Source organism: Monodon monoceros, unplaced genomic scaffold (assembly GCF_005190385.1).
Source record: "Monodon monoceros isolate NGI ecotype Baffin Bay Population unplaced genomic scaffold, NGI_Narwhal_1 Super_Scaffold_12, whole genome shotgun sequence".
NCBI classification, from domain to species: domain Eukaryota; kingdom Metazoa; phylum Chordata; class Mammalia; order Artiodactyla; family Monodontidae; genus Monodon; species Monodon monoceros.
The window spans coordinates 133160827-133305005 of NW_021703768.1; the positions used below are offsets into that span (position 1 = coordinate 133160827).

At 38.8% G+C, this 144179-nt stretch overlaps 2 protein-coding genes and 2 pseudogenes across 6 annotated transcripts in view; 2 read left to right on the forward strand and 2 right to left on the reverse strand.

The window, feature by feature from the left end:
• The window catches only part of LSM11 (LSM11, U7 small nuclear RNA associated), a 9315-nt gene extending 3561 nt beyond the window's left edge, over positions 1–5754 (forward strand). Inside the window, exons 2-4 of the mRNA XM_029217872.1 lie at positions 2157–2296; positions 4113–4196; positions 4889–5754. Of these exons, the coding sequence (XP_029073705.1) occupies positions 2157–2296; positions 4113–4196; positions 4889–5299 (635 nt within the window). The 3' untranslated portion in view covers positions 5300–5754. The remainder of the gene's footprint in view (positions 1–2156; positions 2297–4112; positions 4197–4888) is intronic.
• Positions 5755–53078: 47324 nt separating this feature from the next.
• CLINT1 (clathrin interactor 1) lies at positions 53079–116433 on the reverse strand. 5 transcript variants are annotated; one of them, XM_029216660.1, is made up of 12 exons: positions 84180–84232; positions 80934–81038; positions 80303–80399; positions 78632–78740; positions 77516–77680; positions 74497–74674; positions 72382–72628; positions 70243–70312; positions 62910–62984; positions 58844–59136; positions 56773–56977; positions 53079–55551 (listed from the first exon to the last, which is right to left on the reverse strand). In XM_029216660.1, the coding sequence occupies exons 2-12, from the start codon at positions 81023–81025 to the stop codon at positions 55205–55207; spliced, it is 1878 nt and encodes a 625-aa protein (XP_029072493.1). In that variant the 5' UTR covers positions 81026–81038; positions 84180–84232; the 3' UTR covers positions 53079–55204. The 5 variants fall into 5 exon arrangements, with proteins under 5 accessions (XP_029072493.1, XP_029072496.1, XP_029072495.1 ...); XM_029216663.1 differs by lacking the exon at positions 84180–84232 and adding an exon at positions 116195–116433 and having other exon boundaries at positions 53298–55551; XM_029216664.1 differs by lacking the exon at positions 84180–84232 and adding an exon at positions 116195–116433 and having other exon boundaries at positions 55086–55551; positions 56773–56923.
• LOC114893494 lies at positions 73871–74071 on the forward strand (annotated as a pseudogene).
• A 19737-nt stretch (positions 116434–136170) lies between the features above and the next one.
• Positions 136171–137208, reverse strand: LOC114892699 (annotated as a pseudogene).
• Between the last annotated feature and the right edge of the window lie 6971 nt (positions 137209–144179).

The following is a 144179-nucleotide window of genomic DNA, read 5'->3' on the forward strand; positions in this document are numbered from 1 at the left end:
ATGACCTGGATTTGGAAGTGTGTGGCCCAAGAGTAATGGCAATGGAGAGCGGGATTTGGAAGAATAACTTTTTCAAAGATAAGGCATATGTGTATGTGTATATATATGTGTGTGTGTGTATCTATCTATATATATATCTAGAAGCCTGGCTCATATCCATTTGGAGTTTGTCACAGACACTGCTGCGAAGAGATTCAGACTGTGCCTTCTGATTCAGAATGTGAAGTTCATTTTTGTCTTGGCGTTTTGCTCTGATAGGTGGTGCTAGTGTTGTATTTTTGATCACATAAGGAGAGAAATACTCCCTGGAATTACACCTTATTAAATCTTTGGAAGAAAAAAAATCAAAAGGAAAGTACACATGTGAGGGTGGAAAACCTGAGTTTGCCATTTAATTAGAATAAGAGACAGTTGTTAAGATACATGCCTGTTCTTCCTCTCTGATTTAGGGGTGCATGGGGAGAAGTGGTGCCCCTATTTTCTTTCAAGTTAGAAAAAGAGTGGTCTTTCCACCCTTTGTGGAACATACACGTGTATGGTGAGAAAGGGGAGTGAATGTGTATAGGTAAACGGAATAATCCAGGCATTGTGATCAGTTTCTAAGAAATTGAACTATAATGGCTTATTCCTTACATGACTCTAGAAGTTAACTAGTCTAACCTCATTTTATGAATGAGGAAATTTGGGCTTATAGAGAAAAAGTTGTTCGCCAAGTTCACACAACTAGGTATAATGACCTAAAAGTTGTTTACAGTGCTTGATTTGACACTGTCTATAACACATATCCAGATATATGTACATACGTCTTTATACGTCAAAGGTTCAAAGAATTTTAAAAGATGGCTAGAGGAGGGATAGGTGATGAAGATCAGACCAAGGTTCTCATGTTCCTTTCCAAGGCCACTGTTTCTGTCACTCTGCCTCCAACTATGCCTTCTTGCTGAACCCTCAATCTGAGGGTGCTAAGTCACTTAATCCAAGCATATCTTCTTGTGTTAATTTGTCACTGCCATCATTTATAAGCCAATCCATGAGTGAGGGGTAAGGAGGTTAAGAGTAACCACCTTAGTTATCCAAGTTGAAGTGCAAGACTTTTGTTCTCTTTTATGCCACTAGAAACAAAACAGAGATTTTTTGTTTGTTTACTGTCAATGACAATAACTTCCAAAGAACTGTGCCTTGCAAACTTGGGGGGAAGAATGAGACTGTGTATGTGTGAGTGTGAATGTGACTGTGAGAGAGAGAGAGTGTGTGTGTGCACGCGTGTGCTCACGCAGTTTTTTTTAGGGAGATTTTATGTAGTATAGCCAGCATATTTTGAAGGCTAAGTTAACATGAAATAATAAAAATAAAATTCAGCCTTGCTCCCAAGCTCTGAAAATAAGAGCCCATCATAGTAAAAGCTGCAGTTTATAATCCCAGCATTCCTCCCATGAGTTGTCATACTGCTCTTTTTGTATGATGCTTATCAGCAGTGTCATAAGAGTCAGATGCTCAGCAGGTGCCTTTATACCAGCAAGGCTTGGAATACAACCAGGCCTCTTCCTCCTAGTGTAAAGATGATATACACTGAAACACTAGTGGCCCCAGAGAGCTCGTGCATGAAGTAGCTCAGACTTGAGAGGCCGAAAGGCCATTATTTCTTAGACGATTGCATGTGTTTCAGGGCAAATGAGTTACATGGTTCATTTCCTTTAAACCTATGACGAGGGTTTTTGTTCTTTGGAAGGCTCAAGCTGGATATGTGGTTCATGAGCTTTATCCTGAAAAAGGTTGTCTTAACAGGGCATAGAACTGAGAAGAATCTAGCTGCTGATGCACACATTTAATGTAGTATTTCTTTTTTTCCCAAAAAAGTTTTAAAATGATGGTGCCTCTTAGAATCAGTGACATCATAGAAATAGGGTAGAGAGGTAGTGAAACATTTGGATGGTAGCCATACAGCTCGTTTATCCACGTTCCAGGGAATCTTGTTTCGATTCAGTGTGCATTGCCTACGCTAGCCATTTTGCCCACTGGGCCTTCCTGCTCCTGTGGCGTGGCTGACACTACACCGTGTTGCTTTGTGTTGCTGGAGATGGTTGGGTGGTCCTGGTTGTTAATTCTGGGAATGAGAGCAGGTGTTCATGCTGTGCTGACTGTTCTTCTTGTTTCAGTGCACGAAGGCAGCCCTCTGGGTGAACTCCATCGTTGTATCCAGGAGGGGGTGAAGGTGAATGTTCACATCCGCACTTTCAAGGGACTTCGGGGCGTCTGTACGGGCTTCCTTGTTGCATTTGACAAGTTCTGGAATATGGTAATTAAACCTTTCTCAAGGGGCTGGAGAACCTTCTAGGGATTAAATTTTTCATATATCTCAAGGACCTTATTCAGCAAAACCTCCAGAATAACTTCCCAGAGGAGGTAGAATCTTTGCACTCTCTTGGGCAATAACAAAAAAGTTCTTTTTATTGCTTTTCCCAAAGGCAGAGGCTTTCACCTGGAGTGATTTTGCCCATTCCTCCTTCCCAGGGACATTTGGCAATGTCATTTGTTTTGATTGTCACGACTGTGGGTTGGGGTACTACTGGCATCTAGTGGGGTAGAGGCCAGGGCTGCTGCTGCTGCACATCCAACAGTACATAAAACAACCCCCCCCCCCCACCGCCGCCCTGCCCAACAACAAAGAATTATCTGGTCTAAAATGTTATTAGTGCCAGGGTTGAGAAATCTAGCCTTAAGGAATAATTACTTATTTCATCTTTTAGTAATTTTATGTTGATTTCCTACCAACTGTTTTTCATTCATTTAAAAATATTTGCTGACTTCCCACTTTGGCTGGGCACAGTGCTAGGTACAGAAATTTCAGAAAGGAACTTTTACTCTACAGCTTTCGGAAAGACAGATGTGGATAGAGGGGAAGCAGACGTATTAATAAGCCGGACACTTTGCATAGTGTTTCCTTGTGAAGGAGTGTACCACGTGCCCTCAGTCTTCTAGAGGCTTACTGTCTATTTACTAAACATTTGTAGGAGAGAAGGGATATATTATAGCACAACTATGATATGAGGCAGTTAAAATAACTTTGATAATAATAATAGTTGCTAATACTTATTAAGCCCTTGCTATGTGCCAGATACTGTACTAAGGGCTTTATATATAATATCTCAATGAATGAGTTGTGGGTCTATCACTGTTTTATTTCACAAATGAAGAAATTGAGGCTAGCGATTTTGGAAGATTGGTCCCAGATCACACTGTTAGTAAGTGAAAGGACCATGACTTTATCCTTTCTGGCTTCGGAGACCATGTTTTAAGCTGTATGAAATCAGAAAACCTGGATTTGAATCCTAGCTTCACCATTTGGTAGCTGTGTGACTCTAGGCCAAGTAATTTCTCTGAGCCTCAGTTTTCTCATCTCTAAAGTGTAGGGAAAATATTTTATTATAATTTTACCTTTGAAGGAAAAGATTTAAAAGAATATATTTGATAACAGTGGTGGTAATCATAATACTGTCAGCTTATATTTGTAGGGTGATTCACACTTTTCAAAGTAATTTCTCATACCTGATCTGATTTGATCCTAATAGCTCTCCTGTGAGGTTGATCTCTCCACAACAAGAATTCACCAGCAATTCTATGTGTTACCCTGGTTAATCTCTATTAATTGCTGTCATAAGACATACAGACTAAAAAGGGAAAAGCAGCAGTAGTGTTTCTTAACGTGTGGTCTGAGGCTGTCCTGCATCAGAATCATGGGGTTTTTGGTTCAAGTAGAAAGTTCCTGGGCTTCATCCCAGGATGAAGAATCTCTAGGAGGATAGCCTTAGATTTGTATTTTAATAAACTTCCTAGATATTCATGCTCCCTGAAATTTATGAACCTCTACCCTGCGTTGGTAAAGGCACCTTACCATAGGGGAAACCCATCTTACATGGTCATAGCCGCTTGGAATTCCTATTCAGAGGGTGCCACGTATTACCATTTGTTTCTGCCCAAGAGCTGAGTCACCTGTTAAGGTTAGTTCTGCTATAATTAGATGTTATTCTGCCTTTTAAATTTTTTCCAGAAAGCTATAAAAATAATATTTGAATGCTACCTTATTTTCCCCACTTTGGTCTGTTTTTCTCTAGGCACTTACTGATGTGGATGAGACCTACCGAAAACCTGTTCTAGGCAAAGCATATGAACGGGATTCTTCATTGACTCTCACTAGGGTAGGCAGTTTCCCCTGACTTTCTGAGTACCCAGCATGCTTTCAAGCTTAGGAATTAAGATCACTGAGCCCAGGGACCAGGGTTTCCAAGTGGAAAAGCTCTATTGCTATCAACCAGGTGTGCCTGGACCACGGTCTTCATTAGTCTCTTCCCATGCATACAGCGAATCAAAAATGAGTCTGTGCTTCTTACTTGCATATTGTTTGAACAACAAGTTACCTCTTATAAGGTTTAAAAGTCTTTCAGTTTTATACCATAGAAAAAGTGGGTGCCTTTTCTCTTGACATATTTATTGATTTATCTGAGTTACGGCTAGAAATAGAAAATTCGTTACTAACTTTTTTTTTTTTTTTTTTTTTTTTTTTTGCGGTACATGGGCCTCTCACTGCTGTGGCCTCTCCCGTTGTGGAGCACAGGCTCCAGACGCGCAGGCTCAGCGGCCATGGCTCACGGGCCCAGCCGCTCCGCGGCATGTGGGATCTTCCCGGACTGGGGCATGAAACCGTGTCCCCTGCATTGGCAGGCGGACTGTCAAGCACTGCGCCACCAGGGAAGCCCACTAACTTTTTAAAAATTGCAAAGCAAGCAGTCCACAGGGCATAATAAAGGAATCTAGTCTTTCTTCTACGTATTGAAAGAGGGATGTTGTAAGCTAAAGGGAAGGCTAATACTTGTCATTGCTTTCCTTATAGCTCTTTGATCGACTAAAACTGCAGGATTCCTCCAAGAAGGAAACAGATTCCAAGTCTGCAGTTGAAGACTCCACTCTGTCCAGATACTCCCAGACATCCACCTGGAAGGTGGCTTCAGTGTGGGGACGAGGAGACACTGACCGGGGTTCACGCAAGCGTTCCCGCTCCGTCCCTTCTTCCCTGCAGGCATCGGCAAGGGAGGAGTCCAGGTCAGAGCTGTCAGGGAGGACTACACAGACAGAAGGGTCGAGTGCGGGAGGTACCTTTTCCAGGGCCACCACCCTTTCCAGGGGCCAGCCCCGTAAGAAAAAGCGAAAGCCCAAAGTGGATTACCAGCAGGTATTCACTCGACACATAAATCAGATTTTCATTCGAGGCGAGAATGTCCTGCTGGTTCATCTTGCACAGTGACCAGCTCGGCCTCACTTGAGCTTTGGTTTTTAGAAATAAAATGCATGAATCGCTGCTATGCTATATCCTAGTATCCCAGTGAAGCTATGAGTTGGAATGATTCCCTCTGGTCTGCCATGTGCAGAGCATAGAGCCAGGCTCGGGCCTTCTGGGAGATGAGGTCCCTGAAGGGGAAACAGGCCTTGCGAGGGTGGGTGGGTGTGTGCATTAATATCAAGGCAAAAGCTGTACAGAGGTACATGCATCTTATTTGGTATCGTGGTCTACTTCAGACACTCAAACCAAATACTAGATTTGAATTAGGGAGCATGGTATGAATTGAATTCACTCCACAGACACTATAGCACAGTGAAGGAAAAAAACACCTCAAAAAGAATGATCTCATTTCTAAAAGCTAGTGCCCTGAGTACTCATAAATTTGTTTCTAAGAGTAGCCGTATAAATCACCCTGAGCCCTGAACCCACATCTTGTAACTGACCTTTGAATTTTGCTCTACACCATTCTCTCTTGATCAAGAAATGTAATTTGTTATCTTTTAATATCTATAAGATATAAGAAGCCCACCAATTTATGTAAGAGTGAAATTTGGGTAGGTGGTACGCTCAAAGCATCTAGCAATGAATGCTGTGTTTTTATGCCTCTCCACTTTATGGAAAGAAATATGGGACCTCGTTGTTGGTCTTCCTCTTGCCAGAGATAGCTTCTGCAGATGGTGTACCAGATGGGACTTTAAGATGCTCTTGTCCTTCTCTTTCACTTCTGTGGCATGGTGCTAGTGCATGTACCCTGCGTATTGCCCCTCTGTATATAGTGTGACCTGTCCTGTGAGCTTTATGTCAGGAGACTGTGACCTTCATGTCTGGCTTCAAAGAGTTCTGCGTGGACTCAATAATACACACTCATCATGTGGCCGAGAGTACTCTTTCCAGGCAGGGCTGGCCCCTGTCTAGAGTATCTTTTAGGATGGTTTCCATGAAACAGGGGTGGAGTTTTATTCCCTTGTTTCAGGCCAAAGAGGTTCTCACAAAGTACAGCGGTGGTGTCTGTAAGGGACACTTTACTCAGCCTGGCTTGAGTAACAGGAACACTAGACCACCTGCTACTACTTCTACTTGAACCATATGCTTTTCCAATCACCAGTGCAAAATAGGCTATATCTTGACACAGACTGTTAGGCAATGTTGACCTTTTGTTTTGTTAGTTTATACATTATTTGGTTTTATTTTAGATAACTTAGGTTCAAGGTGAGAATGATAAATAGCTAACTAGTTAAAACGTTTGAAAAGAACAGCTTCCTCTGCTGTATTTGTCGTGTTACTTAAATAAGCCTTCTGAGAAGCTGGTGAATCAAGTTCAAGGAGCTGGGACTCTGGCTCATCATGTTGAGAGGAGAGCAGACTAACCCCTCTGTGCCTCAGTTTTTTCCCACCAGACACCTACCTCACAGGGGCACTGAGTAAAAGAATTTGGGGAAGGCATTTTAAAGTCTTTTAACACGTGTAAGTGCCATGAGTGATTTTTACTCACCCTGTTTCATAGCTTGGTAAAAGTTCAGTGTTTCATGAGCAAGGTAGGTGCTATATAATATCAGAGAGTAATCTCCATAGGTGTCACAGTTACGATCTTGTTATCAAAAAGCAGTGATATCTTCAGGAACTGTTTTCCATGTTCCGTTGCTTCCTCCTAAGGGACAATGGAAGTGTTCAGAAGAGTATCTTCAGTAAAGGAAGAGGGGCATTTCGTTGCTGCCCCCCCGTATCCCAGCCCCCACCCTCTTCTGGTCAGGATGAGAGGGAATTCCACTGCACTTTCTGAGGGGTTTATATGACAGCACCGAAGGAAGGATGCGCACCTAAAAACAACGCATCCCCAAAGGGGCATCTGTGGAAGTTGTTTTGTTTTGTTTATTTGATTTTGTTTCAAAATGCATTTTAAATATACTCTTTAGAGCCAGATAAGGTGCACTAAACATTTAGAGAAGTTCTAGGTTACAAACGCTCGTGAACAATTATCTTTGGAATCTGCCAGTCTAAATCTCTTCTAAACAGTATGTCTAAAGTCTCAGTTCCCCAATTAGTAGTTGTCTTGTTTAGTCATCAGGCACCCCTGCCTCTACCTCTTTACCAGTCCTCCCTGTTTGGCAGTCGCCATCTGTCTGTCCTCTTGTCCCTCAGCTAGAAGCTGTAATGGTTACTAGGTTTTCCCAATAAAGTGGAAATTTGGAATCAAAAGGAATATAATCAATTTCCATTCATTGTAGTGCCTGATTAAATCGAACCTGATTTATTTTAAACACATGCTCGTTTTCTAGTTTGCATTTAATTTTCATGTATCCATATAAGGATTGATTTACAGCTTTTCTGCCCAAGTTACCAATTCTGGATCTGAAAATTATTTTAAAACTGTGTGTCGGGCTTCCCTGGTGGCGCAGTGGTTGAGAGTCCGCTTGCCGATGCAGGGGACACAGGTTCGTGCTCCTGTCTGGGAAGATCCCACATGCCGCGGAGCCGCTGGGCCCATGAGCCATGGCCGCTGAGCCTGCGTGTCCAGAGCCTGTGCTCCGCAACGGGAGAGGCCACAGCAGTGAGAGGCCCGCGTACCGCAAAAAAACAAAAAAAAACAAAACTGTGTGTCATCTGTCTTATGTGCCCATATACCCCCATTTATTTGTTTGGTTTGGACAGTGATTCTGGAATGAGTATTATCTAGTAAATGTGCTGTTGTGTACAAAGCATGATAACCATATTTTTAGAGAAGTAATTTTTTTAAATTATTGCTTTTTATTATGGGAGAAATTGTTCAAAAGGAATGAAAAATATGTCCTAAAAATGTATATGCTGCTCAAAAATGTGGTCATCTAGGACATTTAAATAAGTTGCTATGGAAATAGCTGAAGTCTTCCTCAGAAGGCAAGAAAAGAAAAGGGGAAAGTAACAGCCAGAATGGTAGATTTCTGGAGGCCCCCCATCAACTCGTCGAGGGGGTCCTAAGCAGCCAAAATACAGCAAAACTGGCTTCTGGTATTCTCTAGGGATTTGGGCTTGAGACACTAGTACTTATTTTTGAACATTCAACTTTGATTCTTCAAAGTAATCTGTAGACATGGCAGTGTGTTTTCAGGGCAGTTCACAGGGCAGACCTGTACACTTGTTGAGGTCTTCTCAGGAGTATACAGCTTTGTTAGGAAGTAACAAGGGATCAAGAAATGGAAGGTGTGGCTGCACCCCCAGAACGATTTCATGAGTCATTCTTTCTACACAGAGATGGTTCTACTGCTTCACCACTAGGAGAGACTGTACTTTAGGTTGTTTGTGCTAGTATTTGGGAAGTATTTCTGCTTCCTCTGAGAGACCATTTACAACAAGTGGGCCGTTTGTCCGATGGTTAGCTGGAGTTATCAGTGTCTAAGGCAGGTGGCCTTGGACTAGTTGGTTCCTTGCTCTCCGTGCATGGCGCATGTCAAGTCAGAAAGCCTAGAAACCATTAGCGTTAAAGTCTAGGTGCATAGAATCCTTGCTAGAGTCGTTAGCGAATGAAGAAGGGCTTTACCTATCCTCATGGTGAAATAGTCCAGGAGTACTTTTAGAGATTGTCAGGCCATGAGCTATGAGCTGCCCTTCATCCTCAGAAGGCTTACAGAAACCTAGGTGTACTGCTTCTATCCCTTGAGAAAAAATGGAAACCTAACTTGATGTAGAGTGGCTATTTGTATTTCTGTTTGTACTGTTTCCATAGCAGCTGACATGGGCAAAACCATGAAATAGAATCTGTTCTGTAAATTACTTCTTTAAGTTTCTCTTAATTTTGCCTTTAGGAAAGAATTAAAATTATTCAAAGACAGCTAGCTGTCACTGGTGCTGCCCCAAAGCTTTCTAAGCCTTTGTGTATTTTTTATGAAAGAAATGGTTGCTGAGGGAAGGTAAAGATTCACCTAAGAGTATCATGGTATAAATATAATGGTTTCCAGATGTTTTAATTTTCCTTTTCCTGTGCCAGATATAGAATGCAGTCGACCCCTTTTCAGTAGCTTCTGTTCATCAGCCTGTGTTCTTCTGGGCAGTAACTCCCAGAAGGCTTTTCTTAGTGATTGTAAAGAAAGAAAATCCCATCTAGGCCTGTGTGGCAACGGTGAGTGGTCTGTCATGACTTTCTGGCAAATTGAGTTGATGGATTTAAGATAAGCCTTTGGGGTTCCTGTCACAGTTTTCTGGGCTCTGAGGAAGGGTTGGGCCTCCTTTACTGTCAGTGTTTCGAGTATTTTTCAAATGTTTGTAAGTTCTCTTGCACTCCTCTAATAAAAATGAAAGCTCTCTGTCAAGAAATGGCTTTGGATGGTTTGGAGATCTGGGGGAGGGGGTGTGTGTGGAAGAAGTACACCTGAGAACTTCAGTTGGTCTTATTTATTTAGAATAAAGAGTAGTTTGATAAGCTACCAGAGTTAGTGCTTCTTTAAAAACATTCTCTGAAGAGATAGGAACTGTCCCTCAGGAAAGCCGTAAAAGCTGTTCCAAATACACTGCAATTGATTTTGATTCTTAGTTCTTCCGAGCAAATGTCTGATGTTATGTTTTTAGAGCTGTCGGTGGTGGGGGGGGAAGTGTTTTAACAAAATTTAGGGGTGATTGAAACAATGATTGTCTGGCTGAATTATGTGTGAGCTAAGTTCTAGGGCAGCAGTCCAGTTCTTTTTCTGTTGTCCTGACAGCAAAGCGGATAGTAAGCAGTGTCTTGAAAAGTGATTTGCTTATTTCATACTGACATCTAAAGGCATTAGCCTTCTGTTTGGCAACCCTGGGGATACCCCTCTGCACCGTGACTTATTAATGTTTTTTAGACAAGGCTAAACCTGGATGACTCTCTGTGTTTATAGTTTCACTGTTCATATACCAGCTGCTAAAAGAAAAAACATGACTTTTATTCTTGTCTTGAAATTACTCCTCATTGTTAAATTCACCTAAACCCTTCCTCCCAGGAAGGGTTTAGGTGGGTTGCTGCTAGTAACGTCAGCTTGCAGTGTTCTTCTGCTTTAGGTATTTGTCATATGGGAGTCTGGAAACTGTAATAAATATGATTAATACAATATACTGGCTGCTTTGTGTCTGCTGATTGGAGAGGGGTGGGTGCAGAGAAGGAGGCAGAGGAGTCTGTTACCAAGGGAAGACACTGATCTAGAAAGCTGAAACATCTCAGGCTTTCTGCAGTCTCATTGTTGTAACCTTGTGCCTTCTCTTTACCAGAGCTCACACACCTACATCACTATCCTTGAGCTTGCTTTGTTGTTCCAAGTTTATTTGAAGTTCACGCTTAGAAAAGGAAATTGGCCCACGTTGTGAATTATCTCCTCTAAGCCCCAAGCAGTGGTAATTGCTCTGTGAATTTATTCTACCTAATAGCTCACTGGCATTAATCCACTCTCTTCACAACCTGCTGAGATCACCATTGACTCTGCTCACCTCGGAGGATTTTACCGCGTCTGACTCGTTGATCCTCATATGCTTCCAGGAATATCTGAATTTGCCACCAGCTCCTCTGTGCATGTACAGGAAATTGATCTGCAGAGATTTGCCACATTGATTACTTGATCTCCTCTGTGTGCTTCTAGCGCTGAGTCACCTGAGTAAGGTGGAGAAGCAAAAATGACGTTGATTCTTAGAGGGGGAAACCTCAAGTTAATTGTCAAGACCCAATTCCCTACTTTCAAAGAACACATTAAGTTGGGCGCAGCTGACATCAGGAAGTTTCTAACCACCACGGTGGAGGAAAGGGAGGCAAGACCCAGGTGCTCCAGTTCTGGCCCTTGCTTGTTTGTTTTTTATCTCAAAGGCTTGTGATTAAATGAAAATGTCCTCATTAGTCAAAATAAAGTCAGAAAAGTGCGCTAGCTTGACATATAAAATGTACAGTGATGGTTAAGCATTGGCAGGGAGTGAAGGCCAGTGGAATGAGATTCATCTTCTGTCACTTCTTTCCCTATGCTTCCTGGGTAGGGTGGCAGGGAAAAAAACAAGTTCCTTTTTGCCCATCCCCATTCTCTCTTTGGACATAAGTGAAGCGCATTTCAGTCTGCTCAGTTACCACTAGGTGGCAGTGGTTTAAAGAGAACTGTTTAACTACAGAGTCCCAGGGGGGATCTGAGTCTCCAGATCCCCAGGCACTGCTACAATTTATTGTTAAATGCTCACCAGTCTGGACTGAGATAATCAAGAAAAACAAACTATATTCAACCCAAGTGGCAATATAAACATCTCTTACCACTACTGAATTTACATAATGTGAAGTTAAGGAAGCCTGACCGATGGCAATCAGCCAGCCAACGTGCCCACGGAAGAGTGATGAAGAGAGAGATGGCCCACTGTCCACTATGTTAGGGAGTCTGTTGCTGTTCTCACATTGTGGGCTCCTCATTTCTTCTCAGAATACTGTCCACTCCGCCTGGCCTCTTCCCACTGGGTAGGAGATTACTCCAGGAAAACTGTCTTGATACCCTTATTTCTTAGCCGCTGTCTCGCTTTTGGAAACAATTCAGTTTCCTCCAGTGCTGATGCCTGAGAGCCCATTTATGAGAGAGGTTGCAGTTCTCTCACAATTCTGGGACCAGAATTAAGCCTCCACTCCAAGGCTGCAAGCAAGAAAAATTTCTAATAGACACAGAAAAGTATGTTGTTTTAGGCTGGACACTGGGGGCAGGAGGGGTGGGTGGGCAGTGCTGGTAAGTCTTCTAAGCGCTTCACATCAAGGCCTTCAAAAGACCTTCCCCTCTCTATGTCAAGGAATAATTTCCCAGCAGCCTGTGGTGAAGAGGCATACAGTATGTGAAATAACTAGACACTGGTCTTCAAATGAACAACTAAAAATAAGATGATAATAAGGAGTTTTATTTCATGCCTTTTTGGACCATGACAACTTGCATCACATTTCACTCAGTTGCGCTCCGTGAGGGGGCAGAGGACAGAGCATGCGATAAGAAGTACTGTCATTCTTGAGCATTAGAGCCCTGTGTGCCAAGTGTATTACACACATTGCCTTGTTCAGATACAGCCACTGTGAGGGGAAGATTTTATCCCCAGTATATATGTGAGGGAACTGAAACAGGTTAAATAACTTATCAACATCTCTCCTGCTAATAAATGTCAAATTTGGGACTCTGTCTCTATCTATCTGACTCTTAGGTTGATTGTTAGCCAGTTGCACCTTAAAACTATCAAATTTCTCAGGCATTGAGTAGGAAGCTTTGAGGACAAGCTGAGTCATCCCCTTAGACTAATCAGAAAATAGAGGGCTGAGTTAAACTAGGGCTTTTGTTTTGTGCCAAGTGTCTCTAGTTCCTTTTGCCCTGATCTTCGGCTGGAAGTGGACACTCACATGGGCCTTCATGGCTCCCAGAAAGGACTGTGGCAGTGGGCAGCCCCAGGGCAGTGGGCCAGCTGTGGCTCTGGTAAGAGTGGCTGCCAAGTGAGGGCCACTTGGTGTTTCATTGGCCCTGGAAGGGGTATCGATCCAATAGTCTTGTTAAAAAAGCAGGTGGAGTGGCTAGTGGGCTTTCCCAGGTCTTCAGGATGCATGTAGAAAGCCTGCCATCCCTTTCTTTCCAGTGTTCTCCAACACCTGGGAAGAATGCTTTCCCTAGGCCTTGCCTTCTTAATCTTATTATTCATCTTATTAAAAAAAAACTCTTCTAAAGGCTACACTGTGGATGTGCTTAAGCAACAGAAAAATAAAGATTACCTGAAGGCCTACAGTCTTTCCCCTGAGACCTAAAAGGGGGTACAAGCAGAAAGGTTTGGCAAGCTGTCTGTCTGGTAATATTTCCCTTCTACTTGGTGATGTATTAATTTCCACAATATGGCAATCCTAGGAGGAGTGTCTATCTTAGATGCTTACTAGTGACTTCTGAGCCTCGGTTTCCTGATCTCTAAAATAGGGATAATACCACCTACCGTATAGGGTTGGTGACAGGAAGTGCTCAGCCCAGACAGCAAGCACTTACTGTCATTTATGCTGTGATAAACTTGCTGTGTGATGCTCAGCTGCTTTCTTCACTTCCCTGTGCTTGCATTTCATGTCCTGAGGCCAGGCCTTTTTCTAACACACAGATGTTTGAAAGATTGTTCCCAGGCTTCCTGAGTTCTCCGTGCCACCTCAGTTGGTTCTCCCTAGGTTAAAACTTCAGCATGTCATCAACTTCTTCACTGCTGGGAGAGCTATGTGCTCCCCCAGGAATGACATTAGGCTCCACGGGACATTCATTAGTTGGGGTTACGAGAGGACCACAGGGCACTGGAATGGTAATTTCCTACATGGGACCCCAGTGACCCAGAGCGAGCTAGCTCAGCTGGTCTGAGCATGTGGCTAATGAGGGAAGGGTCATGGTTTCACTCCTGTGTGGGCCAATTAGTGTCACATGGAAAAGCACGCTCCTGGGGCATCAGGCAGCAGCTTTACGTGTGTATGGCACTGGTCTCCAGGATGAATGTGTGGCCATCATCGCTATCAGAAACGCAACCCAAAGCCTACATCTTCCTTCTTATTATTACCTAGCCCATGGTTTCCAAGACTTGGGTCATTTGCAGAGCATCTCCATGATTTTTGCCTTATCCCAAATAGACCACTGCATTTTTATTTATTTGATATGTTTTATACATTGACTCACTTTTTAGCTAACACTTAAAAAGAAGCTAAGCATCACTACCATCAGTGCAAGATAGGGAAATTTGCCTTAAATTGAAAGTGTACATGAAAATAAATAGGCAACTATTGAAATTAAAATGTTTATCTTCAGACTATAGGCAAAGACCTCCTGAGCCACAAGTGGTCAGTGTCCTCCTGTGTGTTATGAAATGCATGGATATAAGCTGCATGTGTTATGTAATACACACTATGTTCTGTAATAACATGGTCACGTCAGCAAAAACAATATTCTAAAGCAGTTGCTTCCATGGGAGAAGTTGGAATCAGTGACTAGGGAGTTTCACACTTGAAGTGATGAAATTATTCTTGCAGGAATTTCAACACCAAAGGTCTTTCTAATAGCCATAAACGTGTAGCTATAAAACCTATAGTCTGAACAAATCTGGGGTTTAATTTACATCCAGCTCTTTCTCAGAAGTCATGGCTTTTGTTCACACTCTCCATCGGCACTGTCATTAACGCTGTGCTTCTTACACATCCTTATCATTATCGCCCATTTTATGATAAACAAAGCACAAACATGCAAAGCAGATGTGTTGACCGCACATCTTTGTTCCCCTCCAGTCATGAGCCAATGCACACTAATCTCCCCAGTTGGCCAGTCCCTTATGGAGATCAAGATATAACCGTTAGTGGTGTTGGTAATAAAAATGTATTCCTTAATTAATTGAACATGTTACATCCAATTCACTTATGAAACTGTGCACTGGAGGACAAATACACATAAAAAGACACACACAGAGACACACACGGGCCTCTTCAGGGTAGAGAGAGAGCCTGGCCACTTCCATTATTTGAGGCTTGCAATACATGAAAATAGTGAAGAAATGTCAAAGAGTCATAAATGTGGTGTATTTGTAAAATTCAGGCTGAATGACCTACAGCTTCCAATCCTCACTGTGTACCTGTGAGTGGGTGCATAGCCTCATTTGGAGGTAGAGCCACAGTCTGTATGTGAGGTGTTTGTGAATGTGAAGTCCAAAGAGTCCTCTCTCCCTGCTTCCAGGTCCAGAGATGAGCCCCAACCATGAAAATTGTCTTATATAGGGATCTGGATTCAAATATACCATAAGGCAGAGTGTAACATTTTAGCGGTATGGAAACACGAAGTTGTCAGGGCCGTAGAAGTGTCAGCAGGTGAATAGCTTTTCCTTTACTTTTCATGTCTCCCTTACCTTGTGGGTTCTTGCTGCACAAGAACAGCCCACAAGAATAACTCCTGTTATTTCAGTGCTGCTTGGGTTATCCCAGTTTTGTAGCTTTCTCATCCTTGGAAAGCCATGAATTAGTAACAAAAGGGCCAGACCCTTTTATAAGTGCCAGAAGACTTACTCAGATTAGAAAATCAAAATGTTAAGAAGTGGGAATGCAGTTGTATCAGCTTTCTTCCCTTGTGTGTGGACCTGATGACTACTTTAACCACAAGAACTACTTTGAACGACTGCGTGCGCGTGCACACACACACTTTAAATATGACTCAAAAGTTGTAAAAAATTTGGAAGGGTGTCAGAAGAATTTTTACTTTTATTTATATCACTTGTGTGAACAAAATTTATTGTTAGTGATGACTATCAAGAATTTGAAGAGACCATGATTAGTAAGTCTTGATTGGATTAAAAGTCTTCAGGAATTGCTATTTCAAGCATAAAATCTGATATTAAAAAACTATATTCATAAAAAACAAATTTTTCATTAAAAATTAAAGAGATTATTTTTTAGAAATTTTACACAAATTCAGTATTTAATATCTTCCCTAAATTTTGAATTTTATTTTCTTATAATTATATAATAAAGAGTAGTGAAGGCTTTTGTGAAGCCCCATATAGATGCCCGAGTCCCCTCGCATTTACCCCAGTGTGTGCTTTAATATTATACTTTTCTATGTGTGCTATGAAATGAAAATGTTAGGAGCAGCAGTCTAGCCGGCAGCTTTCCCAAGGAGTCTGAAGCAAGTCATCTGCTTTTGCCCACTGGTGGCTATAGAGGATATTGGGATTTGACTTGATAAATCAAGGCATGACTGAAACAGGATTCAACCATGGTGACAACTAATAGTACTTCATAAAGTTGTTGAAATGGTTACATGAGATGCTGCATGTAAAGTGCTCAGAATAATGCCTGGAACATAGGAAATACTCAGTGAATGGCAGTTACCATTACCTGGTACCTTGGATAACTAGTAAGTTGACAAATTCTGTAGATTCTGTGTCCACAATGCCTCAGCTCTGTTCTTTTTTTTTTTTTTGATAAATTTATTTGTTTATTTAGTTATTGGCTGCGTTGGGTCTTTGTTGCTGTGCGTGGGCTTTCTCTAGTTGCAGTGAGCGAGGGCTACTCCTTGTTGCGGTGCACGGGCTTGTCATTGTGTTGGCTTCTCTTTGTTGCAGAGCAAAGGCTCTAGGCACCCGGGCTGCAGTAGTGGTGGCACGTGGGCTCAGTAGTTGTGGCTCACGGGCTCTAGAGCACAGGCTCAGTAGTTGTGGTGCATGGGCTTAGCTGCTCCGTGGCATGTGGGATCTTCCCAGACTAGGGCTCGAACCTGTGTCCCCTGCATTGGCAGGTGGATTCTTAACCACTGTGCCACCAGGGAAGCCCCTCAACTCCATTCTTGACTTTACCTTCCATTCCTCTTGTTCCACCCTACCATGCTTAGCATTTTATCACTGCTCACCTGACAGTTATATTCACCTCTTAATTTGTCTTTCAGCTTCCAGTATCTTCATTTTTGACCCCTCTGGTTCAGTTAAGATGCTTTAGGCAGCACGTAACAGAATATTCAACTTAAATTTATTCTTTCATATTTTAAGACATCCAAAGTTTCTAGAGTTGGTTCAGCAATTCAACAATATTAGGCCTCAGGCTTAGGGACTATGTTTGTGTATGTGTGTGTGTGGCTTTGTTTGTTCGTTTGTTTTGTCTTCCCCCTCATGGTGTCAGTATGGCTGCTATAGCTCCAAGTAGCACCACCACTCATGCTAACATCCAAAAACATAGAGGAAAGGAGTGTTCTCCTTGTATATTTCCTTTTCCATTCTCCAGAAAGCCTCTTTGAGTTCCTCAGAACACATCTACCTTAAACCAATCATAGACAAAGGGCAATGGGATTACAACAATTGGTTTGGACTTCTCATCATTTATCCCTGGGCCTTGGCCTACTTTCCCTGAGCATAGTACTAGTTCTATACCCAAATAGAACTGGGATTCTGATAGCCAGGAAAGAGTGATGGCTGTTGGGTAAACAACCAGCATTTCCAGCCAGTCCTTCCTACATACCACTGGCAGGTTCATCAGGGATTTCCTGCTTGAACAAGAGCTCACAGCCTGCTGGGTGAAGTCCCAGCCCCTTCACCTGGAATTAAGTGTTTGATCCGTAATCTAGCTGATGAGGTCAGATTTCACCAGCAAAATCCTGTACTTTTCCTTCATAGCTCCTTATTACCTTTTGTAATTATACATGAATTTAGGGAAGTTTATGACTATTGTCTCTGCCCAACTAACTCCAGAATATAAACGCCATTAGGACCATGTCTGTTTTGCTCACCATTATACTCGACACCTAACAATTCTTGGACAATTCATTCTTGAGTGAATGAATGTCTATATCTGTCAAAAGGGAGCAAGCAGCAATTTCAACAGTTAGATATTTAATCTGGCAGAAACAGGTTTCTATGCAGCTATCAACAGAAGTTGAAAGAATTTGGTACCTCAGCATCACCAACATTTTGTTAAAGGAATAATTGCCAAGCCCCATGTGCACGTGGGACCATTAGTAATTCTGTAGCTATGCAAATTAAAACAGTGATGTATGATTTATAGCTTTAATAACATTCTGAAGACTCTTAAATTTTAATCACCTGCAACATCCTTTTTAATATTCAATTACTTTATTAACTAATTAGGTCACTTGCTGAAAAAGCACATAAGGCTGGTGCTATTTTAATATCAGCTGAGCCTCACAAAATACCTTTGAAATGGTGCAAATGGTTATTTATTTTAAACAGATCATTAAGATGCTATAATTAATAAACCAATTACTAAAAAAAGGCCAGATAGTGATAGATGCACAAGTACAATAGCAGCGTCCAATGGATTAGTCATTTTTATACACATACATCAAGGGGCAAAACTCAAATGAAAACCCACTGTAAAAAGTGCTTTCCTAAATAATTAATTTGTGCAATGACTGATAACGCTATCACAGCAAACCTGACTTGAGGCTTGTTCATTACAAAAACCTGTACTGTGTACTTTCATTTCATCTAATGACACTCACGATGGAAAACCCACAGCACACTAAGCTTGGTGTTCCTTGATTACTTATGAGGGGCTTAATTTGCAGACCAAGCTGGGCACTTCATGACTTATCAGTGTGTCAGAGTGAGCCTCCCGGAGGAGAATCAGAAGGAGATACACGCAGGGTTGGCAGCATCCCTGCTTATTGATTTCTCAGCACCGTGTTAAGGTCTTCAAAGCAAACACTGTGAACAAAGAAAGCTGAGGCCAAGGCTGTGGGGATTTTTCACCCAATATTCTCAAAGGAGACTGTGGATCGTAGCACTAAGCCTGCTTTTTTTTTTTTTTTTTTTTTGCGGTACGCGGGCCTCTCACTGTTGTGGCCTCTCCCGTCGCGGAGCACAGGCCCCGGCCGCGCAGTGAGCCTGCTTTTGAGGGCACAGAGATGTTGGGACTATGGCTGAGGAAGGGTAGGATGCAGCTCTGAGGCTTGGGGACAAATTTTATTTCTAGGATCAGGGTGAGGCAAGAGGAACCAGATTCTTTTGCTGGCCTGGGAAAGAATGTAGTCAAATCCTAGAGGCCAGGTAATTTTTCTGGCTAACAGCAGTATAATAATAAAACCATAATAACCACCATGTATTGAGTCCTTACTATCTACTTCCTAGAAACTGTTGGTTGCCCATGTCATCTGTTGGATATTTCAGGGTATTTGTTGAGTCAACATTTATTAACTGAGCGCCTCCTGGGACCAGGCACTGTTCTGGGCACTGGAGATCTTGGAATGAACCGGACAGGCAAATCCCCCGCTCTCATGGTGTTTACATTCTATTAGGGAGGAGAAATAAAAAATCATACATCACGAGGAAACAAAATATAAACAACCACTTTAGACAATGCAAAGTGCTAGGGAAAAAAGTCAACCAGGAGAATGGGAGAGTGTGATGACGGGTGACTGGGGCAGCTCTTTGTAACTGAGTCATCAGGGGAGGCCTCTCTGAGGAAAGTAACATGGCAAATGGACAGGGGAGTCTTGAACAACTCAGAGTTTCCACCCCCTCAGCCACCCCATTTCACCAGTTGTTCGGTTCTTTTCTGCTTTGTGTCCTGTTCATGTTAGAGCAGGAGGATGGCGAAGGCAACCAGGGAGACAGACAGGGAGGCAGGGTGGGAGTGAGAGTGGAAGGTGAGAGAGACTGAAAGAAAATGGAGATGGCATCATTACGCTGCCATCATTAGCATTACTGTTCTTTTGCAAGTGCGGGCTCTTTTTTGCAATCAGACCCCAATATGAACTTGTGTGCATTTTGTTGTTAGTGTGTGTACGTGAGAAACTGCAGAGAGAGCTATTTCTCTTCCCTTATGTCTTCCTGCCACTGTCATCCTCTGCAAGTGGTTACAGCTATGTTTTATGTATTTCCAATCTGTTTTAGTGCCTTCATGATGTGTTGATGAAACTTTAAAATATTCATAAATTTCCACATTGTCCCATGGATTCTAAGTTCTTTGGGAAAAGCGACCTAGCCTAAACAATAAATCTGATGTGTGTTCTCCTCAAGTACGTGGAAAGAGTATCATCCTGCCTGGGTCCTTAAGAGAAAGCCTCAGAAAGGACCCCCATAATCTCTGTCAATTGTAAACTAAACAGTGTTCCAGTAAAGTGGAACCTTAGCTCGTGAACCACTGGGCCTTTTTTTTTTTTCTTTTAACACCCATGAAGAGCAGTATATACCCAACTCCCAGCACCAGCTGAATTATCTCTGAGAGGTGTGTTGAAACATAATATTTTAATGAGACAAGAAAAGGTTAAATATAAGCAGACCCCTATATTAATGAATAATTACTTTGGTGGGTGAAGTTCTGTCGGAGTCAAATGAATCTTTGTTCTTTCCGTCTTTACCAACCCAAGATGGATGCTAATCATGAATGTAAGTGAAAGGAGCGTACTAGTGATACTCTAGTATTAAGGAAGAGAGGCGCTGTGAGTTTTGCAGTGAACTTGGACAATAAAAAACCAGTTCTGTGTATCTTTCATGTCCTCGAAGGAGGCTAGAAGCCATTTTCCAAGTCTTCATGAAAGTCTCTATTTTTCATTCTCATGGTTTTCTCTACCTACAACATGGTTCAAAATAAATTATTCAATTTTTGTTCCATTAATCACTAGTATTGTAACAGCATTATAATCTGTAAATTGTCATTGCAAATGTCTATTTCTGCCATATTGAGTATTAAATAGATCTCTTCTAAGAAAATGAATTACTATAAGCCATTTTTATAGAAAAATTAATTCTGAGTTATAGATGAATACTAAGAAGATTTGGGAACCCAGTCCATTTGTGGCTTGGGTCTTCTTTCCTTTTTGAAATTTGGAACTGGAACAAGATGGTTGGGTTTTGAGATCTCCAAAGGACTGTAAAAAACAGCATATGATCCTTCACATGTGAGGGTGACCTCTTGGACACACATCTTTTATTCAAGGGTGGCTTCTTCAGGGTCTTCTGCCCTCTCTCACTTCACCCTTCCTCAGGGATAGATAGGGGGAGAGAGAACAAGCCTGCCTAGAGAAAACAGGTCGCAAATACACCAGTAGTGCAAGTCCTAGATCTAATCAACCCCTTTCTCACATCTGGTAGTAATCGTACCTTTTTGATTGAATGTCCTATTTGTAAAACGGTGTTTAGTGTCCCACTCCCAAATGTGTACACTTATAAAATAGACATCTGCTCTTTTGTCAGTCTGTGTATTAATCATTAGCAAATTTATTTTTCTGTATTTTATTTTATTTTTTATTTTTTTTTTGCGGTACGCGGGCCTCTCACTGCTGTGGCCTCTCCCGTTGCGGAGCACAGGCTCCGGACGCGCAGGCTCAGCGGCCATGGCTCACGGGCCCAGCCGCTCCGCGGCATGTGGGATCCTCCCGGACCGGGGCACGAACCCACATCCCCTGCATCGGCAGGTGGACTCTCAACAACTGCGCCACCAGGGAAGCCCTGTATTTTAGATTAAAAAAATACAAATAGATATTCCAGCCTTGTCATGCCTTGCGGATCCTCTGGCATTCACCCAGGGCCTGTGTGAACCTACCTTTGAAGATCACTGCACTGAACAATTGATGTAACTTGTGGTAAATAACCAAGGGTTCTTGAAGAAATGTGTCTTATGTTGATGGGGAACAGATCTACTGCTAGGAGCACCTTAAGAAAATTCGGGGCATTTCTTGCATAAGAATCTGGATGGAAAGTGCATTAAACAGAACATTTTGGCCTTTGACCTTCCCTGGAGTTACTTTTGGGATCACTGGTCAAAGCTTTCAGAGATGTGCAGTTATTTCATATGCCAGTGTTTCCCCAAGTTCTGCCCCTCTTCATATTACCATCACAATTTTTACCTTGTCAAAGTACCATGGTATTATTATTTTAGAAATACTTGTCTTTAAATTTTCTTATTTTCACTTAATATATTCAAAAAGATTTTTTATATCACTGCCATAAATGGAATGCCAACCTTACTTGCCATAAATAGGAAGACATTTTTTTAAAAAACTAAGTGTGTAATTATTAAATGTTTTAAAACCACAATGAGATGTCCCCTCACACCTATCAGAGTGGCTATTATCAAAAAGACATGAGATAACAAGTGTTGTCGAGGGTATGGAGGAAAGGGAACCCTTGTGCACTGTTGGCGGGAATATAAATTTGTGAAGCCACTGTGGAGAGCAGTATGGAGGTTCCTCAGAAAATTAAGAATAGAACTACTGTATGATCCAGCAATTCTGCTTCTGGTATATATCCAAAGGAAATGAAAATAAGATGTTAAAGAGAGAGCTGCACTCTCATGTTCACTGCAATATTATTCATAATAGCCAAGATATGAAAACAACCTAAGTGTCTATCAATGGATAAAGAAGATGTGGAATATATATACAATGGAATATTATTCAGCCCCAAGAAAGAAGGAAATCCTGCCATTTTGAAAGCATGCATGGAGCTTGAGGACATTATGCTAAGTGAAGTAAGTCAGACAGAGGAAGACAAAACTGCATGGTATCACTTATATGTGGAATAAAAAAAAAAGTCAAACTCATAAAAACGAAGAGTAGAAAAGTGACTGACAGGTGCAAGAAACAGGGAGAGACTGGCAAAAGAGTATAAACTTTCGCCTGTATGGAGAATAAGGTCTGAGGATCTGATGTAAAACATGGTGTCTGTAGTTGATAACATTGTATTGTAAAATTGAAATTGCTAAGAGAGTAGAACTTAAATGGTCTCACCAAAAAAAAAAAAGTTAAATATGTGAGGTGATGGATGTGTTAATGAACTAGATGGGGGAGAATCCTTTCACAATGTATATGTGTATCAAATCACCATAATGAACACTTTATATAACTTACAATTTTGTCAGTTATACCTCAATAAAGCTGGGGGGAAAAGGCTTTAAAAATGCCCCCTGCAAAAAAAAAAATCTTCCGTGTGCTACCCCAAATCACCAAACCAACTCAAACAAGCAAAAAACCCAAAGCACCACATGTTGGGAAAGATTGCCTTAAGCTATTTAAAAACTAACAATGTATCTGCTAGACCTTCTTTAAAGGGTTTTGCTGGCTATCTTGACACATGTAATCAAGCAACAGATTATATCCTCAGCTCCATGACGTGCTTTTCTCTTCCATTTGGAGGCTGTAAAATTTAGTTCTCAGGCTCCTCCTAGCTCTGCCATTGATTGACGTGCTGTGTGATGCAGGACCTCGCTTCCCCCAGCCATTCACTGATCTGAATCACTGAGAAGTCAATATTCTCAGCTCTGTCAATGCCGATGGTTCTCCTCCCATATCATAGATATCTGTTTAAAAAAATGATCTCATTTGGTGTTAGCAGTGCTAAATATTTGAGAATTCACTTGTATATTCTCTGGAAATATTTAGTCCCAGGTTTTCTCCTAGCTCTTTTAAGAACGTTATGGGACCTCAGTTTCTCCTTCTGGAAAAGGAAGTTAACGCACTTACTAGTCAGCCTAGGGTAACTGAAGCATCATGGGCAGAAGAGTCCCTTTTTTTTAAAAAAATGTTATTTTATTTATTTATTTATTTTTGGCTGCGTTGGGTCTTCGTTGCTGCGTGCGGGCTTTCTCTAGTTGCGGTGAGCGGGGGCTACTCTTCGTTGCGGTGCACAGGCTTCTCATTGCAGTGGCTTCTCTTGTTGCAGATCACGGGCTCTAGGCGCGCAGGCTTCAGTAGCTGTGGCACGCAGGCTCAGTAGTTGTGGCACACGGGCTTAGTTGCTCCGTGGCATGTGGGATCTTCCTGGACCAGGGCTCGAACCCGTGTACCCTGAATTGGCAGGCGGATTCTTAACCACTGCGCCACCAGGGAAGCCCCCCCTTTTTTTTTTTTGAAAAGAAAAAAGTATGCTGCCTGGTGAAGGAAGAACCAATCTATGTAACACCCAAACACCCAGACAGGCATGAATTCTGGCAGCCCAGCCATCACATTTCCTCAGGGCTGTGTCCCGAGTGCCGTGGCAGGCCGAGTCAACAGGGCCTGTACGCTCCACACATTCAGTATTGTGGAGGAAAGACGATGGATAGCCACAAGTCAAGGCAGCATGTGGGAAACATACTCAAGCGCAGCTAGAAGGGGCCACACTCCACACCTTCAGCAGCCTGGTTAGCAGCGTGAGCTTGGGAGTTAGATCTGGTGCAACTGCGGGGGCTGCCAGGACCGTGAGCCATTTTCTCCAGCCCTGCTGAGCCCCAGTTTGCTCCTAATCTGGAAAATAAGGCGTACACAGTGGATTTGCATGTTACTTCAGTAGCACTTGAAAGAGTATAGGCTCTTTCAAGGCCCTTTCTTCTTCATGCATGTTTGGCCTGGAAGGGATGATGGGAGACCCAAGTCTGCTGTTTCCTCTGCTGGGTTCAATTTCCACCTGACTCTCATGTGAACTTCGAGTGTGTCCTAGTGTTTAAAGACTCAGGGCCGGGAATGCCCAGATGGTCCAGTGGTTAGAACTCTGCGCTTCCGCTGCCAGGGCCTGGTTTCAATCCATGGTCAGGATTATGCTCCACTTACATATGTTTATTATATGCTGTATATAATGCTATATGTTTATGCATATATAGTTATGTAGGTTTATGTACACAAAACCATGTACAATTTAAGGGATTTTCAAGGGCAATTCTGACCCTACCCAACATCTACCATATTCCTACTTCTACAGTCAGACCTCCACAGGAATTGTAACTTCATTGTAAGACCAGCTGACAGGACATCATGAGAATTCAATAGGAGAATGTATATAAACTTTTTAGCATAGTGCCTGACATATAGCTAATACTAAAGGTTAATAGAACCATGATTATAATGTTATTATTGTTTTCCATCCAGAGAGGGAAATATCAGCTGTAAGTGCCTACTGGTTATTGTTAATATAATTATCTAAGGAAAGAGAGACAGAAATCACTTCCCCTGGGGTTACTCAGTCTTCTCAGAAAAGTATGGGTATTTCAACTGATAGACACTGAGTCCAGGTGAAGGCCTCCAGGGTCCTGGTTCAGGAGTGGCCTGGAGCAGCAATGGGGAGGAGACCAGGCACTGAGTGTGCCAGGACTGGGGAGCAGTTTCCTTTGGTTGGCACATGAGAGCAGAGCCAGTGGATAAAATCTGGAAAAGTACCCTGGGGTTAGATGGCCTTGAATATCTAGACTTGATTCAGTTGGGAGTGGGGAGCCACTGATGATTTATGAGCGGGGAGAGATGCACAGGATATCTGAAGTGAAGGTTAGTGAAGTTAGAAAGTGAATGTTAGAAACATGGAAACCAGTTAGGAAGCTGTTACAAGGTGTTTGTGAGAAGTCTTTCTGAGCTCAAACGAGAGATGGCAGAAGGAATGGAAAAGATATTAGTTGATTCAGAGCGATTATAATCCTGTATATTTCCTGAGCAGATCTTGGATTTTTTATTGTTCTTTTTTGCTATAAATAGTTATATATTCTCATATTTTCAACCAATAACAAATTTTTAAAAATCCTTTTAAAGTATAAATATGTAATTTTGAAAGCTACAATAGGAATTCAAGTAATGACTTAACATTACTGAAGAATTTTACCAACCCCAGCACCGATGGCTGAATCCTGAGAATGCAAGTGGGAAGCCCATGGAAAAATCCCCAATGTGGGGACCATACTTGCCATATAACAATAAGAATATAACATATAAGCTTGGCAGAGAAAAATACCATCATCTCAGATTACACTCCTAACTGAAACCAAATGAACATATTATCTGCTCCCAAATAATTTTGTAACGTGGTGAGGTAAAGGAGGAATAAAAGAATAATAAAAGGAAGTTGCCTTGCAAATATGTTACAAGGGGTGAATGAATATTATTATTTACATTGTCTAAGTCATTTATTTGTTAGTGTTTAAGATATGCAGGTGTACATACAAAATGCAGCATAATTTTTAAAGAAATTTTTTTCTTTAAAAACAAAAATTTAATTTTTGTAAAACTTGTATTGAAAATGCTACAGGTATGATTGCGTCTGCCTAATAGTGTCAACCTGAGTATGGCCTTGGCTTCCTTCAAATAAATGTCTCCCCTCCCATTCAGAGTTAGAGAATATTATTGCATATCCAAATATATGATTTCCTACTAGTTTGTGGTATAGAATATTGTCATAGTGAAATGAACAGTACAACCTGTCCTTCCCTACAAAACTACTTCCATCCAGCACTGAGCCAGTCCACCATTTGAAATTTTTAGTGTTTGGCTTTCCAACTGTAATGTGAGCATATTAAATGGGGTGGTAGTTGTGGTGTCAATTTTTATAGAGTTTTGGGGGGAAATAGATCTTACATTCCTACAAAAAATGTTATAATTTCTGTGTAGGAATTCAAGGTGATGTTTTATTTAACAAAGGAGTCACTCATACAACTGAGAGATTACAGACTTTTACATTTGTATTTGATGTATGGGTTCTTTCAAAGACAACAAAATTCTCAGCTTATAACAGAATACCACATTTGTAATAAATCATTTTCCTGTTGCGGGCAATGGGGGTGTCTTAATTCCCATTTTTAAACTTATTCCCATGGTGTGCATTTTCATTTATTTTCCAGCCATGAAATGAGAAAAAAAATCAAAGTAAAAAGAATAAAGCCTAAGGTTGTATTGGGCTTTTTCCTTGAAAAGACCAAGGGGAGAAAATGGAACCTGATTAAGGGCCGCATATCAAGGTAAGATGAACAGAAATCCAAAATAAGCCAAATGACACTTCCTAAAACATAGAATTATTACATGATCCAGCAATTTCATTTCTGAGTGTATACCTAAAAGAATTGAAAGCAGAGATTCAAACAGGTATTTGTGCACCCATGTTCATGTTCACAATAACCAGTAAGTGGAAACAGTGTACATTTAATTAACAGACTAATGGATAAACCAAATGTGGTATGTACACACTATAGAATATTATTCAGCCTTAAAAGAAATGAAATTCTGACATACTCTAAACCTTGGATGAGCTTTGAGATATTCTAAGTGAAATAAGCCAGACGCAAAAGGACAAATGGGATACGAATCCATTTTTATCAGGTCTTTAGAGTGGTCAAATTCAGGCAGAAGGTAGAGTGGTGGTTTCCAGAGGCTGAGGGAGGGGCGAGTGGGGAGTTAGTGTTTAATGGGTACACAGTTTTGGTTGGGGGAGATGAAAACGTTCTAGAGATGGATGGTGGTAATGGTTGCATAGCAATGTGAATGTATCTACCAGAACTGGACGCTTTAAAACAGGGGTCCCCAACCCCCAGGCCACAAACGGGTACCAATCCACAGCCTGTTATGAACCGGGCCGCACAGCAGGAGGTGAGCAGCGGGCGAGTGAGCAAAGCTTCATCTGCCGCTCCCCGCCGCTCCCCATCACTCCCCATCGCTCGCATTACTGCCTGAACCATCCCCCCACCCCCATCCATGAAAACAGTGTCTTCCATGAAACCGGTCCCTGGTGCAAAAAAGGTTGGGGACCAATGCTTTAAAATGATGAAAATAGTAATTTTTATGTTATTTTACCACATTTATACACATAAATTCACCACATTATACACATAAAATATGTATCTTTTACCATAATTTAAAAAGAGAAGCCAAGTGAAATAGAGAAGGTAGTTGAATTGAATTTATGAGAATTAATGTCCAATTTTCCTCATTGCGCTTAACGTTCTCCCAAAATATATATGTAAGCAAGTACTTCAGTGAGAACAGAGTGATGGGTACACATTTAGTTTTGAAAGTGCAAGCTCTTTTAGGTATAATCTCCCCTCATCTAGGATATAATCTCAAACAAGTCTTCCATGAATATGTCCCTCAAGAAATCTCATTGATAAACTGGGGAAGTATGGTCCTGATCACACAACTATTAATATTAGGTGGGTGTAGCACTTACTTGAGGGTCTCATTCAGACAGGTTATCAATACCCGACTCGCTGCCTGCACGGGGAGTGAAGGGTTCCCTTAGAGGGACCCAGCAGTACCCAGGTTACCTGCAGACACACAGAATTTTCATTCTAAATAGTTTCTAATTCACTGCAAGTCCATCTTGCACCAACTTGACCCTGATATTTCCTGCCTTTCCCATCTGGAAAAGTCTCCTTTGTTTTAAAAGAGTCTTGGCAAACGTGTTGTTTAGTGGAATAAAACGGAAGACATTTTTGAAACACAGACATTGTAAGCCTCAAATCAGGTGCGTAGGAGAAAGAAGTGGTACACTGGAAACGTGGCCACCAGTTTGGAGAGAGTGTTAGCACGAGTGTACAGCTACAAAGACCTGAGTAGCTAACGGTGGATTATTAACCTCCCAAACTCGATTCAATGTGACAGTGACACTTCACAGCACATTGCATCCAATCTCATTTGAAGCTGACAAAGATTGTTTCTGCTTTACATCTATTGGTTTATTAATGGTCTACAGCCTCTTAAGCAGATGCATATTCATTAGGTAGCCAGCTGTTAGGAGGTTCCCAGGTGTCAAATGTAACTCTGTCTTGGAACATTTTTTTTTTCCTTATCATGAAACAAAGTAATTGAGGCCTTATTAAAGAACCAGTTAATTACTAAAGCGATACCTTATGGCACCTTTTTATCATTCAAATTTGAGAGCTCTTGGGACATCTAAAAAATTTGGTAAAGAGACAATATTTAAGAGCCAACCTTTATTATATAATTATAAATATATAGAGACTGATATTGTATGTGTGGAGATATACATACACACCCTTCCATGTTGGAGAAATTAAAAGTAAGTGAAACGTTCCTAACAACTGAAAAATTTCAGCTACAATATCCTTTCCTTGGTTCATTATAGGAATTAGGTCCAAAGGACAACACTGATGAACCTAGTAAATTAATTAAAGCTACTTTAATATTTCTTTAATCTTAATCACTTTCCTATAAAAGATGACTTAAAAATGGGTTTTTGTGTAACTTATGCTTCAAACTTACTTCTTTTTAATTTAATTAATATATTTTTTATACAGCAGGTTCTTATTAGTTATCTATTTTATACATATTAGTTTATATGCATCAATCCCAATCTCCAATTCATCCTACCACCACCACCATCCCCCCATCCCCCCGCTTCCCCCCTTTGCGTCCATACGTTTGTTCTCTACATCTGTGTCTCTATTTCTGCCTTGCAGACTGGTTCATCTGTACCATTTTTCTAGATTCCACATATATGCATTAATGTACAATATTTATTTTTCTCCTTCTGACTTCACTCTGTATGACAGTTTCTATGTCCATCCACGTCTCTACAAATAACGCAATTTCATTCCATTTTTATGGCTGAGTAATATTCCACTGTGTACATGTACCACATCTTCTTTATCCATTCGTCTGTTGATGGGCATTTAGGTTGCTTCCATGAGCTGGCTATTGTAAATAGTGCTGCAATGAACATTGGGGTGCATGTGTCTTTTTGAATTATGGTTTTCTCTGGGTATATGCCCAGTAGTGGGATTGTTGGATCATATGGCAATTCTATTTTTAGTTTTTTAAGGAACCTCCATACTGTTCTCCATAGTGGCTGTATCAGTTTACATTCCCACCAACAGTGCAAGTACATTCTCTTTTCTCCACACCCTCTCCAGCATTTGTTTTTTGTAGATTTTCTGATGATGGCCATTCTGACCAGTGTGAGGTGATACCTCACTGTAGTTTTGATTTGCATTTCTCTAATAATTAGTGATGTTGAGCAGCTTTTCATGTGCCTCTTGGCCATCTGTATGTCTTCTTTGGAGAAATGTCTATTTAGGTCTTCTGCTCATTTTTTGATTGGGTTGTTTGTTTTTTTTAATATTGAGCTGCGTGAGATGTTTATATATTTTGGAGATTAATCCTTTGTTGATTCGTCTGCAGATGTTTTCTCCCGTTCTGAGGGTTGTCTTTTTGTCTTGTTTATAGTTTCCTTTGCTGTGCAAAAGCTTTGAAGTTTCATTAGGTCCCATTTGTTTATTTTTGTTTTTATTGCCATTCCTCTAAGAGGTGGGTCAAAAAGGATCTTGCTGTGATTTTTGTCGAAGAGTGTTCTTCCTATGTTTTCCTCTAAGAGTTTTATAGTGTCCAGTCTTGCATTTAGGTCTTTGATCTGTTTTGAGTTTATTTTTGTGTATGGTGTTAGGAAGTCTTCTAATTTCATTGTTTTACATGTAGCTGTCCAGTTTTCCCAGCACCACTTATTGAAGAGACTGTGTTTTCTCCATTGTATATCTTTGCTTCCTTTGTCATAGATTAGTTGACCATAGGTGAATGGGTTTATCTCTGGGCTTTCTATCCTGTTCCACTGATCTATATTTCTGTTTTTGTGCCAGTACCATATTGTCTTGATTACTGTAGCTTTGTAGTATAGTCTGAAGTCAGGGATTCCTCCAGCTCCGTTTTTTTCCTTCAAGATTGCTTTGGCTATTCAGGGTCTTTTGTGCTTCCATACAAATTTTAAGATTTTTTGTTCTAGTTCTGTAAAAAATGCTACTGGTAATTTGATAGGGATTGCATTGAATCTGTAGATTGCTTTGGGTAGTATAGTCATTTTCACAATGTTGATTCTTCCAATCCAAGAACATGGTATATCTCTCCATCTGTTTGTGTCATCTTTGATTTCTTTCATCAGTGTCTTATAGTTTTCTGAGTACAGGTCTTTTGTCTCCTTAGGTAGGTTTATTCCTAGGTATTTTATTCTTTTTGTTGCAGTGGTGAATGGGATTTTTTCCCTTAATTTCCTTTGCTGATATTTTGTTGCTACTATATAGGAATGCAAGAGATTTCTGTGCATTAATTTTGTATCCTGCTACTTTACCAAATTCATTGATTAGCTCTAGTAGTTTTCTAGTGGCATCTTTAGGATTCTCTATGTACAGTATCATGTCCTCTGCAAACAGTGACAGTTTTCCTTCTTCTTTTCCAATTTGTATTCCTTTTATTTCTTTTTCTTCTCTGATTGCTGTGGCTAAGACTTCCAAAACTATGCTGAATAATAGTAGCAAGAGTGGACATCCTTGTCTTGTTCCTGATCTTAGAGGAAATGCTTTCAGTTTTTCACCACTGAGAATGATGTTTGCTGTGGGTTTGTCATATATGGCCTTTATTATGTTGAGGTAGGTTCCCTCTATGCCTACTTTCTGGAGAGCTTTTATCATAAATGGGTGTTGAATTTTGTCAAAAGCTTTTACTGCATCTATTGAGCTGATCATATGGTTTTTATTCCTCAATTTGTTAATATGGTGTATCACATTGATGGATTTGCATATATTGAAGAAACCTTGCATCCCTGGGATAAACCCCACTTGATCATGGTGTATGACCCTTTTAATGTGTTGTTGGATTCTGTTTGCTAGTATATTGTTGAGGATTTTTGCATCTATATTCATGAGTGATATTGATCTGTAATTTTCTTTTTTTGCTGTGTTCTCATTTTGGTATCAGGGTGATGGTGGCCTCGTAGAATGAATTTGGGAGTGTTCCTTCCTCTGCAATTTTTGGAAGAGTTTGATAAGGATGGGTGTTAGCTCTTCTCTAAATGTTTGATAGAATTCACCTGTGAAGCCCTCTGGTCCTGGACTTTTGTTTGTTGGAAGATTTTTAATCACAGTTTCAACTTCATTACTTGTGCTTGGTCTGTTCATATTTTCTATTTCTTCCTGATTCAGTCTTCGAAGGTTATTATACCTTTCTAAGAATTTGTCCATTTCTTCCAGGTTGTCCATTTTATTGTCATAGTGTTGCTTGTAGTAGTCTCTTATGATGCTTTGTATTTCTGCAGTGTCTGTTGCAACTTCCCCTTTTTCATTTCTAATTTTACTGATTTGAGTCCTCTCCCTCTTTTTCTTGATGAGTCTGGCTAAAGGTTTATCAATTTTTTTTATCTTCTCAAAGAACCAGCTTTTAGTTTTATTGATCTTTGCTATTGTTTTCTTTGTTTCTCTTTCATCTATTTCTGCTCTGATCTCTGTAATTTCTTTCCTCCTACTAACTTTGCGTTTTGTTTGTTCTTCTTTCTCTAGTTCCTCTAGGTGTAAGGTTTGATTGTTTATTTGAGATGTTTCTTGATTCTTGAGGTAGGATTGTATTGCTATAAACTTCCCTCTTAGAACTGCTTTTGCTGAATCCCATACATTTTGGATCGTCATGTTTTCGTTATCATTTGTCTCTAGGTATTTTTTGATTTCCTCCTTGATCTCTTTGTTATTTAGTAGCATATTGTTTAGCCTCCATGTGTTTGTGTTTTTTACATTTTTTTCCCTGTAATTTATTTGTAATCTCATAACGTTGTGGTTGGAAAAGATGCTTGATATGATTTCAATTTTCTTAAATTTACTGAGGCTTGATTTGTGACCCAAGATGTGATCTGTCCTGGAGAATGTTCTGTGTGCACTTGAGAAGAAAGTGTAATCTGCTGTTTTTGGATGGAATGTCCTATAAATATTAATTAAATCTATCTGGTCTATTGTGTCATTTAAAGCTAGTGTTTCATTATTAATTTTCTGTCTGGATGATCTGTCCATTGGTGTAAGTCAGGTTTTAAAGTCTCCCACTATCATTGTGTTACTATCGATTTCCTCTTTTATAGCTGTTAGCATCTGCCTTATGTATTGAGGTGCTCCTATGTTGGATGCATAGATATTTATAATTGTTATATCTTCTTCTTGTATTGATCCCTTGATCATTATGTAGTGTGCTTCCTTGTCTCTTGTAACATTCTTTATTTTAAAGTCTATTTTGTCTGATATGAGTATTGCTACTCCAGCTTTCTTTTGATTTCCATTTGCATGGAATATCTTTTTCCATCCCCTCACTTTCACTCTGTATGTGTCTCTAGGTCTGAAGTGGGTCTCTTGTAGACAGCATATATATGGGTCTTGTTTTTGTATCCATTCAGCGAGCCTGTGTCGTTTGGTTGGAGCATTTAATCCATTCACATTTAAGGTAGTTATCGATACGTATTTTCCTATTACCATTTTCTTAATTGTTTTGGGTTTGTTTTTGTGGGCCTTTTTCTTTTGTGTTTCCTGCTTAGAGAAGTCTCTTTAGCGTTTGTTGTAGAGCTGGTTTGGTTGTATTGAATTTTCTTAGCTTTTGCTTGTCTGAAAAGCTTTTGATTCCAGTGTCTTCCTGTCAATGATTGTTCAGCAGCTAGTTGTGATTCTGTTGCTCTCGCAAGAGGGAGCCCAAACTTACTTTTATATTTTCATTAAAATTAGTATTTTTTCCCTGTCAAAAATAAGATAGTTCAGGGCTTCCCTGGTGGCCCAGTGGTTGAGAGTCCGCCTGCTGATGCAGGGGACACGGGTTCGTGCCCTGGTCCGGGAAGATCCCATGTGCTGTGGAGCAGCTGGGCCCGTGAGCTGTGGCCGCTGAGCCTGCGCATCCGGAGCCTGTGCTCTGCAACGGGAGAGGCCACAACAGTGAGAGGCCCGCGTAACACAAAAAAAAAAAAAAAAAAAGATAGTTCAATTACTGGCAATCAAACTAGTGTTTTCAAATTGCCAAGTATTTCTAAATGCCTTTATAGCAGTGTGTGTGTGTGTGTGTGTGTGTGTGTGTGTATGTGTATATGTATATATATATATATATACACATATATAGTTTTAAGTTGGTGATCTGTTGATTTCACATGCACTTTTAAAAATTTATTTTATTTGTTTATTTTTGGCTGCATTGGGTCTTTGTTGCTGCACACGGGCTTTCTCTAGTTGCTGTGAGCAAGGGCTACTCTTGTGGTGCATGGGCTTCTCATTGCACTGGCTTCTCTTGTTGCAGAGCACGGGCTCTAGAGCACAGGCTCAGTAGTTGTGGTGCATGGGCTTAGTTGCTCTGTGGCCTGTGGGATCTTCCCAGATCTGGGATTGAACCCGTGTCCCCTGCATTGGCAGGTGGATTCTTAATTGCCACCAGGGTAGTCCCTCAAATGCAATTTAAAAACCCTGCATTTGAACTCTCCTCCCTTCATGTTTACCGTTTTTGATATCATATTTTACATCTAATTGTTTTGTGTATCCCTTAACTGCTTATCGTGGATACAGTAACTCTCCTACATACAAACGTTCTGTTCTGAGAGTGCGTTCATAAGTTCAATTTGTTCATAAGTCCAACAAAGTTAGCCTAGGTACCCAGCTAACACAATCGCTATATAGTACTGTACTGTAATAGGTTTATAATACTTTTCACACAAATAATACATAAAAAACAAACACAGAAAATAAAGAAAACATTTTTAATCTTACAGTACTAGTACAGTACAACAGCTGGCATACTGGGGCTGACATTGAGTGAACAGGCAAGAAGAGTTACTGACTGGAGGAGGAAGAGGAGGTAGGAGTTGGTAGAGCTGAAGGAGCATCAGCAATAGGAGATGGAGGGCAAGCTGCAGTTTCACTCACACCTGACGTTGATGGCACAGGTTCTGGTTCCTTGCTGGATTCAATTCTATCTAACCTTTTGAAAAAAATGATCCAGTGGTGTCTGGGTAGCAGCTCTTTTATTCTCATCATAGATGACACAGTAGCACTGGTTTGCATTCTGAACGGCTGCTGCAACCTTCGTGTACTGTTCTACATTCGGGTCCTGTGCCTCAAAAACTAACAGTGCCTCCTCAAATAAAGAATATCCCCTTGCCATTTCCTGCATCGTGAATCTCTTTGGTTCTTCAGTTACTTCTTCCTCTTGTCTCTCTTCGTCCTTTCTCTGGGCCTCCAGTTCCATCAGGTCTTCATTAGTAAGCTCCTCATGTTGCACAGCAAGTTCCATCATTATCACTTGGCACTTCTCAGCAGTACCAGCTATATCACCACTGCTTTTACACTTGCTTCTGGACATCCTGGGCTTGAAATAAAGATACTGTATAGAGTACAGTACAGTAAAGTCCACAAAAGCACAACCACTTATAGTAGATGTATATAGTACATCTACTATAGTAGATGCATACGTGACAACATACACCAAACAAGGGAAGTAACTTATGTGATTGGACATGAGAACACAGGTTCCCATCTTTGAAAGTTTGCAGCTTGAAGGTTTGTATGTAGGGGACTTGCTGTATAGATAATTTTACTATTTTTGGATTTTAACCTCCCTACTAGCTTTATGTGTGGCTGATTTCCTACCTTTCCTGTATGTTTGCCTTTACTGGTGAGCATTTTAATTTTATAATTTCCTTGTTTCCAGTTGTGGCCTTTTTTTTTGCCTAGAGAAGTTTCTTCAACATTTGTTGTAAAGCTGGTTTGGTGGTGTTGAACTCTTTTAGCTTTTGCTTGTCTGTAAATCTTTTGATCTCTCCATCAAATCTAAAAGACAGCCTTGCTGGGTAGAGTATTCTTGGTTGTCGGCTTTTCCCCTTTCATCACCTTAAATATATCATACCACTCCCTTCTGGACTGCAGAGTTTCTGCTGAAAAATCAGCTGATAGCCTTATGGGAGTTCCCTTGTATGTTATTTGCTGCTTTTCCCTTGCTGCTTTTAATATTCTCTATCTAATTTTTGTCATTTTGTTTACAATGTATCTTGGTGTGTTCCTCTTTGGGTTAATCCTGTATGGGACTCTCTTTACTTCCTGGACTTCAGTGACTGTTTCCTGTCCCAGGTTAGGGACGTTTTCAGCTATTATGTCTTCAAATATTTTCTCAGGCCCTTTATCTCTCTCTTCTCCTTCTGGGACCCCTATAATGCAAGTATTACTGTACTTGATATTGTCCCAGAAGTCTCCTAAAGTGTTCTCATTTCTTTTCATTCTTTTTACTTCCTTCTGTTCAGCAGCAGTGACTTCCACTACTCTGTCTTCCAGCTTGCTGATCCGTTCCTTTATATCATTTAGTCTACTGTTGAGTCTTTCTAGTATATTTTTCATTCAGTTATTGTATTCTTTATCTCTGTTTGATTGTTTTTTATATTTTCTAACTCTTTGTTAAAAACTTCTAACTTCTCTGTGTGTCCATTCTTCCTCCGAGTTCTTTGATCATCTTTAGATCATTACTCTGAAATCGTTTTCAAGTAGATTGCCTATCTCCACTTCACTTAGTTCTTCTTCTGGGGTTTTATCTTGTTCCTTCGTCTGGAACATGTTCCTCTGCTGCCTCATTTTGCCTAAGGTGCTATTTGTTTTTTTATGTCTGTGGTTAGTTACATTTCTTGACCTTGGAGAAGTGGCCCTCTGTAGGAGATGTCCTGTGTGTCCCAGCAGTACACTCCCCTCTGGACACCCAAGCAGTACGCTCTATGGGGTCTCCCTAAGAGGGCCGTGTGTGTCCTTCTGTTGTGGCAAGCTAAGTATGTGGGTGGTCTGGTAGGCTTGGTTGGCCCCTAGCCTGGGTGGTTGCCAGGCCCTGCTTTGTGTGGGTGCTGCTGGCTGCTGGCTAGCAGGGCCTGGTCACTAGGCAGCTGACTGTTGAACCCTAGGAGGTCCTGGGGCTAGTGCTGGCTCACTGATCGGCAAAGTCAGGGTCCAGAAGACTCTGGGACTGTTGCCCACCCACAGGTGGGTGAAGCCAGGTCCTGGGGTTAGTGCTGGACTACTGGCAGAGCTGGGTCCTTGAGTCTGGCTGGCTGCAAGGCTCAGGGATCCCAGAGCCAGTGTCAGATCACTGCAGTAGAGGCCGGGGGAGGGGTCTGGTTCCTGGCACACAGTTGGGTATGGGGTCTGGGGTGTCCTGAAGCTTGCGTTGGCCTGCTAGTGGGCAGGGCCAGAACCCAGCTGGTCTCACGGCAGGGTCTGGCCTGCTATGGGTGAGCTGGGTTCACAGGCTGTGGGATTGTGGTTTTCTTGTGCCTGGTGTCTGCCCCCTGGTGGGTGAGGCTGGTCCAGTGGCTAGTGCAGGCTTCCTGGAGGGCAGGGCTGGTGCCTGCCCACTGCTGGGTGGAGCTGGGTCTTGGCCCTCTAGTGGGCAGGGGTGTGTCTAGGGGTGGCTGCGTGCTTAGGAAGACTTTAGGCAGCCTCTCTGCTGATGGATGGGGCTGTGTCCCCACATTTTGTTGTTTGGCTTGAAGCATCCCAGTACTAGTACCTACAGGCTGTTGGGTTGGGCCAGGTCTTGGTGCTAATGAGCTAGAGGGAGGATTCCAAGATAGTGGCCACCAGCAGGAGTGTCCATGCAGTAGATAGTCCCCAAATATGGCTGCCATCAGTGTCTATGTCCCCAGGGTGAGTTGCAACCAGCACCCTCCCCCACCTCGCCTCTCTGGGACACTCTTCAAGACCAGCAGGTAGGTCTGGCCCAGGCTCCTATCAAATTACAGCATTTACCCTGGGTCCCAGTGCATGTGAGATTTTGAATGTGCCCTTTAAGAGTGAAGTCTCTATTTCCACCAGTCCTGTTGGACTCCCCAAACTAAGCTCCTCTGGCCTTCAAAGCCAAATGCTCTGGGGGCTCATCTTCTTGGTGCACGACCTCCAGTCTGGGGAGCCCGACTTGGGGCTCAGAACTCTCACTCCTGTGGGAGAACCTCTGCAATTATAATTATTCTGCAGTTTGTGGGTTGCTCACATAGAGGAATGGGACTTGATTATATTGTGAGTCTGCCACTCCTACACATCTCGTTGTGGTTCCTTCTTTATGTCTTTAGTTGTAGAAGATCTTTTCTGGGAGGTTCCAGTCTTTTTTTATCGACGGCTCTTCTGCAGATAGTTGTGATATTGGTGTGCTCGTGAGAGGAGGTGAGCACACCAAGACTCAGGATCTTTCTACTCTGCCATCTTAACCCCTGAATGTCTCTAAATGCCCTTTAAAAATCCTATTCTAAAGATGTCAATTCAAATATTCCCTTAAGAGCACCTTAAATCTACAATCTCCACTTCTACTTTTATTTGGTGACTGGGCATCTCAATTCTATTTCTCAAGTGCAAGAATCACAGGAGCAAATTAAAAATAGCCTAGAGCACATAATCTTTCGAAAACATTGCAGTACTCTTTTAAAAATGGATTTCCTAAACAAGTAATCCAAGACCATCCAACTGTACTGTGGCTTGCTCTTAATATGTCTTCCCATCCCTTGAGGAGCCATTGTGTTACACTAGTCCAAATCTGCTGAAATTTTCTGCCTTTGAGTTTTTTTTTTTTTTTGCGGTACGCGGGCCTCTCGCTGCTGCAGCCTCTTGCGTTGTGGAGCACAGGCTCCAGACATGCAGGCTCAGCGGCCATGGCTCACGGTCCCAGCCACTCCACGGCATGTGGGATCTTCCTGGACCGGGGCACGAACCCGTGTCCCCTGCATTGGCAGGCGGACTCCCAACCACTGCGCCACCAGGGAAGCCCTGCCTTTGAGATTTTTTACACATTATTTAGTTAATTTATTTATTTTTGACTGTGTTGGGTCTTCATTGCTGCACATGGCTTTCTCTAATTGTGGCAAGTGGGGGCTACTCTTTGTTGTGGTGCGCAGGCTTCTCATTGCGGTGGCTTCTCTTGTTGTAGAGCACAGGCTCTAGGTGCACGTGGGCTTCAGTAGTTGTGGCTCACAGGCTCTAGAGCGCAGGCTCAGTAGTTGTGGTGCCTGGGCTTAGCTGCTCCGCAACATGTGGGATCGTCCTGGACCAGGGATTGAACCGATGTCCCCTACATTGGCAGACAGATTCTTAACCACTGCACCTCCAGGGAAGTCCCTGACTTTGAGATTTGGTTAATGTCCTGTGCAAGTTATATCACCATTCCTGCAAAAGAAATCAAAGGTTTACTCTTCAGAATAGATCAGTTTTTATTTGCTCTGTGGCTCATCTCCAGCTGGTAACCTTTAGAAAATGTAAAACGACTTCATAAACATTCAGTACTTACTTAAAAAACATAATAGTTAACCATCTACTAGCGGTCTACTATGTGTGGCATCTGGGACAATGTGGTCAGAGATCAGGGATATGTAACAGAAAGCTGACAGTACATCTGTATGGCATGTACAGTCTTTAAATTGAAAGGTCTGAAATATTAATAGAGGAGTAATGAGGGATAGTGGAATAAAACTGGATTTGGATTCCAAAAACCTATCCTAGGAGACATGGCTTCACTGACAGCTTTGCTCTCTTGGAGCCTGTTTCCTCATCTTTAACAAGGGGATAATAACTGTTTTACCTTCTTAGCTTAGGGCTATTGTGAATATCAGGGAGGAAATGAGTGTGAATCCATTCTGTAAACTAATATGCAAAGGCAAGTTATGACTATTTGAAATACTCAACTTGTCTTTATAAATGCCCCTTAGATACCAAAAATTCATATCTTTCACATATAAATTCACTATTAATGTATTTCAGGTTCAACAATAAATATCAAACTTTTGCCATACAATTTTCCACTCAGGTTTTTAAAGTCCAAATAAAGTTTTTAAATGGAGCCCTGTGATACTCTGTAATGATCTATCTGGGAAAAGAATCTAAAAAAGAATAGATATATGTATATGTATAACTGATTCATTTTGCTGTACAGCAGAAACTGATACAACATTGTAATCAAATATACTCCAATAAAAATTTAAATATAAATAAATAAAGTGAGCCGTATGACAACCATGGCAATGAAAGCAAGCCATGCCTTTAGAACAAACCACCTCTGGTGGTCATAGTTCCCTCTGAGGAACTTTTGAGGACAGTGGAGTAATCACTTACCTCAGTCCCCAAAGCAGAGATTATTTCTTTTAAGCTTTTAAACTCTAGTACAAATTATTAAGAGTATAGGAGACCTTCAAGATGGCAGAGGAGTAAGATGTGGAGATCACCTTCCTCCCCACGAATACATCAGAGATACATCTACATGTGGAACAACTCCTACAGAACACCTACTGAACGCTGGCAGAAGGCCTCAGACCTCCCACAAGGCAAGAAACTCCCCACGTACCTGGGTAGGGCAAAAGAAAAAAGAAAAAACAGAGACAAAAGGATAGGGACGGGACCTGCACCAGTGGGAGGGAGCTGTGAAGGAGGAAAGGTTTCCACACAGTAAGAAGCCCCTTCACTGGCGGAGACTGCAGATGGCAGGGGGTGGAAGCTTTGGAGCCACGGAGGAGAGCACAGCAACAAGGGTGTGGAGGGTAAAGCGGAGAGATTCCCGCACAGAGGATCGGTGTCAACCGGCACTCACCAGCCCAAGAGGCTTGTCTGCTCACCCGCCAGGGCGTGTGGGGGCTGGGAGCTGAGGCTGGGGCTTTAGTCCAATCCCAGGGAGAGGACTGGGGTTGGCTGCATGAACACAGCCTAAAGGGGGCCAGTGCACTGCAGCTAGCCAGGAGGGCATTCGGGAAAAAGTCTGGAGCTGCCTAAGAGGCAAGAGACCATTGTTTTGGGGTGCACGAAGAGAGGGGATTCAGAGCACCGCCTAAACGAGCTCCAGAGACCAGTATGAGCCGTGACTATCAGCATGGACCCCAGAGACAGGCACGAGATGCTAAGGCTGCTGCTGCAGCCACCAAGAAGTCTGTGTGCGAGCACAGGTCACTATCCACACACCCCTCCGGAGAGCCTGTGCAGCCCGCCACTGCCAGGGTCCCGGGATCCAGGGACAACTTCCCCAGGAGAACACACGGTGCGCCTCAGGCTGTTGCAACATCACGCTGGCCTCTGCCGCTGCAGGCTCGCCCCACATTCCATACCCCTCCCTCCCCCCGGCCTGAGTGAGCCAGAGCCCCCTAATCAGCCCTCCTTTAACCCCGTCCTGTCTGAGCGAAGAACAGACGCCCTCAGGCAACCTACACGCAGAGGCGGGGCCAAATCCAAAACTGAACCCCAGGACCTGTGCGGACAGAGAAGAGAAAGGGAAATCTCTCCCAGCAGCCTCAGGAGCAGCGGATTAAATCTCCACAATCAACTTGATGTACCCTGCATCTGTGGAATACCTGAATAGACAACGAGTCATCCCAAAATTGAGGCAGTGGACTTTGGGAGCAACTGTAGACTTGGGGTTTGCTTTCTGCATCTAATTTGTTTCTGGTTTTATGTTTATCTTAGTTTAGTTTTTAGAGTTCATTATCATTGGTAGATTATTTTATTGGTTTGGTTGCTCTCTTCTTTTTTTTCTGTTTTTAATTTTTTATTTTAATAAATTTATTTTGTTTTTTTCTTTCTTTTTTTCTTCCTTTTCTTCTGAGCCATGTGGCCGACAGGGTCTTAGTGCTCCAGCCGGTGTCAGGCCTGTGCCTCTGAGGCGAGAGAGCCGAGTTTAGGACATTGGTCCACCAGAGACCTCCCGGCTCCACATAATATCAGGTGGCGAAAGCTCTCCTAGATATCTCCATCTAAACGCTAAGACCCAGCTCCACTCAACGACCAGCAAGCTACAGTGCTGGACCCCCTGTGCCAAACAACTAGCAAGACAGCAACACAACCCCACCATTAGCAGAGAGGCTGCCTAAAATCATAATAAGGTCACAGACATCCCAAAACACTCCACTGGACGTGGTCCTGTCCACCAGAAAGACAAGATCCAGCCTCATCCACCAGAACACAGGCGCTAGTCCCCTCCACCAGGAAGCCTATACAACCCACTGAACCACTAGGGGCAGACACCAAAAACAACAGGAACTACGAATCTGCAGCCTGTGAAAAGGAGACCTCAAACACAGTAAGTTAAGCAAAATGACAAGACAGAGAAACACACAGCAGATGAGGGAGCAAGGTAAAAACCCACCAGACCAAACAAATGAAGAGGAAATAGGCAGTCTACCTGAAAAAGAATTCAGAATAATGATAGCAAAGATGATCCAAAATCTTGGAAATAGAATGGAGAAAATACAAGAAACGTTTAACAAGGACCTAGAAGAATTAAACAGCAAACAAACAATGATGAACACCACAATAAATGAAATTTAAAATTCTCTAGAAGGAAACAATAGCAGATTAACTGAGGCAGAAGAACGGATAAGTGACCTGGAAGATAAAATAGTGGAAATAACTACTGCAGAGCAGAATAAAGAAAAAAGAATGAAAAGAATTGAAGATAGTCTCAGAGACCTTTGGAACAACATTAAACACACCAACATTCGAATTATAGGGGTCCCAGAAGAGGAAGAGAAAAAGAAAGTGACTTAGGAAATATTTGAAGAGATTATAGTTGAAAACTTCCCTAATATGGGAAAGGAAGTATTCAATAAAGTCCAGGAAGCACAGAGAGTCCCATACAGCATAAATCCAAGGAGAAACACGCCAAGGCACATATTAATCAAACTATCAAAAATTAAATACAAAGAAAAAATATTAAAAGCAGCAAGGGAAAAACAACAAATAACACCCAAGGGAATCTCCGTAAGGTTAACAGCTGATCTCTCAGCAGAAACTCTGCAAACCAGAAGGGAGTGGCAGGATATAATTAAAGTGATGAAAGGGAAAAACCTACAACCACGATTAGTCTACCCAGCAAGGATCTCATTCAAATCCGACGGAGAAATTAAAAGTTTTACAGACAAGCAAAAGCTAAGAGAATTCAGCACCACCAAACCAGTTTTAAAACAAATGCTAAAGGAACTTCTCTAGGCAGGAAACACAAGAGAAGGAAAAGACCCACAATAACAAACCCAAAACAATTAAGAAAATGGTAATAGAAACATACATATTGATAATCACCTTAAATGTAAATAGATTAAATCCTCCAACCAAAAGACATAGACTGGCTGAATGTATACAAAAACAAGACCCTGGGCTTCCCTGGTGGCGCAGTGGTTGATAGTCCGCCTGCCAATGCAGGGGACGCGGGTTTGTGCCCTGGTCTGGGAAGATCCCACATGCCGCGGAGCGGCTGAGCCCGTGAGCCATGGCCGCTGAGCCTGCACGTCCAGAGCCTGTGCTCCACAACGGGAGAGGCCACAAGAGTGAGAGGCCAGCATACAAGAACAACAAAAAATAAATAAAATAAACCAAGACCCATATATATGCTGTCTGCAAGAGACACACTTAAGACCTAGGGACACATAGAGATTGAAAGTCGGGATGGAAAAAGATATTCCATGCAAATGGAAATCAAAAGAAACCTGGACTAGCAATTCTCATATGAGACAAAGTAGACTTTAAAATAAAGATTATTACATGAGACAAAGAAGGACACTACATAATGATAAAGGGATCAATCCAAGAAGAAGATATAACAATTGTAAATATTTACGCACCCAACATAGAAACACCTCAATACATAAGGCAAATGCTAACAGCCATAAAAGGAGAAATCGACAGTAACACAATCATAGTAGGGGACTTTAACACCCCACTTTCACTAATTGACAGATCATCCAAAATGAAAATAAATAAGGAAACACAAGCTTTAAATGATACATTAAACAAGATGGACTTAATTGATATTTATAGGACATTCCATCCAAAAACAACAGAATAAACTTTCTTCTCAAGTGGTCGTGGAACATTCTCCAACTTAGATCATATCTTGGGTCACAAATGAAGCCTTGGTAAATTTAAGAAAATTGAAATCGTATCAGTTACCTTTTCTGACCACAACGCTATGAGACTAGATATCAATTACAGGGAAAAAATCTTTAAAAAATACAAACATATGGAGGCTAAACAATAACCAAGAGATCACTGAAGAAATCAAAGAGGAAATCAAAAAATACCTAGAAACAAATGACAATGAAAACATGACAACCCAAAACCTATGGGATGCGGCAAAAGCAGTTCTAAAAGGGAAGTTTATAGCAATACAATCCTACCTCAAGAAACAAGAAACATCTCAAATAAACAACCTAACCTTACACCTAAAGCAATTAGAGAAAGAAGAATAAAAATAACCCCAAAGTTAGCAGAAGGAGAGAAATCATAAAGATCAGATCAGAAATAAATGAAAAAGAAATGAAGGAAACTAAAGAAAAGATCAATAAAACTAAAAGCTGGTTCTTTGAGAAGATAAACAAAATTGATAAACCATTAGACAGATTCACCAAGAAAAAAAGGGAGAAGACTCAAATCAATAGAATCAGAAATGAAAAAGTAGAAGCAACAAATGACAGTGCAGAAATACAAAGGATCATGAGAGATTACTACAAGCAACTCTATGCCAATAAAATGCACAACCTGGAAGAAATGGACAAATTCTTAGAAATGCACAACCTGCCAAGACTGAATCAGGAAGAAACAGAAAATATGAACAGACCAATCACAAGCACTGAAATTGAAACTGTGATTAAAAATCTTCCAACAAACAAAAGCCCAGGACCAGATGGCTTCACAGGCGAATTCTATCAAACATTTAGAGAAGAGCTAACACCTATCCTTCTCAAACTCTTCCAAAATATAGCAGAGTGAGGAACACTCCCAAACTCATTCTACGAGGCCACCATCACCTTGATACCAAAACCAGACAAGGATGTCACAAAGAAAGAAAACTACAGGCCAATATCACTCATGAACATAGATGCAAAAATCCTCAGCAAACTACTAAGAAAGAGAATCCAGCAGCACATTAAAAGGATCATACACCATGATCAAGTGGGGTTTATGCCAGGAATGCAAGGATTCTTCAATATACGCAAATCAATCAATGTGATAAATCATATTAACAAATTGAAGGAGAAAAACCATATAGGATCATCTCAATAGATGCAGAAAAAGCTTTTGACAAAATTCAACACCCATTTATGATAAAAACCCTCCAGAAAGTAGGCATAGAGGGAACTTACCTCAACATAATAAAGGCTAAGTATGACAAACCCACAGCCACCATCGTTCTCAATGGTGAAAAACTGAAACCATTTCCACTAAGATCAGGAGCAAGGGCTTCCCTGGTGGTGCAGTGGTTGAGAGTCCACCTGCCGATGCAGGGGTTTGTGCCCCGGTCCGGGAGGATCCCACGTGCCGTGGAGCGCTGGGCCCGTGAGCCATGGCCGCTGAGCCTGCGCATCCAGAGCCTGTGCTCCGCAACGGGAGAGGCCACAGCAGTGAGAGGCCCACGTACCGCAAAAAAAAAAAAAGATCAGGAGCAAGACAAGGTTGCCCACTCTTACCACTCTTATTCAACATAGTTTTGGCAGTTTTAGCCACAGCAATCAGAGAAGAAACAGAAATAAAAGGAATCCAAATTGGAAAAGAAGAAGTAAAGCTGTCACAGTTTGCAGATGACATGATACTATACATAGAGAATCCTGAAGATGCTACCAGAAAACTACTAGAGCTAATCAATTAATTTGGTAAAGTAGCAGGATACAAAATTAATGCACAGAAATCTCTTGCATTCCCACACACTGATGATGAAAAATGTGAAAGGGAAATTAAGGAAACACTGCCATTTACCATTGCAAGCAAAAGAATAAAATACCCAGGAATAAACCTACCTAAGGAGACAAAAGACCTGTATGCAGAAAACTATAAGACACTGATGAAAGAAATTAAAGATGATACAAATAGATGGAGAGATATACTATGTTCTTGGATTGGAACAATCAACATTGTGAAAATGACTATACTATCCAAAGCAATCTACTGATTCCATGCAATCCCTATGAAACTACCAATGGCATTTTTCAGAAAACTAGAACAAAATATTTCACAATTTGTATGGAAACACAAAAGACCCCGAATAGCCAAAGCAATCTTGAGAAAGAAAAACGGAGCTGTAGGAATCAGACTCCCTGACTTCAGACTATACTACAAAGCTACAGTAATCAAGGCAGTATTGTACTGGCACAAAAACAGAAATATAGATCAGTGGAACAGGATAGAAAGCCTAGAGATAAACCCACGCACCTATGGTCAGCTTATTTTTTGATAAAGGAGGCAAGAATATACAGTGGAGAAAAGACAGCCTCTTCAATAAGTGGTGCTAGGAAAACTAGACAGCTACATATAAAAGAATGAAATTAGAACACTCCCTAATACCATACACAAAAATAAACTCAAAATGGACTAAAGATCGAAATGTAAGACCAGACAGTATAAAACTCCTTAGAGGCAAACATAGGTAGAACACTATGACATAAATCACAGCAAGATCCTTTTTGTCCCACCTCCTAGAGAAATGGAAATAAAAACAAAAATAAACAAATGGGACCTAATGATACTTAAAAGCTTTTGCGCAGCAAAGGTAACTATAAACAAGACGAAAATACAGCCCTCAGAATGGAAGAAGATATTTGCAAATGAAGCAACTGACAAAGGATTAATCTTCAAAATTTACAAGCAGCTCATGCAGCTCAGTATGAAAAAAAAAAAAACCCAATCCAAAAACGGGGAGAAGACCTAAATAGACATTTCTCCAAAGCAGATATACAGATTGCCAACAAACACATGAAAGGATGCTCAACATCACTAATTATTAGAGAAATGCAAATCAAAACTACAATGAGGTATCACCTCACACCAGTCAGAATGGCCATCATCAAAAAATCTACAAACAACAAATGCTGGAGAGGGTGTGGAGAAAAGGGAACCCTCTTGCACTGTTGGTGGGAATGTAAATTGATATGGCCACTACGGAAAACAGTATGGAGATTCCTTAAAAACCTAAAAATTAGAACTACCATAAGACCCAGCAATCCCACTACTGGGCATATACCCTGAGAAAACCATAATTCAAAAAGAGTCATGTACCACAATGTTCATTGCATCTCTGTTTACAATAGCCAGGACATGGAAGCAACCTAAGTGTCCATTGACAGATGAATGGATAAAGAAGATGTGGCACATATATACAATGGAATATTACTCAGCCATAAAAAGAAACGAAATTGAGTTATTTGTAGTGAGGTGGATGGACCTAGAGTCTGTCATACAGAGTGAAGTCAGTCAGAAAGAGAAAAACAAATACCATATGCTAACACATATATATGGAATCTACAAAAAACAAAAAAAGGCCCTGAAGAACCTAGGGACAGGACAGGAATAAAGACACAGATGTAGGGAATGGACTTGAGGACATGGGGAGGGGGAAGGGTAAGCCGAGACGAAGTGAGAAAGTGGCATTGACATATATACACATATATACACATTTTACACCAAATGTAAAATAGATAGCTAGTGAGAAGCAGCCGCATAGCATAGAGAGATCAGCTCGGCGCTTTGTGACTGCCTAGAGGGGTGGGATAGGGAGGGTGCGAGGGAGACGCTAAAGGGAGGAGATATGGGGATATATGTATATGTATAGCTGATTCACTTTGTTATAAGGCAGTAACACACCATTATAAAGCAATTATAATCCAATAAAGATGTTAAAAAAAAAGAGTATAAAGTGTTTGTGCATTTTTAAAGGGAGGGACTGTGACTCCTTTTTTAAAATTGAAGTATAGTTGATTACAATGTTGTGTTAATTACTGCTGTACAGCAAAGTGATTCTGTTATACACATATATACATTCCTTTTTTAAAATATGTATTTTTTTCCATTATGTTTTATCATGGGATATTGAATATAGTTCTCTGTGCTATTCAGTAGGACCTTGTCGTTTATCCATTCTATATATAAAAGCTTACATCTGCTAACCCCAACCTCCTACTCCATCACTCCTCTGACCCCCTCCCCCTTGGCAACCACCAGTCTCTTCTCTATGTTAGTGATTCTGTTTCTGTTTCATAGATAAGTTCATTTGTGTCATATTTTAGATTCCACATATAAGTGGTATTATATGGTATTTGCCTTTATCTTTCTGACTTACTTCACTTAGTATGATAATCTCTAGTTGCATCCATGTTGCTACAAATGATATCATTTTGTTCTTTTTTATGGGTGAATAGTATTCCATTGTTTATAGGTACCACATCTTCTTTATCCATTCATCTGTTGATGGACATTTAGGTTATTTTCATGTCTTGGCTATTGTGAATAGTGCTGTTATGAACATAGGAGTGCATGTATCTTTTTGAATTATATATTTATCCAGATATATGCCCAGGAGTGGGATTGCTGGATCATATGGTAATTCTAATTTTAGGTTTCTGAGGAACCTCCATACTGTTTTCTACAGTGACTGCACCAACTTACATTCTCACCAATGGTTAGGAAGTTTCCCTTTTCTCCACACCCTCTCCAGCATTTGTTATTTGTAGACTTTTTAATAATGGCCATTATGACTGGTGTGAGGTGGTACCTCACTGTAGTTTTGATTTGCATTTCTCTAATAATTAGTGATGTTGAGCATCTTTTCTTGTGCCTCTTGGCCATCTGTATATCTTCTTTGGAGAAATGTCTATTTATGTCACCTGTCCATTTTTGGATTGGGTTGTTTGTTTTTTTTGTTGTTGAGTTGTATGAGCTGTTTGTATATTTTGGAAATTAAGCCTCTGTTGGTTGCATTGTTTGCAAATATTTTATCCCATTCTGTAAGTTGTCTTTTGGTTTTGTTTATGGTTTCCTTTCCTGTGCGAAAGCATGTAAGTTTGATTAGGTCCCATTTGTTTATTTTTGTTTTATTTCTATTGCCTTGGGAGGCTGACCTAAGAAAACATCGGTACCATTTATGTCAGAGAATGTTTTGCCTATGTTCTCTTCTAGGAGTTTTATGATGTCATGTAATATGTTTAAGTCTTTAAGCCATTTTGAGTTTATTTTTGTGTATGGTGAGAGAGTGTGCTCTCACTTCACTGATTTACAGGTGGCTGTCCAGGTTTCCCAACACCACTTGCTGAAGAGACTTTTTTCCCATTGACCCCTTTCTCGAAGATTAATTGACCATAGGTGTGTGGGTTTATCTCTGGGCTCTCTATTCTGTTCCATTGATCCATATGTCTGTTTTCTGCCAGTACCACACTGTTTTGATTACTGTAGCTTTGTAGTACTGGCTGAAGTCTGGGAGGGTTGTGCTTCCTGCTTTGTTCTTTTTCTTTAGGAATGCTTTGGCATTTGTGGGTCTTTTATGGTTCCATATGAATTTTAGGACTATTTGTTCTAGTTCTGTGAAAAATGTCATGGGTAATTTGATAAGGATTGCATGAAATCTGTAGATTGCCCAAAGCACCTATTATTACCATGTCCTTGCTTATCTCCCCAGTCCCACTCCTTCTACATCAAGCTCTGGGCACACCCTACTAAACTTCTGATGTTTCTTGTCCACTTGGGGCGTTCACATGTGTAGTTCACAGGGATGGCTCCTTCTCATCATTCTTCAGATCTCTGTATGCATAAACACATGGAAGAATATGTGGGTGGTGGTCCTCTGGTTTAGTGGCTCATTACCACATTGTAGTCTTGTTTCGTAGCTGGGAGTGTTTGGACTTTCTACACTTTTATCATGACTGTTTTGTGATTGTTTTCCTAGATTTAAAATTTTGATGACGGAGAAGTGAAATATCATGAAAAAAATCTAGGAATACTGGAACTCAGTCTACTACCTAATATTTTAGCTACATTTTAGAAAATACAGTCCAATAAAACTGGTTTTTAAATTACCAGACACAAAAGATCAAATCTTCAACACTTCATTCATTAACAAAAGCTGATTCTGTGACTACTATATGCATGTTTCTAAAACAGAGCTCTTCTGATATGGGAGGGAATTCTGCCTAGGATTTCCTTCCTATTTCCATGATTAAAACTCTGCCAGGGGCTTCCCTGGTGGCGCAGTGGTTGAGGGTCCGCCTGCCGATGCAGGGGACGCAGGTTCATGCCCCAGTCTGGGAAGATCCCACATGCCGCGGAGCGGCTGGGCCTGTGAGCCATGGCCGCTGAGCCTGCGCATCCGGAGCCTGTGCTCCGCAACTGGAGAGGCCACAACAGTGAGAGGCCCGCGTACCGTGAAAAAAAAAAAACAACTCTGCCAGGCATACTTACTGAAGGCTGACCATGGTGATCTGTTACTGGAAATCTGTTTTGGGGACCCTGCACAACAATCTTTGCAAAGCTACTTTTGGTTAATTTGTTTCTGACATGCCTGTTCTTTATTTATCAGAGGGAGGTCATTGTTCCATAGGTTATGACAATAAAGGGAGCTGATGTATATAAGGACGGAGCTAGCTACCGCCATTTCATGAAGAGGATGGAAATTTTGCTGGATTCCTCCTTTGTTAGGGATAAAATTTATCTAGGATTCATAAGGAACACTATGAATGTGGATGCACTATTTCTATAGCCATATCCTTCTGTGAAGTATTTGACAGAGAACAGTGTACAAAGTTGCCAGGACCCCTTGCAAATAACTCAGAGGCCTTCAGGTTTGATCCATTTTACTCTCTCTTCTCAAAGGATAGAAAAGGAGGTTCAAAAGTCTTATAATTCACAAAGCACTCAACACCCAGTCTCTCAATCTAAGCTTTCCTAAAAAAACCTAAAATGGGTAAGAAACTCACTTCTTCATAATTATAAAAAGCTAGTAAATATGCACTATGTATCAGAAGAAATAATGTTGAAAACTGAGCAAGAGCTCTGGTGTCACCAATTTTTAATATTCAGGGTCCAGAGAGCAAGTTCATGACAGGCATTTTGCTTGTGACTGAAGTGAAAGGCAAAACTAAATTTTTTGTACCTCAAGCAGATCACCTTATAAACAGAATAAATCAAGTAAATGGATACATCGTTACTAAGAAATACTTATCTGTTAATTCTCAACAGACAGGAGCAGTTACCCGTGGCCTGAGGACAACTGGGGACCCCTGAGACCCATTCAGGGGACCTGCGAGGTTCCACCTTTTCCAACCACATATTTCTGAGGCCGGACTTTTTTCATGTATTTCCACCAAAACAACATGGCACAGCAGATCGAATGCAGAAGCAGGTAAGAGAATCCAGCTGTATTCTATTAAGCCAGGTAATAAAGAGATTTTCAGAAATGTAAAACAATGCCACTCTTCTCACAGATTTTTATTTTGAAAAAGTTTTTAATAAAACTGTAATTTGGCAGGTGATGGGCTTACTATAAAACCAATTAATATTTTTAAAGTTTCTGAGCTTTTATTTCAAATTTTATTTCAAATTTTAAAGTTTCTCACCTTTTATTTCAGTTAGTATTAACAGATAATGACCCACATAAACAAAAGTTCTTTGGGGTCCTCATTAGTTGTTAATGGCATTAAGGGCGTCCTGAGGTCAAACTGTTCCATATACCAACTCCAAGCACTCTTATCTCAAATGGAAGAAATGTGCTTGGAGCATTTAAAGAACACAGATGGACAGTTAAGAAAAATCAAATGGAAATGTAGGGTTCCATAGTCCAGAACTCAGTTATTTAAAGTAATGACATTTATGATTTTTTTTTTTTGGCTGCACTGCACAGCTTGCAGGATCTTAGTTCCCTGACCAGGGATTGAACCCCCAGGCCATCGCAGTGAAAGCGCCGAGTCCTAACCACTGGACCTCCAAGGAATTCCTGACACTTGTTTTAAAGGGTAACAAATGAAAATTATGTTTGCCCATCAGGACTTTCAAATCCATTCAAAATCCCTGGGAAACTAAGCATCTGAATTGGCTGCATGCTGATTCTTCCCCCACTGGGGTAATCCAGTGCAGTGTGAAGGGGTGCTAGGAGTTACTTACTATGTCTGTGAGAGCAGTGCATTAGCAAGGCTGCCATTTTCATAGAAGGAAGACACGTAAGAATTAAGGTCATAATGAGTTAAAAGTAAACATAAAATCTTCTTTTAGGGACTTCCCTGGTGGTCCAGTGGTTGGGACTCTGAACTTCCACTACAGGGGGTGTGGGGTTTGATCCCTGGTTGGGGAACTAAGATCCTGCAAGCAGCCAAAAAAAAAGAAAAGAAAAGAAAAAGAAAGAAAATAATCCTCTTTTATGTTTTTGTTTTTTTAGTTTTTATATGAGATTGCTTCTCTGGATATTAGAATAACAAGATCTTAGTCAAGAAAATTGCAAGAAGTCAATAGAAAAATTGAGATCTCTACTGCTTCTAAAAGCTGAGAACATTCTGAGGGTTATTTGTGTGGCAAGTCAAGAGCTCACTTTCATAGTTCTCTCCCTCACATCTGCACTAATGTGGTAAGTATAAGTGACTCAATACATTCACAAAGCAGTTCATTTACAATTTGCTTGTCGGTTAAAAAAAGAAAGTAGAATTAAATACAGGCAGATAGGAAAATCCTCAATTAGAAATCAGCTTAGTAACAGTCTCTCAGGCTTTCTTTTATTTTTAAACTTTTTTTTTTTAATTTATTTTTGGCTGCATTGGGTCTTCGTTGCTGCGCGCAGGCTTTCTCTAGTTGCGGCGAGCAGGGGTTACTCTTCATTGCGGTGTGGCGGCTTCTCTTGTTGCGGAGCACGGGCTCTAGGCGTGCAGACTTCAGTAGTTGTGACATGCGGGCTCAGTATTTGTGCCTCGTGCGCTCTAGAGCACAGGCTCAGTAGTTGTGGCGCACGGGCTCTAGAGCGTAGGCTCAGTAGTTGTGGTTCATGGGCTTAGTTGCTGTACAGCACGTGGGATCTTCCTGGACCAGGGCTTGAACCCGTGTTCCCTGCATTGGCAGGTGGATTCTTAACCACTACAACCAGGGAAGTCCCTCTCAGGCTTTCTTAACTACACACTCCTTTTAAGAGTATGAGGTTTTGGGGTTTGCTATGCAGATTAAATGACGTGCATGTGAAACGGTTAGCACAGTGACTGGCACATAGGAAGTTCCTGATATGTAAGCACATTTGCATAAATAATAAAAATGAGGCAGAGAAACATTTACAGTATATGTCAGTGCTGCTGATCTCACTTATTTTAATTATCCAACACTTCCAGATTTTAAGTTAATTTTAGAAAAAATGTATTAGGGCCCAGAAAAGTCAGATCAATTGATCAAGGTGTCACACAGACAGTGAGGGCTTGAAATAGGATTAGATCTGTCTGCTTCCAAGTCCATGCTCTTCCCACAATGCAGTGCTATCTCCCAGGAGAGCTGAAACACAAAGCCAGTTTATTTCAGAAATCTATTTACCATAAGGTATGTTCTGTGCTTAGGACAGTTAGCTTTATTCTAGTGTTTCAAAAATATTTGAGAAGAAAAAGGTATTAACCCTTCCCTCCAAATATAAGTAACTATAGGCCTCAACTTATTAGTGACTAGCCCCTAACCAACGGCATTATGGGTATCATTCAGGCAATTTATTTTAAACAAAAAAGTAGACATCCCAAGTACTGTACAAGAACACTGTGTCTATTTATGGTTCCTGAAGATCATATCAGAGAAGTAAACATTTTAAGAGGGAAAAAAATGAATCTGGAATGGCAGGGGAGATTCACACATCATATGTAAATTGCAAGAAGAGTAATTCCTTCTCTCCACAAAATAGTAGGCAAAATGAAAAACAGATACAACAGAGAAGCTATTGAAAAAGGAAAGAGGTACAGGATGGGCAAAAGGGAGCCCAAAAGACTATTAAAGAAGAGTATTTTCTTGCCAGCTCCAAACTATTGTGGGGTATACAGACCTTTCTTTAGGTATCACTTAATAACCCCTTCAGAGACAAGTCATTAAATTGAATGGAACCCCAATGAGGCAATTCTTGTTTTCTTCTTTCAAGGGCTCTGAGACAAAAAACACTGGTAAGACAGCAGACTGTATGTTGAGGTACAGTAATAACTAAGGTAGGGGTTCCCTTCTGTCTTCAGAATACAACATTGGAAGAAGGCATAGTAGTAAAGAAAATGCTTTAGAAATAAATCAGTTTTATTGGAAAGAAATTTTAAACACAAAAGCTTAGAAACAAAATATTTATTTCCTTTAAGAACCACACATATTCGAAAAGGTGATGCCATACTTCTCAATTTAAAGAAAAAATTCATTTAAGATTGCGGGTTTTAAATATCAGTGAAGATATTCTCCAAGCTGCCACCAGAGCCTGGCTTGATTGCTCTGAAGTAACAACACTTGAAAGCTCCTATTCTTTGAAACTAATTTAAACACACTGAATTGTTGAAAGATTAAAAACCACAGTCAGCTAATTACACTCTCTCTCATCTCTTATTCAGCAAATGAATCACTTTTCATTACCACTTAGCTGAAGAACATGAATTTCTGCCTAATTAGAAATGTTGTAGATGGAACATTAGCAAGAATGGAGCAGGTCAGGATATCTTTGCTGCTTCATTTTTAATTCCTAACAGCAGTCTGATAGGAAGGAATAGAGAAGTCATTAAATAATTTTAAATTATTTATAAAAATTACTTTGCCCAAATTATAATTATTTCTTCCCCAAACGGTCTCTAATGTCTAACATAATGAAAGAAAAAGCAGTTCAACATTGATTTTAATGAACATTTTAATGTTATGTATAACAGAACTATATTATGAATACAATGGAAACAAAGTTTTATCAATAAAAAAAATTTCAACACAAAGTGGGGAGGTAATAATTTGATGCCTATATTATAGTATTTCTTTTAAAAAATATTCGCAGCTTAAGGGTGAAACAATTTTGCATTCCAAACTCTAGAATCATGATTTTCATGTGACCTTAATGCAGAATTACAGCAGGAAAACAATTTAATTAATTTCCTTTATTTGCCATTAAATCAATAAAATCTTTGACTGCTACAGGTCTCCTTTAATAATATATATATTTAACTCCTCTCTATTGGAACCATATTGCTAATGCCATATTATATACACTCAAAACCAAAACAATACTGTATAAAAATCTAAAAGCCAACATTGTTGAGTTCTAACATTTATATTTAAGGTCTTAATGGATTTTTACCCTTTTCAAAAATTTTTTGAAGACACCAAAAAAAAAAAATATTTTTCTTTTTGACTGTTCCTGACTATTATATGGTGGCTACAGGGATAAACACAGAAGGAAGCCTTGCCAAGTTATCACTGCAAAGTGTAAATAATGACTGCTAAGAACAAATAAAAATACTGGAGGGTTTTTTTTTCTTTTCTTTTAAAGGAAACCATAGAGCAGTCCTGAAAAAAATATTTTTCCGAGTTCTGCACAGGATAATTATAGCAGAAGAAATGGGAAAAGTCCCATAGCTATCACCAATTGCTTAAAGAGGTTTTGTTACAATAAAAATTTGGATAGTATAATAGCAGTATTGCTGGAACATTAGCAAAAGTATATACATTCCAGTTACCTTTGATTTAGCCATAATCACATATGTATGCCTTTTTTGGACAAAAATATATATTTTTATAAAAAACTGATCATCCAACTTTAATGATTTCATATATGGACTCAAGAGTGGTAGTAAAAGGAACAGACCCAATTGTGACAAGGCAATTCAGGGACAGAAAAATCAAGTTCTTCAGGAAAAGAAAAGTATAAAATTAGAGATTCAAACACATTTATTCAGCCCTATTCTAGTATTCCCACATATTATGATATTAAAATGGGCTCCTCAATTTATAAAGGCTTTCAGTGGTCTCACTGCCCCATTTGTGGTCTAGTCTCACTGGGAAAAATGATTCTGACTGCCTCATCTGAAGCGCCCTTGCCTGGCCATCTGAAATACTAGATATTTTGCTTTTATAAAACAACCTTTTTGGTTCTTAATGTAGGTTTATTTTAATTAATTGATGAAAGAAAGGGGAGTTGACTAGCATTTTCCATCCCAACATCACCTATCTGCACCACTAAAAATCCTTCATTCAATCTGCTCCTTTACAATCTCTTACTTGCTAAAGTTGGCGAAATTTGCAAAGGCATCTTGCTTGGGTTGCACAGTTCCAGAAGTCATGGCTAAGTTGGGCATGCCCATTCCCATTGTGCCTGTCAGGCCCATCCCAGCAGTTGACATCCCTATGTTCATGTTCATGCCCATCATGCTCTGGTTCATCATTGGACTATTTCCAAGAGGGGCCATTCCCATGGTGCCAGTCATCAAACTGGGCATGCTCATAGGCATGGGTCCCCCCATCAGAGGGTTAGTTTGGGGCCGGACAGGAAGCATGTTCGATGGAGAACTGAGGTTTACAGCTCCGAAACTTTGGGTCATCACATTCATAGGCTGTTGCATATCTAACAGCAGAAAAGAGACAAAAGAACTTTATCACACTGAATTCTTAGATTCACAGAGCAGAAAAATAATACAATCTTCCTGACCATCAATACTTGTAAGCTCCAATAAAATTACTTTGTAGTGATTTTTTTATAAGAGAAGTCAATTAACTTGTATTGTTTACTCTTGAGAAATATTCAGTGGCTGTTAGCTCTGATTTCCCCAAGATGTAGAAACAGTAAGAGTGGGCTGGCAGAAAACATCAGGCACTTTAAAACCATTCCTATAAAATCTATTACTGAATCCAACCTAACAAGTTGTCAAGAGCTACTGTGTATCAAAAACCTTAAAAAGTTTATATCCTTTGACTCGCTCTATTTTTAGAACGTTATATTAAGGGAAAAAATCACAAGTAAAAAGATTTATACAAGACCATGGAGTTATTTATAATAGGAAAAAAGCTGGAAACAACTGAAATAACCAGCAAGAGAGGAAATGCACACTAATATGATGGATAACTATAAAGATCCAAAAATCACGCTTTCTTTCTTTTTTTTTTTTTTTCCTGCGGTACGCAGGCCTCTCACTGTTGCGGCCTCTCCCGTTGCGGAGCACAGGCTCCGGACGCGCAGGCTCAGCGACCATGGCTCACGGGCCTAGCCGCTCCGCGGCATGTGGGATCTTCCCAGACCGGGGCACGAACCCGCGTCCCCTGCATCGGCAGGCGGACTCTCCATCACTGTGCCACCAGGGAAGCCCCACGCTTGCTTTCTTTAAGAATATTCAACACAGAAAAAACAATAATGTTGAATATGAACTGCAAGAAACAAAATATAGACAGAATGATCTCAAGTATTAAAAATGTGGTTAGAAAAGATGGACTATGAAGAAACATGAATTAATGGTGATTATCCCTGGATTATGGAGTTCAGATGATTTTTGTTTCTTGACATATCTGCCTATATTAAAAATTTTTTCTCAACAAATACTTTTATTTTAGTGATCAGGCTCCCAAAACTCACCACCATACAATAAATGTTAACATGTCAAGAGCAGAATACAAAGCAATTCAATGTGCCAAGAGGGATACCAGGTATTATGTGAAAACACAGTTAAGTGTTAAATTAAGTGAATACACAGTTGCTTTCAGTACAGTTTTATTTCATGGCTTGAAGTAGTCCTGGCATAAGGGCAAAGGACTACAAATACACAAAGAAATGGGATGTCTTGCAGTAACTTACTCTGTTGTTGAATCATTGTATTGAGTGATGGCTGCTGGGGTTTGGAAGGCTGCATACCAGGTAGTAAGTTGTCTAGGCTGATGTTTACGCTGGGGTCAGACCAAGTAGAAGGCAGGGTTTTGCTGACTGACTTCTGGACCATATCTGTATTCTGATTATAGAGAGGATTAGGCTTCTGCAGCACTGTGCTAACATTTTGCAAAGGCTGGAAAATAGAAAAATGCTCTAAAAATTAAGCATCTGCTCTATAAAGATTACCAGACGGCAATTTAATCATAGTAACTCCAAATATATACTAGACTTTGTAATAAACTCTTGAAACCAATAAGAACAACAAATGTTCTACATTAAGGTCTTCAATATCCTGAATCACCAGCTTCCCATAATATTCCTCTGAAGTCCAAATCATGTTTGGGGTGGGGAAAAAACATATGTACACTAACAGTTATCCTCCCATCACCCCAAGTCTAGAAGCCACAATCCTGGGGCAACTATTAACTTCGGGTTAGTACAACTTTAAGGAAATATACAAGTGGAAATTTATTCGTACAAAATGGAATTCGGGGTATGATTTCTCATGTTAAAAAAACAAAACCATCAAAACAGCAAATTATATTCCACATAACCTGACAGACATATCCCTGCTCCGTGTATATTTCTATTGCCTAAAGCAAGCAACACTAGTGGAATTTGGTACAGTATGGACCAATACAGAAGAAAGGAGAAATTCAGGAAAAAGCAGCAGAGGTGCCTGGTAGTTACTACCAGAATAATTGTAACAAGGACAGAAAAAGGGAAATAAATACAAATAGGAAGGATAATTTAAAATGGACCAATGCAAAGACTCACAACACAGTTGCAATTAAGATTGAAAATTAGTAGATTGGCTTTATGCTTAGACCATATGAAAGAAACAGTGAACTGCAGTTCAATTTAATGGTACTGGTATGGCTTTCATGTCCTTTTTCTTAATGTTAGGTCTAATATCTGTTATACAGATCAGTCACCTTTCTGCTTCTTTCTTCTCTTCCTTCATCCTAACACCCAAAATAGGAGATTCTACATATTAAAATGAATAATTAGCATCATAAACAAATATTCAGAATAGCCTGAGTCAAAAATAGCAAGTTCCTGATACAGCTCAGACACATATATTCTGCACTTGTTTGAATTCTAAGCTAGTATTAGGTAATTTAGATTTAATTTTAAAAAGTGAATTTAAAAGTTCCTGTTTAGTTATTTTCCTTTATGAAAATAAGAGTTGAAAGAAGAGCCTATATAAACATTATATAATGTAGAGCAGGTCCAGAATAGGGAAGAACATTCATTATTTTAGAGAATAATTTTCTATATTAGCAATATATCTCTATTCCTTCTTCTTCTCGTTCTTTTTTTTTTTTTTTTTTTTTTTTTGTGGTACGCGGGCCTCTCACTGTTGTGGCCTCTCCCGTTGCGAAGCACAGGCTCCGGACGCACAGGCTCAGCGGCCATGGCTCACGGGCCCAGCCGCTCCGTGGCATGTGGTATCTTCCCGGACAGGGGCACGAACCCGTGTCTCCTGCATCGGCAGGCGGACTCTCAACCGCTGCGCCACCAGGGAAGCCCCTCTTTTCTTGTTCTTAATGTCTTTAATTTTTTATTTTTAGGCCGTGCTGCACGGCACACGGGATCTTGGTTCCCGAACCAGGAATCGAACCCACATGCCCTGCAGTGGAAACGCAGAGTCTTAACCAATGGGCCACCAGGGAACTCCTCTATTCCTTAATCTTAAAAACAATTTTTTAAACTATTAAATTCCAATTTGTTTATTAGTTCAATAAATTTTCAACAAATGCCTCCTCTGTGCAAGGCATCACACTTGGCTTTGCATGGACAGCAAGATGAGTGAGAAGGCCTTGCCCTGGAGAACCCAAATGACTATTCCAGGGTAGGGACACAAGGTAAACGCAATGTACAAAAGTAATCTATGTGTCACTTGCTTATTTTTCTGTTTTATGCTAATCTGCCATTAGCTAGTTAGAGCATCTCAAAGATTATGAATCACAATTTCCAAGGGAGGCAGACAACTTACCTGTGATCTTGACATGGGCAAACCCAGACCTACAGTATTAGTGCTCATCATAGAGAAATTCATACTCTGGGAAGATGTCATTGTTGCCTGCGATGAGCCCATAAGATCAAATAGGTCTGAAGAATTTGAGGCAGCTGGAGGTGGGCCTAAAGCTGGTTGTGAGCTACTGACAAGCTCTACAGCTGGCTGTGAGGCACTGCTGAAGAGCTCACCACTGGCAGCAACAGGGCCTGACGGGGCTTGGTTGAAGGCACTCCAGTCACCAAAGTCTCCATTCCCACTTGCTGCTGTTACTGAGAAAGAAAAAAGGGTAAGAAAGTTTCTGAAATGCACAGAACGCATATGACAGTCTTCCAAGTGAAACAAATTAGAGCTGATCTGTGTCCATCCAGATTAACATCTGCAGGTACCATCTCCATCTGGACATTATTCTTTCTCATGAATATTCCACCAGTGTTAACAAGGTGGCAAAGAAAAAAAACTTCCACATATAAAGTAAAATCCATCTCTTGGCATTGGCAGGTCTGAGGTGACACAAAGAAATTACAGAAACTAAAGCTTTCCTTCAACCTAAGTTTGCATATCAAATAAGTTTCTAGCTAAACAAATATGAACTACCCTGAGATCCCCAAAAAACAAGAAAAAAACCTCTAAACTGGTTAAACTCTTTGCTGGGAGATCCAGAATCCTCATGCAAGGAGTAACTCAGTAAAATCAGACAGTTCAGCTCATTTTGTTCAATCATTATTTGGAAAGGTTCAAAGAGAAATCAGACTATGATTTATACCATCTCATGTAAATAAAACCCCAAATTCATTAAAAAGAAAAACCCAAAAACTCAATAAAATTAAGACTAGGATTACTAAATTTCTGTAAGAAGTTCTCACCCATTTGGCCATGCTTCCACTGACAACACAAAGGCTACAGAGAGCCATAATATATAACCTTAGTACACTGTTTACTTCAAATGGGACTGTTCAATCTATTTAAGTAAAAAGCGGGGTATAGTCTTAAGAGGGGAACTCATGCTAATATTTAAAAAGAGAAACAAAACTATCACTATGCTTCAAAGTATAATTATAACAAGTTTAAGATTTAATGCATAGAAAAGATTTAATGCATTTAATAATATAAAAATTAATAGATTAGGGCTTCCCTGGTGGCGCAGTGGTTGGGAGTCTGCCTGCAGATGTGCGGGACGTGGGTTCGTGTCCCGGTCCGGGAAGATCCCACATGCCGTGGAGCGGCTGGGCCCCTGAGCCATGGCCGCTAAGCCTGCGTGTCCGGAGCCTGTGCTCCGCAACGGGAGAGGCCATGGCAGTGAGAGGCCCGTGTACCGCGAAAAAAAAAAAAATTAATAGGTTAATTAATAGACTGAAATATTTAAGAGAACGGATTTTGTATTTTACTGGCTGTGTGACCTTACTTAACCTTCTCTGTGCCTTTGTATTTTTATTTTATTTAAAGGAGAGCTTTTATTTATTTATGTGGCCCCACCGTGAGGCATGCGGGATCTTAGTTCCCCAACCAGGGATCGAACCCATGCCCCTGCAGTGGAAGCACAGAGTCTTACCCACTAGACTGCCAGAGAAGTCCCCCGTGCCATACTTTTTAAAAAATCTAAGTTGCGAAGACTGAATAACTTAATATATAGTAAGTGCCATTTGAGGTTTATTGTTACTTTGGATTAATCGTGAAAAGACAGAGGAGAGGCAAAGCATCACACTTTCTTTCCTTTAGGTATGCCATATAAAAGTATAAGTCAAGCTTCTATAAATTCTGCATACATAATACTATTTGGAACACAATAAATATAAAGGCAAGTGATACTTGCAAAAAAATTTTTTTAAACTAGGCTATACTAAGTAAACAAACCTTGCTTTAAGAAAGGGACAAACAGATAAATATGAATTAATGGAAGTTGTAAAAAGCAAAGGTGAAGAAAGAGCTACGTATAAACTGTCATCTGAAAGCGAACAGTATGTAGCTCAAGTTAATTTCTTTGCACTACATGTTCACTTACAACTAGGAAATACATTTTGTCTAGCCTAAAAGGTAACCACCCACTATGATATTGTGTCTCATTATGCTAAATATCAAGAGAACAATAACATTAAGTCTTTAAAATTATATGTTCTATTACCATTTTGTAATGTAAGCACCCTCAAAAGAGAAAATAATTCACTTAGAAACCCCAAGTTCTACCAACAATTTAATATAAGAACTGGGCTGATATTCATTACTTCCGGGTTTTGCTAAAATATGTCTTTGATCTTCTTTACAAAAAAGACTGAATTAAGAGTTTTACAATTAGTTCTATGTATTAAACAATTTAAACTAATTTAAGGAAGACTGCTGGATAAAGGTAAACTTTATGCTGATTTTCTATCTGCTTGATCTAGAAAACAGAATAAGAATGGAAACTGGGGCAAAATGTGTTGCCCCATCTGAAAACTTTATCTGAGATGATTAATCATGTGAGGAAGAGATTTCTAGTGAGGCATACATTGTTCAGCAATCATTAATCATTGTTGCAACAGTTTCAGCCCCTTGCGTAATGGTGATCAGGTTATGTTAATCACATAAGATGAAGAGATGTTATCACTTAGCAACATTAACATATTTGAATTATTTGCATAGTAGGCAACTTTATATACATAAAAACTTTGAGAATTACACAGGCAGTCTGTAAAATTAGGGCAATGTTCATTTTCCACTTTGATTTGCCTATAGCAAGGTATTAACCCTTACAAGGTATAACCACACTTCTAAAATGAAGCAGTTCATTACTCCACAATCCTGGTTTCTGGGAAATACTTGGAATTTACACAAGTGGTCCAAATAACCCAAATCACATTAAAACCTATGCGTCTTTCTTCCTAAATCCTCACTAACCTAAACTAGACAGTACTAAATATAAATTTTAATCCAATTAATGGGGATAGATGACTCTACTTGAAATGAATAAAACTAATTCAGTTAAATATTTCCTCCTTGCCTCACCTCATGTTTGATTTTTATAGCTAAATTTTTTATATTATCTCTCAAACTTCAGACTGACCAAATTTTATGGAAAAAAACATTAGAACCAACCCCTTTACAACCTAAAAGACACTTAATAATGAACTCAGACCCTATTCTACACGTCTCTACAGACGTTATTCTATCCTTATAAAGAACCATGACAAGTAGCATTATTCCCAATTTTAGAAAGGTGGAGGCTCAGAGGCTTTCATAAAGTTAAATAGCTACCAAAGTATATGGCAGAGGTAGTAAGATAAAAATATTAATAATAAGGGGGAAAAATACAAGCCCTTCACCTCAGTCCATTATGTTTAAGCCCATATTCTGCTTGGACGTTAGCTTTTTTTTTTTTGCCATTTTAAAAAAAGTGAGGGTGTTAACTGACACATAACATTATATTAGTTTCAGGTGGACAACATAATGATTTGATCTTTACAAATATTGTGAAATGATCACAACAAATCTAGAGTATTTTAAAATTTCTAATTTAACATGGAATGAGGAATTCTTTTTTGCCTGAGGTTCAACTGCTCACATTTAAGGATATGCCAAAATGAAGTTCAGTTATTTTTCATAGAAATTCTTTTAAGATATCTAAATTATAAAGAAATGAATTTTGGTAAGATGGTCTGCCCAACTCCAATGTCCCTGAATTTCATTCAAGAAAATCATATAAGCTAAACATAAACCATAATATTCTTGCTGCTAAAATGAGATTTATACTTATTCACACTCCCTACGCACCTACTCCCTGCCCCCCCCGCCCCAAAAAATAAAACAAGAGTCACTTATGAGTGAGGGCAATTTTATTTAGGTGTACCTGAGTAGTCTGCAACCAGATTAATTCGTCTGGCACATTTAGGATACTGGCCCAATAAAGTACCTTTGTGAATAAATTCTTTGGGAATTGGGAATTATAAATACTACTACAAGTAGAAAATGGCCAAAAGCAGCAGATGGGGGTGGGGTGGTGAAGGGTTGTTTTGCTTTGGTTAACATTTCCACTGCCCCTAGATTTCTGGCCAATCAAATCATATCGTACCTTGGGAAGGGAAATTGCTTGATGCAGCGGCTGAGCCAAAGTCAGCAAAGCCTCCAAATAAATCAGCTGATCCTCCTAGAAATTAAGTATGAGGAAAAAAAACTGTCAGAGCCACAGCACAACTGATAGCACTTTTAGGAAGCCATTTTAGCACTGCACTCAAAAAATACCCAATACTAGAGCCCCAAGACCCATCATAAACAGCTAGTTAGTTGATCCAGCTTTTCATGTCACCATGTTCCCTTTAAGCTACCACAGGACAGACTCTCTTACAGTATCTCTCATTTCTGTAACTAGTAATATAATAGATACTACAACTGTGGTTACAGTTACCCCTTACTCACATTTCACGAACATAATATAGGCATGTAGTTTATCTGGCCAATTATGCTCTTTATAAGAATCTTCAGTGGATGCTAAAACCTGGGTAAAATGTTGCTGGGTAATCAAATCATCACTCCACAGATTAATTACAAATAAAAAGAGATTAAGCTACTTTTACAGTGCAGAAATCAGATAGATACCACCTTAAACAAGTGCTCAAACTTAATGTCACTAACAATCGGACAAAATAGCACTCATGGGTCTTCTAATATAAAGAGACTAAAAAAGAAATCATCATCCAAATTCTTCCCAAAAATATTTAACCTGACTCCAGTCATGAAGAATGAATCAGACAAATACAAATTGAGGGACATTCTGCAAAACAGCTGTCAAGACTCTTCAGAAAATGTCATCATAAAAGAAAAAGACCAGGACCACTCCAGACTAAAGAAGCCTAAAGAAACATGGCAAGTAAATGAAATGGGTGATCCTTGACTGGACTCTGGATATTTAAGTAAGTGCTATACTGAAATGACGTAATTGAGACACCAGGGAAATATGAATATGGTCTATTATACAACGGTACTGTTTCACTGTTAAATTCCCCAAATATGATAATTATATTATGATTGTGAAGGAGAATGTCCTTGTTGTAAGGAGATATACGCTGAAGTATTTTAGGGGCAAAATGTTATGATGTTTGCAATTCTCTCAAACGGTGCACAATAAATAAACAAAACCAAAAAAGAACTAGAGAGAGACAAAGAAAATGTGACAAATTTTCTGCAGTTTGACTTTTATTTAAATAAAAGGGGAAAAAAAAAACCCAAAAAACCCTTTAAGTTGATCTGCATAGTAATCAGTTTTAATAGCTATAGGAAGAAAAATGAATGCAATGATTTAGGTGGACAATTTTTTCCTATTGTTTACTTGCAAATATTTGCAAAACACTTCCATTTTTAATCCTTGAAAAAAAAACCAGTAGCTTTTTGCTACTTCCAGACTGGTGTTTTTAAAGGGGTGAGATTCAAATCATAAGGCTGCAGATCAATCTGCATGCATAACATCACATTCTCATACAAATTTTCATTTGTAAACACTAAATAGGTACGAATATTTACTTTTATCTATAATTTGAACAGTAACATTGTTAAATTTTATATTCCACTTCTCCTCAATTCAGTTATCAATGAAACAGCAATAGTCAAAGGATCTAAAACCTTAAATAGTTGTCCTTATTTTTGTCCTTAAAGATTTCACCTCTTAAGAGTCACAACCTTAGAAATTTAGAGCGGCAGTTCAATTATTGTGCTTTTACTGTTATGTGAACATTATATAGGTTACATCACAGCTGCTTAGCCTGCAGTGCTTAGAAACTAGCCAGGTGGGACTGGAACATCTGGGCTGCACTCAAATACCACCAGGGACAGCTTCCAACATCTGGTGCCATTTCTGAATTGTCTTATCGCTGCAAGACATTCTGTCCCATCTGCTACACTCAACTGGGTTAATTAAACTAGAACCATCTCCCCTTCTTAATAAATAGCCAGCAGTAATAAAAGGAACAAATCAGTTTCTGACACAGGTGAACTTGGTATTTCTTTTTAAGGCACATTTACTGTAGTCAACTATCAGCAGGCCTAACAAATTCCTTATTCCTTCACCTCATTACAGATGCACATATTCACATGTATACTCACTCACCGTGAACTAACTTCCACCAAGGCCAAGGTTCTCTACTCCTAGCAACAACTACAGCTCATATGTCTGCTTTTGCTTTATCCAAAGGAAAATATCACAGTGATTTTTCTCTTCTTTAAAGGTACATATGTCATAATAAATGTGACAATAGGTACAAAAGATCAATGAGCTATATTTTTAAACTATATAAACAAGCACATATATTAATAAAATCTAGCAGGGAAATCAATGGTGTGAACAGTTGCTGCTTAATATTCGTAAGTATGTCTTCTGTAATATTCCTTCATGTTAAAAATATTGATCAACGTATACTGTTAGGTAACAGAATGATAGTTCATCTTTTATTATAACATTAAGGGATTTGAAAATAGGGGATTATTTTCATTTTCTTCATCCAAGCAGTGAATAAACATCAATATGTAATTTATTATGCCAAATGAGTTCGGAATTTTCAAACCTTATCCAGTCTGGGCTACAAAGAAAATTCATGCTGTGGAGTATAGCACTGAATACTGTGAATCACATCTTCAAACTGGGTGACATATTTTATTTTTGTCCTATCCTGAATTTAACATTTCAAATAATTATTTTGTTATTCTATTGCTCTACATTCTAACACCTAAGCTAAAATTATACTACGTTCATAACTTGTCTATAGCAAATATTATTCTTTCCATCCACACTACAGGGAGTTTAATTTCAAACATGACTAATTTAAGAACACTGGAGGTAAAAGAGTGGAAACACACCTAAGAATTTAACAAATAGAAGCCACCTTTCCTTGAAAAGGATTTAACTTTTCTCCATCTTCTGAAGTGCCACAGACTATACTTCTACTGTGTTTTACATAATGTGATCCTCAACTTTGGAAACTATCTCAGAAATTAAAAATCTCTTATTTCAATTAGGAAAAGTTTCTCCCTCCTAGGAGGGACTATCCAAACCTATATGCATGATGTTATTCATACCAATGCCTTAAATTTAACAGACATTTTCTATACTTAAGCATTTTTTCCCAGATAACTTCTATCTAAGGGAATTTAAATAAGAGTCTACCAAAAATTGCTGCATGTGGAAGACTGCTAAATTTCACAATAAGAGCTACCCTTCAAGATTCCCACAAGAGGTGTCATTATAAATGAACCATTTCCATCTGCCTTTTCAGGGAAGCAAGGAGGTTATTTACAATTACCAGCTGGGAACATGTATTTTCCAAAGCAACATTGTGAACAGGAAAAATATAGTTGAACTAGACAGTGCTTTAACTATAAATGGAAATATTCTTTAACGAAGAATTTAATCTAGATTACGTTATGAAAACTTTTGCACAAGGAGTTCTAATAAATACAAAATTAATAGAAATGCCAAAAATTGTAAACATATGATGAAGAACTAATATAAATAAGTTTTTAAAAAATCGATAAGGATAAACAACCCCAATTTAAAAAAAAGGACAAAGGACATGAATAGACAAGTTACAACTAGCAGTATAAAACCATGAAAAGTTTCAAAGTCAGTCATCAAACACATGCAAAATAGAATGAAATATTATTTTCTCCTTACCAAAATGGAAGATTTTGAAAGATGCTACTTCACTACTTTATAACAGAGAGAAGTTTGGAAACAAATCAAAACCTAATGTCCAAAAAATAAGAGGCTGACTGGTCAAGTAAATTACAGCATATTTACACAATGTTAAGATTATAAAGCAATTAAAAGGTCTGTAAAATACCAACTATAATAAGGAAATGGTCATGAGATTTTAGATGAAAAAGAGTTTACAAAAAAATATAATAACAATAAAATCTTTATCTAGAAGCCTGAAAAAGATTTGCAACATAATAAATGCTTAATTTACAATGCTTGGTGTCAGTTTATTTATCTCTTGTAAAAATAAAGTACAGTGTGTGTGTGAGTTGTGAAAAATAAATAAATAAATAAATGCTTAAATAAATATATTGACTGATTATATAGAAAATGTTTAAAGAAAGACTATTCACCAAAATTATTAATAGTTAACTTTATGCACCTAAGTTATGGTGAATTACTTTTTTTCCATAAAATTTCTAAAATGAGCACACACTACTTTTATATTAGTGAAAACATAATATGGTAAAACATTTTATTCTTAGTAAACTTAGGTTAAACTAGAGACAACGCCCATGAAAATTCTAAATGTAAGTTGGGTTGTAATAACCAGTAACTTGGCTATAACAAGGTGGTTCACATCCATGTAAATATCCTCAACTAACTTTAGTGATAATGGAGTACAAGGCAACAGGTTCAAATGTAAATGTAATGAACATTTTGGATTTTATATACGTTAATCTTAAAAGATATTTTTTAACAACCAAAAATTCAGAAGATATTGCAAGCCTTGTAAAGTCTTTATATTTTCTCTTCAACCTCATTCATTGTACTAGAAACAACTTACGTAGTAGTATGTTAATCAAGACCTAAATTCCTTAATTACAAAAGGGACAAAAGGAGACAACGAAAACTCTGAAGATATACTAAAAATGAAATGGAATGGTTCTTGGCATTATATTTGTAACTGGCTTATTTTCTAAATACATTATTATTCATTTAAAAAATGTTTACTTAGAAACATACTATGTATAAATGTCACCAAAATATCATTTGAGTACAGATTTTAAAAGAACATCACCAGAGTGGGACATTTATCATCAGAGTCTCAAGAAAATTTTGATGAATGGGTTTCACATGTGTACTTTTAAACTTGGTTGATATTCCACAATGATTTTACCACATATACTTCTGAAGATGCTAACAAGAAGGATGAAATAACACATAAAAAAAGAAAATCTGAGCATTTTCTCCAAGGAGACATTTATCTGGTGAATGGTACAGAAGCTGTATCTGCTTAGGTTTACAGTTCATGTCCATATTACTTGCATGACAGCAGTATTATAAATATAGGCACATATGGGAAATGACACCCAAATGGCATACCAAATAGCAATGCTAATATGGTAGAGTCTTAGACTTTCTTACATGTAGGTGCTAAAGATTTAACATCCAATTTTTTTTTCCACTGCTGAATTCAATTTAAAATATATTACTACTAAAATATTTAAATAGAAATTCATAGTAATGAAATTCATCTTACTGATTGGAGGGGGTTCTACACAAAGTGGTTAAACTGTTTCAAATAGGAGTGAACTTTAAAAAATAATTATGGGGACTTCCCTGGTGGCACAGTGGTTAAGAATTCTCCTGCCAATGCAGGGGACACGGGTTCGAGCCCTGGTCCAGAAGGATCCCACATGCCACGGAGCAACTAAGCTCATGTGCCACAACTACTGAGCCTGCGCTCTAGAGCCCACGAGCCACAACTACTGAGCCCTGTGCCACAACTACTGAGCCCTGTGCCACAACTACTAAAGCCCGCACGTCCAGAGTCCGTGTGCCCCACAACAAGAGAAGCCACCTTAACGAGAACGCAATGAGAAGCCCGCACACCTCAACAAAGAGCAGCCCCCGCTCGCGGCAACAAGAGAAAGCCCGCGCGCAGCAACGAAGACCCAACGCAGCCAAAAAAAAAAAAAAAAAATTAATTAAAAAAAAAGAGTGACCGTAACAATAAACAGTGAACAATTAAAAAAAATTATGATGTCAACCCATTTTCGGTTGGTTTTTAGAAATTATTAAGATAAAAACATTAAGGCAAGAAATATTCCAAATTTCATTCAGACTTTGTCTCAATTACTGTATTAATATTAATTGCTACTTCTATTTAAATAATTAGCCAATCTACTGCTTGCACTGGAGAAGAAAAACCACTCAAAGGTTTCTTGCCAAGCAAAGGAAGCATGCTGGTATTTAATAATTCTCTCTGCTCAAAGCAATCTGGCTAACACCAAGGAAAAAAGTTAGATTCACTCATCTGACCTTCCTAGTTAATTCTTCTCTGATTGCTCCATTAAAAATTTTCACAGATGCATGAAAAGGGCTCTTTAATATTTCATACCAGGAAATCCAAAATAGTTGATATTCTGTGACACTAAGTCTGTATTATATGACTACATGCTAACTACCAGTTAATACTACTATGAAAATCTTCAATGTACAAAAAGACAGCACATAAATTGTTAAACAACTAATGTAGTTGTTTGCAAACTTGGGCATGACAGTTCAATAGAGTTTAAGGAATAATTTTACGAAGTTACATTTACAGAAAAAAGGGAGTGGGAACTGAAGAATCTCAGAAATTGGATTGAACCAGACACCCTAGTAAGTTCACACCTAGTCTAAGAATTAATTTTATGATAGTAGGCAAGGACAGGGAGAAAATAATAGGAGACTTTAAATTAATCATATGTACTAAACTATCAGTGAGAAGTAATTTTCATCATAAACACTAATGTAAATTTTAAAACAATTCAGTTTTGAAAAATTATTACACACAACTAGAAACAACAGATTTACTTTGACATTATTTCTATGCCAATCTCGCCAGTTACATTTTAATGTGAAATGAACTTTAAACATAAGTCTTATTTCTTAAGCTGTTTTGACTTGCAGTACAGTTTATTACGACTCCATAATCATCAAATGCAACCTAAAATAATCAATTTTCTTGAAAACAATTTATAGGGAATTACTCAAAAAAATCTAGCACATACTGGACATCAAACTGAAGAAACCATTAATCTTCTCTGTGAGAAAATCTTGGTAAATGGACTATTCTTTTGCTGCAGCCCTCTTTAAAATATGTCACACTTTCACAGAATGCCCCTTTCCTCCAAAGCACTCTGTATGTTTGTAACTAGGTAACTACTTGTGACTCTTTGGTTAATGATTACTTCCTCCACTTGACCTTACCATGAGGGCAAGAACTGTTTTACTAAGCATTATACTGCAAGCACCCAGGCCAGTGTCTGGTTCGATAAATGTTTAGTGAATAAATGAATGAAAAGTTTAAATGAACTCTAGGCGTGGGTAGTTTGACAGCCAGAATTAAGATTTATGGAAAGACAGTGAAATGGGCAGAGCAGTCCATTTTGCTTATAGAAAAAGCAAAGGGACCCCAAATACTCAGTGCTAAAGAAATTGAGAGAGATTACTGAATTACCAGTCAAATATTTAAGTGCTCACCTTCCTTATTTAAGGCAATTAAACACTTCCTCCCAAATAATGCTCAAAGTGAATTAATTTCACATTAAAAATCTAATGCAAAAAAAATTTTTTTTTTAATTTTCATTCCATCTTTTATGTGCCATTAAAAAAATTACTCTGAAACCAAGAATACTATTGATAAAAAGAAAAAGCCAATATGGAAGCTTACCTGTTGATTGGCTGGTGCCATCAAACAGATCAACAAGGTCACCAGATGACTTGCTGCTAGGCACTGAAGTCTGAAAACACACACAGAGCTAAATAAGCTTAGAAAACATATTTCTACTATTTTTTTAAAAAAATCTGCTCTACTCATCTTTAATTCCCAACTGAGACACAAATACCTGTAATTATCTTAATAAAGGTAGATTTCCTTTTCTGAAAAAAGAGAAGTGACCTTGAATCCTTATGGAGAGATAGTATTTTTAAATGCCTACCATTGTAAAAGTCCCTAACATCCACACTCCTCTTTTCCCTAACTCACTTCTTTTCGGAGATCAGACAAGATTAGCCATGTCCACTACTCCTGGGTTACTTTCTCATTTCTTACTGCATTTCACTCTGAAAAAACATACCTTCCAGATCCCACTCAAATCTTAACACAGAATCACTTGAGAAGCATTAAAGAAATATATACGCCCAGCTCCATCACAACATACTGAATCATAATTGCCCAGGTTGGGATCTTGGTCTGTACAGTCTTAGAAAGCTCCTTTAAGTAATTCCAATGCATAAGAAGGTCTGAGATCTACTGGACTGAAGGCCAACATCCTATCTAGCTCCTATCTAGCTCAGGTCAGTATAATTCTATGTTGGTCTGATATACCTTGACATCTGTTTTATATTTAGTTCCAAAACTAAACTGTGGGGCTGGAGTTGTAATATGATTTTTCTCCTATACATAGTTCTAAGCACCCTAATGCATAGGTCCTCAATGTTCAATACATACACGTTAAATTAGAACAGAAGTGCTAGGCAATAGGAAAACACTGTAAATTCCTAGGCATGTTAATTTGAGCTTTGAAGATTAAAACACTATATACTGTGGTTCAAAAAGGCCTTGAGGTTGAAAGAGATCTGAAGCAGCTGAGTAACTTGCTGAGAACTTCAGAGTTCTATGCATTTTTTTGGTAATAAAAACAAAGTCAAAAAGCTTACACTATAAATTTAAAGTATTTATGGCAGTGACATACATTCAGGCTGTACTACATATTGATACTTAAAATCCTTTTAAGATATAAAAGTCTCAGTTTACTGTTAAAAAAATTATACAGGTTGGATGATTTTCCCCATGCAACCATAAATGAACTCTTCATATAACAGCCATCATGGATTATTTGGGTTTTAATTATGACTATCTACCAGATCTTAGACAGTCATCAGTAAGCAACTGTATCCACAGTAGGGGAAAACTAAGACCACAAGGAAATAACACATCCATTTCCCCCTTTTAACTACAACTAAAGTTGACTTGTAATTTTGAGGTTTTCCTCAAAACTAAAACGAGCACAATATGGGCGAAATTATACACCAGAAGATATGTGGGAAAACTTGACACAGTTCTTGACACTAAGTAGGACTAGCTTTATTTTTAGAGTCCCCTGCAATTTGCAAGATACATTAGAAAAATATTTTCCCTAGCTTTCAGCTACATTTGATGCAAAGATACAAGCTGGGTGAATACTAGTGGGGGGAGAGTAACAAAACAACTATTGAGGCTTTCAGGGCAAACCTCCCTCTTAGGCAGATTTCTGTCCAAAAGACTAGCTTGCAGCCAGGTATCTATCAGGTGGATTTCATTTCTGTGCGGAATAAAAAGTGAAGACAGTTACAAGAATTAGTGCTGCTACTGATCAATACTGACCACAGGGCAAATAAACCTTCTTTTCAGAGGAACGATCTCTGTATTAAACAAGACCAGTTCCGCTATATAACTACTTGTCATATATACAAGTGGTCATTTCTTACAATTTCCAAACACTACCATGTTTTCCTTAGTGAATCTCACACTTGGTACCAGTGGTGGTGTCCAGAAGGAAACAGATGCACTACATTCTGATTCACAACCTTTCCCAAGTGAACCAAGAGTGTTATTACTATTTTCATAGAAAGTACATAGATAATCATTCAGCAATTGGACAGGTTTCTTCCTCCAAAGAGATTTCTTATTATTAATGACTAATACATGCCAGATGATCTATAATTAATATGATTACCTAGAAATGCCTGAGACTACTAATGCAGTAATTCTAAAAGTAACTTATAAGAATAAAACTGTGTATAATGTGTAAACTCGTGCCATTCCCACCTTAACTGAAGACTGAGGTGTATGAGCTGAAGCATTCTGATCTGGACTTGCTTTGTCCCCTGTGTAATGTGCTGCTGCTCCAAGATCAATGGTTTTGGAAGGATTTGCTGTGCGCTTGTGTCTTGTGGTGGTGGTCTCTGTGGCCTGTGTGATATGGATATGTTTTGTCGTCACAGTCTCCTCTTCATCTTTGAATTCACCTTTGGGAGATCTGCCTCTTCTTGCTTTCTTTTCCTCATCACTGTCACTAAAAGATATTAAAAAAGAAGGAAAATAATAAGACTAGGGATTACTTTAAAATGGAGCCCTCAGTGATTTGAGCTAAAGAATTTCAAATGCAGTAACTCCAAAATTCCACACTTTGACTATCTGACAGGGATCAAGAGAATGTTATCTAAGCTATCTGAATAATCATATGTATGCACTGGGGAGCGGAAGTGGGAACCCATCAAATTCCCCAGGTAAGTCTAAAATACTGCTACAAAAAAGTATTTACATAAATGTGTACAAATAAAAAAGCCTGAAATAATTCAAGTGCTTATTTATTATAGATTTAAAGCTTAATTAAAAAATAAAATAGCAGGGTTATTCTCATATCAGAATCAATTGATTAGAGTCTAGGAGCTCAAATAGCTGCATTTGATAACCATTTTCTTGAAATGGACTGTGCAACAACTACAGTTCCATTTATATAACATGATTCTGTCACTGACTCTCATATACTAATGCAAATATATAATAAAATACTATAATTTCAATGGATATCTTTTAAATATTATCCTATCTGCATTCCAATGATTAAACTCTCATCTGTAAATGCAGAAAAATGAGGTAATGCACTTTACAAGAACTGTGCTCTATTTTACTATATAGAATCACGAGATCAAACTTTCACAAAACTAAGAAAACTGCTTTACAGAAAATTTAAATATATTTAAAATATTTTAAAAGAATTCCTTTTCAGGCACATTCAAAGATTTTTTCTTCTTCTTAACATGCGAAAGGAAAAAAATACAGAACGAGTAAAAGAACTGTGTTTTTCATATGCCCCAAATTAAATATGTCAGTAATCTATGAAAATATAGGTCATACTCGAAAACATTTTAGTCCAAATATCCATCTGGATTTTTTTTTTTCTGGTATAAACTGACACAGAATCTTAATGAAATGTCACAGGAAGAATTTTCAAACCCCTAACTTTTGTTTAAATCTAATAAAATAATGAACTTCATTATCCCTCAGCAATACCTTAGATCCCTGGATCATCAGATGCCCAATTGCAAAATAAGCTATCAAAGTTCTTACTGGGAAAAAAAATTCCAATAAATGGCCTGAATAAAAACATACAGGAAATGTGATCAATTTTAGAAATAAATGGACACAGACAAGGAAAGTGTGTCAATACTAAATGCAAATGTCTGACATAGCATCTTATAAACAGCTGCACTGTATATATGTGTGTGTAAATACACACACACACACTATATATATGTATAAATCAGCAGCAAATATACTAAAAATGGAACAATACAGTGAAAATTCGCATGACCTGGGAATTCCCTGGCGGTCCAGTGGTTAGGGCTTGGCACTTTCACTGCCATGGTCTCGGTTCAATCCCTCATCAGGGAACTAGATTAGCCTGCCCCCATGCAAGGCTGACATGCAAATTCATGAATTTTTCCATATTTTTGCACAAGGCATTTTTAGGGAAGTGAAACTACTCTGTATGGTTCTGTAATGGTGGATACTATGCATTTGTCAACTATACAACACAGTAAACCCTAATGCAAACTGAAGAGTTTAGTTAATAATATTGGTTATCAATTGTTAATAAATGTACCACACTAATGCAAGATGTTAATAACAGGAGAAACCGTGTGTGTGTGCATGCATTCTTGCACTCGGAGAGGTGGGGTTATGCAGCAACTCCCTGTACTTTATGCACAATTTTTCTGTGAAGCTAAAATTGCTCTAAAAAATAAATTAAAGAAACAAACAAATAAAGCTGAATTTCAGATAATGCCAACACCCAAAACAAATAAAAAAACCCAAGACCCAGCTGTGTCAATTTAGTACCCTTTCCAAGAGACCCAGAAGACAAAGTGTTAATAATACCTGCATCTTTCTGGAGAGTCTTCTCTATCTTTCCTCCGGAACTTGCTGATGGTGTCGTCAATTGTGCTTCCAATTTTATCACTCAGTTCACCTAATTTATCACTGAATGGAAAAGCACTCTTGCTTTTATCCCAGTCCTCATCCCATTTTGATTTAGGCTCAGGATCATATCGTTCACCTATATAAAGCATTAAAAAAAGAAGCAACTCTAAGGACATTAAATTCAAAAGGTGTCTATAGTCCTTATTTCTGAAACTTTTCCTCATAATAAAATAGTTTTCAAAGGAAAACAGAAAGCTCCCACAGTGCTGAATCAACACAATTGCAGCAAGGCACAGCATGTAGTGCCAGTCATTAAGTGGCAGGAATGCAGATTCAAAAGCTTTTGTTTATGAAAACTAACACAACCTTAATGCACAGCACAGCATATCAGGAAGTTCTTAAGGGCTGCTGAAAGGAGTAGAGGAAAACACAAAAACCAACACAAGCTATATAAGCAAAAGAGAAATGGAAATCTTTTGTTTTCACAAAAGTCACTTAATGCATTATATTTCATTCCCATTTCTTAATGGTTTTTCAATTATTAGAAAAGCACTGGACAGCAACAATCTCTTACAAAACACCAACTACAGGAAACACTACTCTGAATGCTACATATCCCAATATACTGTAAAGACTCATAACTGTCATTCTTTACCATCAAACTAGAAAAATAAATGTAATTCATGGCATGGGAAAGCATCCTTCAATTATTTTAAAAAGAAAAGAATATTCTAACTACCAAAAACTATACAGACTAGAATCATGAAATATGCTCAAGCAGTTCAGAACAGTGATGATCTATTCGAACACCAAGTCCAAACATTATGCTGGGACTGGCAAAACCTAGGGAGCCTCTGTGTGAATTTGATAATGGAGATAGTAGATCACTGGCAGTGAAAAAAAGCCCCAAAATGTCAAGATTTGTTTTAGTCCTTGACTTTGAGGGCCTAAAGAAGAGATAGGAATTACAGGCGCTAAATGGACCCTTTTCCATTTCCATTTTCATGTCCAAACTCAAGAGGCAAGAGTACAAGGTGCAGAAAAATCATGCGTGGTTAAAAAGAAGACCGAAAATTAAGGCAGGGTGCAGAGAAAAAGGAAAGACCAATGAGAAACAGCAAAATAATCAAAAGGTGGATAACTGAGCTTTTGTTTAAACTTTGGTTAACAAGTTCTGATGGCATACATGCCCTTTGGAGGTCGAACAAAACCATTTTGCTGAATTACTCAGTAAAACTGCAAAGCCAAAATTTTCTGTGAGAGTTTGAGGATTTAAAAATATGTCTACTAAATCTGAAAGTGACCACCAACTTAAAGAGAACATGAAAAAAATGTTTTCTAGACAAAATTTAAGCCAGGATGGTATTATAAAAATGAATGGCTCTCCAACAATGTATATGTACACTTCAATAACAATGTGATGAACTAGACTTTGAAAAGAAACAAATTTACAGGATAAATGAAAGCAGGTGAAAACTAAATTAGCACGGTGGACATCATACTAAATGAGTGCCAGAGATACTGGATATTGGCAAAACATTATCTAATGTCAAAATAAAAAGCATGTAAAATAGCTAAAGTTGATTAAGTCTCTGAATAATATATATAACATTAAAAATAATTTATAAAAGAAGGCAATGCACAGGACATTCAACTCTATCTCTAATGCAGATGATGTAATTAGTTCACTCTAAGTCTAAAAACTTACTCAATTGTCTAAATTTATCTAATTATATATTGTGCTGATTAAAAAAAGGACTACTAGCAAGTAGAATGAGGAAAGGAGTGGCGAACAGCTCTTTCTACTCAAAAACACATTAAACTGCTAAAGCTACTTTGAAAAATCTAAAGAATAAAATATTTACTTGGGTAAATAATTGAAAGACTTCTTACTCCCCTAAACAAATAAAAACTCCAAAACATATTTATGTGATTTATTTAAGAGAAACATTTTTGCCCAATTCAAGAACTGACTTAAATGTGATATGGGACATTAAAAAAAGGAATTTTTCTGCTGTTAGAAACATTAACCAATTAAGTGCCGTATTTTTAATTTGAGGGCAAGAAAGCAGAGGAGCAAAGGAGCGAAGACATTTTATAGATACCCGCAAGGTAAGAAATAGAAGATTTTTACACAGTTACAATGAAGGAGCTACGAGATCTCAGTATAATTCAAATATAAACAAACTTAGATATGGTTGGGGGGCAGTTAGAGATCCCCAATATGCAGCTGCTAAGTATACGTGGCACTGGCCTGTCTGTGTATATACAAAATGACAAGGGACTGTCAGTGTTCAGAGAAGACAGAACGAGTCCAAAGGAACATGAAAGAGAGTTCTTATTTTCTGTATCTGTTTCAAGCACCTGCCTAGTGATCTATTTTAGGAAAACCATATTATTACATTAAAAATAAACATGAGAGATGAATGTTCTAGCTGTTCTTAAATATGTTAGGAACAATACAGTGATAGGCCTAGATGAAAAACTGATGGTATTGTCAGTTACCTTTTTCTACATCAAATTAACGCAGTGCTTAATTAAGGGAACAGACTCAGGATGGACTAAACTGTAGCTCTATTTTTGGCCAAAAATAGAACTAAACTGGTTTTGAATTAGGAGGATGAATCTCTTCATCAAACTTTTTTTTTAATGCTCTACATGGTAAGTTACAGAAATCCTTTTTTTTCTTAGAATGGGAACCCCAAGAGGAAAGGGCATATATCTATTTTATTCTCTGTATGTCAACTCAAGGTTTCGTCATTCAATAATGCTTAATGGTTAAAATCATATTCTTGAAACACAAAAGTAAAAAATAGAAAGATTCCTAAGACCCACAGGAGCCAAAATGAGTATTACATATATCTCAGTATTGTATGTATTCAAAATAGCATTTTTGTCTTCTGTATTTCAATGATTCTTAAAATACACCCAAGAAGCTAAACTGATGCTTAGGTGCCAGTCTGTCTTTGATACTCACTGTATCTGAATCCTCCAACACTGTCTGAGGAAACCCCAACATATTTGTCTTTGTTCTTCTTTGCTTTCTTTCGCTCTTCACGAAGCCTGTCATCATCCTGGGCAAATTCAACCAATTCTTTCACCTTCTGGCGAATATTTATACCTTGATCCTTGCCATGCTCATCTGTGAGGATGGTAAGGGAGAAACAAAACCTTAAGAATTCAGTTAATATGTATCAAACTCTTTAACACACACAAAAAAGACATGAAAATTTCAACACAAGAAACCAACTTCAATATTTTAAAGTGAATAAAAAGAGGCAAATTGTGTTATTGAATTTTGTCATTTCCTCATCAAATCCTAAGTCTTGAGATGCAATTTTGGCTTATAAGAGAGTGCAAAGATGAACTAAAAAGGACCACAGATAACGGTTCTATGCAAAATCAATTAAAGATCCACTAAAAATGATTACTAACAATAACCATACAAAATGGACTAATATCCAAAAATGTTATTTTCTTTTTCTATGGTATTTTAACAAAACAAAACAAAACGTACATTTTAATGACTGAAAAGCACCCAAACGCCTTCGTCTCCCCAATACAAGTTTGGAAACACTAATTACCAGGATTTAGTGTAGCTGAAAAACTGAATTTTTAAAATGCTTTCAACTGGGGTATGCTACAAAATGAAATGTGGTTCATTCTGTATCCTCTTTCACATTCAAAACACACTCTGGCCTTGCTGCCTTTGCACAGTAAATATTATTTGGTGGGAGGAAAAAAAAACCCCAGCTTCAAACAGATGTGTGTGTTTTGGAGCTCTAACCTTTTCTTCCCATATGATTAAAGCTATTCCTTTATGGACACCACAGGGGACCAGTCTCCAGTGCATATTTTAATATAAACCCGAACACTCATGTTGTGTTGGTTCTGTTGTTATTAGCCAGTATTTTCTGCAAGTTCTTGTCTTCACTAATTAATACTCTAGGGCCCCACGTCTTGGATTCTGCACTCGTCACACAACCAGCAACAGTCACATTCTAATTAGAGTGGAGAAGCTTCTAAGCTGGTTCAGGTGACTGACAACTCCAACTACTGTTTTAATTTGCTTATAGGTTTTTCCATTGCTCACCTACAAAGTGGTAATTTTCCAGGGATCGCAAATCATAAATGTGTTCTCTGGCACTTGTAACAACACGCTCTGATCCATTCCTTATGAGGTAAGCTAGGAGCAGCAATGACTGTAAAAATACAAAGCACCAAATGAGATTTAATGAAATAAATTCTGGTAGAGCTCTGGTAAATGGCTAAAAAAAAAAAATTCTAACATTAGCAAATAAATAATCTCTGTGTGCGTATGTGTATGTGGGTTCTTTACCTTACATTAGACTTTAAAAGTACCTTTAAAAACTCTTACTATCAATTTAAAGTTCCTCTTATACCAAGCGTACTAAGTAATTATAAACTGTCCACTGGATACACGTGTCAAAAGATTAAAAAAAAAACTTAGATGTTAAATATCTGAATGTATGATATAAATGAACACTAAGCTTTTTAGAAAGCTGGTTCAGTTTTAGTGTTAGAAGCATCAGTTTAAAGAGAACAATTATTTGGTAATTATATGACCTCACAGCATTTTTCCCAGATAAAATTTAATTTGGGAGGTTTATGATGTGGCTTTTGTTCTTGCTGCTTGCTTTGGAAAATATAGATATTTTCTGCTAAAAAGGTGATTTATGCTGACACGTAAAAAAAAAGAATCAAAGGAAAAAAAAAACTCGCTGCCAACAAATATGAGAAAAGAATGTTTACGGGATTTCTTTTTGAAGTGATGAAAATGTTCTGGTTTAGACATTAGTAACTACTACACAACTTTGTGAATGCACTAAAAACCAATGAATTATGAATTCTGAACTTAACTTTGTTTGGAACAAACCTCACATAAAGATGATTAGATCTATGAAAATCTAGTTAGGTTGAAGAAATTGAGGGGCAAAAAACCCTCATTCTACCAGGAGTTTATTCGTTAAAAAAGTAGTTTACCCAAGAATTATTAAAACAAACAAAAAGCTCTAATTTAAAAAATTAATTTATAGAAATTTAAACTATTTCATCACTACTACTGTATAAGCTAAAGGAATGACAGTGAATGTTTTCAGAGACAAACAACATCAAAAACATGGAACTAAATAAAGCATTGATTTTCAATACTGAAAGCCAGAAACGTTGCTTTCAAAGTTTCAAATATAAATATAATAACACCATTTTGGAAAGCACAGAAAAACTTTCTGAGCAGCAAGAAAATATCGTGGGGATGGAAGAACAGATTACTATCTTGTTTTAGAATTCTACATTATATGATGAGATCAGTATTAAATGAAAAGAATCTAACAAAAGAGTACATATTTGCAAATTTTAAAAAGTTAGAATTTTAATGCTTTAGAATCTCCTGTTATGCTTAAATTTAACACATATTTTTGGTGTACAATACTGTAATAATACTGGCAAATTTTTATGTAGAGATGACAAAGCATATTAGAGGGTGGTTTTCATCCTAATTGCTCATACACTAAACATGCATACTACTATAGATTCATTACTTTCGATATGGACAAATATATGAAGAGTGGTTTATGGTGACTAGAAAACAGAACACAAACAGCAAATCTACTTCTTTTACCTGTTTTAGAATATTCTATTCTAGGATTCAACATCCTTCATAATCACTTATGTATGTACACCTTAAAACTTCAAGCATTTGTCTTCAACGTGTCAAATAATAAATACAGACTAAAACCCATACCTTATAAACTCTTCTCCAATTTTTTTTGTTGTCTTTTAACATTCGTGACCAAAGCATGTTCATAAGTTCTGGAAATTGTTCGTACATAAATGTAGCCCTGAAAAAAGAATAATTTTCCTTAAGAGTTTGCAGTGTGTTAATTCTGACAGTAGATGGCAGGCTTGTTCTGTGTTTTCCTAAAGAGCTTTAAAAAATTAATAAGCTTAATTCAAAAAACTTTAGATATGCTTCCTTAAAAATGTCTTTCTTATATTTTATACAATATTGAGCACATTCATAAGTCCCACTAATTAATATATTTTACAAGCCCTTCATTCACTGGTATAATCGTCCAGATGTTCATCAGGAAAAAATTTTCCTAGCTTTATTTTAAGTCATTTTATATGCATTTGTCAAAATTTTAACAAAGTTTGTCTAAACTTCATTGAAAAAGAAAAATTTTGTTTTACTTTTCTGAGCTAATATCTAAGGGGAATGGATCCTCTGTAAAACTTCCCCCACTAATACATGAATGATTATATGCAAAATTTATATCTGGCAGCTAAACAGTTTAAAACTGAAAGCAAATTTCACATTTCTGGGTGAAGATAGCTGCATTCTTTCTGCACTGCTGAGTCAAATTATCACTTACTTGGCAATCTCTCCCATGAGTTGCCCAGAAGGTCCCCAAGGATCGTCATTCGTTGCTTCTCGAACCTTAGACTCTATCTCTGAATAATTCATAACCACATTGGTGCTGCAGAGAAAAAAAATGCATGCACATACGCACAAAGATTAGCATCAAAACTGAGAAACACATGAAAACTTAATAATGACACTACTGGGTGTCCTAATGAGATACCTCTACAGGGTGGGAAAGAAAACATCTTTTGTGCACAAGCTACCCTGAGGACACTATATAACACATTTAAGTTATCTTTAAGAAGATTTTACTATTCCATTAGGCTTCAAGAATACAGATGAGAGATTACATTAGAGCTGGCATAAGTCCAGTAAGAAATGGCTTTAGGTCAAATTAAAAAGGAAATTGAACATGCTACAGTCTATTATAAAGCTGTCATTTTGCTGGCCAGACCTGGTTTACATGCAGTCTTAGGTTTCCTGTTCACAGAAATTCTTTAATGAGCAAAATTATATAAAAGCTAAATGTTATTTATACTGTATAAAAAAAGCAATGAAAAATCAAAGATAAGTCTAAAGATGTTTAGAACCACTATGAACATTTAACTGTAGTCCTTGTCTTTTTTCACTTACTGTACCACATGTGTTTTCTATGTCACTGTGTAGTCACTGTAACCCTCAGTGGTTGTTTTTTTTAAATTAATTAATTTATATTTTGGCTGTGCTGCACAGCATGTGGGATCTTAGTTCCCCAACCAGGCACCGAACCCGCGCCCCTGCGGTGGTAGAAGCGCAGAGTCTTAACCACTGGACCGCCAGGGAAGTCCCAGCCCTCATTTCTAATGGCTACATAATATTCCATCTGGAGACTGCATCATAATGTATTTAACTTTCACTTAAGACTTCAGCAGTGGTCAAGAACATGGATTCTAGGAGTCAGAAAGATCTGACTCCAATTAACTTACTTTGTGATCTTTGGCAAAATTATTTTGTGGGTTGGCCAAAAAATTCGTTCGGGTTTTTCCCATAAGATCTTACAGAAAAATCTGAACGAACTTTTTGGCCAACCCAATACTTCTCTTAATGTTTCCTCAAATGTAAAATGGGAATAAAGAAGAAAACTACTACTATCTCAAAGGGTAACATACCAAATGATACACAATGGTACAGTGTCTGACATATAGAGGAAGTGCTCAATAAAAGTTAGCTATTATTATTAGAGATAATATCACCTATTAGAATTTTAAAATATCAATATTAAGTAATATTTTTATAAGAAAGAACTAACTTTGAAAAGAATACCTTACAATTAAGAGATGAGATGGCAAAATGTGTGGTTGTTAAAAAAGAATTTCTCATGCTTATATGGATTGAAGAATTCAAAGACATTCTGAGGAATACATACTGTGGAAATGTGACATATTATAGTAGTACTCATTTGACATGTAACACTCCAATTATTACTGAACAATTGTTATATAACAGATGCCTGTAAATATGGTAATTCAAATCTTCCACTTAAAATTGAGTTTTAGAAATAGTGAAAAAATAAGAATTTGGTTAACTCTTATTACTTATATCTACCCCACTTTTGCTGTACGGTTTTTCAGTCATCAAAAAGTTGTTTTAAATAAGGAAGGCTTGATTATAATTGGCACTCGAGTCTCTCAAATATAAATTTCAAATTTATTACAAATACTTCAATTAATAAACAGTTCAAATTTTAAAGGAACCATTATGCATATATATGAATTGACAAATCACAGAATAAATATGGCTTCTAGATTTACATTCAGAATACTGTTCTATTAAGGTAGAAAAGCGAAATCCTATTACTTTCTTTCTCCTAAAATATCAACTGTTTGATAACAAATACAGATTATTTCCATGGCACTAAAATAAATCCCTGGTCTCCACTGCCTCCTTCAAAATTTAAGACTATTAATGAATGTATTTTTATAAAAACCCCATAATCATTCTATTAAAAATTTTATGTATAAATATAAAGAAATAGTAACTTTTTTTCTAATTTTGTTAACAACTGAATCAAAATAAAATTAAGGCAGGCAATGACACATTTGCAATTTAAGATGCCACAAAATAATGGATTTCAAAATGTTGTTTATCCTACTGGCTGAAGAATGCACGGCTTAGGCAGTTAAAAGTGTAGCTGTGGGAATGAACAATAGCAATTAGAATTATAATTCATCCAAGCATTTCATGACCAAGAATGCACTTGAAATTGTTTGCACTGTTTAATTTGTTGGAGAACAAGATGAAGAGTTAATCTCTAGCTCATGTACATGAAATATTTTTACTAGAGCCTTCATAAATGCTGTAGCTTTCCGAACACTACTTTCCTTGTTCAAGCTACAAAAACCCATGGGTCAAATGAGAAAGGTCCTGTTTCCCTAACCCTTCACAAGATTCTTAGCTGAAGGCCTATATGTGTTTGAGTGCTGTGTGTTTAAGAGGAAGAGGTGGCAGAGAGCCAATAGCTTAAGAATCTCCCTATTTCCTTGGTTGAGAAACCATGGGAACTATGTAAAAGGACAATTTGCCATTAAACACACAACATAAAATATAAAATGGCAACAACATGGAAAACTATGGCAACAATAGTAACAAAAAGTAACAAAGTTAGAACACCTCCATGAAGAGTATCAGGCTCTATTTTAAAACCATTTTCTAACAATACCGCTGCTTTCCAGAAACTGGAATGCTCAAGATGAGATCCGATGGCATAAAGAATTCCAAAACAAAGTATTTTTAAGCTGCACTTAATTCAGAAACAAATATAAACTAAAACAAAACAATACTGTATAGTTTGGCCTTATTCCAGGTCATTTAAAAATAACTGTTTCTAAAAAGGTAGAAATGGCATTTTGATCCTTCCTTTCCCATGTTTTCTATTGCCCTCAATCCACACCCTACCCATAATTCCAATGCCCTTTTTAAGAAAGGAAAATAACTCCTCCCCTCTCCCCCAAAAAAGAAAAGTTAAAAAAAAAAAGTTATGTCCAGATGTGAAAGGAAAAAACATTCAGCTTAATTCCTAAAACTTCTTATGACTGACACAAATGTTTTGAGAATGGATAATTCAGACACTAGAGGGGGATCTCTCATCAGTTTTTTAAAACATACAAAATTCAGACAAAGGTCAAGGATCTGTTCTGCAAACAAAATTAAAGGAAATTACCAGGGAGTGACCAGAGTGAAAAGTATAAGAAGCTGCTCATGTTCTGAAGATTTTTACCTTAAAGTAATATTGAACCACTGCTTTTTTTTTTTTTTTTTTGCGGTACGCAGGCCTCTCACTGTTGCGGCCCCTCCCGTTTCAGAGCACAGGCTCCGGACGCGCAGGCTCAGCAGCCATGGCTCACGGGCCCAGCCGCTCCGCGGCATGTGGGATCCTCCCGGACCGGGGCACGAACCCGTGTCCCCTGCATCGGCAGGCAGACTCTCAACCACTGCGCCACCAGGGAAGCCCCTTCGTTTTGTTTTAAAGTTATTGTAAAGACTTTATTCACTCCGAGCTCAGGAAAAAATATTCAGCAGTATTTTCTATTAGGTGGTTAAACTTGTGTTTTTTCATACGAACATCCACACTTAAAAACACAGGAGAGTCAGAAAAACAGAGGCAGCAAGAGACAGAGACAAATACAGCATTCAAAGTAATGGCTTTAAATAATGTATTTTTTCTTCAAACTGTGTTTTCTTTTTTTCTATATTTTCCAAAATTTCCCCTATGAACATTATATTGTAACCAAGGGAAAAGTATTAAAATGCCATTAAGAATACAAATCGAGTACTATATCATCATTAGCAACACTTTAACTATTTATAGGCAAATAAGCATCATGGTAGACCAAATTAGTATTATTTGTACTTCCAATGTCTTGTTATCAGGCTAGTAAGTGTAGCAAACTAGTAACTAAAATATATGTATACAAACTAAAATATGTATACCAAATGCTATGTGTGTAAAACCACAGGGACAACTTAGGTACATAATATTGAAATTAATGTGATTAAAAAAAAAACTGTATTAGGGAAGAATAATTCCCAACATCAAAATCTATATTTAAAAGTGACCTCTTGATCTTAATGCCACAGATTTCAGAAGATACTTTTACGATACAGGTAAAACTATTACGCTCCCTCTAAAAATATCAATCTTTAAGAAACTTTTTAAAAACAATAAAATACCCTTAAAATGAACAGTGAAAAAGACAGTTTTCTCAGGTAACAAATTACTTATGCCAGAAAAATCTGTTCCTTTTTAAAAATGTTTCTAACCAAAAGAGCAGAGAAACAGTTTTAAGAATACTTGCTCTAAAAGCTAGATAATGGACCATGTGACATTCATTTTTCATCAGGGGATGATGGTCTTCACCACATTACCCTTATCTGCAAGGTGAACATTTACAGGTTCAATACTCATATTGCTACCCATCCAAAAAAAAAAGCTTTTTCTTGATCTGAAAATGAAACACAAAGCAATGAATTATGTCTTAACACAAGCAATGGTTCAGTAGAAGAATTAATGTTGCTAAAGCAGATGTTATTATCATATTTGATTATACAGTAACATAGTTATATAGCTACAGTGCTAAAGCAAGGAAAAAACTACAGTACTCCATCTGTATCATAAAAAGAAAACTAATGAAATATTGATAAGTACAGAAGAAACAAATAACAAATCTGATGCTTGCCACTTTCTCTCTAGTGCTACCACGCTGCCATTACTAGCAAAAGCCCCCCTACCAAAAAATAAATAATTTAAAAATTTGAGTGAGGAGAGAGGGAAAAATATTTAATAGCATCTCCTTAGTAGAGAACTTTAAATAAACTTACACTCAGGATCACATGACTAGTAAATAGCAATAGATGTCCAAATTTTGTTAGGCTTTCTAATTCTAATTAAATGTAGCCCATTTTCTATTATGCCATAATGCTCTAAAATCAGAGAATTAGTAGTATCATCTGAGCTAAAAGTCTACTAATTAATATGTAAGATGACATCACAAATTGTGCTACTAAAAGAACTAAATGCTGAATTAATGTTTAAAAAGATATATTCTCGGTCATGGAAATTACATTTTCTTTGGTTTTAGTAAAATTAAAAACAAACTATCCAGTTGAAAAGAAGGAAATCAATGTACCCCCTCTTAAACATACATATTCTTAAAAGCAAGGTAAAGAAAACAGTTTAAATAGGAAAGAACTGCAATTGAAGACATCTAAAACCTGAGGCTCTCAACCATTCTTCTGCAGTAACAAGATTTCAGAAAAGAATAACCTGCTTACTTAAAAAAAAATGCCCTATTTCAATCCACTTATAGGTATGTAGTATGCTCATGTGCATATTATTTATGACTTCACCTATTTACACGGAGGACTGTGCTGGATTATGTACCTTCTGTTCTCTTCTTCACTTTTCAAGAGGGAACATTAAAATGCTATAATATTTAATTGCTACTTCTAAAAATAATCAACAAGAATATGCACTGAAATATTACACCTCTTCCTTTAGCTATCACAGTAAAAAAAATAAATAAATAAACCCAAATAAATATTAAAGAGCAATCTGCTGCCAGGTTTTATTGAGGGAGGAAGGGGGTCCCATAGTCCTTTTTAAAGCTTCTAACTTTTAAAATATGACATTAAAACCACAGAAAATGTATTAATGTTCAAAACAACATTTTAACTGTTCCCTCCCCACATATTATTATGAAAAGTACTCCTAACTGACATAACTATTTTTGAAATTCTAATTGTTTTAAGTTGTAAGAAAATTAAGGACTTTATACTCTTTTCTTAATCAAAAGCTATTCTCACATCAATTCTACTACCAAATTCTTTGATCCATTCTGAGTGATGCTGGCCTTCAATTTCAATAAATACTTCAGACCAGTATTATCATGGGGTGGAGAAATGAACTATAGAATTTTAATCACCTGTGATGTTTTACTATTACTGAACACTGTTGATAGATATGGCTCAATATTCTCGTAATCTTAACTCAAAAATTTACACTGCATTTGTACTACTTACAGATAAAGTGGAAAGATAAATTGTACAGAACTGTTTTCTATAAAAGTATTTTTCATTCCGGGGGGGGGGGACAAGGCAGAGAGCAAAATAAAACACTAAACACTACTCTGCAGGTAGAAGGAACTATAATAAACCCGTAGCATTCTTGAAAGATGAGCTGAAGACCTTTGTGTATCTTTAAAATTGTGAAAATAAAAATGTTAATGTAGACTCCTGACAATCTCCCAGATTCAATCAAAAATTAAAGTATCCTGTGCATATTATACTTCCTTAACACAGGGTAACCAATATTTAGATTCACTAAATTTTATCTCTTAGGTGAGAAACTTTTGCATGGCAGAACACTTTCCATAAATTTCTTTTACTGATTCCATATGGATTTGATTGTGTCATCAGTCCAAGGTACTACCAAACCCTTAAATGTGTTCCTCTTTAAATACACGTAATACTTCTATTTTCTGCCTGTGAATCATCATTTTCTTAGGCTCTGCCACATTCAATACCAGTACCAGAGGTTGGCTTTCTTTTGAGTCGTTTTTCACACACAAAAAGTTAAGGTGTTACCACAGCCCCAGAACTGGAGCACAACAGGGCTGAGCTGCAAGGTGGATGCCAGTGACTGGCTTATTAGCTAAGTGACTAATTCCCATACTGCAAGTCAGATTTGGATCATGACAAAATTATACATTATTTTCTGTTAACAAATCTTCTAAGATCTGTTATAAAAAGTCAAAACTCTGAACAGAAAAATCTATCAAGACTCTACCGTAATTTAGAAAGGAGAACGGTTACACAGCAGGAAATGTAATGTAAAAAAATTTTATCTAAGAACTTTTATCAGTAACTGACACCGACTTATAACGTACTTTCTCTTCCCATCTCTAAAAACAGCCATTACAGATTATCAGTATTCTAAATGATATCTTTATCTAAAGATTTCAAGCTTAAAAACCAGCATTCCAAATCTACACAATTTCACAATGTGCATTAAAAAAATACTTGGGCCCTTGCTTATGTAACAGTTTACCAAACATTCCATGAAAATTTCCAGTATTGATTCAGTATCAGTTTGCACAAGCCAAAATTAACCAGACCCACATCTAAAATTTCTGAGATTCCTAACTGACTTGTTCATCATTTAAGTATAAAGTAGTCCTAACATGTAACTAGCAGAAATAATAAATCTTATGAATTTTCCCCCCCAAAAAAACCCCCAGAAAAATCATTATTTTATAGTTTATGTAGAATTCAAGGTAAGGGTACATAAGATGAATAATCATTAAAGAAGTCAATACTCCAAATTTAATTTCAAATGGCAAACTTTGTACCAGACTAGAATGTATACATAAATTGATCACTGGAGAGATAATTTACAGAAGCAGTAACTAAAATACCTCATTTTATATGAAAGATCATTAAATATTTATAGTCCAACATAAAGTCTTTTGGGAAACACTAGAAACCACATATAATTATTTCAATTTTCAAAAAATACAGGAATTGATCCAAAACAAAAAAATACTTAAATTGGGATAGTAGTTGGATTTCTGCCCCTCAAAGTCTGTCATTTAATTCATTTTTCCAAAAGGTACCAACCCCTTGATCACTATTAAGTGTGACTTAAACTGGCAACTTTTCAAGAAAATAGTTTAGTAATTTATGTAACAGATGTGCAAAGGAAAACTACATGGATGAGATAAGCCAAGAAAAACATCCTGATGTCCACAACTAAATTATGACCTGTGGGAGAAACTATAAAACTATTTCCCTTTCCTTACAACTTCAGTGGTTAGCAATAGCAAATTACATAACCCATTTTATAGCAGCCCTTATTCAGACATTAAAATGAGCCTTGACTCCAGGAACTGTTCCAAAACACAAGGGCCACACTAGAGGAAAACATTGCACATCTATGTATTTTCATGATCTGATTCATCTTTTATGATTATTTTGTAGAAAAGCAAAGTGATATGTATATTAATTGATCAATAATTTATTAGAAATGAATAGGGCCTATATCTTGTCTCAGATCCCTGGACAAATCAACCACTGATGTGTCTCAGTTTCCCCATCTGAAAGGTAGTTCCTATGTATTACAGAGATTAAATGAAATGACATGTAAAGCATTTAGCACACATGGTTACTTTTCTGCCAGTATTTATCATTTTTAGTTTGAAGATATTCTTTATATGGCTCCTTAGAGTACACTGGCATTAATACTTATTACTTACCCATCTCATTCACTGCTGTGGGACTTTACAGTCATGGTAACTGGCAGCCTATCTGACCCCGGTGTGCACACTGAAATGAAGATTATTGTAACTATACAACAAGGCAGGATGGCTATTATTTAAAAATGGCCAAAGATCTGGAAATGAGTTTCACTAAGAGACAGGACAAGTATCAATACAAGCCCTAGCACAGAACTGCCATTTTATGCTTAACAGAGTTTGTATTTTGAAGTTCACTCTCCTTAATCTTGGTACACCACCAACCATGAGCTAGGGTTTTATTTTTACATTAAGCAGCAATTTCTCCTGTAGTGGTAATCTGACATCATCTGATAATGTCTCTAATTTTTTTGGATTCACTAAACTAACTCATAAATATCAGCTACTGAAGCCACACATCCCAAAGCAAATTACACAAAAAACAAAGACTTTTAAGCTATTATAAGAAGAAACATATTTAGCATGAAGTTTATATCTACAATTTGGGGATACTGAAAAAGTTGCAGAATTCTGAGCTTCAAAGTACCAAAAATAAGGCCCATGTAACTCACTCCATGAGGTGTCTAGCTGAACAAAGGATGTTAGAAAAGCCATGACACCCAGTTTCTCTATCCTGTTTCCTCTGTAACAGCAAAATCATTATACTAGGAAATGTCTGGATGTTCACAGGTCTTGATGGTTTATATGGAAGCCCTTCTAATGTCTCTCTAGCATAAGCACTGCTAACATGACCTGGGCAGCAGACGATAGGCTTAGAAAAAAGCTGTCCCAACATAGGCTAGTCCCACAATGCTAAGGAGTTATTATTTTCCAGAGAGGCACTCTGGCAGCAGTAAGGTTTGGGAAGGCTGGAAAAAGGGAAGGCTTTTTGAGTGGTTCAGGGAAGCAGAATGAAAAGCTCCTCCCAAGATGTTGCAGAAATGGTGCTTGGAACAATATAGCAACAGAACAGGCAGAGGCAGCCACCACTAGGAAATTCTTCCTTTCATGGCCATAGGAAAAAAGCTCTCACAACACAAAATTGTATGAACATTAACCACTACCAACTATATAAAAACACATGTGCATGTGGACAAAGCCTAAAGGAAAAAAGCCCGTAAGAAGTGTTGGGGTGGAGGCACATTTGTTTAAAATTTCACTTACACAATGAAAAAACATGATCTTTTTTTAAAGAAAAGAAAAACAGTACTTGTATATAAAACTTCTTTTCACTTGCTAGGTAAGTGTCCATTGGCTGGAGGAGGATCAGCTTGCACCCCCCTGCCTCAGCAGCCTGTGTGTTATATCAATGCTCTGTCTGCACAGATAAAAAGCTTTCTAAGAAGACAGCTATGGATGGAGGGCCAGAAGGTAAAGGTATCAGGTTGCTCTCTGCCCCCTGGCTCCTGCAGAACACTGCTGCCTCAACAGGAGACATACCCAAGGAATGAATGCCAGTCCCAACCCAAAACCATTTTCTTATTTCCAGCTGACTTTTTTTTTTATCACATATCTCTGTAACTGTTATGATTTTCATTTTTTATTTTCTTTTGAAACAGTACTCTAGTGTTTTGTGAAAAATACTCTGGGAGACATTAATAGGTGTTGTGTGAGAAATGTGTTACATGGTAAGGTTTAGGAAATGTTATGTAAAACAAAGGCAACTTTATTACTGCAACACTTGTTGGAGGCTTTACTATTCTCAAGTGCATTATGAATCTCCAACAGGGACTATATTAAACATTTCTAAAACTTTGGGGACAAGACACCTTTTCCCTTGGGACATTTTGAAAGTGTCCCAAGAAACCCACTTTGATGTATTTTTTTAAAAAGGCCCTTTCTTCCAAACTTCCAAAAATATTGTCAGTTGATACCTTTTACCTTACCATTATTTTTAGTATCTGTTATTTCTCATTTTTAACCTAATGAAAACCTTTTATGTTTTAAACTCTTATCTGTTGACTGGCTTTCAGCCTTTTACCTTACTTTACTTCTTATTTATTTTTATCACACTTAAAAAAAACTCTTGATTGAACTTTATTGTTGATCTAAGTTATACATATACTTTTTCTTTTTTTAAATTTGGCTGTGCCATGCAACTTGCAGGATCTTAGTTACCTGACCAGGGATCGAACCCAGGCCCTGGCAGTGAAAGCAGTGAGTCCTAATCACTGCACCGCCAGGGAATTCCCTCAATATTATTTTAAGACTCATCTGTTTTACTCTTTTTGTAAAGTCCTTTCTGCATTGGGTTTTAAAAAACTTTAAAACTTTATTCCAACCCCTTCAAAGTTCTCATTTCAGATTCAAGTTTTAATTTCTTAATCCTCATTTAATAACCATATGTTAAACATCTTTATTTCCTATATATTTTACTTATTTTATGATATTTTATAATGCACAGCTGAACAAGAAGAACCACAGCAAAGAGCTCAGGAAAAGAGATGGATGGCCTCTGCCCATGGCCCCTTACTCTCACACTGGTAGCTGCTTTTCTAGGCTCCCTCATGCAGAGCTAACATTTTTCACAAGGATCAATTAAATACATATATGAGATACCCCAAAAGAAAGTCCCAAGAGCGGGAAAAAAATGATTATTCTTACAAATTAGTGCTGCTTTCTAACAATAAAATGTTAGTTCCTATGTATTTGAGAGGTAGCAACATGAAGGTAGCTTCACTGTTTTGCATCCTGATATATAATCTCAGGGCACATCATAAAGCTGGGCAGGCTGGGTGCAGTTGTTGGGATGTCTGGAGTCATCTTCAGGAGTCTTTTCCCTCAATGCCTACTTCCCATTAATTTCCAAAACCTGTTCAATCTGCATTAAAAATACAGGCACTACCTCTAGCCTAGACTCCTACAAAAGCGTTTAACAATCTCTCCATTTCAGGTGTATTCTCCTTTTATTCATCCTCCAAAGCACAATCAGATTCATCTTCCTAATATTTAGTGTTGGTCATGTTAGTCTACCACAAACTCATTACCACCTTCCCCTTGAAACATCTTCCTCCTCCTGTACAGTGAACAGTACCATCCTGGGTTATGGCTTGAACATCACTATTGATTACTTCTCTCCCGTCTTCTAGCTAGCATCCAATCCATTCCCAAGTCTTTTCAACCCCATTTTCTAAGTATCTCTCAAATATGTCCATCCACTTCTAGCTACACACACTGCCACTACCTTGGTCCAGGGTGACCACCATTTCTCACAGGGATTCCTGCCAACAACCTTGTAACCAGTCTCTCTGCTTCCCCTCTATCTTCCAACAGGCTAGAAACAAAGTGAACTCTTGCTGAAATACAAATCCTATCTATCTCAGCTCCCATTTTAAATCCAGCAAAGTCTTCCTTATTACCTTCAAGATGAAGTCCACATTCCTTCATATGAGATACCAATTTATTTCTTCAGTCCCATCACTGTTATTTTCTCCAGGTCTCTGCACATGCTATTCCCTCTGTTTCTAAATCCTCTGCCCAAACATCCCATCCCCCCCACCTAATCTCACCTTATCATCAGATTTTAGCTTAAATGCTACTTCTTCCAAGAAATCTTCCTTCAACTCTGGGGATCTGCCTATGTGCTCTACACAGCAAAGCACATTATGTGCTTTCTATTACCTTGAACTAAAACTAAAACCAGTGCACTATATAATGGACGTGTTTGTTTACTTGCCTGTCTCCCCTTCTAGACTGAAAACATCCAGAGGACACAAATTGTCTAACTCACTTAAAATCCCCAGTACCAGGAACAGGCTTGGTGACAGCAGATGTTTAATAAATATTTATTGACTAATTAAACAAAAGGATTAAAATCCTTATAGCTTCTTTCCTCTGACTAAAAAAAGTCCTTGTTGATCATGCAGGTGATCAGGACCTACATAATCTGGACTCAACCTATCTGTCTAGCCTTTTCTCCCACTACTTCTGTTTCATTTACTTTACAGGATAATCATACTGTATTACTAGTTGGAATTTAAACATGCCCTTTACTTTCTTACCTGAGTAACTGTTCACTCCTGGAATCCCCACCTCTTCTTTCAGTTAAAATCAAGCCTAGTATTAAACAAAGATGCAAAAATGAAGACTTCCTGACTCTTTCCAGCCCATAGTCTCCCTTTCCTATGAAGAAATAAACATTATGAATTATATTCTGCCCGTACAACGGCTATGTATGAATTTATCTTAATTCCCTTAATAAAATATAAGTTTTTAAAAAGCAAGTAGAGTTGATTATTTGAGGACTCTGTATTTGTTAGTTTATATTTGCTCACTGAAATGTATTTTTAACACCAAAATCAATATTCACAGTGCTTTTGTGGTCATTTGTGAAGAGTGCAGCAAAACATTTGAGTCATCTGTCATGCATTCCCAGATGAAGTCAAAAAGTTGATGCTCTGTCTTCTTGTTTGAGTTCTTGTACTGTAAACAAACATCCTTTCTCTGGTCTATTCAGTACTGCTTTTTCACATCTTTATGATTTTTCTTGATTTCATTGTTTAATATGGCCCCCAAGCTGACTGCTGAAGAGCTGTCTAGTGTTTCTAAAAGTAAGAAGCTTATGATGTGCCTTTCAGAGAATATACCTATGTTAGATAAGACATGAAGTATAGTGTACTTGGCCCTGAGTTCAATGTTAATGAATCAACAATATTAGAGAAGGTGACTTTAAACAGAAACACACATAAAAGAAGGTTACTAATTGGTTGATGAAAATGTGACCAGAGGCCTACAGGAAACTAACCCAGTACTTCCCCTATGAACAAAGGTTCAGTGTTTGCAGTGACTTTTTAAAACATAACTACCTCAAATAATCAGAATTGACTGTACTCCATGTTATGCATTTTTGTTTCCCTCTCAGTGCCTAACAATGAATGCCTCACATAAAATGGGTATTTAATAACTGACCGGTGAATACATAAATGAAATCTATGATCTCCTGGTAACAGAGAGGGGCGGATGGAAGATAAGGAAGCTGAGATTAAGATATGAATAGAGAGGACTAAAATAAACACCCACTGACCAACAAATACACAAAAGAGAATGACATAAGAAATACTACCCTCACAAAATTTCTTTTTTAAAAAGCTGACATAGAATGTTTCAATCTCAGGCTTTTTGGAATCACAGCAAGAAAGACTTGTTAATTTACTATATATCCCTTAAAATTAGCTTACTGACCCCTAGCAAAGACTTAAAAAGTTAAGATACCTTGGCATAGGACTTCTGTGTCCCACAGAAACATGTAAAGAGCTAAATATGAAATTGAAGGCTAAAAAAACCCCCCAAAAAACTTCAGACACTTTAAACTTCCTACTCATGCTCAGTATCAACTACGAATTTGAGATCATCATGAATTTCACTTCTCTAGATGCTGGAATTCTAATATACAAGCAGCCCTCCCTTTGCATGGCACCTTGTTAACTGAAACTCATACATACTGGACCAGGCCCTCACTTGGCACAATCTATTACCACAGAAGAACTGAGCAAAGCAAAGACTGCATAGCAGTAATTCTTGTGTGTTCCTTCCAAAGTAACACAAATGGCAGAGGTAAATGAGCACATTTTATTGCCTGCTTCACATTCTATTCCATAAGATGGCCATATATATTTGTTTATTGGTTCTTAAACACTTATGTAACTCTACAGGCCAGGCAATGTCTAAGCCCTTTAAAAACAATTCATCTAATTCTCCTAACAACTCTATGAGACAGTATTATTATCCCCATTTTACAGATGAGGAAACTGAGGTACAAAGAGGTTATCTCACTCTAGGCCACACAACCATTAGTGACCTCAGTATTTGAACCTAGATGATCTGACTCCGGAGATAAAGGTCCAGAGCCTACACTCCTAACTGCTATGCTATAATCATGACTTTAACCAGTGCCCCCCTCCTACTCTTGTCCCCACCCTCAATCTATTATTCAACTCAGTACCAAGAGTAAGGTACATAAGTGAGATCATTTCACTCCTTTGCTTATCAAAATTCCTCACTGGCTTTATACATTTAAAATAAATCCAAACTCCATGGAATGGCCTACAAGTCCCTGAGCCTATCACTTCTCTTCCACATGCTCTTACCATATTGTTCTCTAACTTTCTCACCAGCTCTTTCCCCACTCTGGGTCTTTGCTCACTCCATAATGCCCTCTCTCTGGAACACTCCTCCTTTACTCTGTGTGCTCTAAATTCTTTAAGTCTTAATGTAGATACCATATTCTCAGGTCTCATCTCACCACCCTAATTAAAACAGCCCATTCATCATTCTCTACTTCAGCCCCTTTTCTTCATAACACTCAAAAAAATACGTAATTATTTTGCTTACTTGTTCTTTTTATCTCTCCCCACCAAAACTTGCTTACAACTATACTTCAAGTATCTGAAAGAGTTCCAGATGATCAGTAAATACTCATTAAGTGAATAAGCCAGGTTGTGCTGTGGCTTCCTGCAGTCCTTAGTACAACACCTCATTCTCTTTGTTGTATGGGTATCTGACATGAGAAGCATACCTATAACTTGAGTTTTCTCTATCAGAGATTATCTAAGCATTAAGAATATAACTCATTCATTAAAAGATGATCATCACCATTTATTCCAAAAAACTCATCTGAAAAATATTATCAGTCTAAAGGGAATGTTAATTATGTAGTTATTATTTTCAAATTATTCCTTATAAATCTCAACATGAACAAAGGGATATTACCTATGTTAAATTCAAACACCAGTGTTGTATCTCCAGCAAATTTCTCAAGCTATTCTAACTCTTAATGTTCAAATTACTTTTATTTAATTATTTAAAATTGTACAATTTTGCTGCGTTTTAACATTTATGCATATATAGTTATTTTTTTAATTGTTCAGAAAATGAGACTCTCAACATATGGCCAGTTTTTTCCAATTTAAGTCAAAAGCGTTTCATATTCCAAATGAGTTTTATCTATTTGGTTTGGGGGTAAAGTAGGCATAAGTCTACACTTAAGCTATACATCCTAAGATTATCTACAGGAAATTAATCTTCAATACTTATTTCTACAAATATCACAAACATAAGTATTTTACATTTGCTAGCTAAATAAAGCACCAACATCCAGCATTCTAATTAGAACAGTACTGCCATAATTAAGTGAGACTTAAATTACTCAGTAATCAGCTGCTAGTATAAACAATTCGAAAGCCAAACAGGAGATATAATAAAAAGTATGTGAAGTACAGGTAGATGGCTGTAACATGAAATACCATTAGGAAAAGTGTACTCTGTGACAGCATTTTATTGACATAATCAGATTATCTACAATGTATATACCTGTATAGCAAGTGCTTTGATTTTTGTCTTTTCATACTTAATTGATTCACTGAAAGCAAATTACATTGCTGGATGTGGGAATAGCAGGAGAGAATAGCAATGCAGCATCCTTCACAAATCTTATTCTCTTAAGGTTTAAAAATATGAAAACAAAATGTTAAACTTTAATTATCCAAAAGAAAAATACCACCACCACATTTCCAAAGAGGTCTTTATCCCATGTGCCACCTCTCTGTACTGTAGGTGTTCCTACATGTAAGAAGTTCTAGCAACATCTTAATTATGACAAAAATCTCTCTCATCTACCAAAAAATCTCTTTTTAAAATCTGTCCCACTGCTAAAAAGAACCAAAGCCAGGGGTCCTTGCAGAAATGGCTGACTCCAGGGCTGAAGCAGTGAAAATACAGGACAAGCTTGAAACACCTTGTGCCAGAAAGGGCGAAAAAAAATAAAACGGCATGACGAAAGGATACAGGCCAGCTTCATGGGGCTCTCACTGGCTACATCAGTGACAATTTGAGTCCTGAAATAAGTGGCAGACAGTAATGGATTACAATCCACTGAATAAAATGAAAATCCATGAGAGAGGGATGGAGGAAAGAAAAAAAATAACAGCTCTTGCTTAAAGTAAACTGATAACTCTGAAGAGAAGGGGAGGGATGAGCATCACTATTTTTAACCATTATAGTAAAGACTGGCTCAAGCAATCATCTGTAGATGCTAAATCCAGGGGGGAGTCTGATGAGGAGGGGGTCTCAGAGTATCTCCCCACAGATTGCTTATTACTTGCAATTAGATAAATAGTGACTACATGGTAGAGGAGTCAGACAACACCTTGACTGAGTGACCAAAATTAACATCACTATTGAGCAACATATAGAAATTGTTTTCCCCCTGAAAAGGACACAGCATCACTGAATGGAATTTTCCAGCTCAGAAAACATAACCCGAGGAAGTATCAGCTAAACTTAAATTGAGGAATATTTTATAAAATAACTGGTCTGTAACCTTCAAAAGTGCCAGTGTCATTTTTGTTAGGAAAGAAAGGTTAAGGAACTTCATTAAAGGAGAGTAAAGAGTCATGACAATTAAATACATGATCCCGGATAGAATCCTGTACTGGAGTGGGATAACTGGCAATATTGGAATATGGGCTACAGGGAGATAAAATTATTGTTTCAACGTTAAATCTTCTGAATCTGCTAACTATATCATAGCCATATGGAGAATAAACCTTGTTCTTAGAAAATACACACTTAAGTCTTGAGGCAAAGGGGTCATGTAACCTACTTTCAAATGGATCAGATGAGTGAGTGAGTGAGAGTGAGAGAGAGAGAGAGAGAGAGAGAGAGAGTGTGTGCACGCGCACAGAGAAATAGACAGTAGAAGAGGAGGGAAATGACAAGTAATTATGGCAAAATCTTAAAAATTGGTGAATATGGATAAAGGGTATACAAGTATTCTCTTTACTATTCTTAAAACTTTGATTTCAAAATAAAAAGTTATTTAAAAATCTGCCTCACTGCACAACACTGTGAATGTGCTAAACGCTACTGGATTCAACACTTTAAAATGGTTAATTTCATGCTATGTGAATCTTAACGGCAATAAAAAACATTTTTTTCCCTAAAACTACCCCTCTAAGTAACACAAATAACTTGGAACAAAGTCAAACTTCATGAAAGGATTGATTGGTTTATTTCTTTTTCATTTCAAGCTGTCATTTTCTTGATTCTATAATTTGGAGAACATTTATTTCAGTGTCAAATTAGGCAGTAACTAGCTTTCTCAAGTGCAATCATTCCTCCATTAAAGCATCGAAGAGTTTCGATAGAGTGAACACTATACATTATGCTTTTAGATATAGAATGCATCAGTTTTAATGTAAAGGAAGTTTATCACAGTTAAAATGCATTATGAAATTTAGGCTCACCTGACTTTTTATAATTAGTATCATTCTATTTTATAATTAAATTATAGTAAAAAAGAACAATTAGTAGCATAGCATATGCAAATCATTCTTTTGGTACACCAACTACCACACACACACCCCAAACCACGTTAACATGTCAAGCAGTGTTAAGTACTTATATGAGTAAAAAATCCTCAAGGTTAAACATTTCACACAACTTATAAATAGGCCAATCACACCCTCAAGGACTCTCTTAGGATTATTCTAGTTACAAAGTTCTCATGAAAAACAGTAATCTATTACCATTTTTTTTAATGACAAAAGTTAATAAAAGCTAGCTAAATGTTATATTTAGATACAACAGTAATGTTCTATTTATGACTCTAAATAACTAGGACACCCATTCCCACTTGCTAGAAAAACTTTTAGTTAAATATTTAGCATAACGTATTTATTTGAAAATTGTTCTGGAAATACCAGTCATTTCAAATTCAACTGTATATCTTATGACACACGTTAACAATTCAAGCAGAAGTTCCTCAAATGCAACTTCTAATAAATTTTGAAAGCGTAAGCTCCTGAGGTCCATATTTTTTTTAAAGTATGGGAATATTATTCCTATTCAACAACCAGAAACAGTCCTTCTCTACTTTAAGCAGCTTCAGACTTGCATTGTTTTGTGTGTAAGTTTAATTGTGAAACAATCTTTCCTATTGCTGACAGTTGCTTAAGGTCACTTGCTCAGGTTACTTAGTAAATCAATTTTTTTTTTTCCAAAAAAGAAAGGACAGTGTGATGTTTTTCTTATCAAGAGATGTCATATGTTAAACTGGTTTCAGAAGCAAATCAAATAACCCAGTGTATTAAAAAAAGAGTACAGCATAAGAATTCTTAGCATTATAAATCCCAATTCTAGTTTTTACAGGTATAATAAAAGAGTAGCTACTAAAATAACAGTAAAAATTTTACTGTTAAAGGGGTTTAGAGTTTATTAAAATTATTTGCCAACTTTTAAATTCCTACTCTTTAGAACTAATCTAAGGAATGACAGTTTTTGTTCACCTATATCTTATTTACTGAGAACACAATGGTAAACCTTTTCACAGTATATTAACTCATTTAATTCTCTCAACATTCCTGGAAGGTAGACCTTATGCCCATTTCATACAGAAATGCACAAAAAGTCTCTTGACTTATGATGTCTTCCCTCAAATTACTCCTCCCACCCCTCATTTAAAAATAAAACTGAAACCCAAAGAAGTTTGCTCAGCTTGGGCATACTCATAACAAAGTATCTTTTAAAATATGTGGCACCCTATTTAAAATACCCTATTAAGGTAAGTTTATTAACTGTATTATGAGACTCCTTCAGGAAAAAAATCTAAAAGAAAGTACTAAAATTACTTAAGCTTAAAAAAAAGCATAAAACCCTTCTAAGAGAATGAGAAAATTATGAAACATCCTGCACTGGGACAATATGTGAAAACTACATCTTTGTAGACACAAATGCTTGACGTTGTAGTTTGATCACATCACTTATAGATGTTTTCACTTCTATGTGATTAAGTTCAGATGCACTGCCAAATATCAAACACTAACTGAAAGTATATAACTAAGAAATCCTATCAATAGAATAATAAAATGAGAAATCGTGCACCTCAGCAGTTATAAGTTTGTAAAACTACCTGTAAGTGAACTCAAATAATTTAAAATTTTTAAATAAAATTTAAAACTTAAAAATATTAAGTCAGCAATAGTTTTTTCCCCCATTTTCATCCATGATCGATTAAACTTAGATTTACTCAAATGCATTTCCAAATCCCAAAAACTAGGCTCAATTTTTCTGACACGAAGGAAATTGTTTCCAGAACCTCACTACTAAAATTTTGAAGCCTATATAATTTATTTCCCCTCAAACTCAAACAAACACAAACCAGCAAACATCTACACTTTAAATTATTTAATCTGGACTATGTGATTGGGGTAGAAGGGGGACCTCCCTTTGCAACAGAACAGCTTAGACAGTATTCAGTAATGTCATCCCCTGCTTGGAACCATTTGGGAGTAGGTTCTTATCAGTGAGCCCACATCGTTTGACCTGTGTTTAAGATTTTTCACTCCATGTTTGATTCCTTATTTGGCCTTATCCTCCTTTCAGCAAACACATATTTTGAAATACCAGGATCTATCTTTTTCATTAAGCCTTTGCTCTGTCTTAATTGTTCTTTCCATTCTCTGAATTTCTACAGTATATATACCTATGCCCCAAATTCAGATATCATATCTTATATTATTCTTTTTCATGTGCTTGTCATGTGCATCCACTTCACAGAATCATGAGCTGCTATTGGAACCATAAGGTCTGTCAGTCAGTTTACAGTACTGTACAGTGCTTGTTGTAGATATTTAATAAGCACTCACTGAAAGATCCTTATAAGATATGGCGAAGATAAGTAAGGATATCAGTAATGTATTTTCAGTTATTATATACCATTTAAAAAAAACCTATGCCAAAAACATACTCCTTGGATAGGTACATAACGAACTAAGGAAAATTATTCCCAAATTATTCAATCTGAGCATAAGAAAAATTGGGAAAAGTTGTACATAAATCAGGGTAATAAGACATAGCACTACAGGCACAGCTAACTGACCACAATATAAAGATCAAAAAATTGTGTGAAACTTATTAAAGTTGTGGAAGCTGGCTACAGGGGACTAATTCTGAAACACATACTACAGCTCATGACTGTCGTGACATTTTTTTTTAGGATTAATTACAGTGAGCAAGTTCATTACAAGAAAAAAAAGGTTTCCTTTTTCACCTACAACTGTTTGCTCCTCGATCATTGAGGGGCATCCTACTTACATTATTCAGAGTATTACAAGAGGCCAGAAAAATTTTCTTTTATGACTGGTACATATACGGAAGAAAGGAATAAATACTCATTGAATTTGGTTCAGAAGCTTATTATAAACTTTTTTCAAGTAATTTTTAACTTGTTTAAGGCATACACTAGTAATTCACCTCTATTACAGTGAATAATGTCTTGTACAAGTTAGCAAAAACTGTTAAATATATGTTCTGAAAGCAGACACTAGATTTAAATCTAGACTCTATTTTCTAGATATGTTACTTCGGGCAAGTTTCTGGACTTCTCTGTGGTCATTTTCCTCAACCACAAATTGAGAATAATAATAATGTTGTCACTATTGTTCTTGGCACATGACAAATGCTCAATAACGATTTGTTTTTATTAGAAATATCTGTACTTAAAAGATTTCCTCAGTAATATAAAACAACTTACCAAATTTAACATACTCATTCAAAAGAATATTTATTGAACACCTACTGTACGTCACACACTGTACTTGGAGTAAGTAATATAGCAGTAAACAAAACAAAGTCCCCGCCCTCAAGGAGCTTATATCCCAGAGGCAGCAGACGGAACAGATTATAGGATTAAAATTTTTATTTGGCTTCATGAGAAATGAGCCACACTTCAGAAACCCATTCAGTACCAAACTTATAACTATAAACCAAACATATCAAACTAAGGATATTATTTTTAACCATTATGGTTTAATTTCAAGTAAAAAGTTTTAATCATACAATCTTAAGTCACTTTTAAAAATTACAAGTGATGAATATGCACTGTTCTTTAATGATTTGCTAAAACTGCTAAAACTGCATAGAAACAAATAGCAAGAAAAATAAGAAATTGAATTTTAAATATATGTCTTCTTTCTATTATAAAAATAAAAGCTACCTAAGGGAATTCCCTGGCAGGCTAGTGATTAGGACTCCATGCTTTCACTGAGAGGGTCCCATTCAAGCCCTGGTCGGGGAACTAAGATTGCATAAGTCATGAGGCATGGCCAAAAAAAAAGAACCCTATCTGGACGAGAAATTTTTTGAGTGAAACATTTTTAAATGCATACATACACGTTTATCACATAATGGTGAGTTTGTGTGGAAGTTATAAAAAAAATTATTTATATTAGAATTAGGTAGAACTTACTCTCCTAAGAATTTCTAAACTAAATACAATTCGTATGTCAAGAGAAGACACTCCAAAATAATTGGCTAACTAGACTTCTCTTAAGTACAAACCACTCTTGGCTATTGTTGCACATTAACAAAATCACTCATATTTACTATAGTCATAGTCATGAGGAGCTATCAATACATGGGAATGCATTATGTTATTTTACCTGTATGAAATTTTCTGGCTAAAGGGCTCTGGTAAGCCAAAAGAATTTCTTGCCAGTTTGGGAGAGTGTACTGAAAAACTGGAAAGCACACTGCAATGTGCTTTCCTTATATATACTGCTCATCCATTATCAGAGATTATGAATTGGATATCACATTTTAGAGGATTCTTTTTCTTGATTTTGTTCAGTTTCTTTAAGGATAGACTGTCAACTTCAAATTGCCCTCACAAAATAAATCTTTTTATATTTTAGAAGAAATATTTTAGATTAGCAGCATCTTTAAAATCTTGAGAAAATACAAAACAAGCTGAATAAAAATTAGCAGATGGAAATGCAATATGTCCTTCCAAAGACTTTATTCCTTACTTATGTCTTTTGAAAGAGTTATTTCTGTAATATGCTTTACAATATTCAAGGCATTTGTGATTTGGTGAACACAACATAAGGCACATATTACAGATATTTTTATAAGTTCTCCTATACATTGCTTAACATGTCTATTGAGGTGAATATACATTGAAAATGATGATTTATGGATTAAGACACAGCTCTTATATACTTGTAAATAATCTACTCTGACATTTTCTTTACTCCTTCAAACACTATATTCCTTTCACTTTTTTCTACACGTTATAAATTGTTATAAATTACTTTTTAAATTATACAATAATGACAGTGTTTCAAGACTTTATTTTATGTCAAGTGCTATGCTAAGTGTTTCACATAAATATAATCCTCACAAGAACCCTGTAAAATAAATACCATCCTATTTTATAGATGGGAAAGTTTGGAGATACTGTCCCAATCCCCAAGATCACTATTTCTTAGTGGTGGACGTAAGATTTCAATCCAGTTCCGATCTCTGAACCACACTTCTTCCCAGATCCAGTAAACATCACATGGCGGTGTCTAAATATAAAAGTGTGTATAGGACTTCCCTGGTGGCGCAGTGGTTAAGAATCCGCCAGCCAATGCAGGAGACATGGGTTCGAGCCCTCGTCCGGGAAGATCCCACATGCCGCAGAGCAACTAAGCCTGTGTGCCACAACTACTGAGCCTGCAAGCCACAACTACTGAGCCCGCCTGCCACAACTACTGAAGCCCACGGGACTAGAGTCTGTGCTCTGCAACAAGAGAAGCCACCACAATGAGAAGACTGTGCACCACAATGAAGAGTAGCCCCCGCTCACCACAACTAGAGAAAGCCTGCATGCAGCAACAAAGACCCAAAGCAGCCAAAAAAAATTTAATAAAAAAAGTCTGGAGAGCTAGCAAATTACTATAAAAATATATAGATGGGACTTTCCTGGTGGCACAGTCGTTAAGAATCCACCTGCCCCATTGCATCATCATGCCAGTCTTGGCCGCCAGAGGCTCGCCCCGCATTCTGTACCCCTCCCTCCCCCCAGCTTGAATGAGCCACAGCCCCCTAATTAGCTGATCCTTTAACCCCATCCTGTCTGAGTGAAGAACAGACACCCTCAGGCGACCTACAGGCAGAGGCAAGGCCAAAACCAAAGCTGAACCCCAGGAGTTGTGCGAACTAAGAAGAGAAAGAGAAATTTCTCCCAGCACCCTCAGGAGCAGCGGATTAAATCTCCACAATCAACTTGATGTACCCTGCATCTGTGAAATACCTGAAGAGACAACAAATCATCCCAAATTGAGGAGGTGGACTTTGGGAAAAAGATATATATATTTTTTTTCCTTATTCTCTTTCTGTGAGTGTGTATGTGTATGCTTCTTTGTGTGATTTTTGTCTGTATAGCTTTGCTTTTACCATTTGTCCTAGGGTTCTGTCTGTCCATTTTTAAAAATTACTTTTAAATTCTTTTATTTTTAATAATTTTTTTAATAACTTTATTTTATTTTTTTTCTTTCTTCTTTCTCCCTTTTCTTCTGAGCCATGTGACTGACAGGGTCTTGGTGCTCCAGCCGGGTGTCAGGCCTGTGTCTCTGAGGTGGGAGGCCAAGTTCAGGACATTGGTCCACCAGAGACCTCCTGGATCCACGTAATATCAAAAGGCCAAAGCTCTCCCAGAGATCTCCATCTCAATGGTAAGACCAAGCTGCACTCAACGACAGCAAGCTACAGTGCTGGACACCCTATGCCAAACAACTAGCAAGACAGGAACAGAACCCCACCCATTAGCACAGAGGCTGCCTAAAATCATAATAAGGCCACAGACACCCCAAAACACACCACCAGACATAGACCTGCCAAACAACTAGCAAGACAGGAACACAACCCCATTCATTAGCACAGAGGCTGCCTAAAATCATAATAAGGCCACAGACATCCCAAAACACACCACCAGACATAGACCTGCCCACCAGAAAGGCAAGATCCAGCCTCATCTACCAGAACACAGGCACTAGTCCCCTCCACCAGAAAGCCTACACAACCCACTGAACCAACCTTAGCCACTGGGGATAGAAACCAAAAACAACGGGAACTACGAACCTGCAGCCTGCAAAAAGGAGACACCAAACACAGTAAGTTAAGCAAAATGAGAAGACAGAAAATCACACAGCAGATGAAGGAGCAAGGTAAAAACTCACCAGACCTGACAAATGAAGAGAAAATAGGCAGTCTACCTGAAAAAGAATTCAGAATGATGATAGTAAAGATGATCCAAAATATTGGAAATAGAATAGAGAAAATACAAGAAACGTTTAACAAGGACCTAGAAGAACTAAAGAGCAAACAAACAGTGATAAACAACACAATAAATGAAATTAAAAATTCTCTAGAAGGGATCAATAGCAGAATAACTGAGGCAGAAGAATGGATAAGTGACCTGGAAGATAAAATAGTAGAAATAACTACTGCAGAGCAGAATAAAGAAAAAAGAATGAAAAGAACTGAGGACAGTCTCAGAGACCTCTGGGACAACATTAAACGCACCAACATTTGAATTATAGGGATCCCAGAAGAAGAAGAGAAAAAGGAACGGACTGAGAAAATATCTGAAGAGATTGTAGTTGAAAACTTCCCTAGTATGGGAAAGGAAATAGTCAATAAAGTCCAGGAAGCGCAGAGAGTCCCATACAGCATAAATCCAAGGAGAAGCACGCCAAGGCACATATTAATCAAACTATCAAAAATTAAATACTAAGAAAAAATATTAAAAGCAGCAAGGGAAAAGCAACAAATAACATACAAGGGAATCCCCATAAGGTTAACAGTTGATCTTTCAGCAGAAACTCTGCAAGCCAGAAGGGAATGGCAGGACATATTTAAAGGGATGAAAGGTAGAAAACTACAACCAAGATTACTCTACCCAGCAAGGATCTCATTCAGATTTGACGTAGAAATTAAAGCTTTTAAAGACAAGCAAAAGCTAAGAGAATTCAGCACCACCAAACCAGCTTTACAACAAATGTTAAAGGAACTTCTCTAGGCAAGAAACACAAGAGAAGGAAAAGACCTACGATAACAAACCCAAAACAATTAAGAAAATGGTAATAGGAACACACATATCAATAACTACCTTAAATGTAAATGGATTAAATGCTCCAACCAAAAGACACAGACTGGCTGAATGGATACAAAAACAAGACCCATATATATGCCATCTACAAGAGACCCACTTCAGACCTAGGGATACATACAGAATGAAAGTGAGGGGATGCAAAAAGATATTCCATGCAAATGGAAATCAAAAGAAAGCTGCAGTAGCAATTCTCATATCAGACAAAATAGACTTTAAAATAAAGACTATTACAAGAGACAAAGAAGGACACTACATAATGATCAAGGGATCGATCCAAGAAGAAGATATAACAACTGTAAATATTTATGCACCCAACATAGGAGCACCTCAATACATAAGGCAAATGCTAACAGCCATAGAAGGGGAAATCAACAGTAACACAATCATAGTAGGGGACTTTAACACCCCACTTTCACCAATGGACAGATCATCCAAAATGAAAATAAGTAAGGAAACACAAGCTTTAAATGATACATTAAACAAGACGGACTTAATTGATATTTATAGGACATTCCATCCAAAAACAAGAGAATACACTTTCTTCTCAAGTGCTCGTGGAACATTCTCAAGGATAGACCATATCCTGGGTCACAAATCAAGCCTTGGTAAATTTTAGAAAACTACACTGGTATCAATTATCTTTTCTGACCACAATGCTATGAGATTAAATATCAATTACAGGAAAATATCTGTAAAAAATACAAATATATGGAGGCTAAACAATACACTACTTAATAACCAAGAGATCACTGAAGAAATCAAAGAGGAAATCAAAACATACCTAGAAATAAATGATAACGAGAACACAACGACCCAAAATCTATAGGATGCAGCAAATGCAGTACTAAGAGGGAAGTTTATATCAATACATCCTTCCTCAAGAAACAAGAAACATCTCAAATAACCTTACCCCTAAAGCAATTAGAGAAAGAAAAAGTAAAAAAACCCAAAGTTAGCAGAAGGAAAGAAATCATAAAGATCAAATCAGAAATAAAAATGAAAAAGAAATGAAAGAAGCAATAGCAAAGATCAACAAAACTAAAAGCTGGTTCTTTGAGAAGATAAACAAAATTGATAAACCATTAGCCAGACTCATAAAGAAAAACAGGAAAAAGACTCAAATCAATAGAATTAGAAATGTAAAAGGAGAAGTAACAACTGACACTGCAGAAATACAAAGGATCATGAGAGATTACTACAAGCAACTATGCCAATAAAATGGACAACCTGGAAGAAATGGACAAATTCTTACAAAAGCACAACCTTCCAAGACTGAACCAGGATGAAATAGAAAATATAAACAGACCAATCACAAGCACTGAAATTGAGACTCTGATTAAAAATCTTGCAACTAACAAAAGCCCAGGACCAGATGGCTTCACAGGCAAATTATAGCAAACATTCAGAGAAGAGCTAACATGTATCACTCTCAAACTCTTCCAAAATATAGCAGAGGGAGGAACACTCCCAAACTCATTCTGTGAGGTCACCATCATCCTGATACCAAAACCAGACAAAGATGTCACAAAGAAAGAAAACTACAGGCCAATATCACTGATTAACATAGATGCAAAAAACCTCAATAAAATACTGAGAAAGAGAATCCAGCAGCACATTAAAAGGATCATAGATCATGATCAAGTGGGGTTTATCCCAGGAATGCAAGGATTCTTCAATATACGCAAATCAATCTATGTGATACACCATATTAACAAATTGAAGGAGAAAAACCATATGATCATCTCAATAGCTGCAGAAAAAGCTTGTAACAAAATTCAACACCAATTTATGATAAAAACCCTCCAGAAAGTAGGCATAGAGGGAATTTTCCTCAACATATTAGAGGCCATATAAGACAAACTCACGCCAACATCATTCTCAATGGTGAAAAACTGAAACCATTTCCACTAAGGTCAGGAACAAGACAAGGTTATCCACTCTCACCACTATTATACAACGTAGTTTTGGAAGTTTTAGGCACAGCAATCAGAGAAGAAAAGGAAATAAAAGGAATCCCAAGCAGAAAAGAAAAAGTAAAGCTGTCACTGTTTGCAGATGACATGATACTATACATAGAGAATCCTAAAGATGCTACCAGAAAACTACTGGAGCTAATCAGTGAATCTGGGAAAGTAGCAGGATACAAAATTAATGCACAGAAATCTCTTGCATTCCTGTACTCTAATGATGAAATATCTGAAAGAGATATCAAGGAAACACTCCCATTTACCACTGCAACAAAAACAATAAGATACGTAGGAATAAACTGACCTAGGGAGACAAAAGACCTGTATGCAGAAAACTATAAGACACTGATGAGAGAAATTAAAGATGATACAAACAGATGGAGAGAGATACCATGTTCTTGGATTGGAAGAATCAACATTGTGAAAATGACTATACTACCCAAAGCAATCTTCAGATTCAATGCAATCCCTATCAAACTACCAAGGGCATTTTTCACAGAACTAGAACAAAAAATTTCACAATTTGTATGGAAACACAAAAGACCCCAAAAAGCCAAAGCAATCTTGAGAAAGAAAAACAGAGTTGGAGGAATCAGACTCCCTGACTTCAGCCTATACTACAAAGCTACAGTAATCAAGACAGTATGGTACTGGCACAAAAACAGAAATATAGATCAATGGAACAGGACAGAAAGCCCAGAGATAAACTCACACACATATAGTCACCTTATTTTTGATAAAGGAGGCAAGAACATATAATGCAGAAAAAGCGTCTTCAATAAGTGGTGCTGGGAAAACTGGACAGCTACATGTAAATGAATGAAATAAGAACACTCCCTAGTACCATACACAACAGTAAACTCAAAATGGAATAAAGACTAAATGTAAGGCCAGACACTATCAAACTCTTAGAGGAAAACATAGGCAGAACACTCTATGACATAAATCACAGCAAGATCCTTTCTGACCCACCTCCTAGAGAAATGGAAATAAAACCAAAAATAAACAAATGGAACCTAATGAAAGCTTTTGCACAGCAAAGGAAAACATAAACAAGACGAAAAGACAACTCTCAGAATGGGAGAAAATATTTGGAAATGAAGCAACAGACAAAGGATTAATCTCCAAAATTTACAAGCAGCTCATGTAGTTCAATATCAAAAAAACAACCAACCCAATCCAAAAATGGGCAGAAGAGCCAAACAGACATTTCTCCAAAGCAGATGTACAGATTGCCAACAAACATATGAAAGAATGCTCAATATCACTAATCGTTAGAGAAATGCAAATCAAAACCACAATGAGGTATCACCTCACACCAGTCAGAATGGCCATCATCAAAAAATCTAGAAACAATAAATGCTGGAGAGGGTGTGGAGAAAAGGGAACCATCCTGCACTGTTGGTGGGAATGTAAATTGATACAGACACTATGGAGAACAGTATGGAGGTTCCTCAAAAAACTAAAAATAGAACTACCATATGCCCCAGCAATCCCACTACTGGGCATATACCCTGAGAAAACCATAATTCAAAAAGAGTCATGTACCACAATGTTCACTGCAGCTCTGTTTACAACAGCCAGGACATGGAAGTAACCTAAGTGTCCATCGACAGATGAATGGATAAAGAAGATATGGCACATATATACAATGGAATATTACTCAGCCATAAAAAGAAACAAAATTGAGTTTTTTGTAGTGAGGTGGATGGACCTAAAGTCTGTCATACAGAGTGAAGTCAGTCAGGAAGAGAAAAACAAATACCGTATGCTAACACATATATATGGAATCTAAGAAAAAAAAGGTTAATGAAGAACCCAGAGGCAGGACAGGAATAAACACGCAGACATTGAGGATGGACCTGAGGACACGGGGAGAGGGAAGGGTAAGCTGGGACAAAGTGAGAGAGTGGCATGGACTTACAAATACTACCAAATGTAAAACAGATAGCTAGTGGGAAGCAGCTGCATAGCACAGGGAGATCAGCTGGGCACTTTGTGACCACCTAGAGGGGTGGTATAGGGAGGGTGGGAGGGAGACGCAAGAGGGAGGAGATATGGGGATATATGTATAGGTGATTCACTTTGTTATAAAGCAGAAACTAACACACCATTGTAAAGCAATTATACTCCAATAAAGATGTTAAAAAAAAAAATTAGTAGAGGGCTTCCCTGGTGGCGCAGCGGTAGAGAGTCCTCCTGCCGATGCAGGGGACACGGGTTCGTGCCCAGTCTGGGAGGATCCCACATGCCGTGGAGTGGCTGGGCCTGTGAGCCATGGCCGCTGAGCCTGCGCATCCGGAGCCTGTGCTCTGCGATGGGAGAGGCCACAACAGTGAGAGGCCCGCGTACCGCAAAAAAAAAAAAAAAAAAAAAAAAATTAGTAGAAAAGAAGGAAAAGAATAAAGAACATTGTCACCAGTCAGAAAAAAAAAAAAAAGAATCCACCTGCCAATGCGGGCCACACGGGTTCAAGCCCTGGTCCGAGAAGATTCCACATACCGCGGAACAACTAAGCCCCAGTGCCACAACTCCTGAGCCTGCACTCTAGAGCCCAGAAGCCACAACTACTGAGCCTGTGTGCCACAACTACTGAAGCTCGCGCGTCTAGAGCCCGTGCTCTGCAATATGAGAATCCACTGCAATGAGAAGCCCGCGTGCAGCAACAAAGCCCCAATTCAGCCAAAAATAAACAAATAAATATATTTTAAAAATATACATATATGCACACATTCACATAATTAGACTAAACAATGAAAGCTCATATGCAGTGACACGTTAGGAAAAAAAAGAATAAACAGTTAAATACATTGTCCCAGAATGTTAAATAATGTCAGCTGAGACTAAAGAGAGCTAAATCTTTATACATAAGACCCATTACAAGTACTAAAAATGTACTTTGAATCTATGAAGTAGTCTTGCTGCCCCCCAAATTGGAACTTGAATTTATCAAGTGAGTAGATAAAATTACCAAATTGCAGGAAATACAGAGGTTAGAAAAACACTTAAACAACCCTATGGGATCCAATTAGCAAAAACCAAACTGAGGAAAGTACAAAAAACTCAGTTTCTTTAACATGTAAACCTTAAGAGGGAAAAAAAGAAGGCAGAGATTGAGCCTACACATTAAAAGAATCAAGAGATATACCCACCAACTCAGAAACATCAAAGAGGAATCATGAGGCAAATGAGAAACAAATGCTAACTGGGCATTTGATATTAAGTAATCATCCTTTTTAAAAGGTGTGATAATGGTATTATGGTTATGATAAAAAAAAAGTTGACTCTTTACTTTTTGTAGATTGATATACTTATAGATGAAATGATACAGTGTCAGGAATTTGCTTCAAAATAATACGGAGTGGGGGCGGGAGGCAGAGGCACAGATAAAGCAAGACTAGTCAGACTGTTGAAGTTAGGTCTGTGTACACAGAGGTTCATTACAACAGTCCCTCCAGTTTTGGATATATCTGAAATCTTCCATAATAAAAGCCAAAAAGTAAATTCCAACCAGACAGATCTAAATATTAAAGATAAAACAATAAAATTTCTTCAAGACTAAAAAAAGTTATTTAAGCTGCCTATACTCTTCCTTTTTTTCTTAAAGGAAATATTAAATAAACATTGGAAATAAGTAAGAAAATAATACAAGAGCATAGAAAAAGGTTCAACTGTGGAGTCATACTGTAAAACCTAGGAGTGAGTACTATTAAGTGGTACTTAAAATTAAAAAGGCCAACTACTTTGAGTGGATGCATAGTAAACAAATGAAAAACTACTTGAAAACAGGAAGGGCACAGGAAAATGTAAGAGGCAGCTAAGAGCTTTTTAAAAGCACCTTGGCAATGGTACTAAACAGACTAATTTGAACTACAGAAAATCACTCCTAAGAAATGCTGGCAAAGATAAAATCATCTTTCTTTGCAATTAAATTCTTAATATCTACTTGTGTCCAGTTACTAGAAGAGAGGAAGGAAGGATAATGAATTTACTGTTTCAGCAATAACAACTGGTTTAAAGAAAAGTTGATGGGGGAAACTAGAAAGCTGAAAATCACCTTTGTTTTCAAGTTCTAAGAAGCAAACTGAACAGAGATTTACTGGTAAGATAGGGAAATAGGGGGAACACATCCGAGGACTGAAGTGGAAAACCAATGATAAGTTCAAGTGCACCAATTTGCAGTGGCAAATTTCTTGAAGGCAGGTATTGTATTTTTCAAGTTCAGAAAATACAGTACTATTCCAAGTAATAATAAATGTATTATCTGTTGAAATAACTGAATGAAATATTTTCTATAAAAGCAAAGGGTTCTCCCTCTGGAGTCAGCTAGACTAGATCAGTAGTTTCCACAGTTCTATTACATTATGTGACCATTTAGAAACTAAAATCATGCAAATAACACCAAAAAATCAACTTATGGGGGAAAAAAATGCAAGCTATGCTTAAGAGAATAACTTAAAATGGAGTATCTATAGCAGTTGCCTTAGGACCCTAGCCAGCCCTGTTTGAATCACTATCATAAAAAAAAATAGGGGCCACTGATGAAATAGATTTACTGTTAATACTACTCCCTGCATGAAAGAGAAGGATTGGCTGGGCTTGAACAGTAAGTAGCAGTTTGATTGACCACTACCAGGTTACCTTCACTGCATTTCCAAAATTTGAAGAAAAAAGACAACGGAACTGTAGCAACTTTCAATTTATACGATAAACAGGATAACAAAATATAAAAGTGTTCAATTTTATTACAGCCTCAAATAAAGGGAGGCAGGTCAAAGGATGACAATGGTCAAGCTTTTCCCAGTTGGTGGGAGTGGTGCCACTTATCCTCTCCTGCCACAGCTCTCTTTAATGCAACTCGAGTACAAGTGGGAGGAAACTGGCACTCCAAGCTCTGGCTGGCCTATGGTTTTATCTGCTTTTCCTCAGTTCCACAATGTTCTGCAAAACAGAGCCATTTAATACCACCAGCAGGTGCAACAATTGTGGAAAATACCTCCCCAACCTTCCATAAAATCTCAAAAGCCAGTATTTGAAATATATCATTATACTTAAGAACTGCCACCATGCTGGATCTAACAGTAGCTCCAGAGGACACATTTTGAAAGACCACATTTTTCTTTCTGAAGTAAACCTTAATAGGTAGGGATATATGCTAAATGAAAGTCCTAATTTTCCAGAGTCATGGGTTGCACTTATTTACTGCATAAAGCATTTAAATATAACATTTATTGATTGCCACATTTAAACAAAATTCCTTTTTCAGCTGAAACTTTCTCTGGAGGATAATGACTTCCTAAAATTTATCTGCTCTTATGAAATATATGCTCTGTTTCTTTGCCCCCTGATAGAAATTCATGCCTCCAATATGCCAGTTGGCATATTGGCATATTGTTGGCAAAAGTCTTACTCTAGCCCAATCCCATCAATTTAAAGATAAGGAATCCAAGGTCTAGAGAGTCATATGAGTCTGCCTCAGATCAGACATACGGCTAATTTAAAAGGCAGTATCAGAATCTGAACCCAGGTCTCCTAAACCTCTAACCAGTGCTCTATCATATAAAGCCTCATTTCTATTCAACAAAGCTCTCAGAGCAGTCCTTAGTCACTTCATTGTTTCCTCATTTGCAAGTTTCCTCATCACCTTATCCCCTTGATAATCAGAACAGCGGTTCTATGGATCTGCTTCACCTTCATTATGGCAATTTAAGGTGAAGAGTCTAAATGCACACAGTGCCACAGGTACTGGTTCTGTAAAATGCTTTCATTTGGGGGGAACAATTTCTTCTCTCCTGCCAGTGAAAGATGAAAATTAAGTTCTGAGTATTCATCAGTAAAATAACCTCATGTTGTAATCCTAATATCATGTGTCAGACACCCACGAAATCTTTAAAAAGTCCTTGGTGGCAACGTTCTTACATGTTCTTGAATAACTTGGTTCAAGTCTCCATTCTAAATTGGGTAGTAAAAAGGAAGAGAGAAGTTATTTTTCAACAGCAGCTCTTCCATTAGATTGACTTGCTGACTATTTATGTGACAAATTTAACCTGCAGCACTTGAAAATTAGTAACAAAGGTGTTAAAAACAATATGAAATGAACAATTAAAGCAGAAATATTGCCTTGATTTGTCTCCTAAAAAATGTACAGTCTCTTCAAATTTTTGAGTACTACAGATTTAGTCCCCTAAGATAAGAACGTGTTTTTTTAGTGGTTTTTCTTCCACTGTCCTCTGGCTAAGAAATAAAGAGAGAGTTTTGTAGAGGCTTTTGGATTTTTAAAGACTATTTAAGCTGGTATCCTAGACTTACACCAAATATTAAAAAACCAACGAACCTGGATCTGAAAAAAAAAGGCAACATGATTTTATTTTATCTTTGGAAAGCAAAGGTTATATAAATAGCAAAACAAACCTAAAATAAAGGACTGAGAACTTAACGGTCAAATAAATAGTTGATAAAGCAAAATCACCAAATCACTTTCCAAACATGGAGCTTCTCTCTTAATGAAGTTTAATCTTACTCTTGATGCAGAACATCTGCTATAGTTATCAAAAGCATACTGATCTAAACCTACTGTATTAAGGGCTTTATATGCTATCTAAGTCCTTAGCCCTTAATTCTCACAACAACACTCTAAGTATCTATCATATTTTCATACTGCACCTGAGAAAACTGGGGCACTTCAAGGTTAAGTAATCTGCCAAGGTTACAGAGCTTGAATCCAGCTCTGCAGGTTCACAAACCTGTGCTCCTTAGGCACTCTACTGCCTTCTTGGTAGCACAGAAAACTTGAAAATATGGTCAGACTCTAAATTCTATCTGATGTATTACCCAAGCCACTGTGAATTTTTTTCTTATTGAAGTATAGTTGATATATAATATTAGCTTCGGGTGTACAACAGCAATTAGATATTTTCATATATTATACTCTGTTGAAAGTTACTATAAAATATTGGCTATATTCCCTGTGCTGTACATTACATCCTTGGATCTAATTTATTTTATACCTAGTAGTTTGTATCCCTTAATGAATTATTTTTTCTGGGGTCAAGAAAGCCTCAAGAATTTGCCATCTACAGTTCCTGATTTTAGGTTGGGTGAGTGGCACAAATGAAATGTTTTTGTCACCACACGTTGTATCATCACTAAAACCCGAGAGGAAGGGGAAAATTCTTAAACTTTATTTCCTGCTGGCCTAGCAGACCTTACTTAACCACTGTTATCTATCTGATACACTCAATTTAAGTGTAAGATACTAAAGTTACGACTTAAATCTTAAAGAAAATCAACTATATATTAGTCTTTTTACCTGTCAGGGAAGTTAAAAGTAGATCAACAGGATATAAACCTGGGTTGTTTCCTTCTTTAGGGGAAATTTCTTGTTAATTCAATGACTTCTTAATTAAACCAAATGGAACAAGTGGCCCTCCAAAAATGAAGTGTAGTGGAAAAGGAAACAGAGGAAAAGAATCACAGTAAGCTATGTGGTGATCTACTCTCACTGATGTTAGAAAAGCGAAGGATCAGTCTCCTCTTGAGTAACTTCAGTCTGACCACAGTGGCCACTTGTTACACCTACCACCCACTCCAACACTTCAGGTTCATTAGGAATTAAAAGAAACCCAGCAAGGTAAAGGACACCTCCCGACCAGGCCTAAGGTCTCTGCACCACACTCTGAGGTGCACAGAGAGCCAGTGAAGTGAGTCCTCCACCCACAAGCTTTCGCTGCTGCCCAGGAGTCAAAAGCCCAAAGCCTGGGGCCAAGACAGCTCTCCGGCCAGGGCACTGACCCATCTCTAGACAACCCCGCCCCCTCCCCGACCAAAGTGTCTGTGCCTAGAAGGGTGGCGGTAGGGGCAGGGTGAGGACGGCCTGCACAGGAGAGAAGGGGGCTAAGAGGATGTTTCGAACGAGGAAGGGTCCCTTCCCAGACTGGCGGTTCGGGACGCGGCCCGGGGCCGAGGAGACAGCCGGACGCCGCCATGATGGGGCCGGCCGACACGGGGGGCGTGACGCGGGAGGCCCCGCGCGCACACCCGGCTCCCCTTTCCCCCCGCCCCTCCCCCGCGTGGGCCTCGGCCACAACTGACCCCAGATACTCACGCTTTGTCCACCAGCTCCCGCACCTTCCACATGTTCAACATCGTGCCCCGAGCGGGCTGAGCCGCCACCTCCCTTTCCTGTTCCCCACGGACCCCAGAACCCTTCCGCGCCGGGACAGATCCAGGCCGGGGTCGCCGCCGCCTCAAACTCCCCCAGTCAGCGCCTTATCGTGCCACAGCCGCGGCGCCGCCAGTGACACGTCGAGACGCGGGGACAGAGGCTCTGCGTGGAGCGGAAGTGCCCGACTTTCCTCCCGCTGCGCGCGGGGCACGCTGGGACTTGTAGTTCTTTCAGCGCGCCAAGCGGGCCAGTTAAGCTGAGAGAGTTCCTGAGGTAAGATTAGTAGGGCTCCTCTTAAACTCTCGGGGTTCTCCGCACCCCTCCCCAGCCCCCGACCCACAGAACCGGAAACTTTAGGGGTGACGTCGGCAGTCTGTGCCTTAACAAATCCTCCATGCTCACATTTCAGAACCACCGGTATAGAATCTCGTCACACAAACTTGTTTTTCCAATATAAAGCATTATTATGTTATGAATAATGATTACATATAAAGAAGTGTGATTGGTGTATGTATTCCTCACTGACAGAAGCAACGCTGAATTTGGTTCCAAATGTCCAAATATACTTCCTTCCCAGGGCTTTAGTTTACATCCTTGTAAATTGAAGAGATTGTATTTTAAAACCTATCCCACTCTAATTCTGTGATACGGGGCTCTTATATTTAGACAGCTACTTGATATCCTTGTTAAATACTGTACTATAAAGCTCTGAAATTCAGTTCATACTCCCTGGGAAACTGTATAAAAACAGCAGTACAACACTATGACAGGCCCAAGAACTTGGCAGGTGTATATCCTTAAAGCGTAAGTATACATCCACACTGCATTCATTGTTTTATTTAAATGGTTGTTGTCATTTTATTTTTAACTTACTCATTTTTGACAGTGTTCATGTTAAAGCCACAAGCAACCTTAAAGTTCATTTGGTCCAACTGCTTAAATTTTATAGATTTTTCATTATACAAATTTTTACAGAGCATTTTCTGTGTGCCAGGAGTGGGGAATACAGCTGGGAAGAAGACAGACAAGGCCTCAGCTCTCTTGGATCTTAAAGGTCCTTTGGAGGAAAACATAGTAATCAAGGGAACATTTACGATAATTGCAGATAGAAAGTGCTTGAAGAAAACAGAAGATAATGTTATGAAGAATGATGTTCGAGGAAAATAACATTAGGGAGTATTTAGGGCCTCTTTGAGGACTTTCTTTTTTTGGCATGAAGGATCTTAGTTCCCCAACCTGGGATTGAACCCGTGCCCTCTGCAGTGGAAGCCTGGAGTCATAACCACTGGACCGCCAGGGAATTCCCCTGATGACATTTTATTTAAGCTGAAACTTGAATGATAAAAAGGAGCTGGCAAAAAACAAACAAACAAAACAACTGCAAGAAAAGAATTCCTGGTGAAGGGAACAGATGATGACCCTGATTCACAAAGGAGACCTGAAATTGATTGCTGCTAGTCATGAAGCTAGGTAACAATGATATCAAATCAAGAATCTAGAACATGTGACCCCTCAGTTAGTTCTTCAGGTCAAATCACCCCTTCGTATTGCATCCACTTAATAACTGGAAGCACCTCTGAAAAAGGGTTTCAGTAAGACTTCCGGGATTTCAACAAGACAAGCAAGTTGAAAGAATTGCCAGGCAGAAAAGTACAAAAAGCAGAAATCAGGACAAAGCTATCTGAGAGCTTTGTCAAGATAGGATTGCTCAGGCAGACAGAAGTAAAGTGAGTTGGAGAGTGGGTGGGGAGGGGCAGGTAAAGAGATAGGCAGAGAAATGGGCCTTTCGAATGAGAAGTTTGTGTTTCGTGTTGAAAGGACTGTCCAGCTCAAGATTCAAAGGGTGGAATGTGGCCTGGGGAGATAAGAAAGGGTAACTGCTTCCCATAAATAAGAGCTCAGCAAGTTAACTTTCAAACAAGCGGGTTCAGGGTACACCAGCAGAATGAGCCCGGCATAAAAATAATCACCTTCCCTGCCCTCGGCCTGTTTGCACATTCATAGTAATTCATAGTCAGCTTCACCAGAGTTACCCAGAGAGTACAATACTGTTATCTACTTTGCCTGATCCAACAAGTTTGAAAGTGTCTAGATTTATTCCAGAGTCGTCACCTGTGGTGTTTTCACAGTTGACCAATGCCATCTAGAATATAACACAAAAAACCTGCCTGTCTACCTTTGATTTAAGAGAGCCCTTAATGGACTCAGAAGAGCCAGACAAGGAGAGTTTGTTAAAAAGTGCTCTGGTCTCTAAAGGCTAATCATTTGCATTTTAACAAAGTGTTCCATTTTTACCCTTTATCTTGCAAGTTTGGGAGCAGTTTCCATAGTAACTTCTTTGTGGCAATTTAAATGTGTCCACAGAAAAATAAACAAGAAAAAGTCCCACCTACCCCTCTTCAGGAAAACATATTTTTCACTAAATGGGCTTTTAGTAAGGCCAAACCAACACAAGGTTTGAAAGCAAATGTACGCAGCAGTGTTATTTATGTGCCAGGAGCAATTGTAAACACTGCTTCTCTCCTATGACTGGCTCCTTGGTGTTTCCTCCAGAGGAGTTTGATTCCCAGTACAGGGCTGTGGCAGCCATGGGAAGGCTCCGGCCAGATCTATCTTTAAGAGAACCAGTTGAGAGGAGTGTGGATGACCAGCAGCTCCGACAGCCACTTCTTAGGGATCAGCCACAGCATTTATGCCAAGGCTGTGCTGTCACTGGGCTGCTCCCAAGTAATGACTGAGCAAGGTGTTCTGGAATGAGGCTGTTTCTGCCCAAAGCAGGACTCCTCTGCTGGGCCAGCATTGCCTTGGGCTCCCCACTGACCTGGCCCACATTTCCTCGGAGCTTTGCTGCAACTGGACAGATTCTCTTCCAACCCAATCTTCCTTCTCCTTTCTCTCTTGACAGAACTTCCTTGTAGTCTGAAACTCTTCCCACATACCCCTGTTCCTTCTTCCATTTATCCTTCAATAAATCTCTTATACTTCTAATTCCATCTTGGCTTTTGCTTCTTGCAGTATCCAAACTGACACAAGAGGCAAACAGTTGTACCTTGGTTTCAGTACTTGGCCCAGCGAGGGCTGTTTTTGATCACACCTAACTATTCCTCTCTAGAAGTCAGGATACTTGGTTTCGAATCATATTATGAGGGTCACCACAAGAGCTAGGCAGATTGTATATTGCATGACCCCAGGACCATTTATGTGGACTACCATGAACTGTCAGACAATTAACCACAGGCAGGAAGTATAAAGTAGTGGTTAAAAAGTGCAGATTTTGGACTCAGACAAACCTAGGCCCAAATTCTGTATCTGCTATTCAGTAGCTTGGTCATTCTGAATAAGTTAATTAAACCAGTATAGCATAGTGGTTGTGAACAGGGACACTGGAGTCAGATTGCCTGGGTTTGAATCTTAGTGTTGCTGCTTACTAGCTATGTGACCTTGGGGAAATTATTTGACATCTCCGTGACTCAGTTTTCTTATCATAATGGGGATTACAGAAACCTACCTTAAAAGCTTTTTCAGACAATTAAGCTAATGTTTAAAAAGAACTTAGAATAGAATCTAACACAAAATAAACACTCAGTAAATGTTAGTAACCTTGCTGCTACTACTACTACTGCTGCTGCTAGTAATTGTATTAATCTGTAAAATTTATTCAATATTGCAAGTATTTAGTAAGCTCCTACTATGTTGCAGGCACTGTGCTAGGTGGTAAGGTGGTAGATGTATAATTGTAGATAAAACAGACACAGTAAACAAGCAAATAGATATGGTAAACATACTAAATTCAAAGTGATGTGCTGAGGATTGAAGTAATACATATAACTCATTTCACATTGAGTCCTGCATGTAGTAAGTGCTCACTAAATTCTACCTCATCATTATTATCAAATCCCTTATGTGGATCTCAGCTTTTATCCTTATAAGCTGAGGGGTTGGTCTATCAGAATATCCTAAACCTAGCCATACATCAGAAATCCCGGCACATCTTTCAAAATTTCAGGTTCTCTTTCCTAACCTTTGAGTTATTGACTCAGTAGATGTATTAATCCCTATACTTTCGGTCACAGATGACAGAAACTCTCAAAGCTAGCTTAAGCAAAGCAAGAGAATTTGTTGACCCAGGAGACAGAGGAGTTCGGAGATAGAATTTGCCTCAGGAACTTAGCAGATATGGTCAGAACTCTCTCTGATTTTCACTTTCCTTCATTGCAGATAAGTTTCTTCTAGTTGGCAGGAAATAGGGCTACCACTGTGTGGAGAGTGGGTTGCATTTTTTTCGATTAGGCAACCAGTGGGAAAGGGACACTTTAGTCTTTCCTCCACTGAGTCTGATAGCACTGGGGATGACTGATTAGCCCAGTTTGGATCATGTACCTATCTTGGGGCCGTGCATCATGGAATTGCTAGTCCTAGGAGAACCATGTAGGCTGGGGAAAGAAAAGTTCTCTGAAGAAACGCTGAAGAAAGCCATGCCTCGACAGACGAAAGCAATAGTTATTTACTACTGCAGGTCTAAGGTAGGGTCTAGAAATCTGTATTTTAAAAAACCTCTTAAGTGATTTTGCCAGGGCTTGGGATGCCTTGGGTTAGATGACACAAGTTTCTTTCTAGCTCTGACTTTTTTTTTTTTTTTTTTTTTTGGTCCACATCACACAGAAGTTGGGTTGTGGAGAGCAAAAGAGAAAAGAGTGCCATGGGGATAATTGAAAAGAAAAAGAAGCGATGAAGAAGTAAGGAGTTAAGTGGAGCCGCAGCACCGTGCAGCAGGTAAGCTGGTAGGAGGGCATGCCCTCCCTAACTCTCTGTTCTGCTGACAGTTGGGCTCTTCTTGGCTGAAATTCGGTCTCCTTTCAGGGCTGTTAGAGGGCTTGGGTGGACCTATTCAGAGAGCCTGGTAAGTTCTCTAAAGGGCTAACACATTCCAGGTCCTTCTGCAAGAATGCGCAGGTGCTGGCAGTAGGTGAGATGGAGGCAGAAGTGCTCTTGGAATCATTTTTCTGCCTCCTGGAATGCTCTCTCCCCTTCTGTCCCCTGACCACAGGGGAGCCCAGGGTAGATGTGCTGCTCCCAGTGGCTGGGCCTCTGAAAGCTCTATTCACAGGAATCCAAGTTGCCGTCAGTGAAGCAACTAGGCAGCCTGTGACTGTGGGAACTGATCCTGCTTTGTCAAGTGAGATTCAGGGCTGAATTGGGTGGATGTCAGAAAGGATGGGCTGGCTGGTTTCTGAGGCAGGGTCTTTCTGCATAAGGGCAAGCGTCCTGGGAAAGCCCCCAGGTGTTCAGAGTTCACAGGAGGCTTTGCTGGTCCTTGAACTCTTTATCAGTTCATTAAAAGAATTGTGCTGTAGTGGAAGAGCTCACTGCAGTGGACATCAAAAGAGTCTGACTGAGAGACCACTGTTCTTTAATAAACAGAATGAATGTGGGTAAAGACTGGAGGTGAGGGGAGAGGTCAGTCAGCACAAGACGTGCTTTTCTGGTAGGAAAGAGTTGACGTTCAGTGTTTATAGAGCATCTGCAATGTGCAGTGGGGTTAAATAGTTGACTAAAACCTGTTGTTACCCAAGGGGCTTATAGTCTAATATGGAAGATAGACTTATAAACAAACAAGCAAAAACCAGAGAGAGATGTTTAATGAGGCAGTATAATGGGGGTGGTGGGGGGAGGAAGGTCAGAGCACCAGCTGTGATATCAGTGGGATTTGGTTCACAACCCATAGCTGTGTGACCTTGACTGAATTCCTTGACCTCTCATGCCTTGGCGCCCTTTCTGGGTAAATGGGGCTGAAAAGAGTCCCTGACTCTTAGGACTTTGTTGTCGGCGGTGAATGAGATGACATACATTAAATTTCTAGCACACTGATTGACATGTAACAAGGACGGATTAAATAAGACCTGTTATCACTGCTAAACCGTTTGTGTTCAGAGATCATGGGTGAGGTGGAGAGGGTATTATAACAGGTTCATTAAGTCTTTAAATAAATATGTGTTTGGGCATTTACCCCATTGCCAAAATCATCCTGTGAAAACACACAAATTCCTGTTCTCATGATGTTTAGTCTGAGGGAGTAGGTGGATGTTAAACAAATAACGCTGCGGTAAAGCTATCATTGCACACGATGAAGAATGCTGTAGAAGAAAAAGAACAGGGTGCTATGAGAGAATGTAACAGTGGTGTTTCCTGAAGATGGGATAGGGACAAGGGCAGGGAAAGGCCTCTCTGGGAAAGTGACATCTAAAGTGAAGGTGGAAAGATAATTTTGAGCTAACAAGGCGGAGAGAGGAAGAGTATTCCAGATAGAAAGAACAGACTGTACCCAGGCCCAAGGTAGCATGCGGCTCGGCATGTTCCTGGATGTGAAAGAAGGCTCAGTGTGGGGGGGGAGGGGAGGGAAACTGGTCAGAGATGAGCTGGGGAGGTGAGCAAGGGTGTGCTGGTGAGTCAGCTGCTCAATCAACTTTCCAGGGACTTCTCTGCCTTTCTCCGTGCCCTCCTGACCTCTGTGGAGTACATCATCTGCATCCTCATGGCTTCTGGTTTCCAGTTGGGTTCAATGTTGTGAGGGTGGATCAGAAAACAGGGGGAGAGATATTTCCTTCTCCTTCCTTCCTGCTTTAGCAACAGGGTTCTGGCCCTCCATGGCCACTGCTGGTGTCAGGTGGCCCCCCTTCCATGGCCCCAGCTCTAAGTTTCCCTCCCTTTTCTCTTCAGGCTTTGTGTGGCAATGTTCTCACCCTGAAGCTAACACCTGGGTGCTTCCCCATACGATGTGTTTCCTCACCCTGCCTGCACGGCTGTAAATTGTCCCATTGCGGTGTTCTCTTCGGCTTAACTCCGAGTGTGCCAGCGTCCGCTACTGGGAACCTGACTGATAGAAGTAGTGACGCTACGGAGGGACTTGTATGGCAAGTTAAGAACCTGGCCTTTTAGATTTCTATCTGCAGTGCAAAAGAAGCTACAAACATGCTTTAGTCACTTCCTTGTCACTTTATCTTCTTCCTGCTACCGCCCCGTTTCTCTGCTCCCTTTAACAGAGGGCTGTCTTCTTCACAAACAGGCTCCTCGTCATTACTTCTGAAGCCACAGTTGATCACTTCTTCCTTCTCCAAAACTCCCTCTCTCTTAGCTTTCATGACCCCACAGTCTTTTAGGTCTACATGTCGACTCCTTCACAAACCCTTTGTTCCTCTCCCTGGCTTGTAGATGTTGAGGGGCTGCCTAGGACTTCTCTCCTTCTCCACTGCCATCGTCAACCATAATCATTTCTCATCTGAACTACTGCAAATGCTTGCTAATTTATTCTTCCAAGATCTTTTTGAATCATAAATCAGACCATGTTACTACTTGCACAAAATACTTTATTGGCTTCCCATGGCACTTCGAATCCAAACTTGAACTGTCTGAGGTCCATCCCTGGTCTAAACAGCTGTATCCTGGAGGATATACTGAAACTGTGACCCTCTTATGGGTTAAGACTCAAGGCCGGTTCTGAGAAAAAGGGTGCTAAAATCTGTCATTGACAGTGTGGCAGTACCCCTTTTTTTAACACTTAAAAAATATGTTTATTCCAGCCAATCCTTCCTAGAATAGGTCTTCATGGTATTGACTGGATTTTTATAGCATCTTGGACTTTCAGTTTAAGTTCGGAAAGTTGCCAAGGTTTGGTTCACAATTTGTTTGTAAACCCTCCCTTGCAGTAGGGTTACTTCTGCTACTCTTGTTGATGTGTTGATTTGACTCGTTTCTTCTTTTTCATGCTAAGTATCTATTCTGGTGACAACTTGTTATTATAGAAAAGGAGTGTCATGAGTTTTGTTTGGTTTGCAATAAGTTTCTGACTATAGAAGCCGCTTTTCCTGTGTGTTAGCAGTTCTCTTGAATTATCATTTGAGTCTTAAGGCTTCTGGTGGGCGTTATCTAAACCTAGTTCCTGTTGGGCGGGTATAACATTAGAATTTCCCCATCTTTGATGATTCATCCTGAAAAGTAGTGGGTCACTGATCTGGCCTGGGAAGCCTAAGAACTGACAGATGCAAACACCTGTTGGGAGGGGAAGGATGGAGAAAAAGATAGCAAGGATTATTATCTTTTTGAAGTACAGATTCATACTCTTCCTTCAACTTTTTTTTTTTTTTTTTTTTTTTTTTTTTTTTTTTTTTGCGGTACGCGGGCCTCTCACTGTTGTGGCCTCTCCTATTGCGGAGCACAGGCTCCAGACACGCAGGCTCAGCGGCATGGCTCACAGGCCCAGCCGCTCCACGGCATGTAGGATCTTCCTGGACCGGGGCATGAACCCGCGTCCCCTGCATCGGCAGGCAGACTCTCAACCACTGCGCCACCAGGGAAGCCGGTTTTTTTTTTTTTTTAATTACCAAAAGTAAAATATGTTCATACATCCTCATATATCTACCCTTTGACCCAACAATTCAAATCCTAGGTATTTATCCAAGAGAAATGGAAATCTATGTCAAAATTCTTGTGCAACAGAGAACTATATTCAGTATCCTTTGATAAACCACAATGGAAAAGAATATAAAAAAGGAGGTATGTATATGTATAACTGAATCACTTTGCTGTACAGCAGACATTAACACACTGTAAATCAACTATACTGCAATTAAAAAAAAAATTCTCATGCAAGAATGTTCACTGCAGCTTTGTTCACAACAGCCAAAATCTGGAAATAACCCAAATGTCCATCAGCAGGATATGGACAAATTGTGATACACCATTTGAATGGAATACAACTTAGCAATGAAAAAGGAATAAACTACCAATGTATACAACAACCTGGATGAATCTCACAGGCACAACAGTGAACAAAAGAAGCCAGACACAAAAAATTATGAATCCATTTATATAAAATTCTAGAACAGTTAAAATTAATCTAAGGTGAAGTAAATCAGAACTGGTTGCCTGAGGTGGAAAGAAGGGTGGGGACAGCAGAATTAAAAATGAAAGTGATATACACTCATTTCAATAAATGAAACAGTCCAAAAATATGTAAAGAAAAGTTGATCCTTTTCCATTTATTTTCACCCCTCTATGGTAATCCTGTTAAAAGCATATGCATTTTTCCACACTGTCTTCATGTTCCTATAAATATAAACAAATATACGTGCACATATGTCACTTTTGCTTTAGGATCATACTATACATGATGCTTGCTTTTTAAAATACCTGCTTAATAATATATTATGGATATCCCTCCAGTTCAATAAATATAGATCTAATTCATTCTTTTTAATACTGGTGTGGTTCCTTAATATGAATGTACTGTAATTTATTGAACCATTTTCTTATTGATGGATAATCAGGTTGTTCCTACTTTTTATTTTTGCCACTGTGAACAATATTGCAATAAAGTAGATCTTTGCACATCTATCTTTACTTATGGTGTTTAGAGTAGATTCTCAAAAGTGGGACCAGGGAAAGATATGTTATATGTTTTTTTATTTAAGGATGTTGCCAAATTGTATACCAAAGAGAGGATAGCAGTTCTTTCTCTCACCAAGCAACATATTGAAAAGCCCATTTTGTCAAATCCTCACCAGCACTAGATGCTATTGCTCTTTAGAATTTTTGCCAATTGTATTGATAAAAATATGTTGCCTTAATTTCAAATTACTCCTAACTGTGGGAAAAAAATAGTTTTCATACCTTATGTAAAAGTCCTTTTTAACATCCCTCCCATTTTTTAGTCCTGGTTCTTCTTAGGCAGTATGGCTCACACCCTTCAAACTTGTATTTTCAGGTGTATTGGGAGATGAGAGGCAAGCATGGCAGGGAAGGAGCCATTCCCATTCTTTTTGTTTGTCTTTTCTCTACTTCAGATATTCAGCCTAATGGGATGAATGAAATGAGTGATATACCCAGAGATATGAAAGCAGTTGCAAGCCTTAGCTCTGTGGCACAGGACAGAGACACCAGAAAAAGTGACTTGAACCTGAAGTGTATTCCTCAGCTGAGTTTGTCACCAACCTTGCTTCCACTAGCACTGCATTTCCTTCAGCCTCTTTGCTGCAGATGTTAGCTGGCTTAAGCAGAGTTAGTTAGAAAGGCCTTCTCTGAATACCCTGCCTGAAGTTGGTTCTGTCATTGCCTATCGTGCAGCCTGCTTATTTTCATCCTGGTACCAACAAGGATCTGTGATTGTCTTATTCATTTATTCACTTGTGTTGGGCAGTGTCTCAGAGCTCAAAACAGAACATAAAACAGAACTCAAGAGGGTTTAATTGAAGAGAATGAAGCCAGTGGACCCTTCATGGAGCCAAGGTCAGGGTTAAGGGTATTAATAAGGATGTCGAGGCATCTGGGACTAAGCAGCACTGAGGACCCATTACCATCAGTTTCAGGTCTCTATTGCTATGTAACAAGGTGCCCACAACTTAGTGACTTAAAAAAAGCAACCACCATTTATTTGCTCACGATTATTCAGTTTGAGCAGGGCTTGGTAGAAATGGCTCATCTCCGCTCTGTACTTGGTAGAGTTGGCTGGGGAAATTCAACTGGAGCTGAGTGAGGGTCCAAAATGGGTACATTCATACATCTGGTACCTCTGTGCTGGGGTGGCTGGACTGGTGAGTGGTGGGCTAGACTTGTCTCTCTTTCCACGTGATCTCTCCCTGTTTAATAATTTAGCCTGAGCGCTTATTAGGTGGCTGGGTCCCGGGAAAGTCAAAGTGGAAGCTGCTGGGCCTCTTAAGGACTTGTCCCAGAACAGACAGAGCATCACGTTTGCCACATTTTTCTGGTCAAAGCAAGTCACAAGGCAAGTCCAGATTCAAGGGGAGGTGAACTAGATACTACTTTTTAAGGGGAGGATCAGCTTGAATATATAGGTTGAAATGAATCATTAGTAGCTGTCTTTTCAGATAATCTGCCACACATGCTTCAGTATGAAAAGACAGAGGAAGAAAGTAGAATTTCCAGTGAGATCTGGTGCTATAGAGGAAGTCTATCCTACAGGAGATGTAGTAGTTGAAATTTACTGCCAGAACTGTGAGGCTGAGGCAGGGAGAAGAAATACCCTCACATCTCTCTTCCTGCTGCCTAATTTCTTGCTAGTAAAAGGGAGCCTGGTTTACACAGTTCTCAGAGGTGAACCCTACCTCTCCAGAAGCAGGTCAGAAAAGGCCTTTGAATAGGTTGGGGATGGGAGAGCCACTGAAGAGAAGCAGCATATTTTTTATTATCCATTTTTCATATTAGAATATGTTTCATCAAGAGAAGGGAGCATTTATCCTGATCACATCTGATTCCCTGGGTATAGCAAGTGCCTGGCACTTTCCAGGTACTCAATAAAATGTGTTGAATGAATTGAGTTCAGTTACCTGAGAGTCATAAACTTGACGGTCCTTGTTTCTGATACTGCAGAGGAAACACCTGAAAGATGGCAAGATAGAGGTTAATGAGAAATGAAAGCAGCTTGGTCCTAAGGCCAGAGCTTCACTTTGGGGCTAGTCATCGTATAAAGCATGATGCAAATTTCCTAGAGAGTGACATGGAGTGCTACTAGAATACTTTTAGAGTCATAACAACCAATCTGACCTCCCTGGTGATTTTCTGAGCATTATTCTTTCCTCACTGGGTTCCCTGATGATGGGCTTAGATGCCCTGAATTGATTTATCTGTTTTCCTTAATGTAGCACCTGTAAGAAGCTGGAATTTATTTTTTTAATTGAGATATAATTCACATATCATAATAGTCTTTTAAAGTGTGAATTCAGTGATTTTTAGCATATTCACATCACACTAATTCCTGAACATTATCATTAAACCCGTATTTGTTAGCAGTCACTTACCATCTCCCTGTCTTCCCAGTCCCTGGCAACCACTAATGTACTTTCTGTCTCTGTAGATTTGCCTACTGTGGACAATAGATATAAATGGAATCATGTAATATGTGACATTTTGTGTCTGGCTTCTTACACTAAGCATGATGTTTTCAAGGTTCATTCATTTGTGGCATACATCAGTGCTTCATTTCTCTTTCATGGCTGAATATTACTCTTTTGTATGAATATACCATATTTTGTATATCCGTGCATCAGTTGATGCACATTCATTCTGCTTTTCACTTACCTTGAATAAATAGTGCTATGAACATTTGTGTACAAACTTTTGTGCGGACATATGTTAATTCTCTTGGGTATAAACCTAGGAGTGGAATTGCTGGGTCATATGATACTTCTATGTTTACTTTTTTTTTTTTTTATGTTTACCTTTTTGAGAAACTGCCAGAGAGTTTTCCAAAGTGGCTGCACCACTATACATTCCTAACAGCAATGTATGAGGGTTCCAGTTTCTTCACATCCTCTTTAGAGCTTGATAATGGCCATTCTAGTAGGTGTGAAGTGCTACCTCATTGCGGTTTTGATTTGTGTTTCCCTGGTGGATAATGATGTTGAACATCTTTTTATGTGCTTATTTGCCATTTGTATATCTTTTTTGAAGAATTATGTATTCAAGTCCTTTGCCCATATTTTAATTGAATTTTTTGTCTTTGTTGTTAAGTTTTAAGACTTCTTTATATATTCTAGATACAAGTCCCTTATTAGATATATGATTTGCAAGTACTCTCTCTCATTTTTTTTCCCTTTAAAAATGGTTAATTTTATGTTAATTTCTTCACAATAAAATAAATAAATAAAGTTGTAAGGAAAAGATGTGGAGACATAGCAACCAAAACAAAAACAAACAAAAAAAAGTCTACAATTTCAAAAAAGGGGTGGGGAGGTGGGAAGGGAGCAAGTTGATGTTAAGAATCCTTACCACATTCACAGCAAGCTGTCTGAGCCTAGTGAAGCTACACTTCTCTACTCTAGGGTTATACCTGCCAACTGGAAATGTTACTGCAAGGGTTCTAAATATCTCACAAAGACTGGAATTCTAGAATTGCCTGGTATTTCCCCTTCCTGGCCATTTCATCATAAATTGGGGTCTCAAATTCAAGGGCCATAAATGAACCCAAATCTAGGATATATACTCTGGTTAAGTACCAAAAGTACCAAGTATACTCTCAGGGACAATGGATTTTGCTCAAAAATCCAGGACATTTAGCTGTTAAAAACTACAGCTCTCTGAATGATTCTAACACTCAAGGGATTTAAAGAACTCATACTACGCCAAGGCTGCTGCTGCCGCCACCAAGAAGCCTATGTGCGAGCACAGGTCACTATCCACACCACCCTTCCGCGGAGCCTGTGCAGCCCGGCACTGCCAGGGTCCCGGGATCCAGGGACAACTCCCACGGGAGAACGCACGGCACGCCTCAGGCTGGTACAACGTCACGCTGGCCTCTGCCGCCGCAGGCTCGCCCCACACTCCGTGCCCCTCCCTCCCCCCGGCCTGAGTGAGCCAGAGCCCCCGAATCAGCGGCTCCTTTAACCCCGTCCTGTCTGAGCGAAGAACAGACGCCCTCCGGCGACCTACACTTAGAGGCGGGACCATATCCGAAGCTGAGCCCCTGAGAGCTGTGAGAACAAAGAATAGAAAGGGAAATCTCTCCCAGCAGCCTCAGAAGCAGCGGATCAAAGCTCCACAATCCACTTGATGTACCCTGCATCTGTGGAATTCATGAATAGACAACGAATCATCCCAAATTGAGGAGGTGGACTTTGAGAGCAAGATTTATGATTTTTTCCCCTTTTCCACTTTTTGTGAGTGTGTATGTGTATGCTTCTGTGTGAGATTTTGTCTCTATAGCTTTGCTTCCACCATTTGTCTTGGGTTCTATCCGTCCATTTTTTTGTTTTCATTAAAAAAAATTTTTTTTCTTAATAATTATTTTTTATTTTAATAACTATTATATTTTATCTTTATTTTATTTTACTTTATCTTCTTTCTTTCTTTTTTCCTTCCTTCCCTCCTTCCTTCCTTCCTCCCTCTCTCCCTCCTTCCCTCGCTCCCTAACTCCTTCCTTTCTTTCTTTCTACTTTTTCTCCCTTTTATTCTGAGCTGTGTGGATGAAAGGCTCTTGGTGCTGCAGCCAGGAGTCAGTGCTCTGCCTCTGAGGTGGGAGACCCAACTTCAGGACATTGGTCCACAAGAGACCTCCAAGCTCCACATAATATCAAATGGCGAAAATCTCCCAGAGATCTCCATCTCAACACCAGCACCCAGCTTCACTCAACGACCAGCAAGCTACAGTGCTGGCCATCCTATGCCAAACAACTAGCAAGACAGGAACACAACCCCACCCATTAGCAGAGAGGCTGCCTAAAATCATTATAAGTCTACAGACACCCCAAAAACACTCCACCAAACCTGGACCTGCCCACCAGAAAAACAAGATCCAGCCTCATCCACCAGAACACAGGCACTAGTCCCCTCCACCAGGAAGCCAACACAACCCACTGAACCAACCTTAGCCACTGGGGACAGACATCAAAAACAACGGGAACTACAAGCCTGCAGCCTGCAAAAGAAGAACCCAAACACAGTAAGATAAGCAAAATGAGAAGACAGAAAAACACACAGCAGATGAAGGAGCAAGATAAAAACCCACCAGACCTAACAAATGAAGAGGAAATAGGCAGTCTACCTGAAAAAGAATTCAGAATAATGATAGTAAAGATGATCCAAAACCTTGGAAAGAGAATAGAGAAAATACAAGAAACATTTAACAAGGACCTAGAAGAACTAAAGATGAAACAAACAACGATGAACAACACAATAAATGAAATTAAAAATACTCTGGATGGGATCAATAGGAGAATAACTGAGGCAGAAGAATGGATAAGTGACCTGGAAGATAAAATAGTGGAAATAACTACTGCAGAGCAGAATAAAGAAAAAAGAATGAAAAGTACTGAGGACAGTCTCAGAGACCTCTGGGACAACATTAAATGCACCAACATTTGAATTATAGGGGTTCCAGAGGAGGAAGAGAAAAAGAAAGGGACTGGGAAGATATTTGAAGAGATTATAGTTGAAAACTTCCCTAATGTGGGAACAGAAATAGTTAATCAAGTCCAGGAAGCACAGAGAGTCTCATACAGGATAAATCCAAGGAGAAATACGCCAAGACATGTATTAATCAAACTGTCAAAAATTAAATACAAAGAAAACATATTAAAAGCAGCAAGGGAAAAACAACAAATAACACCCAAGGGAATCCCCATAAAGTTAACAGCTGATCTTTCAGCAGAAACTCTGCAAGCCAGAAGGGACTGGCAGGACATATTTAAAGTGATGAAGGAGAAAAACCTACAACCAAGATTACTCTACCCAGCAAGGATCTCATTCAGATTTGATGGAGAAATTAAAACCTTTACAGACAAGCAAAAGCTGAGAGAGTTCAGCACCACCAAACCAGCTTTACAACAAATGCTAAAGGAACTTCTCTAGGCAAGAAACACAAGAGAATGAAAAGACCTACAATAACGAACCCAAAACAATTAAGAAAATGGGAATAGGAACATACATATCGATAATTCCCTTAAATGTAAATGGACTAAATGCTCCCACCAAAAGACACAGATTGGCTGAATGGATACAAATACAAGACCCATATATTTGCTGTCTACAAGAGACCCACTTCAGACCTAGAGACACATACAGACTGAAAGTAAGGGGATGGAAAAAGATATTTCATGGAAATGGAAAACAAAAGAAAGCTGGAGTAGCAATTCTCATATCAGACAAAATGGACTTTAAAATAAAGACTATTACAAGAGACAAAGAAGGACACTACATAATGATCAAGGGATCGATCCAAGAAGAAGATATAACATTGTAAATTTTTATGCACACAACATAAGAGCACCTCAATACATAAGGCAAATACTAACAGCCATAAAAGGGGAAATCGACAGTAACACATTCATAGTAGGGGACGTTAACACCCCATTTTCACCAATGGACAGATCATCCAAAATGAAAATAAATAAGGAAACACAAGCTTTAAATGATACATTAAACAAGATGGACTTAATTGATATTTATAGGACATTCCATCCAAAAACAACAGAATACACATTCTTCTCAAGTGCTCATGGAACATTCTCCAGGATAGATCATATCTTGGGTCACAAGTCAAGCCTTGGTAAATTTAAGAAAACTGAAATTGTTTCAAGTATCTTTTCCGACCACAATGCTATGAGACAAAATATCAATTACAGGAAAAGATCTGTAAAAAATACAAACACATGGAGACTAAACAATACAGTACTTAATAACGAAGTGATCACTGAAGAAATCAAAGAGGAAATAAAAAAATACCTAGAAACAAATGACAATGGAGACACTATGACCCAAAATCTATGGGATGCAGCAAAAGCAGTTCTAAGAGGGAAGTTTATAGCAATACAATCCTACCTTAAGAAACAGGAAACATCTCGAATAAACAACCTAACATTGCACCTAATGCAATTAGAGAAAGAAGAACAAAAAACCCCCAAAGTTAGCAGAAGGAAAGAAATCATAAAAATCAGATCAGAAATAAATGAAAAAGAAATGAAGGAAACGATAGCAAAGATCAATAAAACTAAAAGCTGGTTCTTTGAGAAGATAAACAAAATTGATAAACCATTAGCCAGACTCATCAAGAAAAAAAGGGAGAAGACTCAAATCAATAGAATTAGAAATGTAAAAGGAGAAGTAACAACTGACACTGCAGAAATACAAAAGATCATGAGACATTACTACAAGCAACTCTATGCCAATAAAATGCACAACCTGGAAGAAATGGACAAATTCTTAGAAATGCACAACCTGCCAAGACTGAATCAGGAAGAAACAGAAAATATGAACAGACCAATCACAAGCACTGAAATTGAAACTGTGATTAAAAATCTTCCAACAAACAAAAGCCCAGGACCAGATGGCTTCACAGGCGAATTCTATCAAACATTTAGAGAAGAGCTAACACCTATCCTTCTCAAACTCTTCCAAAATATAGCAGAGTGAGGAACACTCCCAAACTCATTCTACGAGGCCACCATCACCTTGATACCAAAACCAGACAAGGATGTCACAAAGAAAGAAAACTACAGGCCAATATCACTCATGAACATAGATGCAAAAATCCTCAACAAAATACTAGCAAACAGAATCCAACAGCACATTAAAAGTATCATACACCATGATCAAGTGGGGTTTTTTCCAGGAATGCAAGGATTCTTTAATATATGCAAATCAATCAATGTGATAAACCTTATTAACAAATTGCAGGAGGAAAACCATATGATCATCTCAATAGATGCAGAGAAAGCTTTCAACAAAATTCAACACCCATTTATGATAAAAACCCTCCAGAAAGTAGGCATAGAGGGAAATTTCCTCAACATAATAAAGGCCATATATGACAAACCCACAGCCAACATCGTCCTCAATGGTGAAAAAATGAAAGCATTTCCACTAAGATCAGCAACAAGAAAAGGTTGCCCACTCTCACCACTCTTATTCAACATAGTTTTGGCAGTTTTAGGCACAGCAATCAGAGAAGAAAAGGAAATAACAGGAATCCAAATCGGAAAAGAAGAAGTAAAGCTGTCACTGTTTGCAGATGACATGATACTATACATAGAGAATCCTAAAGATGCTACCAGAAAACTACCAGAGCTAATCAATGAATTTAGTAAAGTAGCAGGATTCAAAATTAATGCACAGAAATCTCTGGCATTCCTATACACTAATGATGAAAAATCTGAAACTGAAATGAAGGAAACACTCCCATTTACCATTGCAACAAAAAGAATAAAATATCTAGGAATAAACCTACCTAAGAAGACAAAAGACCTGTATGCAGAAAATTATAAGACACTGATGAGAGAAATTAAAGATGATACAAATAGATGGAGAGATATACCATGTTCTTGATTCGAAGAATCAATATTGTGAACATGACTCTATTACCCAAAGCAATCTACAGATTCAATGTAATCCCTATCAAACTACCACTGGCATTTTTCACAGAAGTAGAGCAAAAAATTTCACAATCTGTATGGAAACACAAAAGACCCCGAATAGCCAAAGCAATCTTGAGAAAGAAACATGGAGCTGGAGGAATCAGGCTCCCTGACTTCAGACTATACTACAAAGCTACAGTAATTAAGACAGTATGGTACTGGCACAAAAACAGAAATATAGATCAATGGAACAGGATAGAAAGCCCAGAGATAAACCCACGCACATATGGTCACCTTATCTTTGATAAAGGAGGCAGGAATGTACAGTGGAGAAAGGACAGCCTCTTCAATAAGTGGTGATGGGAAAACTGGACAGGTACATGTAAAAGTATGAGATTAGATCACTCCCTAACACCATACACAAAAATAAGCTCAAAATGGATTAAAGACCTAAATGTAAGGCCAGAAACTATCAAACTCTTAGAGGAAATCATAGGCAGAACACTCTATGACATAAATCACAGCAAGATCCTTTTTGACCCACCTCCTGGAGAAATGGAAATAAAAACAAAAATAAACAAATGGGACCTAATGAAACTTCAAAGCTTTTGCACAGCACAGGAAACCATAAACAAGACCAAAAGACAACCCTCAGAGTGGGAGAAAATATTTGCAAATGAAGCAACTGACAAAGGATTAATCTCCAAAATTTATAAGCAGCTCATGCAGCTCAATAACAAAAAAACAAACAACCCAATCCAAAAATGGGCAGAAGACCTAAATAGACATTTCTCCAAAGAAGATATACAGAATGCCAACAAACACATGAAAGAATGCTCAACATCATTAATCATTAGAGAAATGCAAATCAAAACTACAATGAGATATCATCTCACACCAATCAGAATGGCCATCATCAAAAAATCTAGAAACAATAAATGCTGGAGAGGGTGTGGAGAAAAGGGAACCCTCTTGCACTGTTGGTGGGAATGTAAATTGATACAGCCACTGTGGAGAACAGTATGGAGTTTCCTTAAAAAACTACAAATAGAACTACCATATGACCTAGCAATCCCACTACTGGGCATGTACCGTGATAAAACCATAATTCAGAAAGAGTCATGTACCAAAATGTTCATTGCAGCTCTATTTACAATAGCCTGGAGATGGAAACAACCTAAGTGTCCATCATCGGATGAATGGATAAAGAAGATGTGGCACATATATACAATGGAATATTACTCAGCCATAAAAAGAAACAAAATTGAGCTATTTGTAATGAGGTGGATAGACCTAGAGTCTGTCATACAGAGTGAAGTAAGTCAGAAAGAGAAAGACAAATACCGTATGCTAACAGATATATACGGAATTTAAGAAAAAAAAATGTCATGAAGAACCTAGGGGTAAGTCAGGAATAAAGCCACAGACCTACTAGAGAATGGACTTGAGGATATGGGGAGGGGGAAGTGTAAGCTGTGACAAAGCGAGAGAGAGGCATGGACCTATATACACTACCAAACGTAAGGTAGATAGCTAGTGGGAAGCAGCCGCATAGCACAGGGAGATTAGCTCGGTGCTTTGTGACCGCCTGGAGGGGTGGGATAGGGAGGGTGGGAGGGAGGGAGACGCAAGAGGGAAGAGATATGGGAACATATGTATATGTATAACTGATTCACTTTGTTATAAAGCAGAAACTAACACACCATTGTAAAGCAATTATACTCACTCCAATAAAGATGTAAAAAAAATTTAAAAAAAATAAAAGAATTCATCCTCAGATATTTTACATATAGAAATAGTAAAAGCATAACTGAATTTCACTGCATTTTAAAAACACAGTTCAGGGGCTTCCCTGGTGGCTCAGTGGTTGAGAGTCCGCCTGCCGATGCATGGGACGCTGGTTCGTGCCCCGGTCCAGGAAGATCCCACATGCTGAGCCATCCCCGCTGAGCCTGCGCGTCTGGAGCCTTTGCTCCGCAACGGGAGAGGCCACAACAGTGAGAGGCCCGCGTACAGAAAAAACAAACAAACAAACAAAAAACACAGTTCATTTCCAATTCTACCATGCAGCTGAACAGGCTGTGGCTTCAGTGATGCCTGTGGTCACTAGGATTAGAGGACTCCCGGTCCCGGGAGTGCCGGGCCCTTTTATGCCTGTGGGATTTATCTTGACTCCTACTTCTACTTCTGTGACTAAGCCCCTCAGAGCGCTCACTGTGCCGGCTGCAATGTGCGTCTGAGCTTCGACCTCTGTCTCTATCTCTGTTCTTGTCTTCTCTCTCTTCCCTCCTGCTTGATGACTTGTGTTCGTGCTTGGGCTTCTCCTTCCTCGGCTCCCTCTCTCGGTCCTCTGTTCCACCATGGCAGGTCGTCCTGATCTCAGGGGAGCTGGGCTGGGGCTTCCACACCTCCCTAGACTCTGACTTCTGACCCCTCTCTGATTTCTTGCCACTGTGCTTTTTAGAGCCAGGGTCATCCTTTTCCTTTATCATTTTGCTTCCGGGTGATGAAGAGGAGGCTGGCTGCTCTGCCTGTACCTCCTGGTCAGTCTTCTCTTTTTCTTCTTTTCTTTTCTTCCTTTCCTTTCTGTCTTTTTTGTGTTTTCTGGTGGGTTTGCCATCTTCAGAGCCCTCAGATGAACTCAGTGAGGGAGTGTGAGCCCCGCAGCCCCCTCTTCTGCAGCTCTTTGGTCACATCATCCATTTCTTCTGAGTCCTTAGGGGCCCGATAGTTAGACACATGATCCACTCGGATAGTTCTTCCTTTGATCTTGATCCCATTAAAATTGTCAACAGCCAGAATTGTGCTCCTCTGGTCTTCATAGCAGAGGAAACAGAATCCTTTGGATTTCCCAGTCTTCTTGTCCCGTACCAAAACAATGTTAACAATTTCGCCATATTGTGAGAACACACAGATGATGTCCCCTTCAGTCAGCTCATAAGGAAGCCCTCCCAAGAAGATCCAGGCGCTGTCCTTGCACTCGGAGTGCCAAGACACCTTCTCCGCTACCCCCAGCTGGACCTCATGCTCATTCAGCTCGTTGATCAGCTTAACTTTAGTTAAAGGGTTCATCTCTGCGGGTTCACACTCAGAAGCTAGAAACCGACTTCACGCTCAGAACCTAGGAAGCGTCTTCCGGGAGAAGACGTCTGACGCATGCGCAGCCCCGGTGCTACGCGCGCATTTCTTTCTCGCATTTTGTACGTTGTCTTTGTCACTTAAAAAAAAAAATAGGGACTTCCCTGGTGACGCAGTGTGTAAGAATGTGACTGCCGGGCTTCCCTGGTGGCGCAGTGGTTGAGAGTCCGCCTGCCGATGCAGGGGACACAGTTCGTGCCCGGGTCCGGGAAGATCCCACATGCCGCGGAGCGGCTGGGCCCATGAGCCATGGCCACTGAACCTGCGCGTCCAGAGCCTGTGCTCCGCAATGGGAGAGGCCACAACAGTGAGAGGCCTGTGTACCGCAAAAAAAAAAAAAGAATCTGCCTGCCAATACAGGGGACATGGGTTCGAGCCCTGGTCTGGGAAGATCCTACATGCCACAGAGCAACTAAGCCCGTGTGCCACAACTACTGAGCCTGCACACCTAGAGCTCATGCTCCACAATAAGAGAAGCCACTGCAATGAGAAGCCTGTGCACCACAACAAAAGAGTAGCTCCCGCACGACACAACTAGAGAAAGTCTGCGCTCAGCAATGAAGACCCAACGCAACCAAAAATAAATAAAATTTAAAAATTAAAAAAAATCTTATTTATTTATAATAATGATTTAAGACCAGTCAATTGAGTCCTTTTTTTTAACTTTATTTATTTTGGGCTGCGTTGGGTCTTCATTGCTGCACGCAGGCTATCTCTAGTTGCGATAAGCAGGGGCTGCTTTTGGTTGCGGTGCATGGGCCCTAGGCCCACGGGCTTCAGTAGTTGAAGCATGCGGGCTCAGTAGTTGTGGCTCACGGGCCCTAGAGCACGCGGGCTTCAGTAGTTGTGGTGTGTGGGCTCAGTAGTTGCGGCGCAGGGGCTCTAGGGTGTGCGGGCTTCCATAGTTGTGGCTCATGGTCTCTAGAGCACAGGCTCAGTAGTTGTGGCACATGGGCTTAGTTGCTCTGTGGCATATGGGATCTTCCCGGATCAGGGATCAAACCCACGTCTCCTGCATTGGCAGGCGGATTCTTAACCACTGTGCCACCAGGGAAGTCCGTATTTATTTGTTTACTTAGGCTGCACCAAGTCTTAGTTGTGTCATGTGGGATCTTCACTGAGGCATGCCGGATCTTCGCTGAGGCATGTGGGATCCTTAGTTGTGGCATGCAGGGTCTTTTAGTTGTGTCATGTGGACTTCTTAGTTTTGGCATGCAGACTAATTAGTTTTGGCATGCAGACTCTTAGCTGCGGCATGCAAACTCTTCATTTGTGGCGTGCATGTGGGATCTAGTCCCCTGACCAGGGATTGAACCTGGGCCCCCTGCATTGGGAGCTCAGAGTCTTACCCACTGGACCACCAGAGAAGTCCCTCACTTTCTTGATAATGTCCTCTGAAGCACAACATTTTAAAATTTTGATCAAGTCCGATTTATTAATTTTTTTTCTTTGGTTACTTGTCCTTTTGGTGCTGTACCTAAATACTGCATAATCCAAGGTCACAGAGATCTACCTCTATATTTTCTTCTAAGAGTTTTGTAGTTTTAGTTCTTAGATTCAGGTCCTTGATCCATTTTGAGTTAATTTTTGTATATGGTGTGAATTTCATTCTTTGCTTGTGAATATCCAGTTGTCCCAGCACCATTTGTTGAAAAGATTATTCTTTTCCCAATGAATTATTTTAGTTGATTGATGATAACTGTCAGAAGTTATTCCTAATGTCAATAATAATGACTAGAATTATTGCTGGCTCTTATTTTCCATGAAGAATTTTTGTCTCCTTCAATTTGGGTACTTTTGTTTCAGAGGTCATTCCAGGATCTCAGACTTGTATTCTTTTTTTTCCCCCCATATCTACCTTTTAATTTTTATTTTGTTTTATTTATTTATTTTTAATTTATTTATTTATTCTTGGCTGCATTGGGTCTTCTTTGCTGCACACGGGCTTTCTCTAGTTGTGGCAAGTGGGGGCTGCTCTTCATTGCGGTTCGCTGGCTTCTCATTGCAGTGGTTTCTCTTGTTGCGGAGCACGGATGCTAGGCACACGGGCTTCAGTAGTTGTGGCATGCAAGCTTCAGTAGTTGTGGCACATGGGCTCAGTAGTTGTGGCTCACAGGTTCTAGAGCACAGGCTCAGTAGTTGTGGCGCACGGGCTTAGTTGCTCTGTGGCACGTGGAATCTTCCAGGACCAGGGCTCGAACCTGTATCCTCTGTATTGGCAGGCAGATTCTTAACCACTGCACCACCAGGGAAGTCCCAGACTTGTATTCTTGATTAACACAATGCTGAACCCACTAAGGGAGGTGGCTGAGGGAGGACAATGGTGTAAGTCCCAGTCCAAGTTTGAAAGCCCAAGAACCAGGAGTTATAATGTCAAGGGCAGGAGAAGACAGATGTCCCAGCTCACAGGGAGAGAGTGAATTCACCCTTCCTCTACCTTTTTGTTTTATCCAGGCCCTCAACAGATTGGATAATGTCCACCCACATTGAGGAGGGCCATCTGCTCTACTCGTTTCACCAATTCAAATGCTAACCGCTTCTGAAACACCCTCAGAAACATACCCAGAAACACTGTTTTACCAGCTATCTGGGCATTCCTTAGCCAAGACAAGTTGATGCATAAAATTAACAATCACAAGGATTAAATGAGTTTTAATCCTGTGAAATGCATTACAGATATAAAGAAGGCAAATGTCAATGCTTTGGCAAAAGTTGGACTAGGTTGTCCGAAAGCAAGCTTTGCACTTTGATTAATTAACTGGGTGACCTTGCCCAATCACTTAAACTCTCAATTTCCTGTTCTATGAATGCAGGTAATAATGACAAGTTTAACGACCTTTCTGAGTTATCGTGAGACTGAAACAATGCAGTAGGTGTAAAAGTGCTTTGGAAAACTTCTTATTCTAGGAATTGCTTTCATTCTAAAAACTGCCCTTGAATTGTTTACAGTACCAATTTATCCCTGTGCTTGGGGCCAGCCCCAACTGATGTTTACAATAATAAAACATTAATATGAGATTTCTTACAACTTAGCTGGGTAAGGGCCAGGCCCTGGTACTTGCCTCACAGAAAGTAGTTATACAGCGTTTATTAACAACCAAGCTCTCAGGGAACTCTCAACGAATACTTTTGGTGCTGGGGTAAAATGTGACTGAATAATATCAACTGTAGTCTTTTATTGATGACTTAGAATATAGAGGAAGTATGTTTTAAAAAAAAAGTCTCAGATGACCTTATTTACATTGTGGTGCAGCTGGAAGACCTAAGTTTTCATACCCTCGTCCACACACCTCCCATCCACCCCAAGTAGTTATGGGGAGGAAGGTAGTTTGCTCAAGGGAACCCTATTTGAGGAGAGGGGGACAGTGAAGCAAATAAAGGAACCGTAGTAATCCAGAGCACTAACTCCAGTGTTGAGAAAGATACATTTGCAAATTATGAAGCATTTAGGTATGATTCTCTATATCCCTGTGGATTGGTTTAGATTTAACTGCCTTTGATGATTAATGTTAAGTTTTGGAAGATACAAGTAGGTCCAAAAGTTATTGACAGGCCAAGATAGAAGATCTTTGTCACCTACCATGTCAAGAGAGACACCAAAGAGGACTGGACACCTGGAGTATCAACAACCCCCTCCCCTACAGCGCACCTCCTCGACAAATATCTGAGTGTAATGTCAGACTGAGTAACTCAGAATTTGAGATATTTTCCCTAGGGGAAACACCTCCCCTGGTTGGGGAAGAGATATGGCCCTGACGGGGCAAAAACAGTCCTTGTGAGAAAGGGTGGAATTTTCCAGAGATTAGAGAGGAGGGTGGTGCTTTCATATAAGAATATGAGGGTCCAGAAACAAGGTTAGGATCTGGGGGAATTCCAGGAAGGAAATTCCCTTTATGGAGGGTTTAACCTCTTAGGTGCTTTTCCTTTTAACCATGAAAAGTTATACTTAGTATTTAGTTTTATGCTATTTCCCTCATACTCCGTAACTGCCTTTGGCTTCTTCCAACCCTTCAGTAAAGTTTGATACACAGCTTCTTATTAGCTGTGCCTCAATTTCCTTATCTGTAAAATGGAGATAATATCTACCTCTTAGGTGAGGATTAAATTAATTAATACATGTTAATTAATCTGCTAATTAGGGCTTCCCTCGTGGCGCAGTGGTTAAGAATCCACCTGCCAATGCAGGGGACACAGGTTCGAGCCCTGGTCTGGGCAGATCCCACATGCTGTGGAGCAGCTAAGCCCGTGAGCCACAGCTACAGAGCCTACAGTGTAGAGCCCGCGAGCCATAACTACTGAGCCTGCACTCTAGAGCCTGCGAGCCACAACTACTGAGCCCACATGCCACAACTACTGAAGCCCGTGCTCCCAGAGCCTGTGCTCCACAACAAGAGAAGCCACCACAATGAGAAACCCACGTACCGCAGCAAAGAGTAGCCCCTGCTTGCCACAGCTGGAGAAAGCCCACGTGCAGCAACGAAGACCGAGCACAGCCAAAAAAAAAAAAAAACAAATTTATTTTTTTTTAAAAAGTGCTAATTAACGAGTTAAATTAGGATACCCAGCAGCACTTGGCCCATAAAAATGCTCAGTATATGTTCACTGTTGTGCCTATTGTTACCATACCTTCTCCTCTTCCTCTTCTCAAGGCCTTTCTTTTTCTTTTTAATTTGGCCACACCATGTGGCATGTGGGATCTTAGTTGCCTGACCAGGGATCGAACGTGAGGCCCCTGCATCGGAAGCACAGAGTCTTCACCAATGGAGTACCAGGGAAGTCCCTCTCAAGGCCTTTCAGACAGCAAAGGAGCCAGAGCTACTTCCAGTTTTTGAGGCTACCAGTGTATTAACAAATAAGGAAATTACAAAATATGATTGCAAAATATTGGTATGCTTTAAACATTTATATATGACAAATTAATGCTTTGCAACACACACACGAAAAATACAAGCAATAAAACTGCGCTCTTTATGGGATAATTACAATGGTATACAAATTGCGTACTGTGGACACTGTAGCTCAGGGATAGGATACAAGCCTAAAGCTGAAAGGCAAGGCAAACATCAGTACCTTTCAGTCCTGTCACCTTATCTTCCTATCTTTATTTATAAGCCCACTGAGAAAAATCTTTACAGGAGAACTTTAGTCCTTTCATGAATGGGAGGCCAGACCAAAAGTCCCCTCTGCACCCCTCTACTCCCAATCCTTGTGCTCAAGGCAGATTCATAAAGGGATGTAAGGGCCCTCTCTCCCCAGACCCGTCCCACCACCTTTGCAGAGAGAAGTGGCCAAAGACCAAGTAGCCTGAAGGAGCAGTCAAGCAGATGATTCTGCAAGGGACAAATCATTAACGTCCACTTCCACCTCAACTCTTCCCCTAACATTCATGAGGAAGATAAAAATCTAAGGGGAGAGAGAAGCTGACATTCTAGTAGCTTGAGTAATGGCTGGTTGTATAGAATCACAGGTGAGCCAGGCTTCAGCTTCATGGGCTGATCCTTTCACTGTTACCTGTCTTGATGGAAATCTTTCTAAAATGGAGTCTACTTCCCCACGTTATTAAAAAGAGTGTACTGAAAATAAAAAACAGAACCAAAACATAGTCTACAAATGAAAAAGATGGATGACATTTTATTTGAGATACCATGAGCTTGTGAATCATGTCTGAAGAGTTTTATTTTGGCGGAGAGGAATACCTAGAAACTCATAGCAGAAGATAAAAAATGCGCACATATTTTCCACACTATCTCTGTTTTCTTTATATTTCCACGTTGGTGTCATAGCTCTACATATATCATCATGGGGGTGAAGAAAAGGCTTTGTATTCATTACTGTGAAAGTGAACCTGCAGAGAAATGTGACTGCAAGCATTTCTGTTGGATGAGGACCATTTAAAGTGCTTTTTTTTTTTCCTGAAAAAAAAAAAAAGAAGAGTACTAATAGAGGACAAAGCTAAGAAAGCTCTTAAAACTAATTTCCTTAAGAACAAAGGAAGAAAACAAAGTTTTATTTCCAGATTGAGGCCACTCCCTCTTGACTCAAGTTTTGGCCATTATTTCATTCCCTTTTGAACCCCCAAGGTACAGTGGGATACGGGAAAGGGGATACACATTGTAGACCAAAGTCTTGGGTGCTGGTTTATCTCAGGTCCTTACCAGTTTATGGTTTCAGGCATCTCTGAATCTTGGATTTTCTATTTGTAAAATGACCCAGTTTCTCCCCTGCTCCAGGAACATTATAAAGATGAAAAGCAGTAGAGATTTGTGACTATACGTATAGATGTATGATGTTGCCTAGTGCTTGTCCTGGAATCTACCTGTTACTCAACAAAGGGCAGTTGCTATTATGTGTTAGTCACATTTTATTCCCAATTGCTTCCCTTGGTATGTTAATCTTCCCTGTTTTCATCTCAGTTGTTTTGCTCTTGCCCAGTGGGATGCGTGGTATGACCACCCGTTTGTTCATTCATTTATTGATTTATAAGCTTTTTATTATGGAAAACTTCAAACATACCCAAAAGTAGAGAGCGTGGTATAAGCAAGCCCAATGTACCCATCACCTAGTTGTGAGCATTAACTCATTGCCACTCTTTTTTTCATCTGCACTCTGTCTGCCTCCTTCCCCACTGGATTATTTTTAAATAGATCCCTGACATCATATCACCCATACGTAAATATTTTAGTATGTTATCTCTAAAAGATAAGGACTGTTTTAAAAACACAACCTACATTAATACACCTAAAAACAATTCCTTAATAATGTAAAAAATCTCAGAATCAGTTAATGTTCAAATTTCCCAATTGTCTCACAACTATGTCTTTTAAAAAATTGCTTGGTTTCATTAGGATTCATATGAGGCACATAGATAGCATTTGATCCATGTATTTCTTAGGTCTCTGATAATCTGTGGGTACCTCTTCTTTTGTCCT

Coding starts and splice junctions, on each gene's coding strand:
- CLINT1 (XM_029216663.1), bottom strand. CDS start 116,235: ATGTTGAACATGTGGAAGGTGCGGGAGCTGGTGGACAAAGC. Junction 77,681..78,631: donor GGAAAATTACCACTTTGTAG/GTGAGCAATGGA, acceptor CCATCCTCACAG/ATGAGCATGGCAAGGATCAA. Junction 55,552..56,772: donor TACAATGATTCAACAACAGA/GTAAGTTACTGC, acceptor TTCTGCTGTTAG/ATATGCAACAGCCTATGAAT.